Source organism: Musca vetustissima, unplaced genomic scaffold (genome assembly GCF_032173495.1).
Source record: "Musca vetustissima isolate MV318-11 ecotype Yass unplaced genomic scaffold, APGP_CSIRO_Mvet_v1 utg11901, whole genome shotgun sequence".
Classification (NCBI taxonomy): Eukaryota; Metazoa; Arthropoda; class Insecta; order Diptera; family Muscidae; genus Musca; species Musca vetustissima.
The window spans coordinates 1-128,311 of NW_026889445.1; the positions used below are offsets into that span (position 1 = coordinate 1).

At 34.5% G+C, this 128,311-nt stretch overlaps 1 protein-coding gene and 5 non-coding genes across 6 annotated transcripts; 4 read left to right on the plus strand and 2 right to left on the minus strand.

Annotated features, from left to right (window-relative positions):
- Nucleotides 1-9,506: 9,506 nt before the first annotated feature.
- LOC133337154 (U1 spliceosomal RNA) lies at nt 9,507-9,671 on the plus strand. Its single transcript, XR_009754576.1, has one exon. It is a non-coding gene; the product is annotated as a U1 spliceosomal RNA (small nuclear RNA).
- A 2,560-nt stretch (nt 9,672-12,231) lies between these two features.
- On the minus strand, nt 12,232-12,396 carry LOC133337151 (U1 spliceosomal RNA). The gene has a single exon (XR_009754573.1). It is a non-coding gene; the product is annotated as a U1 spliceosomal RNA (small nuclear RNA).
- A 10,677-nt stretch (nt 12,397-23,073) lies between these two features.
- On the plus strand, nt 23,074-23,238 carry LOC133337155 (U1 spliceosomal RNA). The gene has a single exon (XR_009754577.1). It is a non-coding gene; the product is annotated as a U1 spliceosomal RNA (small nuclear RNA).
- A 4,988-nt stretch (nt 23,239-28,226) lies between these two features.
- LOC133337152 (U1 spliceosomal RNA) lies at nt 28,227-28,391 on the minus strand. The gene has a single exon (XR_009754574.1). It is a non-coding gene; the product is annotated as a U1 spliceosomal RNA (small nuclear RNA).
- Nucleotides 28,392-28,908: 517 nt separating this feature from the next.
- LOC133337153 (U1 spliceosomal RNA) lies at nt 28,909-29,073 on the plus strand. The gene has a single exon (XR_009754575.1). It is a non-coding gene; the product is annotated as a U1 spliceosomal RNA (small nuclear RNA).
- A 12,939-nt stretch (nt 29,074-42,012) lies between these two features.
- On the plus strand, nt 42,013-85,174 carry LOC133337150 (cytochrome P450 4c3-like). The gene is made up of 7 exons (XM_061545409.1): nt 42,013-42,260; nt 76,385-76,500; nt 80,631-80,747; nt 80,837-80,996; nt 81,266-81,335; nt 84,196-84,758; nt 84,828-85,174. Exons 1-7 carry the CDS (start codon nt 42,026-42,028, stop codon nt 85,166-85,168), a joined length of 1,602 nt encoding a protein of 533 aa, XP_061401393.1. The 5' UTR covers nt 42,013-42,025; the 3' UTR covers nt 85,169-85,174.
- Nucleotides 85,175-128,311: the final 43,137 nt, after the last annotated feature.

Below are 128,311 nucleotides of genomic sequence, written 5' to 3' on the forward strand. Positions count from 1 at the left end.
GTTTCATGCTCTCTTCATATGACTGGTGGCGTTTAGTTCCAACGTGGGGAACTCCCACACCCTGAGATCAAGAGTCTCATACCGACTGAGATAGCCGGGCAATAAACATGTTTTGTTTGTTATTAATCAGGTACTGCGGATTTGTAGACAATAATTTCTCTGTATAATCATTAATATAATTACAATATAGGTTTAAAAAAATGGACATTCACGACATACATTTTCTTAATCTATATTGCACTTAAATTAAAATATCACAGAGTTTATTGCGTGTTGTTGGTATAATCGTTAGGTGTTGTATAATGGTAGACAATAATCTTTAGGTATAATAAATATAATTACAATATAGGTCAAGAAAAATGGACGCACACGACATTCAATTTCTTAATCTATATTGCACTTAGTTTATTATATCACAGATTTTATTGCAATTCTTCTAGGCTTTAATATCCTTAGCATGAAAATGGCCAAGAGATTTTCCTTGGAGAGTTTCCAACTCATACATATTGTTTCCTATGGGTTTCACCACCCTGCATTTCAAGAATTTCTTGCAGAATTTTGCATTTATATTATTCTTGAAGTCTGACAATATGTGATTTCTTCGGTAAACTTCTTGTCCTGGTTGAAAGATTATATTTCGTGATCGGTAATTGTATCTTTTTGCACTGGATTGGTATGCCTCATGTAGATTGTTCTTAATTTTCTGTCTCAGTAATTCGAATTTATCGGCTTTATTTAAGGAAACTATCTGGTGGTCTGATAAAGATCTCAATTTCTTGGCTAATCTGTAGTCTGTTCCGTTAGTGAACATATTGTAGCCGAATAGCGCGAAGAATGGGTTTACGCCAGTAGCGGAGTGCACCGATGTTCGTAACGCTTGCTCAATTTCAGACAGGTACAGATCCCAGTCCCTGTGGTCATTTTCGACATATGTCCTTATTGCCGCTAAAACAGACTGGTTCACACGTTCGGACGCATTCGCTTGGGGTGAATAGTAAGCTGTCTTTAGGTGTGTTATTTTATAGTTGTTTATCATTTCCTCGAACAGCTTTGAGACAAACTGTTTTCCATTGTCGCTATGGATTATTTCAGGAACTCCAAATGTATGGAATACCTGATTCTCTAGAAATTTGACCACATTTGTAGCAGTGGCTTCCTTCATTGCGTGTAGGAACGTAAACTTGGTGAAGTGATCCATCACGATAAATATATAAGTGTTACCTCTTTTGGATCTTGGATATTTACCCAGGAAATCAATGTACAGTTTTTGAAACGGCCTTTCAGTCACGACTTCATTTCCAATCGGCGGTCGCATGATTCGATTTGACGGTTTCGTCTCTTTGCATACTTGACAATTGCTGATGTATTGCCTGACTTGGGATGCCATTTTCGGCCAATAATAAAATATTTTTAATCTATTGATAGTTTTATTTAATCCTTCGTGGACTGCATTGGAATAATTATGGGCCTTCTCAATTAGTGCATATGTAATTTCTTGTGGTATCCACAGTTTCCATTCGGTTTCCATGGTGTCTTGATCGAAACATTTAATCCTTATGTAGATTTTCTGGTTGTCTATTTTCAAATCAGGAAGTCTTTCTTTGTTTTCTGTTATGGTGTTTCTTAATTCTACATACTCCTCGCTTTCAAATGCGGTAGTTTCGAAGTCGAGTAATTCTTCATCTGTTATTTCTTCCACTATCACATCCGCGTCAATGGGCATCCGCGATAGGGTATCAGCCACTATATTTTCGGAACCTTTCCGGTGCTGGATTGAAAAGTCGAAGGCTTGGAGCTGCAGTGACCATCTAGCGAGTCTACCACTCAGGTCCTTTAGGGACATAAGCCACTTAAGGCTAGCATGATCCGTGATGATGGTAAATTTCATTAGTTCCACATATGGCCTAAACCTTTTTACCGCAAGTACCGCCGCCAAACACTCCTTTTCGGTAACCGAATAATTTCTTTGGCCGGAATTAAGTTTCTGGGAATAGAATGCGATGGGATATTCGCCATCGTCATCATCCTTTTGAAATAATACGGCTCCGATTCCATATTCGGAAGCGTCGCATTGTATAAAGAATTCCCGTCGGAAATCCGGATGTCGGAGAACCGGTGCCGTTGTTAGGGCCTTTTTTAATGTTTTAAAAGATTCTTCCGCTTGTGGTGTTATGCTAAACTTCTGGGCTTTCTTCAATGTATCCGTAAGTGGCGCAGAGATACTAGCAAAATCCTGGATGAAGCGTCGGTACCATCCAGCGGTACCCAAAAAGCTTCTTACCTCTCTAGGAGTTTTCGGTATAGGTATTTTTATGATCGCACTGACTTTTTCCGGGTCAGTCTTTAGAGTTCCGTTTCCGATTATGAAACCCAGATATTTCAACTCGCGGAAGCAAAATCGTGACTTTTTGAGTCCAATGGTCAGGTTGGCTTTTTGTAGGCATTCCGCTACTTCATTTAACAGTCGCATATGCGTATCAAATTCATCAGATATTATGAGGAGGTCATCCAGATAAATAAATACATTGGATTTCAGTCTGCCAGGGATCACGCGGTCCATCAATCGACAGAGTCGTTGTGCTGCGTTGCATAGACCAAACGGCATTACTCGGAATTGGTACAGTGGTCGACCTGGTACAGTGAAGGCTGTATATGGTTTGGCTTCATCCTCCAGCTCTATTTGCCAAAACGCGTACTTCAGGTCGACACTGCTGATGTAATGCGTTTGATCTATGCGGCTCAGAATCCCATCAATATTTTGTAGGGGATATGCGTCCTTGATAGTCAGTGCGTTCAGTTTTCGAGCATCCAGACAGAATCGGTTTTTACCGGGTTTTCGTACTACGGTGGTTCTATTGCTCCAAGGCGAATCGCTTTCTTCAATTACGTTTAATGCGAGCATATTGTCTATTTCCTTATACACGATTTCCTGTACGGCGGGGGATAAAGGATAGTGTCTGTCTTTGACAGGATTTGCACCTTCTACTAGTTTGATGGCGTGTTTTTCCAGCTTAGTGCACCCCAACCCATGCTTTTCAAACGTTCGGAACTTTTCTATTACTTCCGATAGCTTCTTCTCCTGGTCCTCATTTAGTACATGCATATTATTCACTTCATTCTTTGCCGCTCCGTGGATGTTTCTTTGGAGATCAATATTAATTTCTGCAACTGGAAATAATTCCGGTGCTATTTCAAATTTCTTCCAGAAGTCAATGCCCAGATACAGTTCCTGTTCTAGGTCAGGACACAGGAATAATTGCATCTGGCATATTTTATCCTGGTATTCAACATTTACTTCAATAGTACCTAAGATACGGTGACGTTGACCAGAGGCTGTAGTGACGTTTGAGATATAGGGCTTTATTTCAATTCCCAGTTCTTCCACTAGTTCTCGACACTTCTTCCCTAATAAACTCACTGTTGCACCTGAATCCAATAATCCTCTTACATCCCTACCGTATATTTTTATATTGGCGTATGGCCTTAAATCATTTATGTTTTCGCATCTTACAATTGCTTCAGACACTGATCGTTTAATTTCCTTATTTTGTTTTTGTTTCTGTCTTAGTTTATCTATTTTTACTTTGTTTTTCATTGAGTGTTTTAATTTCTTTATTGTATTTTGGTTTAGTTCCATGTTAGGACTTTCAGTTTCGTTTTGGAATATCCTGGCTTTTGTTTGTTCATAATTTTTTGCTCTAACTTCTAATGGCAGATAATGCCTAATTTTCGCAAAGTTTTGTTCTTGGTTGTTTACATTTGCGGATTCTGTTGGGGTTTCGGGTCGGCGGGTTGATCGGTCGAACGGTGGTTCCCCGCGGCAACCCCGTTCTTCCTCGAGTTTCCCGCTCGGCAATTTGAACATTTAGGTGTAATGGTGTTTTGCTTTCCGCATTTGAAACAAAAAAAATTTCTTTGCACAGAAGGGCAATCCCTAAATCCGTGTCCAGGGGCTTGACAATTCCAGCATACTAATTGCATATTAATAGCTGAAATGTCTACAACTTCCTCCTGTTCATTAAAATTTTCATAATTTTCCACCTCATCTTCCTGTATGGCATTGACGCGAACTTGTCTGTTAATTCCTGGATTAGGTATGGGTATAGGTTCCCTACGAAAGAATGTCTTCTCTACTTCTATACATTCTATTCTCAGTTGTTCTAAGGATGAAACTTGCATCGAATAAACAATACTGGAGATGTTCTTCCTCAAATTTTTCTTTGCCAGGGAGATCATTTCATATTCAGATACTGGTCTTTCAAGCTTGGACCTCATAGAATTCAGGTCATGGAAAAATGAATTGATTGATTCTCCCGGCATTTGTTTACGCTCTAACAAATCCCTCATTTCTTCGAAGCAAGTTCGTTTGGTCTTGAATCTTTCGCATAAGGCATGTTTTAGTGCATCCCATGTGGAAATATTATGGTTCATTTGCTCTAGCCAGAACCACTCGTTGGCGGGTCCTGAAACTAGAACATGGAACTCGTTGAGGATATCTTCCCATGCTAAATTATATAACTTTTGGAAGTGTTCCAACCTATATATGAAATCTTCGACTGTTAGACTATTGGGTCTGCCAGAAAAATTTAGCCCGAAGCGTTCTAACTTTATCCCTTGGCAATTATGGCTGCTTAAAATGGATGGAGTTACAGTGTGGCTTCGACTGAAACTGGGGTTATTCTCTCTTCTTGGCGGTGGCGAAGAATGTCTAACGTTTTGGGCAGAGCTTGGCTGAGGAGTTGGGTCTTGCCCATTCACCGACAATCTACCTATAGTCTCATTCAGTCTGTCGATGACTGTATATACCTTTTCCATCTCTTTTTTAACTGTGTCCTGCACAAGGGACTGTAAATTTGCTTGTGCATGGTTTAGGCTATCTTGTACCAGACTCCTCACAAGTTGGTCGACTTCTGCCGGACGAGTTGGTTGAAAATTCGGTTGGTTAGCTATATTTGCCGAAGCACTGGTACTGGGATTGGGGTTATTAATAGAACCTGATAAATCCCGCACTACCGGATCTAAATTAGCCCTTGAGCTTTGCATTTTTGTCTCCGATTGTTTTTTCTTGTTTTTGGGTTTTGGTGATGAAATTGAGGTCCTGCTTAAGTCGAACACTAAAGACCTATTTCGTTTCCTTCGTTTCTTGCCAGCAGTAGCTTCACTCATTGAATCTCAATAAACAGTTTAGAAGTTATATTTTTATTCTATTTATTTTTTGTTTAATTTTTTGAATTTTTTTTTTTTTTCTTTTTTTTTTTTTTTTTTTTTTTTTTTTTTTTTTGTTTTTTTAATGTTTATAAAAATGATATTCAAGATTAAGGAAAAAAATAAAAAAGGAATAAATAGCAGTGGATAAATAATAGCTACAAATTAACTAAATTGACGTACAAAAAGGTTTTAATTATAATTAGAATATTAGAATTTATAGGTTAGATAAATAAATTAATTGGTATACTTATAATAGAATATTAGAATTTTTAGGTTAGATAAATAAATTAATTGGTATACTTTATTTAGATTCTAATGACTACAAAGTTAGTTTAAAAATTAATACGTAAAACAACAACTTAATTTAAATACACAATTTTTTTTTTCCAAACACAATAACAAATACGAGAGCTTACTAAGAGTATTTTCAGTTGTTCGTGGCTGAAGTGCGTGGGATGTTGCTTTATACAAAGAACATTAATTTTAACATAAAGTGGCCTAATTCGGCTGTCATGGTATATTGATTAGGTTGGACTTTACGAACATTGAACATATATATATTTTTTTTTTTGGTTTAGTACCATGGCATTTTCCTGGCGTCATAGCCGAAAAAAGATCTCATGAATGGATTAGAGTTTACAACACAGTCTGTGCCCAACATTGTCACAGCAGATATTGCAACTAATCCTGTACTAACCTAAATCTATTGTCATTACTTTTAAAAAAATATAAACACAGAAACATACTAACACAGGTCATACAAACAATACAATCTTTGTTACAATTAACGAACAAGAGCTATTGCACCAGACCCTATTAAAATGGAATGAAATATCCTAATTTTTCTACTACCTATACTAAATATTGCACGATTATCACAGTTTAGTTTCTAAAAAGTGGATACAATATCCGATAGATTTTAGAAAAATGCGATATTTCATTTTAATCTATTTCACCCTATAGTATATTGCACAGTGCTTCGATGGTATTGCACATATTTAATTTTTTTCTAATGTCTGGAAGACATTAATGCTTTTCCTTGGGCGCCATATTGTTACATTCTGCCTATTGCGGCGTAATGGTGGGGTTCCACACTAGCTCAGGTGGGAGCGTTTTTTATTCAGGGGGGATTTTTAACCCTGCCACCATTAACCCTAGGGAATGAACACTTTAAGGAACTTTGGATCAACACAAAACAAAGACGAATACAAACACAACATAAAACCATGACACAGGAGCTTGATGGAATCTGCTCCTCCACTTCGCCCACCCATCCTTGACCCTTTTGATCCTAAATTTAAATTGCAATATAAAGGGCCCCGTACACCACTTACACTTACTCACTTACAACATACTCTTAGTTTTGGCTCTCACACAAAGGAAATTAACACAACATATTTAAAATTTAAATTCTAACATAAAAACAATTTATTGAGCTGGTCATTTTCCTTAATAATAGAACAACAAAACTTGAAACATTAACAACTATCAAATTTCTTAAAATTGCGAGTCATTCACTCGGATTACCCTCTTATTACTCCAAAATTACTGCCAATTTAGGCCATTAAAAAAAACATTAATACCTGCCTAAATGAGCTCTTTTAGGTGGTTTGGGACATTACTTTCCGTCCACAAACAATTTATAAATTCCAAAACCAAATTTCAAGGTAATTTGGGGCAACCCTACACTCCAATATATATGAAAGACAAGTAATTAATGTTCCTTACAAAAATTATTTAAAACATTTAGACAATACCACTTAACCTAGGTTATAACATATACACGATTAAACTATTTATTATATATATTTGTTAATTTTAAATCAACTTGTTTTCTTTTGTTGTTTTTCTTTTAATTTATATCAATTTTGTGCCTTTTTAAATTATATTTTTAATTAATTGAATTTTGTTCTTCTTTTTCTTTTTTTTAGATTTCAATAAAGTGGTGCTTTGAACTTTTCTTCAGGCAATAGTAAGTATAAGCCTTATTCTATTTTACCTGGACTTAGCCAATATTTTACATCAACATTTATTTCCTCTTTCAGGAGCACTTATCACATTTCTTTCGGGGTAAGGCAGAACCCGAGACTTTCTTGGCGGTGTAGTTGGCGGTTTTGTGGTGTGGCCGAAAATCGTTATTATGGCTGTTAGCCTGGCCAATATTTGCTGTTGTGCTGCTGTGGCCAATAAAAATGAACTGACCCCTCCGTATCGTCTGCCGGGGAGGCCAGTTGACGCCTTTGAATATTTTTATGTTGGCGATATCTACAACCATAAAAGAACAAAACACAAAAACTCATAAATCTACAGAATTACACACCACACAAAGACTTCACACTTACACTGCGTTTCTAACGCCCACGACAAAATTTTAAAAATAATATAGGCGAATTTCAGCCTTTAATAAATTTAGTTTATTAACCAAAAAAGGATTTTTGTTGTAATTTTCGAAAATAATTTAAGACAACTGTTAACTGTTTTCGAGTGCACCACTGGGGAAATGAAGGAGAATTTTTCTTTTTGGAGCTTTTTATACTCCTGTAAGGACGCCGAATTTTCCCTCCTTACCAGGTTTTTCCTGATTTCCCTGACATTTACCAATTTTCCTTTGTCGATCTAGCCAGCCCTTAAACATATCGCAGGGTTGTATTTTCGATTAGCTCATTTCTTTGCTAATCGACTTCAATACAACCCTGCCAGTGGCGGCAATTCTAAATAACCCTGGGTTAGAACATTTCCGCTTCATTTTTTGGACGTGGGTTGAACTGGAGATTTGTTTGCGGAGTTTTGCATGGCATTTTTTTTTTAATAAAAATTCCACACGCAACATCTTTTCTGATAACGTTGGACATGTCTCTATAGATTTTGCAGATCCTTCCTGACACCTTATGATTGCTAGAAAGATTCTCTCTCAAGCAACCTAACAGGTATCATAACAAAAACATATTGCCATGCTGATGTAGAATTTTCGACACCTCAGGTGTCATGTGAAGGCACCATGTTGCCGTTCTCAAGGCTGCATTCGGACAGGTCCAAATAAATCTCTCTTGCTTAGCATTATTATTCGCGGACCGCTCTGGTACCGCATAGCTGTCCACAGGCTGACCTATGGCTTTATAAGACATGGTTCCTTTATATGTTGGCAAGCGACAAATGTGACCCCAACAATTTTGGGATAGATAGTGGTCGGAATTGTATGCTTGTCGAACTGTACATTCAATAGTATTTTCATCTCCGTAAAATATGGTGTATAATATGGCCCATGATTTTGTAGTGCAAATTTTTATGTTCTTCGATTGAAGAAAGTTGTTAGATAGTCATACAACCTTACACATATGACCTCAACGAAAGATCCAGACGCTATGATCGGATCTCCACGTACGACTGTTATCCACACATACAATTGATTATTAAACGTTTCAAACGAAGCCGTAAGATGAAGCTTTTTCGATGACTTCATACTCTCAAAGGGGGTAACCCCTTTCATGCGAACATTGCACATCGTAATATTTCTTCCAAACTTAAATTAATTTCGAATATGGAAAATATCGACAACTTCTTTTTTGACTTAACTCAAAAATTACGACAATTTTTAAAACTTTCTAAAATATATATGAAACGAATTTTATAAACTTTATAAATCTGGTACAATGTAAACATACTATTATAGTATGTTTACATTGTACTGGATTTCGTGGTTATAAATCCTCACAGATTGGTTGACCTTAATATGTATATCAGTCAGACCTTAATATTTATGTCAGGCATAAACAGAGAGCCTTACGCTCTTTTACACACATATTACACCCAAAGAAAGCGCCCGTGCTGGAGATTGCCTGATGTGGATTTTTATATAAACTTAAAATGTACGATTTTTGATTTATGACGTTTTCCTACTCCTAAGATGTTTTATAATAATAATGCGATATATCGGTCCACATTTTGTTACAGTTCCCATACTTATTCCAAATCCATTTTCTTGCAGCAAATTTAATGACCCTTGTGAATTTTTATTTTCTATAACAAAAATCTTGTTTTTGTAAAATGTTTAGTTGCTGTCATCAATGCATATACAATAATATCGTATACATATCCTACTACTGACCTACCATTTCATACACATTCCACTGAGGGTTGTTTTCTTGATACCTTATATCATCTACCATTGGTTTGTTGTACTGTGTAAATCTACACATCATTGTCCAACGTGTGTTGGATTACTTCTCGCTGTTTAGTATGATTCTCATTCACTTACCGATACATGCTGCATAATTAGTTCATCAATTGCTGACCAAAGCATACTTACCTGGCGTAGGGGTTACCGTGATCATGAAGGCGGTTCCCCCGGAGCGAGGCTTGGCCATTGCACTTTCGGCTGAGTTGACCTCCGCGATTATTCCTAATGTGAATAACTCGTGCGTGTAATTTTTGGTAGCCGGGAATGGCGTACGCGCCGTCCCGACGTCAATTAAATACATTTCAATTAATTTGTCAGTTTAGGATATTCTTCGTAGATTGACAAATTTACTTTTCTGTGCGACTTTTTTGGAAGGAACGACTTTTTGTGGAACTATTTTAAAATTCCCAGCGGTAACACTGATCCTAAGCATTGCGGTCTGTGTCTCACTTTTAGATCGAATAATCTCCTTTAGATATTTTCGCGACATAAAGAAGCCATCATATTTTCCCGCGTACAGTCAGGGTTATCGTTGTGCGACTAAAGTTGCAATTTGCAACCTTTTTGGTGTCCTGTAACTCTGTTTGCAACTTTTTAAGCGTTTTTCAAGTGAACGATTTTTTGTGCAACTTTTTAAAAATTCCCTGCGGTAACACTGCGTACAGTGTTGAAGTCGGAGCAAACACTTTTTTATTTTTTCTTAATGTAAAAATTACGAAGTCTTTATTATACCGGTAGTAGTTTTCATAGTACCTGTCTATAAAAACTTAGAAAGTAATTGATAAATAATACAATGGAAGTAAAATTAACAACTATATTTTGGTGTCCTCTAAATATTCCCTGCTGCCACTATTATTGTCAACATCAACTAATTTCGCAAAGTTCACCGTTACTTTTGGTTATATAATGGATCTGCTCCACAACCTGTACACTCTTATATTATTATTTATATAGAGTTTAATCACTTCTTGTGTACGGGTACAGACCAGAGAATGACATCCATTCAACGCAACTAGTAGTACACCGGCTAACGCAATAGAAAAATCATTCATATTCACCAACGCAAATTCTCCTAAGCATAACATAAACACAAAAGTAAGTCAAATACAAATGAATCCCACCGGACTACAATTGTTTCTACAAACAACGCAAATGATCGTTAATAGCAGAGTTTGCACTACCGAGTGTGTGGAGAGCGCAGGTTGAAATAAATCAACCACCAAATGAATAACGTGTTAGAGTCTAAACGCAACCATAGAGTCTAGAGTCAGCGACAGTCGTTTGCCGTGTGTTTATATTGGCAACGGGAAATCGCGACGGCTGACGTTCGCGTCTAGCGGCATGACGCTAGAATAGATTTTATTCATTTTTGCTCAGCGTCATACTCAAAATTTCTCTCTTGCTCTCAATTGAGTTGCCATATTTTAGGTAAAAATCAACAGTGCTACCAAATTTCAATGAGAATTTATATCAAAACATATGGCAGTGCTGTTGAAAAAACAAATATTTTCAATGATTGTGGATGTTTTTTAACGAATTAATAATAAAATGGAAGAAAAATATTTTTTTTCGATAATTTCATCCAAGTTCCTTGACATTATTGTTTATTAAATAATAAATTGATTTTGTTTTGCACAACGTAAAATTTTCTGTCAGAAAATGAAAACAAATAATTGACATTTTGTGCCTCTAACGCTAACTCTTTCGTTTGGTTTTCACGCCGGCGAAAAAGTATGACGCTGACTCGTGACTCTCTGGTTGCGTTTAGACTCTTATACGACCAAATGACTTATTGTGTGAAAGAGTAAAATACAAAACTGGTGTTGAGAATAACATTGAGAGTAACATTAAGAGTAATTTTCTATACACAGGGGTTGGCTTGCGGTATATTATTTTTGACTTGCGTTTTGCATAAAATAAAATAACGCAACAACAATTAATGGTAAATTAAAAATTAATAGTGCAAAAACGTTTTTTTAAACAAAAAATGAATTCATTTTTTATTATAAAAAAATTATAATATTGCTACATATAAAATAGTCAGTATAGTTATAAGGGGAAATAAAAAATTTATTTAAGAATTAAAAGAATAATTCGTGTTGTATGAGAAATTTTAAAATATTATGTATAACATAACAGAAATAAAAATAAATTAGAAACTGGATTGTCGTAGTTCATTCTAAAATTAACTGATCATAAAAACAAACTTCACTCATAGAGTAGTACTGTTATGATGCGGTGCACCGCATTGATTCGATTGACGTTGTTTCTTTTGCGTTGTTTGCATTGTTTATGTTCCCCCGCACTCACATGCATAAAAACACTCTGAACGAAGCCGGCGATAGCAGAGAGTGTTTATACGAAGATATGATGTGAATGGAAAACAATCGGTAAAGTGAGAGTCAACAATGGCAGTATTTTCACGAATGACCGAGTGTTGACTGTGCTATACCGCATCATTTGTAGTTGCGTTAAGTATTACTATCGCTTTATTTTATGCATAACGCAAGTCAAAAAAAAGCTACCGCATGTCCATCTCTGGTACAGACCAAACATTTCCTTTCAAAAAATGTACTACATATCTAACCAAAAACAAATTACTATGCTGGGTTAATAATTACAACAGCCTAAAAATATGCTATATATTGCAAATGTCACACTTCACACAGAGCATGCTAGACATCAGAAATGCAACGCCACAAATAAACAAAACAAATCAAAAACATTGAAATTAATTTGTATTCGTTCTCCAGGTATCGACGTTAAATGGTATTAATTTTCATCACAATAGGGCACACACAAAATATATTTTTTACGGAATTAACAGATCGAATTTATTAATTTATGTCGGGACGGCGCGTACGCCATTCCCGGCTACCAAAAATTACACGCACGAGTTATTCACATTAGGAATAATCGCGGAGGTCAACTCAGCCGAAAGTGCAATGGCCAAGCCTCACTCCGGGGGAACCGCCTTCATGATCACGGTAACCCCTACGCCAGGTAAGTATGCTTTCCTACGCTCAGACTGAACTAATTACGAAGCATGCATCCGCAAGTGAATGAGAATCATTTGTAAGTAATGAGAATGCTGGCAGTGCATTTTTACAATGAAATACACATTTTTATAGTAGAGGAAATCATTGGCGCGGAATTATTAGGTAGTCCACAAAAAAAGAAAAACAACCCTCAATGGATATTTTGTGCAGTGGTGGCATACTCCATTACACACAATACAATCTACTACAGTGTTGGGCAAAACTAAATTGAAAGCAAGTGTGTGCAAGTGTAACTGAGAATTCGCCATTAAAAACGACTGACGTAAAGAGAAAGAAAGAGAAAATGTGTTTACCCATCGACCTTCAGTTACGGTAGCGTATATGGGTAAGCATGCCTGATCTACTACCACCATAGTGTAGGGGTATATGAAATCAGGGTCAGTCAGAGAGGTGTTTTTTACACTCTTTTTCACACAAAATATTATCAAAGACAGTATGTATTATGTTATATTGGCTAGGAAATATCTAACAACTGATCAATATTGGCTCAAGTATTGGGACAGCACCTATCAGAAAAAATCCACCCATATTTGGAGATTTGAAATATAGGCAAATGAAGCTAAAAATGCAGATATTAATAATTTCTAGTAGAACGATTTACTACGCAAGAAGACTCCAAATGGGAAAATGGGAATGGGAAGTTACTGGCAATTGGGTTGAAAAACTCAGGAACCCTCCGATTATATTTGTGCTATATTTAAAGTGCACCGATATTAATGGACCAAAAAATACTGTCAATTCATTCGCAAAATACCGGATATAGTTGATACCGATATGTATCATATCTGGTAGGGAAATTTGCTGCGCAATGATAATCCAAAATAGGCAGTGACATCCAATTCCATTTAATTACGTGTCTAAACTTCGGAGGTACCCCTATATTAAGGTTATACCTAAAAGTAGACCGATGTTGATATTTATACCCTTCACCACACTGTGGTACAGGGTATTATGTCTTTGTGCATATGTTTGTAACAGGCAAAAATAATCGAGATAGAACCATGGTACCTTTTGAGAAGATGCATAGAATCACTTTCTAAGTCGATTTATGCATGTCCGTCTGTCCGTCTGTCTGTCCATGTTAAATTGTAAACAAAGTACAGGTCGCATTTATGATCCGAATTGGATGAAATTTGGCACAGCTCATTTGTTTGGCCCAAGGACGAACCCTATTGAAATTGGGAAAAATCGGTTCAGATTTAGATATAGCTCCCATATATATATTTAACCGATTTAATGTAAACGGTCGCTATACAGTAAAAACTCGCTAATCCGGATAATTGATTGCAGACCCCAATCCGGATTACCGAGATTTCCGGATTATCGAGTTTTATTAATTGGTTTAAATTTATATTAATTTGGTGATAATTTAATTATTTTTATGCTTTTATTAAAAATGAAAATTATTCATTTCAAAAATATGAACTTTGAATATAATAGGTACTATTTTCAATAAAATTTGCAACGATTTTTTTATTAAAATAAAAAGTAACGTATCTTTACAATCCGGATTTTTGAGTCAAATAGGTCAATCAATCCGGATTATAGGATACGCAATGGGTTGTGAAATGCAGTCCGGATTACCGAATAATCCGGATTGTCGAGGTTCGGATTATCAAGTTTATACTGTATATCCTTCGATTTGCACGAAATTTGGTACAGCCTAATCATTTAGGTCTAGAATGATGTCTGCCAAGTTTCCTGAAAATCGGTCCAGATTTAGATATATAGCTCCCATATATAGTTTAGTCCGATTTCATGTAAATGGTGCCCCAAAGTCCCTATATATCTTTCGATTTGCACGAAATTAGGCATAGCGTATTGAATTAAGCCTAGAGTGACGTCTGCCAAGTTTCGAGAAAATCGGTCCAGATTTAGATATAGCTCCCATATATAGTTTCGTCCGATTACATGTAAATGGTGCACCAAAGTTCCTATATATCCTTCGATATGCACGAAATTTGGCATAACGTACCGAATTGAGCCTAGAATGATGTCTGCCAAGTTTCGAGAAAATCGGTCCAGATTTATATATAGCTCCCATATATAGTTTCGTCCGATTTCATGTAAATGGTGCCCCAAAGTCCCTATATATCTTTCGATTTGCACGAAATTTGGCATAACGTACTGAATTGAGCCTAGAATGATGTCTGTAAAGTTTCGTGAAAATCGGTCAAGATTTAGATATAGCTCCCATATATAGTTTCGTCCGATTTCATGTAAATTGTGCACCAAAGTTCCTATATAGCCTTCGATTTGCATGAAATTTGGCATAACGTACTGAATTGAGCCTAGAGTGATGTCTGCCAAGTTTCGAGAAAATTGGTCCAGATTTAGATATAGCTCCCTTTTATTATAGATTGATTTTAAGTAATTGACGAACCAAGGAACCAATAGGCTGATACAAACAAAACGTTCTAAAATTAGTATAACCTAACCTGTGACAAGTTTGTTTGAAATCGCTTAATATTTGGATAGAGCTTCCATATATATTTTCGCCCGATTTCAAGTAAATTGGGCATCAAACTCCTCATGTTAGTCAGATTGACATCCAATTTTGCACAACGTACAATATTGAGCATAGAATTACGTAGTTGCGTTTTCTAGAAGTACAGACATAGCCCAACGGATGACCTATTGATATTTGTTTGAAGTCGATTTACATTGTAACAAACGAATGACATGTTTATGGATAGATCTAGGTAGATTCGCATTTAGATAAATATCATATATTTTATTTCATCCAATTTCATGTTAATAGTCCTGTTTAATATACCCCGGCCCCGTCCGACTTTACTACTTTCCTTACTGGTTTTGTAAGGAGATTTGCTACGCATTGAGAAACCAGAATATTAATATTAGGTTGGGGAAAAATAAATCCACTATTTTTATATGAACTATAGGACTTTATTTAACATACTTCCGCATTCGAGAGTCCTATCCGTTCAAAGTTGTGCAAAGCCATGTCTGCGTTTGGCATTCCTGCAAAATTAATACGTCTATGCAGGATAACTTTAACTGGTACAATGTCAACAGTTAAAGTAGGAAAGGACCTCTCGGCGCCCTTCAATACCAAACAAGGATTCAGACGAGGTGACAATTTGTCGTGTGACCTGTTCAACAGTCTGCTGGAAAAGGTCATACGAGATGCAAATGTGAACAGAAATGGCACTCTGTACACCAAACAGCATATGTTACTCGCCTACGCCGACGACATCGACATAATGGGTCGAACATTGCGAGCGGTATTAGCCACATATGAACGAATTTAGAAGGATCTGCCAAAGAGGGGCACAGTCCCACTTTAGCAGTGCCGCTGATATTACCCGTGCTTTTATATAAATCTGAAGCATGGATACTTGCGTAAGCAGATGAGGCAGCTCTTGGGGTGTTTGAGAGAAAAATTCTACGGAAGATCTATGAGCCGATCTATGGTCGAATGAACCATGAGCTATACTATCTATTCTCAGACATTGACAAAGTCAATGTTGCAGCGACTACTTTGGTTAAACCATCTTGTGAGCCAAGTGATGGTTCACGCAGAAGGGGAAGGCCACGAATCCGATGGAAAAATCAAGTAGAAGACAACATCTCGTAAAATGGTGTTTCAAATTGGATATAATGCGAACAAGACCGACGCGCCTGGAAATCGTTTTTAAGGAACAACCGTTGTCATAAGCCAGCTAAGTAAGTAGGTAGGATCGAAAACGGCTGTAAAATTGTTTAAAAGTTGAATTATACAAATTATTTTAAACACGTTCTGAAGAGCTATGGCCACTTATTACAAATGTGAAATCAGATTTTGAAAATCAAATAAAATGAATCCGAAATGGCGGATCAAATATAAGTATTTAAAATCAGAATAGCATGACATCTTTTTTTATGTCTTATGGTCCCCAAATTATGAAATAATTGGAGGTCCGTTTATGTGGTGCCTAACCCGAAATCTAAGTCATTTTGGTTGAAAAGTGCGGAAAAATCTCAAAAAAATATATTTGAGCTACACCGAATAATGGAGCAAAATTGATCATTTTTGTTAAGAATGTGTGCTACACAATGCGAACTTAAAATACTAAATAAAAGCTAATTTGGTTGAAGTTGAGACTAAAATCATCCAATTTTATCACCAGGATGTTATTTTAGTAAAGGAAAATTTTAATTTTTTTTATTAATGGATGCCTGACCCATAGTGACCTGTTACAAACTATTCTTTATATACACTTGATCCAAGGATAAATCTCACTCCTATTTTTAAAAAAATCATAAATATGTGTAAAATTTCTAAAACATCTAACCAATTTATTCATAACAAGATCTGCAAAATACTGCTTTAACCAACAGCTGCGTCCTCGGATGATATTTTATTTTTCCAATCACATCTGCCACAACGAAAAATTGCTGTCCAAACATACCAGTATATTACGATTCGCCAAATCGCTCGCAAATTTTTTGGGTTACAACCACTAACACCACCACAATTAAAGACCAATGAGAATAATAAAATCTTGTTTTATTAGAATCTGAAGGTCTTGTAACCAAAAAAAAATTGACCAAATTCAAATACTTGAATTGCGAAGTTATTGCGGCTGCTGCAATAGAATGACAGACAAACCCATTTTTTTCAAAATTTTTGTTCATTACAAGCTGGTGGCTATAAAGATTTTATTTGGCACTGTAGACGGGCACTGTGCATTGCCGAGGTCATTAACTTGCCGCCAGTTGTAGTTTTTTCTCCAAAAAAACTAGTTGTTGTTATTTAAGTTTAGAAACATTATTAGCGACATTATTCTACCAAATTTAAGGTTAGGTTGTATTGAATACCAGTTAAGATGAGGTGTTTTATATGTTGGTTTTAAAAAAAATGCTTCTTCTCTCATTTATAAATGCAGTTAGACATTTTTGGTGAGTCGTAATTGCTGTTCGGTATAAATATTCGATTTGTTTGATTATTTTATTTGATTTCAGACAATCTCATTGATGGATGAGGTATTTGAAAGAAAATGCATTTTCACATGGAAACAATTCCTGACGACTTGACTAAATACACTTTTTATGACAATCAGATATTTTTACTGTAAAACACTGAGCATCCTTATGCGAAAATATACTATACTCATAAAGCCAGTAAGGAAAGTAGTAAAGTCGGACTGGGCCGACTATATGATACCCTTCACTACTTTATGTATATTCTACATATGTATCCTAACAGACGTCGCGTTTTTGATATATACCAATATCTGAACAGATTTCAGGGAAACTTGCCAGAGACTAATTTATATTATTTCGGTTCGTTGTGTCAATCGTCCTAGCTATGTATATTTTCACGAAGCTTAGCACACATCATTCTAGACTAAATCCAGTAACCTGTACTAAAAATCGTGCAAATCGAAAGATATATAGGGATTTCGGTGCACCAATTAAATAAAATCGGACGAAAATATATATGGGACCTATATCTAAATCTGAACCGATTTTCACGAAACTAAACACATTCTAGACTCAATTCAGTACGCTATGCCAAATTTCCAGCAAATCGGAAGATATATAGGGACTTTGGTGCACCATTTCCATAAAATCAGACGAAACTATATAAGGGAGCTATATCTAAATCTGGACCAATTTTCACGAAACTCAACAAACATCATTGTAGATTGAATTGAGTACGCTATGCCAAATTTCGTGCAAATCGAAACATATATAGGGACACCAATTACCTTAAATCGGATATATGTATTTGTGGGAGCTATATCTAAATCTGAGCCGATTTTCACGAAACATTGCACATATCATTTTAGACTTAATTCAGTATGATATGCCAAATATCGTGCAAATCCAAGGATATATAGGGACTTTGGTGCACCATTTACATAAAATCGGTCGAAACTATATATGGGAGCTATATCTAAATCTAAACCGATTTTCACGAAACTTGGCACACATCATTCTGCACCTTATTCAGGTCTCTATACCAAATTTCAAGCAAATCGAAAGATATAGAGGGACTTTGGTGCCCTATTTACCTTAAATCGGATGAAAATATACATGAGAGCTATATCTAAATCTGAATCGATTTTTCCCAATTTCAATAGGGTTCGTCCTTGGGCCGAATAAGTGACTTGTGCCAAATTTCATTCAAATCGGTTCTTAAATGCGACCTGTACTTTGTTCACAAAAATACATGGACGGACGGAGAGACGGACATGCGTAAATCGACTCAGAAAGTGATTATATGCATATTCTCAAAAGGAACCATGTGTCTATCTCGTTTCCTTTTGCCTGTTACAAACATATGCACAAAGACATAATACCCTATACCACGGTGTGGTGAAGGGTATAAAAAAACATTTAGCGAGTAAATTGAAATTACAGGGTGCGATGAAAAAACTGCAACCAACTTCAGACTGCTGTCATTTCCAAGCCACTCGTCCGAGAGCTGTTAAAAATATTCGAAAAGTAAAGAAGCGACATGATCGAAACTCGCGTCGCAGTGACCGAAAAATGGCGCGTGAGCTGAACATATCGCAATATTCCATTCGGCAAATATTGATAAATGAGCTCGGAGTAAAGCCATTAATATTCCTAAAAGTGCAAGAATTTACACCGCAACAGAAAGAAAATAGACTCAAAAGAGCTAAAGAGTTGCTTCGCTTGGCCGAAAGTGGTGAAATGCCGAATTTGGTTTTTTTCCGATTAGAAAAAATTCGTTGTCCAAGCATTTTGTAAACAAACAAAATGATCGTGTTTACTTGCCAAAGAGGTCAGCTTAAAATGTGCACCTTCGGTTGGCCACCGGAACTCAAGCGCCGGCCATGGTGATAGTGTGGGCCGCCATAACAGCCGATGGTCGCTTTCCGCTCGTATTAATCGACCTTTGTGGAGAGTGTATTAAAGTCGTGGGCACGCAAACATTTTGGCCGCAGACCTTGGACATTCCAACAGGTTTCAGCACCAGCGCACTTAGCACGCGCCACCCAAGAATGGTTACAAAATGTGGTTCCTCGCTTTATTGTTTTTTGAATCGCTCTTGGTCTTACCCTGTTTAAATCATGATTCACGATTCGAAGTCGGATTCTTGTTTCGGAAGACCTAACCTGAGCGACATTTTTGCAAAATATTTGTATATAAATAACTCGCATCTTTTTTTTTAATTTGTTTCAGCAAAAAACTAAGGACAAAAAGGACACAAGATAAATCGAACTAATAGGACGAAGCGTTTTATAAACAATTACAAACTTATAAATATTTACTTTTTATACCCTCCATCATGAGGTGGACTTTAAAAATACCGGTAATCATTCAGGACCTTCATAAATGGCGGGATATGCCATGGTAAATTTTAGGAGGATTTAGGTAGGAATATTTGAAATCCAATGAAAACCACATTAGAGCCAATTCGGTTAAAAGCGTGTATAAACGTTGGTAGGGTGGTTAAGGGACCAAAAACGAGACCAAGGTGCACACACTTTACGATATTACTTCAGGATGTTTGGTATTGCTGATGGGGTATATTGGTCTACGTTTCGGAATAGCTCCCATATAACGATACCGTCGCATTTTCGGAATTTTGATGGTTGTAGACGCGTTTCACTACCGAAATGGCTGTAATTTGGCATTGGGGTTTCTAGGAGGGAGAAAAATATTTTTATTTTTTTTTATTTTAGGTCTATGTTTTGATATAGTCTAAGGTAGCACCCATACAAAGGTTCCGCCTCAGTGATACTAATATAATAGTAAAGGGATTGACTGATTCAATGACTGACATAACGATTCATCAACGCCCAGACGAAAGGTGAGGGTCACTCTTCGTCCAAAGGTGTTAGATAAGGCTGGGTTTTTGGAAATTCGTACTAAAACGGTACGAAGAGTACTAAAAAGTACTAAATGTGGTAACAATTTTGTTTGGCGAACCGATAGAGCTAAAACTCTTAAATTTGGAATGAGGTTCACTGATAGAGTGTAGAATAGATGTACATAATAAACAATTTTTTGGACATTCGAACTATAAGTATCCGAAAAGTACTAAAATGTACTAAATTAGGTACAATTTCGTAGCATTAGAATGGATAGAGCTCAAACATTAATTTTGAATGCGAATTAAGGTTAAGAAGTAGTGCCGATATAGGGTGGTGGATTTGGAAGTGTGTACTCATATAGTCGAAAAGTTCTAAACAGTACTAAATTTTATACAATTTGAAGGATATTTGGTTTATTATCCCAAAGCCCAAATTTGCGCAAAAATTACACAATCCAGAGCTTTATGTTATCTGTTGACAATAATTTATATAAAAAATAAAATTTTTAGTCGATTTTGCATCAATCCAAAATCGATTTTGAACAGGTTTGCCAAAATCGAAACACCGAAAATCGACTTTTTAGTCAAAGTACAAAATCCTAATGCCATGTTCCGACGGGCATTCGAACAACGTAGTTCGCTCTCAGAATTACGTACATGAATTAACCCGTTCATACAACACTATTCTTAATTCATGTCATCAGAGTTTTTTATTTCAAACTTTTTGTTTCTATTTTTACACCAAAATTGTAACATATTTGCGTGAATGATATATGGATCTAAATAGAAAAAATAATTCTCTTTCTCCTGACTATAGTATGAACCCATATCTATTTACTTTTAATTCATGTTTTCCATTTTTTCTGAAAGTATTGTTGTTTTGAGTATATTTTCATTTTTTTCAATTCAAATGTCACATAAAAAAATTGGAGAATTTTTTGTTTGGGTTTCCCCACATTGGTTTCTCGTTTTGTACGCTAATTAGAACCAAAGGGAAAGAAATACATATTACATTATGTAAATTACAAAATTTACTTCCTTCTGCATATATAAAAACTCGAAAATTTTTTACTTTTCATTCATCATTTTTAATTTTACTGAAAAAGTTTGAAAATTTTACAAATATTTTCATGCAGTCAAAATTAATTTATTTTCGATAAATACTCTCAATTGTTAGGGATGGGACAAATTTCTTGGTTATTCGGAGAGTGATTCAAATTGAACAACGTACAAAAGTCGGTGTTCGCTCAGACAATTTTGTATGGGGAACTAAGTAATTACTTCATAATTATGGGTCGAACAACGAATGAGAGAGCGAACGACGCCCGTCTGTACATGGCATAAGAGTTTAAAAATTTACTTTTTGATCAGAAGCGCTCGACTACGTATCTCTATCTTAGTTTCTGTTTCCATATAAAGGTCCCGGGCCGAAGTGATTGCAATATTGCACATATTTTTGATTCTTAATTTGGTACTTATTTTTTTCTGAGCATAAATAACCTAATAACAATCAATGCCCCGATCAATTAAAGGAATTTTGAATGTCCACCACGTGGTGGAGTTTATAAAAGGGGTCAATGAAGAATAAAATATTTAATCACTTTCCGAATTTTTTAGGTTCGATATTTTTTATAATATAAAATATGTAAGTAGTCAATACAAATTTTAAAAACAATTAAAAACACCCATATTTGACAATTGAGGTACATATAGGAAAATCTCTGCTGTGACTCACTGTACAGAACCGAATGTTGCCATAAAAACAAGCTAAGCATCTGTAGAATATTTTCCTCACATTAAGTTCATACAATTCGAATTGAAAATCACACTACACGTCGCAAACATTTAATGCTCGTTAAAGCGAACGCTGACATTAAGTCGACGTCTAGTAGCTCACTAATGAGTCGTTATCACAATGTGAACATTAAAAACCGGGAATAACACAGCGCCGATAGCAGACAAGCAAGCAAAAGGAACAACAACAACATCAACACACAACCAACCCACTTTAGTCAACCACCGCCAACCATTCTATTAATAGCAGCGCATGGTAGATATGCACACACACACGTACACATTTTGTGTGTGCGACTACCATAGGTGCCCATCAGTATACTTTAAAGTAGCTGCCTACTCACACGCATTGTTATGCTCTTTCAGTCAGTCGTTGTTTGACAGGCAACGAATGAACACATGCTGGGGTGCGCGCACGACGTCGTGTCCGCAGAACTAGAAAATCAACGAAATAACACTTAGGGATAAAAGTGTTTCAGTATATTTGGATTTTTATTTTATTATTCAAAATGCGTTTTGTATGTTTAAAAATTTTTAAAAACAACAGAACAATTGCTATTTTTTTAAAAGAATTAAATATTTGATAATTATCGTAGTATTTAATATTAATATTTATTATTACAATATGATTATCTCGATATATTCTACTTTATAATCTTTATTATATTTTTGTGACATATACAATGTGTAATTCATATAAAAAAAATTTTAATAATGATTTTAATTTATATAATAACAAAAATTAAATTCTTCAATAATTTTTCCGACCACCAAAATGTACACACAATTTTGTTCGGTACTGTTCTGTTTTCTCTCACACATACTAACGCATTTTAATTTTGGGCACCTATGGCGACTACCCAATGTTTTGCCCGGCATTAGCGTGCTACTGACTCAACCTCACTAGTAGCTAGCTATCTGGCTTTGTATTATTAACATTCAGTGTATTTTCATGTGATTTCGTTGTGTGTTTCTTCTCCAATAATTCTCATTCACGTTCGTTCCGACATCGCTAAAGATGTTCAGTCTGAGCGGAGAAAAGCATACTTACCTGGCGTAGGGGTTACCGTGATCATGAAGGCGGTTCCCCCGGAGCGAGGCTTGGCCATTGCACTTTCGGCTGAGTTGACCTCCGCGATTATTCCTAATGTGAATAACTCGTGCGTGTAATTTTTGGTAGCCGGGAATGGCGTACGCGCCGTCCCGACATAAACTGATAAATTTCAGACTTTTGTAATATAGAACGACATGAAAAAAGCTTATATCGGTTCAGTTCCTTGGGTTTTTTGTAGAAAGTAAATGTTATTTGCGGGACATTCTCAAATAAGGGTATGTAGAACTCATATTTAGTGTTGTCTGGCCTTTTTCAGGTATTTTAAAGGTCCATGGCAAATTTTCCCACCCACTGTGTAAATGTTAATTGGAATTCAGGTTTTTGTAGGTGGTTTCGACATAGGTACCAGCAGGGCTGCCATATTTGCCGATTTATCGGCATTTTGACGATTTTTCACTCTAAAAATGGAAAATGCCGATTTTCCGATTTTTGCCTCAGAATTGCCGATATTTCAACAATCGACACAAATTGCCTAACTTTTTAATTTAATACGGCGTTACCATACAAACATATAAAATTGGCAGCTTTAAATCATTATAACTATCGGCGACTCGCCTCAGCCGTTTTCAATGGCATAGATATCTGCATTTTTTGTCAGCATTGTACTCTGTCTAGTTTACATTTTACATCGAATAAGGAAAATCTTTAGACTCCAAGTTTAGGGAGTTTTAATATCAAAATTGATAATGAATTACTAAAAATGTGTAATAAAAATATGTACTAGTTTGTAAGTTATTTTTATGACCTTATTACCTGTGTTATACGTAAATCTGAAAGATCTCACTAGTGTACATAATAATTACTATATTTTAGAAAAATCTACATTTTTTATAGAAAAATGAACCTTTTATGTTATTTTTTATACAGAATTGAATTTGTTATCTTTTTTTAATGTAATAAACAATATTGATTTGTTATAAACCAAAAACATATGAATTTATTTATAAATTATATGCTGCCGATTTTTTGCCGTTTTTTAAAAATGCAAATGCCGATTATGCCGATTTTTTTCTGAAAAATTTACGATTTTTCATGAAATTTAACTGGCAGCACTGGGTACCAGTTTCGTTATATTGAAGGACTTATCCCAATTTTCTCAGTGGTAAAAATCCCAAACTTAACAATAAAGGTCCCGATTTATTACAGAATATTGTAAATAGGATTTGGGATAGCTCCCATATAACAGTTCGGCAGTTCGGGTTACCCCTAACCAAAGAGGCTGTGATTTGGCATTTCGTTTTTTTGGAAGGCTGGCCTAAATTAATGCCGAAAATTATCTACATAGGTCCATATTTTTTACATTACCCCTACATAAAGGTTCCGTCCCATTTTGGGCATTTTTAGAGTTTCTCCAAATTTTCCGAAAGAAAGGACTGTAAATTGACACTGGGCTTCTTGAAAGTTAAGTAACATCTTTGCAGAAAATGTTTTATATATGTAGGTCCATGTTTTGTTATAGTCTGCACATGACAATACCGACCCATTTTTGAGTTTTTTAAGGTCTTGTCCAGATTTCTCCACCGAAGTTGGAAAATATTGTAATTTTGAATTCCGGGTACTCGAAATGGAATACTTTTCATATACAGTGAGCAGCAAAAGTCATGGTACCCCATAAAAAATCAAAAAATATTCAGTAATTCCTCAAAAAGTAATTCACAAAATTTCAAATATATATTTTAATTTCATGTATTCAATCCTATACTACAACAAATTAAAGTAATATTTCATTTTTTTATTAAAACAAAATATAAAACAAAATAGACATAGTGAAAAGTCCATATTTTTGCATACCATAAGTCTTGGTACCCCTGGAGAAAAATAATGAATTATTTAATATTACTTAGTTTTTACAATTAAATTGACTTAACTAATATTTGGTAGGATATCCCTTGAGTTTTAAAACTTCATTCAATCGTTCAGGCATTGAGTATACAAGTTTTTTAGTGTAGTCGGACTATATTTTACCCCATTCTGTCAAAAGTATTTCTTTGAGTTGGGCCTTACTGGAAATTGTATGATTTCGGATTCGTTTATCTAGATGATCCCATAGGTGCTCAATCGGATTTAAATCGGGGCTTTGTGGAGGTGTTATCAGCATGTTTGGTGTATTGTATACGATCCAATTCTTAACGTCAATAGCAGTGTGTTTTGGATCATTGTCCTGTTGGAAGTAGTAATTTTCACGAATGTTGAGTTTTTCAGCACTTTGATTCAAATTTTGTTTCAAAATATTCATGTAAACAGTTTTATTCATTATTTCCTCAATGAATACCAAATTGCCAACACCAGTTGCTGACATGTATCCCCATACTATTACTCCAACCCCTCCGTGCTTTACTGTTTCCCGAGTATTCTTTGGATTAAGCTCTTCGCCTTTTTTCCGCCACACCAAAGAGCGTCCATCCGACCCAAATATGTTAAATTTCGATTCGTTGGAGAAATTAACTTTTTACCCGAACTCATTTGCCTTGTTTTTATAATCATTTGCAAAATCGACACGCTTCTTTCTGTTTGTTTTTTTAACAAGTGTTTTTTTGCGGGCAGTGCGAGCATTGAATCTACACTTCTTGGTGCACCTACGTACCGTGTCTGCTGAAACTGCTTTCCCAAATGATTCTTTTAAGTCTGCAGCGATTTTAGGAGAGCTGGTAAATGGATCCTTTTTTAAAAAAACATTCAATTGTTCGTTCTTCTCTGATGTTGAGCTTCCTGGGACGGCCTGATCGCGGTTTATTTGTTGTAAAAAGGTTTATGTGTTGTAAAAGAGAATTTGACAAAACTCCAAATAGTTGCCACCTATTTGGCTAAATGATCATATCCCATCTCTGACCAGGGGTACCATGACCTATGCTGTGCAAAAATTTGGAGTTGACACGATCTCGATTCTTTTTATGGTTTGTTGGAACAAATAAATTAAATATTACTTTCCATTGTTGTAGTATAGGAGTGAATACATAAAATAAAAAAAATAGTTTTAAATTTTGTAAATTTTTTTTGTGTAATTACTGAATACTTTTTTATTTGTATGGGGTACCATGACTTTTGCTGCTCACTGTAGGTCAATATTTTGACATAACCCTCAAATGGAAGTCCCATCTCATATTCCGTATTTTGAAGTCTCGGTCGTAAATTCCCATCGAAGTGAATATGTTCTTTAGAGGTCCATCTTTTGATATAGCAGACATATGAAGGACCCGGCGTATTTACGGGTATTTTGAAGGTATAGTCCGCAATTTACTACATATGTATATAAGTGGATGTCATTTAGTATTCCGGGATGATCGTTGTAGAACATTTTTGATTTAGAAAAAATTCTGGCATACCCACCATATTAAGGTCCGAACCATTTTCGGTATTTTGAAGGTCTTGACCATCCATCAAAGTGGATGTAATTAGGCATTTAGGGTTTTTGGAGGATGAAAAACACAGTTGCCAAAAATAATCCGACCTCATTTTCTGCATTTTTAAGGTCTTGCAAGCAATTTCCCATCGAAGTTGCTGAAATTTGGGATTCTGGGTTCCAAGACGTTGAAAACATCGTTGCGTTTACGGTCCGTAATTTCCCACCGTAGAGACTGAAATTTGTCATTGCATATTGATATAGTCCATGATTTGGCATTTTGAAAGTCTTGGCCGTAATTTCTCACCGAAGCGGATGAATTTGGCATTAAGGATTTATGAAGGGTGAACACCTCATTTAAGAAAATGTTCGATATAGGGAGGTCATGTTTTGGTGTAGCCCTCACATGAAGGTCGCAAATTTTTGAACTGCAAGTTAATTGGCTGTAGTTTGTCATTTTGGGATCGTGAAGTTGACATTCCCTATGAATAAAATTTTCTTTTCGGAAAATTTTACAATGGACCCGCTTAATTTTTGGTATGTTAAAGTTCCTAGCCCAGTCGTTTTTTATATTTTTCAGTGATCATAATTCCTGTGTAAAAATACCGACCAATTCCGTTTCCATAAACTCGAATAAATCACGATAGGGATTGAAATATTTAAGTCGTTTTGGTAGCGGAATCGCAAATATTTGGTATTTTGAGTGTCTGTATTTTTAAGTTCTTCCAAGAGAATTTTTATGTTCTTCCGATCGAATTATGGTATTTTAAAATTTACTACGAACTTATTGTCGTTTTTACCAGTTTAAGAATAACTTTGGATTTTTATTTGTTTCTAATTGTAGTGCAGATTAGGGATAAGTAAATCGACTAATCGATTAATCGACTTTTTATGTAGAAAGTCGAAAATCAATTTTGATCATGTTTAACAAAATCGAAAAGTCGACTTTTTAGTCAGATGTAAAAATCGAAAAATCTAAAATCCACTTTTTGGTCAGGATCAAAAATCCAAAAGTCGACTTTTGCTCTCGAATATGTATCCTAGTGTAGATTTTTAAATAATAGTTTAGAAGGACCAGCCTGGTATTTAAAATATTTTTTACAAGACTAAAGCAGCGTGGATTTTTTAAAAGAATGTTAAAGAATATTTTTCATAGACGGCTGTCACTAGGGGTATGTAAATCGACTTTCGAATAATGGATTTTTGGTATTGAAAAGTCTAAAAAGTCGACTTTTTATCTTTAAGGTAGGTAATCCCACGGCAACTTTTCAAGATCTACTTTCGTTTTTCTTCATAAATACTTGTTTATTATCAGAAAGCCGATGTTAGGGATAAGTAAATCGACTTTCGACTAATCGATTAATTGACTTTTTGTATTGAAAAGTCTAAATGTCGTAGTCGACTTTTGAACTTTGAGAAAATCGACTCTCGATTTTCTACATAAATTCTTGGATTATTATCACAAAGCCGAAATTGTCCAAAAATTACACATTCCAGAATTGACAACAATTCTTATAAAAAATTAAATTTTTAGTCGATTTTGCTTTAGTTGGTAAAAGTCGAAAATCGATTTAGACAAAATCGAAACATCGAAAAGTCAAAGGCAAAAATCGAAAAGTCGACTTTTGTGCTCGACTACGTATCCCTAGCCGAAGTTACCCAAAAATTATATTAAGAAAGGACCTTTCCGATAATAGCCCACCCCATTAAGACCCTTTTTGATATCGAATTTATTATTTAACGTCGGGACGGCGCGTACGCCATTCCCGGCTACCAAAAATTACACGCACGAGTTATTCACATTAGGAATAATCGCGGAGGTCAACTCAGCCGAAAGTGCAATGGCCAAGCCTCACTCCGGGGGAACCGCCTTCATGATCACGGTAACCCCTACGCCAGGTAAGTATGCTTTGCTCAGCCATCGATGAACCACTTAGGCAGCATGTATCGGTAAGTGAATGAGAATTCATTTATATGATAAAGGATATTGCAGTGCCCAATATACAATGAAAGAACACATTCGAAAGAAAGGCATATGAACTGAAGTGAAAAATGGATGTAGTTTAATACAGGGTTAAATTGTGTGTTGTGAGGTTAGGTAGAAAAAAATACTCAAACCACCACTATAGAGTTGAATGCAATTGCCTGAATGAGTGTGTATCGAAGGGAAATGCATTGTACTTTCTTTGTTTGCTTTCTAAACATTCAACACATTGTGTATCCGTAACTAGTGGTGGTACTTAAACCAACTAAAAAGGAGGAAGTCTTTAACGAAGTTCGAGTTTTTATCCCTTGAGATTTTTATTTGGAAATTAGTCTTTCAGTGTTTTGTCTGCATCGAATATTTTAGTTTTCATATGAAATATTTCTCATTCACATCATAACGGCTGTCGAAGAAGTAGTTAACCAATGGCTGAGCAAAGCATACTTACCTGGCGTAGGGGTTACCGTGATCATGAAGGCGGTTCCCCCGGAGTGAGGCTTGGCCATTGCACTTTCGGCTGAGTTGACCTCCGCGATTATTCCTAATGTGAATAACTCGTGCGTGTAATTTTTGGTAGCCGGGAATGGCGTACGCGCCGTCCCGACATTTAATAATACATTTCAAAATTGTAGGGTCGTACCTAATTTAATGCACTCCGTACAAAAATACTCACCTTCTCACCATTAGAGGGTTTTTTGTACCTAAATACGCAAGGATTTTATTTGCATCTATGCCAATTTAATGCGGTAAATTGTACACCAAAGTCCCTATTTACCATTCGATTTGCTCCAAATTTAGCATAGCGTTATATATATATATAACCATATACTTGGTAAATGTTGACTAATTCTAATACCTTCCAACATAATGACCAGAATCAAATTATTTGGTATAGCCAAGTCTATCTGTTGAAATGACGGTGGAGCTCTTAATATTTCAGACAGAGTTTTGAAAATTTGCGCATACATTGGTAGTAGTCCTACGATGGAAATGGGATGTATCGGTCGTGTATCGTTTTGGTGTAGCCCCCATAAAGCGGTACATGTAAAATTTTCAGTATTTTGCATATATTTTTTAAACGAATAGACTGTTATTTGGTATTCTCGTTGTGTAGCAAATTGTCCTACAAATTGGTCCAAATGAAGGGCGACCTCCCAAATTAAGGGTGACCTTCCAAATTTCGTATTTTGGTGAGTTTGAACGTGAGTGTAATTTTATATATTGGATTCTCATTCGGAAGTTTGGGAGAAGCCCTCATATAACGTCACGTCCATTATTAGGTATTTTAGAAAGTTTGGGAACGTTTGGCAACTAAATTCGCTGGAATTGTATATTTTGGATTCACATTGGCTATCTGTCCCATGTAACAGTACCTCCTAAAAAATAGGTAATTTGATGTGTTTGGGCACGCAAATTATCTGTAATTTTATATATTTTTTTTATTGGGTAGGAACAAAAATTATCAATTGGCCCATGTAGACTCCATATGACAATCCCGCCCTTTTTCTTTATTTTGAAATTTTTGGCACGTTTTTCAGTCGTATTATCTCAAATTTTATATTTTGAGGTTCTCATTGGGTGTCAAATCTTCATTAAAAAATAGGTCAATATCGGTCCAAAGAATAGCCTCCATTTTCGGTATTTTCAATGCATATCCGTATTTTCCAACAGATGTGGCTGTTGCCATATAGGGTTCTTGAAGCTGGCACACATGTACAGAAAATTATATATATAGGCCTATGTTTTGACAATTGTCTCATTTAAAGGTTGCACCACATTGCTAGTATTTTGAAGGATATAATCGCTTTTTCCCATTGAATTTGTTGTAATTTGGCATTCCAAGATATTGGAGAGTAAAACACATTTTTGTGTTTTATTGGTCCAAGTTTTGATATCGTCCCCACAAAAACTGCCCCATTTTCGGTATTCTTAAGTTTATATGGCTATAATTTGGCATATCGATTCCTGGTGAAGAAAATACTTATTTCAATAAATTAATTGACATATCGTTAGCTAAAATGCATCGACATATCGTTTGTATTTTAGCTAACGATATATAGGTTAATGTTTTAAAATCATCTGCATACAAATGTCCCGCATAATTTTCGGTATGTGGAAGTTCCTTCCGTTACGTTTTTATTTTGTATAGAATATATTGCACATGTCAAAAGATATTCTGTCAATCGAAGACCTACAAATATTCAAAAGAACTTTATTAGATCGATCATAAATACCAAAACTCGATATTCTGCCTATGATAGATGCTAGAAGTGATTTAAATCATTACAAGGCAAATCTAGATTATTGACCTTTGTGTGTGTATGTTTTTTTATGATTCGGCTTTATTCTACCACAATATAATATTTTAACACCTTCAAAAGTTGTAAATTCTTTAAAATTAGTTTTTATATTAGAATCGATGCTAAGGTTTTCAAATTATTGGTAATTATTGATATCATGGACAACAACTTGACATTAAAAATTTATATGGAAAAGAATCACTGGGTCATTGTTATAAAAAAAACGAATAAGAAGACGACTACGATACTGAAAATTCGTACTTGAAACTTCTTAAAAAAAAGACGACGACGATATTTTCTCATCTTCTTCTATATTTTTTAGCAATATTTTTTATTATTCTATTCATTCAATATGAAAGCAAAAAAAAAAAAAATAAATAAATAAATATTGAAGAAGAAACCCTACCGAAACTGATTAATTATGAATTTGTTATTTTTTTGTGATTTGTCTTTGTAACCGTTTTATGATTTTAAATGAAGCTCGAAATCGTTGACGCCGGTCATAACAAACTGTGTTTTGTTGTTGCTGCTATTTCACATGCTCGATTAAAGCTGATGCTGGCCACTGAAAGTGTTTAGATTTCAGCCGTTGAAGAAGAAGAAGCAGCAGCATGCATGCCGGTTTGTATATGTAGATATTGTGGGTCTAACGTTCCGATGGGTTTTCGTTTCATGTTGCTTTGCTTTCAATCTCGTTTAATTATGTTAATTTTTCTTTTTTTCGGACTATTAAACTACTAGAGACTAAGAGAGATAGCAATAGAGCAGTTATATTCCATCAAAGGTCAAGTTCATTTCCGTGTTATCATCAATGCTAGCCAGGCCATTGTGCCTTTAGAAACAGTTAAGAAACTAGTCACGACAATAAATCGATGGATGGACCTACGTGAACCTAAACAGCAAGTTCACAACACAGAAATCACAATAAAAACAAATATTAGATTAATGTATTTTGTTGTTTCCGTAATTTTATTCGGACCAATATTTATGATCGATTTATTATAAACTTTTTGATATCAGGTGGGACAGGTTTTAACGGTTTGGACTACAAACCCAGTAAAAAATATTAGATACAGGTTTTATATATTTGGAGCCTGAATGAGCCTTCAAACTTTATGAAATATTCCTTTAATAAATCCACGCCTTGATGGACTTTGAAAAAATATTCCTTTAATAAATCCACGCCTTGATGGACTTTGAAAAAATATTCCTTTAATAAATCCACGCCTTGATGGACTTTGAAAAAATATTCCTTTAATAAATCCACGCCTTGATGGGCTTTGAAAAAATATTCCTTTAATAAATCCACGCCTTGATGGGCTTTGAAAAAATATTCCTTTAATAAATCCACGCCTTGATGGGCTTTGAAAAAATATTCCTTTAATAAATCCACGCCTTGATGGGCTTTGAAAAAATATTCCTTTAATAAATCCAAGCCTTGATGGGCTTTGAAAAAATATTCCTTTAATAAATCCACGCCTTGATGGGCTTTGAAAAAATATTCCTTTAATAAATCCACGCCTTGATGGGCTTTGAAAAAATATTCCTTTAATAAATCCACGCCTTGATGGGCTTTGAAAAAATATTCCTTTAATAAATCCACGCCTTGATGGGCTTTGAAAAAATATTCCTTTAATAAATCCACGCCTTGATGGTGTTGGACATATAAGTATTTTATCGCTACTATTGGTGATGTCGTTCTCTTGAATGAAAGGCAGTTGTTTTCTCTTTGGCGTCTTTATTGAGAGTGATCTTCTTTTTCTACTTCACTACGCACGAAACCTCTCTTCAACACATGAACTAGGTACAACACATGTGCGTGCAATTACTCTTCTAATTACTTATTAATGACCTTATGTGTGTGTGTTGCCAGAACGTAACACATACGTATGCATATTTCCAATACTCCTCCTCAACACACATACATAGGTACCACTATAAACTCATTACCACATATTTATTACCTGACTTACATCTATACACATAGTATAATCTTATTCTAATATAAGTCTAATTGTCTCCTCCTGGATGGTGTCTCATCATTGCTCTTACAATGGCTCGGCTCTGGTTGGCTTACATCTTCTTCGAAACACATTCGAGATTCGTTCTTTATTGTGGTCTGCTCTTTTCACTGGATTCTCCCTAATCGTTTTATTATGACATCGTAAACTCATTACGTTTGGTATTTTGTTTGGCAGAAACACATTCTGATTCGATTCAGTAAACAAAAACAAATTATTGACCCTTTTCGCTGACAGTACCACTTCTCCTTGTTTGTTTAGGATCGTCGCTTCTCTTGCGCCAAATTTTACGACGTCTCTCTCCGCTACTTTGCCAACCGCAATAAAATTCGTCTGCAGATTTGGGACAAACAACACATTTCTCAGCTCTATTTTTCCGTTGCTAATTACCACTTTCCCTCTCCCTCTTGCAACAATACTTTTATTGCCTGCAAGGGTAATCTGCTCTCGGTGATCCTCATATGTCGTAAACAAATTACGATCACAGCATAAATGAGATGATGCACCGCTGTCTAGACACCAGATGTTTTTCTTCAAATTCTTATTGTCCATCGCTGCCAAAATCGTAAACGCATGCTCACTGGGATTTTCCTCTGTACTTGAATCTACCTGAGCACTCGGACATTGTGCTGCGTAGTGACCTCTACCGTTGCAATTATAGCACCTGAATCCTTTCCTCTGCGTACTCGATGAACCTCGACTCTCACTGTTGTTTTCTCTTCTTCTTATTCTCGCGTGGGAATTCTTTCCGTCTTTCTTCTTGTTGTTGTGAGCCATAAAAACCTTTTCTGAACGATCATCGCGCGTACCTTCTGATGATTTTCTGCGTTCGCTTTCTTCTGCCAATTTTACTTTCAATGCACTCAGCTTTGGCAACTCATCTCTGGACTCCAACGCAACAACGAAGTTCTCATATGAGATAGGTAGACTGGCGAGTACCATGATGACCAACAAATCCTCACCAAGCTCTATTCCTGCATCGGCCAATTTCTCTACAACGGATGTAAATTCGCATATATACTCTAGGATATTATGGCATTCGTCCATTTTCATCGCCAACAACTGCTTAAACAAGGACACTTTCCTCACTGGTCCCTTTGGTCGATGAATATCCTCTAAATTCTTCCACGCTTCTCGTGCCGTTTTACACGCTCTGATGTAGGATAGCTGCACGGATGTGACACTAAGCACAATTGAAGCCATTGCCTTCTCATCTCTCTTCTTCCATACGGCATCTTTTTTCTCATTCTCTGCCTCCTCCACGACATCCCATAACTCTTGATGAATCAACACCGATTTCATCTGCATCCTCCAGGAATCGTAATTGTTTTCGGACAATTTCTCAATACTGTACAAAGAACTCATCTTTGTAATGACACACAGTCTGGCGAGATTTCCTGGGTATTTATATTCTTCACTGGACACTTTCCAAACTCACTCACACAGAGATTTCTTCAGAGTTTCCTGGGTCTTACTTTTCCTTCAGAGTGTCCTGGGCATTCACTTATTGCTCATTCAGAGTCCTCCTGGGCCCATAACCTGTTGGACATATAATATTTTATCGCTACTATTGGTGATGTCGTTCTCTTGAATGAAAGGCAGTTGTTTTCTCTTTGGCGTCTTTATTGAGAGTGATCTTCTTTTTCTACTTCACTGTGCACGAAACCTCCCTTCAACACATGAAGTAGGTACAACACATGTGCGTGCAATTACTCTTCTAATTACTTATTAATGACCTTATGTGTGTGTGTTGCCAGAACGTAACACATACGTATGCATATTTCCAATAGATGGGCTTTGAAAAAATATTCCTTTAATAAATCCACGCCTTGATGGGCTTTGAAAAAATATTCCTTTAATAAATCCACGCCTTGATGGGCTTTGAAAAAATATTCCTTTAATAAATCCACGCCTTGATGGGCTTTGAAAAAATATTTGTTTAATAAATCCACGCCTTGAAAATTTCTGGAATTTGAAAAATATTCCCTAAAAGTTCCATATTTTAGATTCCCGAACTGGTCACGTATAAAACTATATCGATTATTATCGCGAACATTTAATAGTTTAATGGTGGAAAATTATTTCAAAATATTTAATTAACACTTAGAACATAAAACGAGAACTATTTTAAGATCGTATTCACGTATCGTCGTGTCTATATGTTTATCACCAGCGTACAATCGGACAACAATTACGCCGCTATCAAAACTATTCCTATTTTGTATTCTTCACTCCAATTCAGATGTACGACGACATTCTGATACATTAATTAAAAAGTAAATTATTTTTATAAGAACGAACAGAACAGCCTATGCTTCTAGAATAAACAAAACAAAAAATATAGAAAACGGAGCTATAAATAAATCAAATCTAAACAACATGTCAATTGTCTTTGTTGGTAACATTCAATTTTAATTATTTTATTGAAAATCTTAATTTTTGTTGTTGTAGGCGACAATAAAATTGCCAAAAAATAAATGTTTTACAACGAAATTAAACAAGAAATAATTTTTTAAGCTATGTACCCATGTGTTTTTATACCCTACACAACTATGTTGTCAGGGTATTATAGCTTTGTGCAGCCCCAAGAGTTTGTAACGCCGCGAAATATTGGTCCTAGACCCACCTTTAAGTATACCGACTAGTTGAGTCGATCTAGACATGTCTGTCAGGCCACAGTTAAGGACCAATCCTCACCAAATTTTGCATGGAGGATGGGTTCGGCCCAATGAAGACCCCTATTGTTTTTGGTAAAGATCTTAATTTTTGTCGGTTTTTCTGGTCGCTACAGAGGCCGCAGTTATGGTCCGAACATCGTGAAATTTTACATGGAGAAGAGGATCGTGCCAAATAATAAATATGTCTGTTTTGATAAAGAGCAGACAATATTTAGCGCATCAAATTGACCCTGACTTTTTTGTGAAAAATTACAAAATTTTTATTCTGGGGCGTATACATATACCCGAGAAGTTGATAGTGTATCCAAGAGGAGTTGTTGACCTTCAAATTGATACCAAACTTATGGCTGCATGTACTTTGATGTGGGAGTTATACGTAATTAGGTAAAGGTGACTAAGTGCATAGTATTACTATTACTCCATTAGAGGACGGAAATGTCGCGCTGATAGCTTTGAAATTGTACAGGAACTTCCGATTATGGTCAAGGACGGCGACTATAGTTTTCAGTGAAGTTGAGATTTAATTCAGGGAACCGAAAACTTTAATTTTGTCAGATTTTTTAGTTGCTTTAGAATCAATTATTATATGCAGAATATCACATATTTTACAAGGTGAAGGGGATCTGCGGCTGGTTAGATGATGATCGGTCAATATTCCGAGGGTCAAATCAACCAAAACCTAAAGTGACAATTTTTTTTATTTTGCGGCGTAAAAATTCACTTCAAGAAAAAAGAATTGGAAAATATGTCAGGGTTAGAAAGTGAAGTTGTTGATCTATAATCGGTTAAAAGTGTGCAAATACCTCGAAATATTGCCCAGGCTCAAAATATAGAACCGCAGAAAGTTTGATTTTCGTGGTAGTTGTGTAGGGTATCATATGGTCGGCCTCGTCCGACTATACTGCTCCGCTCACTGGTTTAAGTATAGCAAGGTCGGATTTTTAATAATTGTTTTAAGACTTAGCGAGGCGTGGATTTATTAAATAATATTTTTCTAAGGCCCATCATTTATTAAAAAGTATTTTTCCGACATATTTTTTCGAAGGACGTGAATTTATTAAAACATATTTCTTCAAAAGCCTATCAATGCGTGCATTTTTTAAGAATATTTTTTTCAAGGCCTGGATTTTTTAAAGAACACTTTTTCCAAGGCCATCAAGGCTTGGATTTATTAAGTAACATTTTTTCTATGGCGCAGCAAGGCGTGGATTTTTTAATGAATACTTTTTCTAAGGCCCAGCAAGGCATGGATTTTTAGTGAATATGTTTTCTAAGGCCCAGCAAAGCGCCGATTTTTTAAAGAATATCTTTTCTAAGGCCCAGCAAGACTTGGATTTTTTAATGAATATTTTTTCTAAAGCCCAGCAAGGCGTGGATTTTTAATGAATATTTTTTCTAAGGCCCAGCAAGGCTTGGATTTATTAAATAAAAATTTTTCTAAGGCCCAGAAAGGCGTGGATTTTTTAATGAATTTTTTTTTCTAAGGCCCAGCAAGGCATGTATTTTTAGTGAATATTTTTTCTAAGGCACAGCAAGGCTTAGATTTTTTAAAGAATATTTTTTGTAAGGCATTCAAATTTTTTGCTTGCTTCCCTAAATGTTTTTAATTGCTTCCTAAATTCATAAAAATTATCTGAGTTGACATCCGGCTACTGTTTACATTATCTTTTAAATGTTACAAGGTTTTTTTCTTTTAAATTTACAAATGTAATAAAATAAGTAATTTTCACAAAGCTAATGACCTTGAAAAAATAATTTATTTTGATTTTGAGAGCAGCCATTTAACTTCGAAGTTAAATTAGTTTGTGCATTTATGACACCCTAATCTAAGTATTTTAAATATTTAATTGTAATTGAAAAATGTAGTTTTGCAGTTAGTTCTCAACAATGGCATTAATTTAATTCCCAAAAAATAAAATATTTTTTAAGATTTTGTAAATGTTTTGTTTGTGGGCAACACTAAATCCGGTTTGTTCGAATTTCAGAATTCATTGCGTTTTACTCATCACATGGGATTTGGTATTGGTGGCGTCTCAAAGTGATTTTCCATCTAAGCCCAAGAACTGTGAACAAGTTTAAACAAACTTGTAAACTTCCTGTTTGTTTGAGAGGTTAATGATTTTGTGGTTGAAATATCTATTCAAAGAACTGGTTTTAAAGAACTAATAAAATAATTTTATATTCTTTTATTAGACATGACTTTAAATATGATGTTTTGTGTTACGATTTCAGATAGAACCTTTGATAAAATCAAAACAAACTCTGTTAATAAATTAACAGCTATTATGAAATACTAAACTGTCACAAGTTATTATGTGCCCAAAGTTTAAAATTTTTGCAAAGTCATTCAATCCAAATCCAAAATCTATTTAGAAATAAAAAAACGCTCAACAGAACCCATCCGACTCTCGTATTTGCAATAAAATTTAATCTAAGTTCGTATCTCATAAAACGTAAATAAAATGACACGTTTAGTCTAAAAAATTTTGAATGACAATTTGAAATAATTTTGGTTTTTTAAGTTTAAGTAACAGAACTAGTTCATAGTTTTTTCTTAACAATATTAAGTATTCTCTTTAAGAAACATAACAACACCAACTAATCATTTATATGCATCATGTGTCTAATAAATGCATATTTAGAAAGGGAAAATGTGCTAAAATTTATATTATTATTCAATATTTTGGCAAGGAACATGATCTATGCATTTTTGGAAAGAAACGTCAAATCAAAACTAGTTTCATGGGATGTTCTAGTTGTTCCCGACTAGTAGAAAAATATTGAAGACTAGCACGTGTTTAATAGAATTGAAATAATTTCAGGGACAACAAGGAATTTTTGTTGATAAGAATTAAAGCAGAACATGATTAGGGCTTCGAAAAAAATTAAAAAATACATTCCTAGAAAAAATATTCTATATAAAATACAGACCTAAAAAAATATTCTTTAAAAAATATAGGCCTAGAAAAAATATTCTTTAAAAAATACATGCCTAAAAAAAATATTCTTTAAAAAATATAGGTCTAGAAAAAATATTGTTCAAAAAATACAGGTCTAGAAAAAAATATTCTTTAAAAATCCACGCCTTGCTGGGCCTTAGAAAAAATATTCTTAAAAAATCCACGCCTTGTTGGGCCTTAGAAAAAATATTCTTTAAAAAATCCACGCCTTTCTGGGCCTTAGAAAAAATATTCTTTAAAAAATCCACGCCTTCCTGGGCCTTAGAAAAAATATTCTTTTAAAAATCCACGCCTTGCTGGGCCTTAGAAAAAATATTCTTTAAAAAATCCATGCCTTGCTGGGCCTTAGAAAAAATATTCTTTAAAAAATCCATGCCTTGCTGGGCCTTAGAAAAAATATTCTTTAAAAAATCCACGCCTTGCTGGGCCTTAGAAAAAATTTTCTTTAAAAAATCCACGCCTTGCTGGGCCTTAGAAAAAATATTCTTTAAAAAATCCACGCCTTGCTGGGCCTTAGAAACAATATTCTTTAAAAAATCCACGCCTTGCTGGGCCTTAGAAACAATATTCTTTAAAAAATCCACGCCTTGCTGGGCATACAAAAAATATTCTTTAAAAAATCCACGCCTTGCTGGGCCTTAGAAAAAATTTTCTTTAAAAAATCCACGCCTTGCTGGGCCTTAGAAAACATATTATAAAAAATCCACGCCTTTGGGCAAAAAATACTTTAAAAAATCCACGCCTTGCTGGGCCTTAGAAAAAAAAAAAATCCCCGCCTTGCTGGGCCTTAGAAAAAATATTCTTTAAAAAATCCACGCCTTGCTGGGCCTTAGAAAAAATGTTCTTTAAAAAATCCACGCCTTGCTGGGCCTTAGAAAAAATATTTTTTATAAAATCCACGCCTTGCTGGGCCTTAGAAAAAATATTTTTTAAAAAATCCACGCCTTGCTGGGCCTTAGAAAAAATATTCTTTAAAAAATCCACGCCTTAATGGGCCTTAGAAAAATATTCTATTAAAATCCACGACTTGATGGGCCTTGAAAAATATTCTATAAAAAATCCACACCTTTATGGCCTTAAAAAATATTCTATAAAAAATCAACGCCTTCATGAGCCTTGGAAAAATAGTATTTAAACATTGAGGCGTTGATGGGCCTTAGAAAAATATTGTTTACTAGCATATGCCCGCAACTTCGTTAGCGAATGTAGGAAATATTAAAACATTTATTAACATATTATATCATTTTCACAGCATACTGCATATGTCAGAAAAAAAAAACAATCCACACATTAATATCGACCATAAATTAAATTTGAGTACCATTTAGTACCAAATTTCTCCCAAATCCAAATTTTCCATTTAGCACACATTATTTCCATAAGCACCCTCTTCAACCATTCAACAAAACTTCATGCATACCCCAATCCTACACCCCCAACCATGATTCCAAATTCTAATTTCAGGATTCCAACTCTATTGGTTCACCCACAATTTAAATTGTACCAACTTTTGTAAACAGTAGTACCAATTCCAAAACTTCCTATATACCCCAATCCTACACCCCCACAGTGATCCTAAATCCAAGTTTCAAGATTGTAACTCTATCGGTTCAGCCACAATTCAAATTGTACCAAATTTTGTACACAGTAGTACTTATTTCCAAAACCTCCTTCCTACCCCAAACCTCTATTGGTTTACCCACAATTTAAATTGTACCAAATTTAGTACACAGTAGTACGAATTTCAAAAACTTCCTACATACCCCAATCCTATACCCCCACAGTGATTCTAAATCCAAGTTTCAGGATTCACCCCCAATTCAAATTGTACCAAATTTTGTACACAGTAGTACCAATTCCGAAACTTCCTATATACCCCAATACTACACCCCCCTCAGCGATCCTGACTCCAAATTTCATGATTCTAGCTCTATTGGTTCACCTAAAATTCAAATTGTACCAAATTTAGTACCATTTAGTACCCATAGATCCTGATTCCAAATTTCATGATTCTAGCTCTATTGGTTCACCTAAAATTCAAATTGTACCAAATTTAGTACCATTTAGTACCAATAAGTATTAATTTGTTAAACTGAATCCTGAGCCTAATCCTACATCCCTACAATGATCCTAACTCCAAATTTCATTGTTCCAGCTCTATCGGTGCACCCAAATCCAAATTGCACCAATTACATTTTACACATAAGTAAAAAAATCCAAAACGACGTACATATCCCAATCCTACACTCCGACGGTAATGTTCCATTCAATTTTCAGGATTCCAGCTCGATTTGTACCTCCAAATCAAATTTGTACCAAATATAATACAATATAGTACTTTTCGTACATATGAGTACACAATCTCCTCATATCGACCCTACTTCTCAACCATAATTTGGTTTCCAAATTTCAAGTTTTTAGCTCAAACCATTCACATGCTACGAAATTGTACCAAATTTAGTACTTTTCGGATACTTATAGTTCGAATTTCCAAAAAGCCCTTTGCTACAGCTATTCTACACTCCATCAGCGACCCTCAATCCAAATTTTTTGTTCGCCAAATACAAATGATACCATATTTAGTACTATTTAGTACTTTTTGTATCGTTCTAGTACGAATTTCCAAAAACCCAGCCTTATCTGTCACCTTTGGACCAAGACCCTCACCAAAAATCGTTAAATCAGTCAGTCAATCACTTTACGCTTTTATTAGTAGGTATAGATTAAATTGAGGCCTGGATGGGCCTTTAAAAAAATTCTTTAAAAAATTCACGCTTTGATGGGCCTGCAGACAGTTTGATTTCATGGTCGGAGAAATAGTCTAGTCTAGTCCATGATCTATTTTTTCCTTAGTTCTTTTGGTTAAATAATTTATTTTTTATTTAAGCAACAAATAAAAAAGCTCGTTTTCTATTTGTCTAGCGAGTGACCCAGACATATTAAACTTCAAAACTGTTTGGCTAAATGGTAATTTAAAATATTCACAATTACTGATTTGAAATACAAGACCCTCACCACTATCATCAGACACATTGAGAATACTTCGCTAAAGAAACGCTGTAAATTCGAGTGTGGCAATGCCGTCACATCCGGAGCCGGTTTCTTGACATCAAACATTTATGATTTACGACGTCGACGATGACGGCGCAACCTATGCTCATGAGAGTAGTGGTTGTGCGCATGCGTACTGCCCAACTTCAATGGGCAGACCTCGACAACAGCAGAGCTAGACGTAGCTGCGGCAGCATCACCTCCAACGAAATTCACAAAATTCGCCCAAGAAAACAAAAAAACGTTGGTTACCATTGAAAATGTTCGAATACTTCTTTTAAATTTTTATGCAATCGCTGAGCGGTGGTTAGTTGACAATCGGCCAGCATAAGCGAAACAACGCAACTTCGTGCTTGTTTCGTTGGAGAAAAAGAGCGCGCGCAAAAAAGTAACGAATAGCATTGATTTGAAAATAATAAAAGAAACCGAAAACTGTGAATGTGAAAAAAATAAATAAAAAATTGAATTAAAAAAAAAAAACAAAATCAGAACGAAATTTTATAAAAAAATATTTTTGAAAAAAAAACCAAAAGAAAAATAAACAAACATGTCTTCTCGCGTCATTAGCTCTTTGATGGCTGAGAGTTTTTTGCTCTCAAAAACCGTTAAATATATTTCCGGCTATTCGCCCATAACTGTATTCCTAGTCGCTGCCATTTTAATTATTACCGTGGTCTATAATCGGCGCCGCGCCCGTTTGGTGCGTCTCATTGAAAAAATACCCGGACCAAAAGCAATGCCCCTGCTGGGTAATGCCGTGGAGATGAGTGTCGATCATGATGGTAAATATCGAAGAGTGAATGTTGATTTATTTGAGAAGTATAAGAAAAAAAAAACAAAATGAAAAAATGGAGAAGAAGAAGAAGAAGAGAAAAACACTTTAATTGTGACCCCATTACGAATTTATTTTGATTTGTATGTTTTGCCACCGAAAAATCGAAAGTGTCGAAGAGATGTTTCTTAAGTTTGATTGTGACGTTATCAAAAGTTTTTTGACCCTACCCTACCGCAATAGTTTTTTTCGTGCCAAAGGGAATACAAAATTATTCGTTCAAGTTGCTCGATTAAATAATCTCTCTCTATTTTTTCACATTTTGATTGCGGTGGAACTGAGGTGTAAACTATTTTAACCCTGAATTTATCCCATATGTTTGGTGTGATTGTTATGATTTTTCACTCCCCTACCCCCGGGCTTCATCGATTTGTGTGCTTGCATTGAACCGTGCAGCAATAAATGAAAGTGTTAATTAATTACTCAAATCTGTATCAATCGGTTATTTTTCGATTTGTAATACAAGAACAACAACAACAAGAAGAAATTGCTATAAATCTTTATTACTACACAACATGATGATTATTTTCTATTTGAAAATTTATAAACAAAAATAATCGTAGAAATAGATTTGTTGGTATTTTTTATTGATTGAAGCCAATGTTTTTTATTAAAAAAAAAATTCAAATTATTTTCAAAAGTTCTGAAAATTAGAAGAATTTCACTAAATTTTAGTGAAAATTCGACATCATCAGAACATCAGAACTACTAGGTAATAATGTGGAACCAAGGTTTTGAATTTACAAAAGGATGAGCATATACATTTAAATTCGCCCCCATTCCGCCCATTTATCACCTTTTATTACAATTTGCAAATATGTATTTTTGAACTATGAAATTTTGCAAACCCATTGCTACTACTCCTAGGTGGTTTTCATATAGACTCATATAGCATTGCCCCTAATATTCGGAACAGTGGAGATTTTTGGCAGAGATCTTAAAGTGTAGCAAATCATCCTATAAGAAATTATTGGTATTGGTCTACTTTTTAGGGTAGCTTCTATATAATATTACCTTACGAATTTCTGTATTTTTTGTGGAGGTTGAGTCCATAATATTTTCCTGCTATTTATTTTTTTATAAGGTAAAATAATCTCCAAACTAAAAAATTTTTGATATTGACTTAAATTGTGGGTAGGACTCGCATGCCTTCATTATTTGGTAGTCATGATATAAAATCCCCCATAAAAGTCCCGATCGATTTTAGGTATTTTGAATGTCAACCTCATGGTGGAAGATATAAATATGCATCCAATGGAAATAATATTTATTAGTCACATTTCTTTAAATGTATATTATTTCAAATCGTTTCGAAATGGATTTGAGCTACGGAAATATTAATCTGACTTATTTATTTTTTTTAATTTATTATGGTGTATATTATAAATTCTTACTTCTAGCGTATATCCAAAAGTGACTAAGTCAGATTCAATTTCCCCCCTCAGCCATGTTGCATTTTGCAACGGCATAAATATGCCTCATCGAAATATTGGTTTTAGACCCCATGTTTCTTTAGACCAAATCCGTTTCAGACAGTTTGGAGTCGATTTACAACTGTCTGTCTTTCCTTCCGTCTGTTTGTCTTGATATTACGCACGATAAATCCCGAAAAGAGAAAACCGAATTCATAGTTTAAGTTTATCTCCCCCAGAAAATGTTAAAAATTGTGCTAAAAATTAATTGTTTAATATCATGTAAACGGATTATCCGATTTGAACCAACCTTTGTACAACCTACTACTTTTACCAAGCCTAGATCAAGTTTGAAGATGGGTCCCATTGGCACATTCCTTCTGATAGCTCCTCCACAAATGGTGAATATTTTCAATATTTATAAATTTAATATTAGGCGAATGGAATGTCCGATTTGAACCAAATTTTGCCAAACCTATTATTTTTACCAAGCCTAGATCAAGTCCGAAGGTCGGACCCCACTTTTTTACTTTTATATGTGCTCGCATTATTCGGTTTGTACCAAACATTGCAGAATCTAATATTTTAACCAGGTCTGTATAATTTTGGAAGATGATACTTATATTTCCATTTTTTCTAGTACCTCCTCCACAAAGGGTAAATATCGTACAAAATTTGCCCATCGCAATATTTTTACCAACCCTAGATCAGGTTTTAAGATTCGGACCACTCCTTTTGCAACACCCTTCACAGAGTGTCGAAATTTTCAATATTTATAAATTCTTCGTAGTATTTTTACCCCCTATAAATCAAGACCGAAGATTGGATCCATCGGTCCACTTTGCACCCAGAATTTTTGGTCAATAACTAAAAAAAGTATACGTAGATCAAAACCCGTGGTACATTCGTACCCATCCGAATATAACTCTGTAAATCATTTATAAAAGTGGCTAACATGCTTTTTAAATTACTCTGTATAGGTCTGATCTAGATGTAGGAATTCAAAATTATATAATAATATATAAACAATAAACAACATAGTAATTTCCGAATGGGTTCAGTTTTTTTAATTATTTTTTATAGGGATCTTATATAGGTGTTCCCCAACCCCTCTGCATATTTTTGTAGTCGTAGACAACATGGGACCATCGGGTGACTCGTTGAAGTCAGCAACTATGTTGGTTTTCCTTTGGTACACCTCAAGAACGATTCTTAACAATTTGATCCTAATATCTGAATTATTAAAAATTTAACAGCATTTTTATTAAAAAAAGTATACAGATGTGCCCGGTTATTGATTGTAGAGTTAAAAATTATAAACAAGTGTCATTTTAAAGAGTTTAGTCACCTGGTTCAATAAAATTGGTTGTGCTTATGTTTTCCGGGTAGAAAGTGTTCAATATAGGTCCACAGTTTAATATGAGCCTCATATAACGGTATCGCCGAATTTCCGATATATTGAAGATGTTAGCTTACTTTTTCAATAGAAAAAAAAAAAAAAAAAAAAAAAATTCCCTTTTTTACGTACTCTCATGGCCCTAGGTGCATTTCCAGTGTAAGTGTCTTAAATTAGGCACTTTGATATTTTGGTGGGAACCCCTTTCCATGCAAAAGAAGTTTAAATAAAGGCCTAGCCTAGTCACAATATAAAAGATACTGGCCCATTTTATTTTTTCCAACAGAACATTTTCTTTTTGTCCAAATAAATGTCCGGCCCGTTTTTGGGTTTTTGTGTTTTTGAAAATTTATTTGTTGAAACTTATTGCCACAAAATTTTTTTTGGGTATAAGAACCCATTTCGGCTTTTTGGATGATAAAATACCAATTGGCAGAATATTTTTAGTATTGATCAAAATTGCATTTTGATCCATATAACGCAGTTGTAGATCTTAGTTGAATTTTCCAATGTAAGGGTCTGTAATTCGACATTTCGTTCTCTCAGAGGAAAAAAAAAACATCACCCGCAAGACTATTTGCCATGATAGCGCCCATATGAAAATGACCGACTTATTTCTAGTTGGAGATTCCAAATTAACGATGGTTTTACTTTGATATTCACAATATCAAAATATTTGATGTTTATTAAACCATTTCATTTGACAAAACTCATTCAAATTTGTTACCGTACTGGTCTGGAGCAGACCACAAAATGTATTCAAATTCGATATGAATATAATATTCAAGAAGAATAGAATATGATGAAAATCTCAATCTCTCGGGGTCAAATTTTTTTTTGATGTAACTCGAATCTACACTAATTCAAGAATGTCCCTACAAAATTTCAAGTGACAATCTCAAGAACTCTTGAAGATATAGCCGATTTATTGTGTCTGCATCAAGTGACGGCTGAAGGGCTTCTCAAACTTTAAACGCGTTTTTCTCTTTTGCGAATGGCGGGCACTATAACTCAAAAATTAATAACCCAATCGTTTCCAAATTTTTACACGTTTCTCTGTGAGTGTATAGCTATCGTATGAACTAGGATAAAGCCAATCGGTGAAGATCTTCCTTATTTTTTAACTTGGTTTTTGGTCACAAATCGGCAATTTTCCAAAAATATTTTTTCAAAGGTCCGCCATTTTGTTAATTTTAGTGCGAAGTCAATAATCCTAGTTCATACGAGAGCCAGACATGTACTCTTTCTAACACCGTTGGAATTTTCGGATTCCGATGTTCCAGTGAGGAGTTATCATGCCCGCCATCAAAAATAAGGACTTCTCTTTAATTACAAAAAACAACAACAAAACAATTACACAATTTTTTTTGTAAATTATTTTTCTTCTCTCCTAAATCTTCAAATATATATGTGCAAAGTTACAAACCTTAACAAGCATTGGTATTGATTTACCAGCCCATTGAAAATCTTGAAAAATTAAAATCGAGAAAATTAAGATCTCAAGCTCATCAAAGGAAATAACAAACAGCTAAAGTATTGCCAAAAAGGACACAAAAAATACATATTTTGGAACTTAATATATTTTTTCTGCTAATCATTAGTTTTACCTTGTATATAACGAACAACAAACTTGGTCCCTACTAGTTCGCTATAATCGTATTTTGCTGTATTTCTCTATAATCCAAAAATAAAATGACTATTTTCTCTATATAGACAATAATACATTGTTCCTATATTTTAGATTTTTTTTTCAAATTAAGGATTACTGAGCTAGAATTTGCTTTTAAATTCGGTTTCGTACATATTTTATGCATAATTTTGATACACCCCGTCAAATATTAATATAACAATTATGAATAATATTCCCACAACAATTAAATAGATACCTGGTGTGTGCTTTACAAGTCATGCATATCAATAGCTATTGTTGATATTGTAGTAAAAATACAAACAACAAAAATAAATAAAAACAATAATGTGTTTTAATATTATAAACACACCATTATTATATAGTTTATAATGACTTGAATGGGCAATTTGTAACACATTTTTATAAAAAAAGCAATAATAATAATAAAAATAACGCTTACAAACAGTGATAAATTTTTCCCACACGCATAGCCAAGAAGGGCTAAAAACGCAATTAAGCATCATAAAAATTTTAAAAGCAATAATAAAATAAAATCTTGAAGCTTGTGATGGTGGAAGAAAATCCCTAGCTGGGTTTTGCATTATTAGCTAAGGTTTTTTTTTTAAATTCATTTTTAAAATATTCGACTGGGGCGGATTTTAGCACAATTTTTGAATAATACGTACTTATTATTGAGTCTATATCTCGTGAACTATTCGAAATATTGCTTTTCTCTCTTAAGCAATATTTTTCCTCTTAATTAGATCTAAAAATTTTCTCTTGAGATAAAACCAATAAAACAACACCATCATACTGAAAATAGCACAACTGCAAAAAATTAAAATTTAGACATACTTTTTCCATGTTTTTCACACTTTTTTCAGAAACTGCTACTGACTCGGCCAAACAGTATATGACAAGAAGATAGCCAATAGCAAATCAAACAACTTTTCTTAAAACCCCGATTTCATTGGTTGACTCCTTCACATAGTTATAGCCTCACAAATTCATCAAGATGAACCAAAGAAATTCACTCCCAATTGTATGTTTATAGAAATAAAAATTGCTATGCTTTTTTCAATAAATAGGTACAAAATTGAAGTAAAAATTAAACATGGAAAAAGTATGTCGAAATTTTAATTTTTTTGCAGTTGTGCTATTTTCAGTATGATGGTGTTGTTTCATTGATTTTATCTCAAGAGAAAATTTTTAGATCTAATTAAGAGGAAAAATATTGCTTAAGAGAGAAAAGCAATATTTCAAATAGTTCACGAGATATAGACTCAATAATACGTACGTATTATTTGAAAATTGTGCTAATTTTAAAAATTAATTTAAAAAAAAACCTTAGCTAATAATGCTAAACCCAGCTAGGGATTTTCTTCCACCATCACAAGCTTCAAGATTTTGGGGGTCTCGATTGGTTCAAGATTTTAGTGCTGCACAGTGCACATAAAAGTTAAATTAAATTGTTCATATACTATATACGTTATATCAGCGTTATATCAGTTATATATTATCCACTCAGCAATTGTTAAGTTTGAAATTTAAAAAATGGGTCAGCATTGATCCAGCATTTGCCAATAGATAATCGTAGGTCTCGTCAGCCATAAATACTTATAATTTGTATTAAAAACTGAAAATGGGACACCAGCATCACAGCAAAAGTTCTAAACCTGTCATCTTAAATTGTTAATCAGGAATATTTTGATAGGAATGATAAATGTTGAAAACAAAAAAATAAAATTCAAGTCGTTTTGTTATATGCTCCAGTATAAATTATATATGCTTCGTAAAGGGTGATTTTTTAAGAGCAATAGAAAAGTTAAAAAAAAAAAACATAAAGTTCAGAAAAATGCATGACATATTTATTTTATTTGATAGTACCACCCATATAATTTAACGTTTGAAGAATATTTCATGCAAATGTTAACCGCGACTGGGTTTAGCATATTCTGATTATAATAACATCTTTGAAGAAATACAGTTCAGTGATGTTAGCAGCCCACCCAATCGCTCCAAAATATAACTTTTCTCTGCATGCTATGGTAATGTATGGTTCATTAATCGTAGACCAAACTGAAGATGTTTGAGGGTAACAAAAAATTTAAATCAGTTTTGCGAAAAATTATAAAAACTTAAAAATGACTTCTTACAATGCGGATATTTTAAAAAGATCTATCAAATGATTGTCAGTTTAGACAATTTACCTATTTGAATCGGTAATTTGATTGTGTTTTTTCCAGGATAAAAAAATTTCCTGGCAGCAATTTTCCATGATTAGGTACCCATGAAAAGTTCTCGACCGGTTTTAAGTACATGTTTCGAATGACCACGGCATTTTTTATTAACGGGACCCCCGATCCCATTCTTGATTTAAAAATTTTATTTTTTATTTTTATTTAATATGAGCCTACAACTTCACAAGAATATCTCATTCAAATTTTAAGTGACAATCTCAACAACTCTCGAACAAATACCCGATCAAGCGACATCAAGAGTGTTTCTCAAACTTTACACCGGTTTTTCTCGAAATAGTGATTTTACCATTGGCGGGCATGATAACTCAAAAACTATTAATCCAATCGGTTCAAATTTTAACACATTATACTGGACTAACATAGTTATCATCCACATCTTCCAAAAATAATTTTCCTGGGTTCTATATTTGCTCGAGCGAAGTCAATAATCCTAGTTCATACCTGAGCCAGATATGTACTCCTTCCAATTGCGTTGAAATTTTGGGAGTCGATTGTTCTAGTGATCGGCAATTATGCCTGTTTGCCATAAAAAGTGTAGTTTATTTAATTACAGAAAAAAGCAACAAGTATATATGTAATCCTGATTTTCCGCTTAGTTTTTGGTGGAAAATAGGCAATTTTTCAAAAATAATTTTTCTAGGCCTGTCATTTTGCTAATTTCCGAATGATTTATTGTCTTCTTCTTTAAGTCTTAAAATACATGTATGTAAAATTGCTAGTCATTATCAATTAGTTCCAAATGTTAACACGTTATAACACGTTCCAAAAATAATTTTCCTAGGTCCGCCAATTTGCTAATTTTCGAGCGAAGTCAGGTCATAGGAGTTACACAAAGTTTTTATTATTAGTTTTATATAAGGCAGATGTTTTTTTATCAAAAATGTTTCATATTTAATTTTGATTCGGCTATTCAAATAAAATTTACATGATTATATAATATTGACCCTTTTGCGGTAGGTACCAGAGGAGAGGGCAGATGGACTTGATCTAGATAATAGGTTGTGCAAAGTTTGATATTGGATTTGTAAATTTTGACCCTTTGTGGGGGAGGTACGAAAAGGAGTTGACCAATGGATCCCATCTTCAAACTTGATTCCATTCGCCTCATATTGGATTTATAAATATTAAAAATTTTGACCATTTGTGGGGGAGGTACCAGAAGGAGTGGACCAATGGGTCCCATCTTCGTACTTGGATAGTCCATTCGCATGGTATTGTAAAATTATTTTTTTACATAATTTTTAATATTTTGTGGGGGATGTACCAGAAGGAGTGGACCGACATTCCCCATTTTCGAACTTGAGCAAGTTTGGAAGAAATAATAAGATGTGCAAAATTTGGATGAACTCGATTATTCCCTTCGAGAGTTATCGTGCACACCTGCCGGCCAGACAGACAGACGGACAACGGACGGACGAACATTCGTTAATCGACTTCAAATTTTCTGAAACCGATTTGGTCCAAAGAAACATGGGGTCTAAAACCAATATTTCGATGAAGCACATTTTTACCGTATCAAAGTGTATATAGCCTCATAAAAAAACAAGGAATGTCTTAAATCTTGGATCCACATTTTTACATTAGAGCAATTTCTCTTGAAAAGCCAAAATACCAAATAACAAAAATGGCGTTATTGATAATTTTTCGTAAGTAGATTATCTACCCAATCCAAGTACAACCAATTTGGTGGAAAACGTGTCCAAACATCTCAAAATACCTAAGTTTGATAAGTACCGTTATATGCGACCTTCAAAAAAGTGGACCAATATTGGAAAGCTTTAGAAGTTCAGATTTTCTAATAAGAACCATTCTTCAAAACAAACTTACATCCAATTTCATTGAGAAATGTGTCTAAAATACCGAAAATTTTATGGTACCGTTATATGGGGCTATAATAAAACGTGGATATATCCGATTTTAAAACACACACATGCGATGTATGTGTAAATTTTCAAAGTCTATCATTTCAACAGGCAAATAGATAGACATTAGGACATGGCTAAATCGACATAGAATTTTATTCTGATGAAGAATATTTCGCATATTTGTTTCAAGGCCGTCATAAATAAAAAAATCGATTTTAAAGAAAATGATTTTTTTAAGTTTTCAATTTACTCACACCTTACAAGGAACAGAGGAACTTCTACAGCTTCTCAATCAGAGTGTTAAAGATATTTTCATCTGAATTTTTACACAACATGAAGTCTGATATAGCGAACACTTCTGCATCATTAACATAAAAATCACAATTTTAGCTGGTTTTGCAGCAAATGAGCGATATGAGTGGATATTTTTTGTGGCAAACGGAATAAATAATGAAATAATCGATATTGGTCTACCGTTTGCTCCAAAAAACTTGAACTCTCAACCCATCATGGGTCTATCCGAAAAATTGTGAAGGTATACAAATTATGAAACCAAAATATATTATTCTAATCTACATATCCATATTCATAGTGTATGTGTATTTTTGGCAGCCATGGCAAAAACCCTGACATTAGTCAAATTCTTTTGAATTAATTCAAATTATAGTTTTAGTTTTCACAAAGAAAACATATTCAATGGCAAATCAAATATTCATTTGTTAATAAGAATATTTAAAAACCGCCATTGAAAAAATAAAAAAAATCTCAAGGAAAAAAATAACCGCAAAAGAATAGAATAAAAAATAAAATATAAAAAAACAATAACAAATACAATGAAAACATCATTGGAAGAAGTTCATTGGGGGTTCCCCTTGGTCTAAGGGCAGCAACAAATATGAAACCAGTTTTTAATATAAAGAAACAAAAATTTTTGTCTCGAATTTATTACTCAATAGAAAAGAGTATTATAAAAATTCCACTTGATTCACACAAATTTACATTGTTGTAATATTAAAAAAAAATATATTAATTTATAATTCCCAAAAAAATAACAATTATATGGTGATTTACTTTTAATCAGCTTTGTTATTGTTGTAAGAATTCATTATTCTCTTATTTAGAAATTATTTAAAATAAAAGAATCATCCATCCATCTAATGACGGATGGATATTTTGAACGCCATCCAAGGTATCAATCATAATGGACCACAAGCAGCAACAAGGTGCTGCTGATTTATTAACCGAATGACTGCCTGGTTGTTGTTATTGCTGCTGACGATTGGCTTTTGTCTGCAGTGTTTGTTGCTTGAAATTGGTTAAAAGGCAAAAAATGCGGAAATATAATTTGTTATAAAAAAATGTTTGTGAATACTAATTGAGAATTTGTTGAAGTCGAGATATTTTGGTTGATTTGTGTTCACATTTACTACTTGTTTCGTTACGATCTGCTTTGTTTTGTTTTTATCTCCTATGCTGTTACCCTCCTCTGTTGTTTCATTGATGATAAAGCAATAAAGACAAAATAAAAAAATAAAAACAAAAACAAAACCAAAACCACACAAAGGTCTAGCTACATTGAGGAAGTTTAAATGACCGTTATTAAATGTGTGTGATAATTTAAATAAATTACCGGTCTGGTCTGTTTGGCCGTCCCCGTTTAGATGTTTTTTTTTCGGATTTGTTTTGTTTCTTTCTTTTTCTTTAAAAACCCTTTTTTCTAATAATATCAAATCTGCATAATTTGTTATTATTTTTGTTGTTTTATAATATATTTATTCTTCATTTTATTTCCGCTTAGCATCCAACAAGTGAATACCGGACATTGGCCATCTTCCGACATGTGTTATGTGCCGAGTAAAACATAATAGACGATTATTTTCCTCAATTCTTGTTAATCAAGATCATGGCCTAATGTTTAGCATAATGTTGGCCAAGTCATTGTCACATGAACGAAACGAGCAAACGAGTGAACATCAATTAATTGTTCATAAATTATTGTTTAATTCGCATAAAATTCGTATATGTAAACACATACACACATATAGGCTTATGTTGCACATGCTCATCATTCTTTGTGAGATTCGAGATTCTCTAATGACCTGGCCTGTGTAATTTAGTTTTAAAGAACTAGAATACATAATTGTAATTTAATTTAATTACACATTGACCATAAGGCTGTAACTACTTGTTTTGTCATTACTGAAAAGAGTATTATTAAATAAATATTACAGAGTTTCTAATACCCTCCACAATGAAGTGTATATGGGCAATATTGCCAATTTTTTAACATAGCTGAAGCGGAGGTTCACCCCTTTATAACTGGGGAACTACTTAAGTATATGAAAAAAGTGAATAGTTTTGGGTTAATTGATCTCTCGTTGCAAACTGTTCATGATATTGACCTCCAAACTTTATTTTGGTGAAAGCTGTGTCTACTTTAATGTAAAAAAATGTGTAAAAACAGGTTGAGGCGAACCAGTTTTTTTATGTTCTCTATCGATTTGTGACTAAGCCACTCATTGCACGGTCTTCGTGTCAAAATAAAACTAGAAGCCAACAAAATGGGGACTACGCCCCTTATGTATCATTTTTCAAAATTTTCACTGCATCTACCTTTAAATGATGCTGACATTTTGAAGCTCGATTTTGAGTGTTTTTTTAATTTTACTTCTAGCTTTAATACGCAAACAGGATTTTCTAAAAATCGATTATAAGATTATTGTAGTCGCGAATCTGCGTAATTTGATATGTATTTTGTGTATGTAGTATGCACAGCATCAGAGTAATACTCATCCGAAGGTGAGAATTTTGTGCGATCAAATTTCTAAAAAACCTATTTTTCGGGCCAAATTTTTAGATCTGTCAACTGAATGATATGGGTACCCGCGATCAATAAGGTTTTTTACGTTTCGGATGATATAAAATCTTCTTCGTGAAAATCCATCTACTAGAACGGCGGGAACTGGCCTTCCAAAAACACGAAATTTGGCAAAAAATGTTTTTGAAAATATCGCGGATTTATTTGCGTTTTCTGTGGATAATTTCCGCTCAATAAATGACCTCATACGGATTTTGATCTTTTTCGAAAAGAGAACTTTAAAAACTTCAGCCGAAAGAGAGATGTACCCAATTTATCTCAAAAATAGATTTTGCTGGCACATCCATGGTTCTTAATGGACCACATTGAAATGGTATAGATCGATGTATTTTTTTAGGGTGCACACAGAAATCGGATGCGCGTTAATGGCATATGGAGATTTCGGAAATTATTCGCGTTTTACGATTTTTTGGGTACTTCAATGTAACGTGTGGCACATCTTAGCCGTCAAATGAAATTTCGCAAAATATATATGAATTGGAAGATGAACTTCAGTACTTCCTGGAAACCGCATGCGCATCAAATGATTTTGAGAATTACGCGATTTAGACGCAATTTATCTCAAAAATAGTGTGAGCTGGCACATCCATGGTTCTTAATGGACCACATTGAAATCGGTATAGATCGATGTATTTTTTTAGGGTGCACACAGAAATCGGATGCGCGTTAATGGCATATGGAGATTTCGGAAATTATTCGCGTTTTACGATTTTTTGGGTACTTCAATGTAACGTGCGGCACATCTTAGCCGTCAAATGAAATTTCGCAAAATATACATGGATTGGAAGATGAACTTCAGTACTTCCTGGAAACCGCATGCGCATCAAATGATTTTGAGAATTACGCGATTTACACGCAATTTAAAATGTATATTTCATAATATTATTTTATTTAAAGATTTATTCCTATTTATAGAACCCCAAGATTTATCGGAAGGGTCTTGATATAATCCGCAAGGCGTATACTTATACACAAAAAGTGATTATTATTATATATGTAAATTTTTTCGGCGAAATTCGGGTAAAATTGCAGAATAACCCCAACATTTTTTTTCTGAAATTTCTTGTATAAAATTAAAAAAATAAATATGATGACATTATTTTTTCGAACCAAAAACAAATATTTTTCCTCAATATCTTGTTTTGTTGTCGCTGTGATTTAGAAACCGCTACACGGACTTGTGTGATTTTGACATCATTTGATTCATCATGGTGTTTAGATTATGTAGATATTTTTAAATTAATTTTTAGGTGTGTGTATGTAATTAATATAATGAAAATATTGATGTAATCTGCTATATTTTTTTTATTTTTCTCATATTTCGCGAATATGTGCAACTTTATCGTGATTATTATAATATATTCATATTCTTATTTTACGGAGGAAGATATATATCAATGTTTTTCGTCAATATAATAAACGGCGTAATTTTAAGATTTTTTTCATATGCCCAAAATTAAAACCTCGATAACTTTTGCGCGCATCAACCAAAAATTTGATCGCGAACGGTTTCGGAGTCAGAACATTTTTCTCTATATGTGTACCAAAAATCATTGATGTGCCACAAAAACAAAAAAGCAGATTTTTTGAAAATGGAATATTAAAAAATTGGCAATATTGCCCATATATATAATGTGTAATTATGTTGCCAAAACTTCAAAATATTCACCGGAGAAGTGTATATACTCTTCAGCATAAAATATTCTATAACAATTTAGTAATGACCGTCAGTTAAAATCGTGACCAAACTCAAAATATCCATGATAGAGCATGAAAATTATGCACATATTGCTTATTTGCTGCAAGACTGGCATAAATCAAAATAATCGATTTTGCTGAAAATGCGTTTTAAGGTTTCAATTTACCTCAGATCTTATATGAGACAAAGAAACTTCTAATGCTTTTCAATCAGAATGTGTATGAGATATTCATCGGTATTTTGTACACAACATGAAGTCTGATATAGCGAACAAGTCTGAATCATTAACTTAAACATCACGAATTTTGATTTATGCCTGTTTTGTAGCAAATGAGCGATATCTTGCTACAATTTCTAGGATGTTTGGTATTACAAATGGGATATATGTTTTGGTATATACTCCATACAACAATCGATTTTGACTTTAATTTTATATTTTTTGTTCTCATTGGGTGGAAAAATCTTCCTAAAGCAATTACAAATATCGGTGATGGTTTAGGTATAAAGGGTTCTCCCGAAAATATTCTGATGACCATAAACTCATTTTCCAACCGATCAGGCTGCAATAGAGTATTCCACTCCACTTCTTTGTACAATTGGCTTGTCATATCCGCCATATAGCCACATTTTGCAACCGAAGTGACTTCTGAATTAATTCTGATTTTAATAGTTGTAGTTGTCACAAAGAAAAATTAATTCAATTTAAAAAAGTGAATTGAAAATTAAACATACACTATTTAAAAAATGTCGCTTTAAAAGTTCAAGTAAAAATCTCAGCAACTCTTGAAGATATAGCCGTTTTATTCTGTCAATATCAAACCATGGGAAGAGCGTTTCTCAAATTTTAAACTCGTTACTTTCGAAACTGGGTTGGCGGGCATGATAACTCAAAAACGATTAATACAAAAAAAAAAAAAAAACCAGAACCAGAACCAGAGAGGTTCTCTTTCGAATACCGTTGGAATTTTGAGAAAATAATTTACAAAATTTTGTTGTTGTTCTGTTGTTGTAATTAAAGAAAAGTCCTTCTTTTCGATGATTGCCGATCACTGGAACATCCGAATCTCAAAATTCTAACGCAATTAGAAAGATTATTGATTTCGCACATAATTTACAAAATGTCGGATCTAAGGAAATTATTTTTTGGACAATAATTTTTTTCAGATAATAAAAAAACTCTTCTGAGTCCAATTATTGTCAAAGGCCCCATATACGGATCTTGACCGATTTTAGGCATTTCAGTACCAGTCTTTTTGGGTCCCTGGCATCTAACATGCCTAATTTACTTTGTGGTATTCAGCTTATATATTGGTTCCCTTTAAATATGCCTTGCCATTATGCCGTCTATATAGTTTCGATGGACTTCAGCAAACCTAACCTTCATATTTCCGCTTACTATACTTTAGTAAACCTTCAGCTCGTTTATATGACGTCGTCCTGGAAATATAAATTTTTCTATAATCCGATTTAGCCGTTTCGGAGATAGCAAAAATTTTTTTCAACTTCTACGCGTTCTAACATCCTCTAATTGTTCTCAAACTTTGGCAATCGTAAAATCTAAAAAAATCAACATGTAAAAATATGTCGCTAACCGTACGGAGGTTTCCGGTATTTTGAGGTTTCCGGATAATTTGTGAAAAAATATTTATTTAGCAGAAAATTCTCAATTTTGGTATATGGTTTAAAATAAAGGTTCCGCTCTATTTTCATAACCATATCCGAATTTTTTCACTGAAGTGGCGGTAATTTTGCATTTCGAGTTCGGAATATTTCAGTGGAATTTTCCAGCTGATTGTGGTTAACATTTTACACACCATCAAATGTGTGTTTGGCTATAAATTTAGAACGAATATTGACACTAATGGTCCACAAAAGTTCACCATTTTAAAAAAATATCGGAATAAGTATGGTAACGTACCTTTCTCGTCGGAATTGGTCATTCCAAACGATATTACATGTTGGGTTTTAAGGTTTGAAAGTTTTGTCAACACAAGAACTCAAGTCTAAGGATCTTCAACAACGTCATGTGTTTGCGAATTCGGTTCTTCAAATGCTTGAAAATCACAAATGTTCTTGTTAAAAAGGATATCTTCCTTTTTGGTTCGGCGGGGTCATTGAACCTTAAATTTTGGAAAAATGAGGTTGGGTTAACAGTTACGGTGAATTTTCTACCTTATGGACACAAGTGATGTGAGGTTATCGAGGACACATGAGACGAAGGGAGTGAATTTGCGATTTTCTTAGGCAAAACGTCACAATAAGGATATGACCATATATGAGCCACGAAAGAGCTGTATGAAATTACAAAGAGCTATAAAATAGAGCTTTAATAGTTTGTACATTAATTGGTACTACTCATAAGATGTTTGGTATTGGAAATTGGTTTTATTGGACCACATATTGTTGCATTTTTAGGGTAGCCTCATATATAAGTACCTATTAAATATTTTATATATAATTATAATTTGTTTACTAATTATTTATTTTCTTTCTTTTTAGGTAAGTTCCGATTCGAAATATTTATATTTAAATCACTTGGAGAAAGGTAAGACAGTATTTGTCATTCTTAAGACCTCCGATGTACAAGAAAAAAAAGACAATAATTCTACATAACATTATTTGAAAGAATTTCACAACACCAATGTGATTCACCATGGCCCAAATAGTCCAAACAAAGTTCCGTGTCATTGTACCGCCAAAAATTTTTATTTTGCCAAACCACATGCACACTTTTTCCATTCGAATAATTTTCAATAATATTTATGTTATTCTGCCACCTAGTTATCCATATTCTATAGAGAAAAAAACAAACAACACAAATATTATCTGCAATTACTATTCATTTAGGGTGGGTTAATGAAAACCCCAGATTTTTTGGCTCACGTAATTTGGGTGTTGCGTGAAGTTCTGTACACCCCGCCCCCCATAGCAGAATCATTTATGACAGTTATTGTTTCCGCACCCAACAAAAAAGAGACGTATCTTCTTTAGTACTCCCATCACATAGTATGTGGAATAATACCGAACTATGAATTGTTTCTGGTATGAAATTAAAAAAACAACAACAAACAAAAGAGCAACATAAGAATTATTTAGATGTTTAATTTCTCGTTGCTGATTCCATTCTTTTGTTTGATATGACCATTAAGCACCTCATCTGGCCGTTCAAAGAGAGCCTTTGGTTGTTCTCCTCAGTCAGGCAGCCGAGCAACCAACCATTCGAAGTCATTAAGATTCTTAATTGCAAATTGGTAATTTTATTTTTGATAAAAAACATTATCTGACTGGCATTGAGAATGAGGTGTGTGCGCATGGCTAGTAAGCGGTTAGACTGACAATCAGTCATTATCACAGCTATGTATGTACGTTGATGTGGCTGGAGTGCGACAATTATACTCAAAGATATGCACAAATGACGTAGATAAATTTGCTATGAAATAAATATGAAGTGCAGTGATTTTTGGTGCCAGGGAGTTTTTTCGAATTTGTTAATGGAATCATTGGAAATAATTAAAAATTGGCATAGAAGAAGACTTTGGTTGGTCCTGCAAAATACCGAAAATGGGAAGCGATTTTTATGTGGAACGGGACTATATAATATTACATACCCTGAGAATCTGAAATTTCAAATTACACTCACTTCGTTGTCCTGTTCAAAAACTCTAAATTCTGTCGCTACCCATCTCAAACATAGACTATTCAAATTTCCTGCCAGAATGTCTCTTATTCTCTGGCACTATGAAAAATCAAAATAAAGCTTGGCCCCTGATAGAAACTAAAAGTATGTAAAAATGGGGTCTTCAAAATATTCCAAATTTATTGCTTTCTTACATGGGGCTACATTTAAACTTGGATCAACATCTAGGAGAAATCGAAGTGCACAATTAAAAAGAACAAATTTTGGAAAATGAGAAAACGACCTTCATGGTATTTAAAATAAACAAAACATAAACCTTTCTTTCAAAACATAAAATGCTTTCTTTCAGTTATCCCCTGATAAATGCGCTTAGGTCCTTTAAAATGCCGAAAATCTGTCGGGCATCTTTATAGAAAATTCCTTATAAGCAAAAATGTACTTAGCATGGCACGTACGATTAAAGAAAGCTTCTACTGAAAAACTCACTTTTCAGACTTAGCATACTATGGTTCGGAGGCGTCGATTTGAGAAACATAAATGTCAAATTACAGCAATTTTTCAAATGCAGAAATTTTTGTTCAAATTGTGGCGAGGACCTTCAATATTTAAAATCGGTCGGACCTCATTATTTTCTGTCAGGATATTTGCAATCGTCTAAAAAAACTGAAATGATATACTGCAGTCACTCAGAATGTCAAAATTGAAAATTTTCTGCCAGGATGTTTGTAACCCTTTGAGAAATCGAAATAACAAACTGAAGCCACTCAGGATGGAAAATACGTTTAGAACATTCAAAATCCCGAAAAATGGGAATTTTTTACCGGGAAACATAAACGAAAAATTACAGAAATTTAGGCTGGACAGTGCGGCGAGGTCCCTCAAAATATTTAAAATCGGTCTGTCAAAATATGGATTGAACATTTTGTGTCAGAATATTTGTAATCCTCTGAGAAATGGAAATAACAAACTGAAGGCACTCAGGTTGGAAAATATGGTTAGGAACTTCAAAATACAGAAAATGGGAATGAACTCGTATATGGCGAACTGTGCCAACATTTTGAAAATTTTATTTCGAAAGAGATTTGCACCTCTGGAAACCCAAATTGGTAATTTATAGCCACATCATTTGGAAATTGTGTCTTTGGGCTTTCAAAACTAACATGGACCTTCTTTGAACATTTTTTTGGAAATTTGTCTTCTGTAGTTCTTTTGAGGAACCAAAATATCAAATTATATACATTCAGGATACGGTTAGGAAATATTTACATTGAGCCTATATTACGGACCTATATTGAAAATGTTCCACGAAATATTGTATTGTCCAACTTATGGTGGTGGTTATAGTAAAATTAACCTTATCTGTGTAGGGACCCGAATCTCAAAATTCCAAAGCAATTAGAAAGACCAAATATCTGACTGTGGTATGAACTAGGATTATTGATATCGCTCGAAAATTGGACCATGAAATTTTTGTTTGGTAAATCGCCAATTTACGATCAAAAACTAAGCTGGAAAACAGAAAGATATTCCCCAATTGGATTTATCCTATTTTATAGGAATGCGTTTAAAGTTTGTTAAAAAAATCTTGCCGTCCCTTGATGCTGAGACAATAAATCAGCTATATCTACAAGAATTCTTGACATTTTCACTTTAAATATTAATAAGACATTCATGGGGCTGTTGTTCCGATCAATTTTATTGAACATATCTAAGTGTTCTATAAATCAACTTAAGGGGACCTCCCATTCTCGGGGTCAAAAATTTTGTTGATATAATTCGAATCTGCACTAGTTAATAAATGTCCCTACAAAATTTCAAGTGAAAATATCAAGAACTCTTGAAGATATAGCCGCATTATTGTGTCAGCATCAAGTGAAGGCTGAGGGGCTTCTCAAACTTTAAACGCGTTTTTCTCTAAACATTTTTTTGCGAATGGCGGGCACGATAACTCAAAAACTAATAACCCAATCGATTTCAAATTTTTACACGTTTCTCTGTGGGTGTATAGCTATCGTATGAACTAGGATAAAGCCAATCGGTGAAGATCTTCCTTATTTTTTAACCTGGTTTTTGGTCCAAAAATATTTTTTCAAAGGTCCACCATTTTGTTAATTTTAGAGCGAAGTCAATAATCCTAGTTCATACGAGAGCCCGACATGTACTCTTTCTAACACCGTTGGAATTTTCGGATTCCGATGTTCCAATGCGGGGTTATCATGCCCGCCATCATTTCCCTTAATCTAAAAAGGTTGCCCAGAACCTAGAGAAAATAATTTTTATTACAGTTTAGCTTAAATGGTATTCATAATTCTAACCACCGTCAAGGTTAATAACTACTCTTGTGAAATTTAAATTGTATGTTTGATTCGCAACTAGCCACAATTATTTCTATCCTACAATGCTCCATTACAAATCAAAAAAATTCTTATCGAATTATATGTTCATATTAATTTATTTAAATACTAGTTTCGGAACATAATTACACTGCCAAGAGAAAAACTTCGCGATCCGATGGTCTAACCAAAAAAATGCTAAAACTTGTTTTTGGACAAACGGCAACATTACTCAAATATCTTTGGTTTACATGTAATTTTCAATACACCGGCAATCAAGGTCAAATTCAAACGGTGCAATGATCTTGTGGCTATAACCAATTTTCATGTAACACAAATTACAGATAGATACAAAGACACACACACACATACATACGATATGTAAGACTCCAATGGCAAATGCCATGGCAAAAATGTCATAAATTTGTTTAATTATTTGAATGATTAGATGACGCCCGGCATGCCAATTACAAACACTGTTCGTTTGTTAATGTCATTGATTGAAAAATGAAAACGGAAAATTCTGGAAAACTTGTAATGTTCTGAAATCAGATATTAAATATTTTAAATTTTTTTTTGAAGTGGAAGAATTTTCCTTTCCGATACAAAATTACAAAATAGCCAAATATTTAAATTCCGACATATGTAGTATCTATGTGAATACATGTTTGTAAAATTAATTGTAATTCTGTCCCAATATTCCACAATATTCGGGGGTATTAAAAGCAATTACAAAGCATTTCCAAAAAATCAATAAAACATTTGTTTTTGTTGCTGTTGTTCGTTTGCTTGTTCAAATAAAAAGTTGTCCAAATACCAATCCATATTACAACTACACAAATAAAGTGGTTGTGTGTACGTGTTGGTGATCTTCATCAAACTTTGATGTGTGATGCGCATTACCACACGTTTGACATACCGCAAAGTGTCAAAGCTGCGTTTTGATGCCGGCTGCTGATCAATAGTAGTTCGAAAGATGTTATCTATGCTGCCGTTCATAGAGGTGTTGTTGTTATTGTACGATAATAGACTTTTTGAACAAAGACTTTTTTCGGAAAAATTGTTATTGGTTTTCAAGCGAGATTTAGGAGGTTTGTAAAGGCTTCTTTCTCTATGTATATACTATATTCTACCAGTCGGGTTCCCACAAAAAAAGACGTTAAATCGTCGTTAAGCGCCGGGCTGAACATTTTATACCTCTACCATGAGTTGGACATTTTAATAACGCAAATCGATCGGTTATTTTACATGAGTCGTATACCATGGTAAATTACTGGCAGGAGAAAATGACAACATAAACATAGGCTGGATGCTATCAGGCACTTTCAAAATATTTAGTATTGGTCGGGACCCTTTTATTTGGGGTTATGTAATTTTTTTAAGATAAACCCTTATTAACTATTTTTCTGTTATCCTCTGAGCAATGAGGAAGATCCTACTTCAATATACCAAAAATCGGTCGGGAATCTTTACGGATATATATTCAAAATTTGTTTTCCTCGTTACAGAAACATTTATGCAAAATTACAGAAATTTTAAGTGTAAACTGCATCGAGGACAGTCAAAATATTTAACATCTATGGTGAACCTTATATGGGGGACTTTGGCAAAATATGGTCAAAGACATTTTCTGCCAGGTAGTTTGTAATCCTTTGAGAAACCGAAATAAAACATTACAAACACTCAGGATGGAAAATGCAGTTAGGACCTTCAAAATACAGGAAATAGGAGTGAACGTTTATATGCGACCTATGCCAAAATTTTATGTTTTTCCCCCAAATTACAGAAACTTGGGGTGGAAATTGCTACTAGGGCCTTAAAAACATTTAAAATCGGTCCGACCCTTGTATAGAGCCCTATGTCAAAATATGAATCATCATTGAAAATTTTCTGTCAGGATGTTTGTAGTCCTCTGAGAAACCGAAATAACAAATTGCAATTGGGAGTAATCTTTTATACACGAACTATTTTTAAGATTTTATTCCAGAAAAGCATTTTTTCCTCGGGTATGCCAAATTGGATCAGACTATAAGATCGGTTATAAATTTTTCAAAATGCACATGGACGTTTTTTGAGTAACCAAAATTATATAGAATTAGGATGGTAATGCGATTAGGAGATCTTAACATTGAGCCTATATCAACAATTGTGTTTAGCCTCCCCGAACTCTCCAACTTATGGTGGTGGTTAACCTTATCTGCCTACTTCTTCTGGTATCTTCGTTCGATGGCTCTACATAGGGGTATGAACTAGCATTACTGACATCGTTCGAAAATTAGAAAAAATTATTTTTTGGAAAATCGCTCTATTTTCGACCAAAAACCAAGCTGGAAAATAGGAAAGCCCTTAACTGATTAAATTTATCCTAGGTCATACGAAAGCGTTTAAAATTTGAGAAGCACTCTTGCTATATCTTGAAGTATAAAAAATTGCATCATGGGATAATTGGAGACCTGTTTAATAAATTACGGACGAAAAGGTCATACAATGAATCAAGTTAGAAGGAAGACAAACAAATTTCCCATTCGATTTTACTGCAGAAATGTAATCTCCATAAGTAATATTTTTATGTATCGCGCCAAACTTTGACCTATGGTCTTTCATCCCCAATAAGATTTTTTCAACCCAATGTCATGACCCCGATTTTACCCACTGAGAACCAATAATACCAAATTTGTCTAAAACTTTAAAATACCGGAAATTGGAAGGTATTGTTGTATGCGATCTATATTTAATCATGACCAATATTTATAATATTCAGGAGGGAGATTACAAAGTAAATCAGAACCCCAAATGCTAAAAACATTAAAAATTCCGAAAATCGGTTTCTATAGCTGTTTAAAAACCTTGCTGTTTAAAAACGGTTGTCCATACCGTTCTATAGTTCTATACATAGGACTTTAAGCTAAAGAATACCAAAATAGTCAGGAGAACATATTTTAGTTATGAAAAATCTGGCAAAGGTATTTTAGTTGCGGAAAACCTATAAAACTCTAAAGGAAATCTTGTAAATATGAAGCAGCTTCTACATTATATAAACCGAAGAAGACGGATGATGCCGGTAAACGACCTACGAAAGTCTATAAAGATATACATAACCAGTGAGCGGAGCAGTATAGTCGGACGGGGCCGACCATACAATACCCTACACAACTACCACGGAACTCAAATTTTCTGCAGATGTATATTCCGAGCCTGGGCAATATTTCGTGATATTTGCACCCTCTTACCCGATGAGAGGTAAACAGCACCTCTTCCTTACACAGACATATTTTCCGAATATTACGAGTTTTTCCGAATATTGTCAGTACAGCTATTGTCCAGATTCCCTTCACCGTGGGTTGTGTTGTGATGTTCGGCTTTCATTTGTGGTCTATAGATCGACTCGAAAATAACACAAAAAAATAAGTTTTCCGTCCACTACATTCCAAAATTATTATCTGGTCATCACCGAAAATTATAAGCGTTGTCCTTGACCATAACTGGAACCTCATGGAACATTTCAAAGCGATCAGCTCTATAGTTCCCCTCTGTAGAGTGATAATGGGTTACTAAATAATATACGAATACGAGATACCTGTAAATATTTAGGTTAACTCCCACATCCGAGGACATACAACAATATAATTGGTATTAATGTAAAGGTCAACCACTCCTCTTGGATATAATATCATCTTCTCGAGTCTATGTCCTTCAGGGGCAAATATATACGCTATAGAATACAAATTTTGTTATTTTTCACACAAAAGTCAGGGTCCATTTGACCCGCTAAATATTGACCGACCTTTATCAAAACAGGCATGCTTATTCTTTGGCCCGATCCCCTTCTCATGCAAAATTTCACGATGTTCGGGCCGGACGGACGGACGATCGGTATACTTAAAGGTGGGTCTATGACCAATATTTCGCGGCGTTACAAACTTTTGGGGCTGCACAAAGCTATAATACCCTGACAACATAGTTGTGTAGGGTATAAAAACCCAATTAGAGGTTTTAGAGTGAGTGAGAGAGAGGGAGGGAGAGAGAATACCTACAATCGTTATTCTTTATAGAGAAAGCAGGGGTTTATAAATACCAATTGGTATGTTTTGAGAACATGGGGGTTTATTAGGACCAATTGGACAGTATAGAAATGACAGGTATTTATAAAAACCAATTGGTATTTTCTATAAAGACTGTTTTCTCTATAAAGACAGAATTGCCTCAGTGCAGACCTGTGGTACCTATACACTTCCAATCGGTCAATTGGTCTGTATAAAGGCCTGTGGTCTTAATACAGACCAATACGACCATATAAACATCCTGCATTCTATATACTGATCAATTGGTCTTTATACACTCCTGTGAATTGTATACAGACATGTGGTCTCTATCTCTAACGGCCAATATACGGAGCATTTACCTGTGGTTTCAATACAGACCAATTTGTCTTAATAAATCCAATTGTAAGTGGAAGTGTCTTTATAAATTTAATTGGAAAAATATGAGCTATGATGAAAAGGCGGTTAAGAAATGAACTCCAAACAATTGCAGGTATAAATAGTGAAATATAGAATTCTATTACACCATATGAGAGCAATAATCAAAATAAAATAAATTATTTCTCGTTCTCTCTACCTTTCTTTAAATGTTTATGTACCACCTGATAAAACCTTTCATAGAGCATGGGTAACAACACTTTGCCCTGTACTTTCATCTTCATTAATGGTCTGGAGAGGTTAAAACAAAAAATAAAAAAACACACACACATAGACATATAAACATACCAACCAAAATTAGGCGAAAAAATGCCGGGTGCAAATTTAATTTATTAACGCTTAGATACCACACAACCTCAACTTGTGTTTATTTATCCAGACACCAGGAAAAAAACATTACCTTTAAAAAAGGTTTTGCGACATCTGTAAATGAAATGTTTGGTCATCACCGTGTATGTATGGGTGTGCGTTTGTGTGAGTGTAAGGTTTCTGAGTACCATTGAAAAAAATATATAAATAAACATTCAAAGCAAAAACAACAATATAAATTATTTGATTAATTCATTACATAAACATAAAAGTACTCACATACACAATCACATGTGTGTGTGTGTGTGATTTTTACAAATGACCATGGTCCATGGGGACGCATACATGCGAACAACAAAATAAAAAGCGATAAAGCAGTAGCTATGGAAACTCCAAAATTTATTTCATCTCATCCATTAGCCGTTAGAGTGGGGTAAAGTACATTCAAACATTTGTCGGTTCGGTTCCATCTGAATCTCTTGTCAATTTGTATATATTGTGGTTATTACAAATCTGTTTCAATGGTTCACTCCTTTCTAGCTCGCCAAATTATATTACCAAGTCAAACATTGACGATAGTTGTTACCTTACATTGCGGCTTTTGTTACAGTTTAAAACGATGACTAAGCAGCGGAGTGAATGAAGTCCAAAGGCAAATCATCTTCACTGTCAAATGTAGGGTCGTAGAGATGTTGTTTTGTTTGCCGCAAGATATTGTAATAACAAAAAAATGTGTGTGTGTGTGTTTTTATTTATTTTTTTTTTCGAATGTGTATGACTTCCACCGGTAGTTGTTTTGAATAAAATAACGAAATAGACAACAACAAATAATGTGGTTGTATAGACAAACTTTCGGTGGCAATGGCTCTAAACTTTTCGAGCACTCACAAAAGAATGGGTGGTTGGAAGTCTGAGCAAAAAAGTTTTTGAGATTTTTATTTTGTGGTGACCTACCGAACCATAGGCAAGAGCCGAAGTGGAACAATAATTTTAATTAAATTTAAACCTTTGTGGGAGAGATACAAGAAGAAGTGTACTGATGGGACCATTTTCGGACTTGATGTAGGTTGGATAACAATATTATAAGGCGAAAATTTTGGATGAAATTGGACATTCTGAACCTTTGCGAGGGGAAGATGTAGTGGACCGTAGCTCCATTTTCAAACAATATATAGGTTTGGTTAAAATATTGGGTTGTGCAAAGTTTGCTGAAAATCTGATTAATTTTCATTGGCTATTTGATGATGGAGGTACTATAAAGAATGGACTACTATGCCCATCTTCGAACTTGATTAAAATTTGAAAAAAGGTAAAATTTGAATGAAATCGTTTAATATTTAGTCTTTTCGTATCAAAATGTGTATATCCGAATTGACCAGAAAGGCTTATAATCGCTTAATGGTATATAGGTGTTTCTTTTTGTTTAAACACCTACAGAAAAACCATGTTCTATAAATCAGAAGGTCTAACATATATCTTTAATATATATGAATAGGAGATATTTTTTATATAGAGAACCTTTCATATGAAAATATTCCAACTTCAGTGGAAGATATTCAAAGGACTCTCATACATATTTATTTTATAATGACTATAATAGTAGCCTATTTATAGAAGACCTTCTTCAACATTTGTTAACTCCAATTCTATGGTCTATTGTTTTTCAACATAAGTTTAAAGTTAACTATTTAATGATGTTGAAAAAAACAATTCCGGTTATTAAATATTGTCATTTCATAATGCTGTACCGTTTTAAGTCATTTCAAAATATGCAAATTTCATTCATAAACCATTTATTGTGGTAACATAAATTAATAACCAAGATTTGTAGGCCTTGTTTGAAACAGTTTTCATTGTTATACTTTTGATGATGATGAAGAGTAATAATGAATGGAGACCTTTGATTACGTCAATTGTGACATCTCTGGAGAAAAAAATCGGCAAACTCTCAAAATTAGCCGTCCTACGTTTCTCATACGAAACTGTCGCCACATGACCATTTTTTCGAAGAAATCGATGTTGCGGTGTACTTATTCTACGACCAAGTTTCGCTGGACTTTGCTGGACTTCGAAGATCCATTACAGTTTTGTATCGTGCTTATACACATATATATCAATGAATAGCCACCAATAAAGATAGTTTAAACGTCGTTGAAGCACTGCGACCGTATATCTTAATCGCCCTGACTCTTTCATTATAATCGACATGGTCGTACATCAAATGTTGAACATTGTAAACTATCCAATGGAAATGTTAGATAATAGTCTTCGTATAACCCTCATCTATAGGTCTTCATCTAGAATGCCTATTAATTAGCGTGTATATGTAGAAGATTCAAGCCTGCGCTCGCTTTTGAATATGATTGATAAAAACTCTATCCTATGGCTCTAATAGTCATGTAATATTATTATTTCAAAATTATACTATTAGAAACATATATTTAAATCCTCAAATATAGATCTTATAGTATGCATAAACATTTTTTTAAAAATGTCCGCTTTCAAAATTCATGCTCATGGCTCCGATAGTTATCCAACAGTTGTTTTAAAAATCAACGCTCATGATTCAGATAACTCTACAGAAAAACGGACCTTAACAAACCACGCTTATTAAACTGATAGTCCTGTAAAACGTTTTTAAAAAATTCGAAATTATTGCTGTGAAAATCCTGCTAAATTTACTTTAAAATTCGGGAATAGGCATTTGATGGCCCTGCAAAAATTACAAAGTAACGACGTGGGTTCTAATAGACCTTCTAAAAACAATTGTTCACACATTGGTCTTTGAAAATCCACAGTTAGGATAGTCTACAAATAATATACTCTTAAAAATCCACCATCTATGATAGTCTTGCAAAATAGAATTTAAAAATCTACGAATAGAGCCCTGATATTTTTCCAAAAATATATTTTAAAAAACCTTGATTATGGCCCTGACAGGCCTTAAAAATACGCTCCTGATCTGCGTCAAAAAAATTAAGAAAAAGTACAATGAGGGCTTCAAACGTAATGAGGCCCTCATCAAATTTTGGTTGAAATATTCTTATAGACATTTTTTTGTAGTCCTAGCTCTAATTAAAATATTTTGAAACCAGAGAGCGGAACAGTATAGTCGGACAGGGTCGACCAAATGATGCCCTACACAAATATAACTTTCTGTGGTTCTATTTTGCGATATTTGCGCTCTATTACTAATATTCGGTACAACCCTTATAATTGCTTGTCCCTATTCCCTTTACCGTGGGTTGTGTTGTGACGTTATGATCGATTAAAAAAAAAAATAAATAAAATAAATAATAATAAAAATAAATAATAAAGATTATTATCTGATCATCGTTATAGGCGTTGTCCTTGACCATGCCTGGATCCTCATGGAAAATTTCGAAGCGGTCAGTGCTATATTTCCGCCCTCTAGTGTGGTAATGGGTTAATAAATAATATCTGAATGCGTAAGCACCTGTAAATATTTAAATGTAACTCCCACATCCGAGTACATACGATAATTCAATTGGTATCAATTTTAAGGTCAACCACTCCTCTAGGATATACTATCAACTTATCGGCTCTATATCCATTTACCATTTCCATTTAACACGCTAAATATTGGCCGATCTTTATCAAAACAGTCATTTTTATTCTTTGGACCAATTCCCATCTCCATGGCGATGTTTGGGCCATTATTGCGGCCTTTGGAGCGACCAGAAAATCAGAAAAAAATAACGTTTTTGGTTCATTTCATCCCCTAAATATTAACCGATCTTTACCAACAATAGGGGTCTTCATTGACCTGAACTTATCCTACAGGCCAAATTTCGTGAAGATTTGTCCATAACTGTGTCCTGTATCGTTTTTACAAATTATAATGGGCAGACGGACGGATATGTCAAGATCGACTCAGCTAGTCGAGATATGACGATCGGTATACTTAAAGGTGGGTCTATGATCAGTATTTCGCGGCGTTACAAACTCTTGCACAACGCTATAATACCTTGAAAACGTAGTTTTGTAGGGTATAAAAATTCCACTCCCTAATAGTACTCAAAAATATTAATTATTTTTTTTTACAAAAATTACGACTCAAAAATAATAATTAAGAAAACCACTGTTAGTTCTTAAAAAATATTTTTTTTTGTTTTTTGTTAAAAATTGCAAAATTGAAATAACAAAATTTGATTTTATAAAAATGAGACCACTTAAAAAATATTCTTTTTAAAATTGTGTACGAATAATCATTTTGAAAATATTTTTGGAGACCTACGCATTTTTTTCAAAAAATGTGGATTACTTTTAAAAAATTGAAAAATAAACCCGTTTATGGATTAAATAATGTTCTTTCTAATTTACCGTTTATGAATTCTCTTTCAAAAAATTATTTTTAGGAATCTACTTATTGATCGTTCAGAAGGGTTCTTTACTCCTGATATCTTCAATGTTCTTTTGTACCTTTTTATACCTTTGTGGAAACTCCCTAATGTCTCCTACTCTGAACTCTAAAAATTCTTTCCAGTTCTGTGTCACGTGTTTGCAGTTAACAAACCAAATCAGAACTGCGGTCATCAGCATATGTAACTACCAGGCACCTTCCATTCTAACAGATAACAGATCTTTTCATGTAAAGCCTCTAAAACATAATTTGACATCTTAAATGGTTAACAACAACAACAGCAGCAGAAGTAAAAACACTTAGCATTAAATTGTTCAGAAAATTAAACAAAATGATTTTTTTGGTTTTTATACCCTACACAACTATGTTGTCAGGGTATTATAGCTTTGTGCAGCCCCAAATGTTTGTAACGCCGCGAAATATTGGTCCTAGACCCACCTTTAAGTATACCGATCGTCATATCTCGACTAGCTGAGTCGATCTAAACATGTGTGTCCGTCCGTCCGTCCGTCCGTCCGTCCGTCCGTCTGTCCATTATAATTTGTAAACACGATACAGGCCACAGTTATGGACCAATCTTCACGAAATTTTGCATGTAGGATGGGTTCTGGCCAATGAAGACCCCTATTGTTTTTGGAAAAGATCAGTTAATATTTAGGGGATGAAATGGACCAAATACTAAATTTTTGTCGGTTTTTCTGGTCGCTCCAGAGGCTGCAATTATGGCCCAAACACCGCGAATTTTTGCATGGAGAAGGGGATCGGGCCAGAGAATAAGCATGCATGTTTTGATAAAGATCGGTCAATATTTAGCGGGTCAAATGGACCCTGACTTTTGTGTGAAAAATTACAAAATTTGTATTCTATGACATATATATTTACTCCTGGAGAATGTAGACCCCAGGAGTTGATAGCATATCCAAGAGGAGTGGTTGGCGTTTAAATTGATACCAAATATAGTGATGTATCTACTCAGATGTGGGAGTTACAGTCAAATATTTACAGGTGCTTACGTATTCAGATATTATTTAGTAACCCATTACCACATTAGAGGGAGAAATATCGCGCTGATGGCTTTGAAATTTTTCATGAAGTTCCAGTTATGGTCAAGAACAACGCCTACAATTTTCGGTGATGATCAGATTAAAATTTTGGGATGAAATGGACCGAAAACATAATTTTTTGTGTGTTTTCGAGTAGAGTATAATCCGAAAATCACAACATAACCAACCGTGAAGGTAATCTGGACAAGTAATTAGAAGGACTGTACTGAATATTCGAAAAAAGTAAGGAAGAGGTGTTGTTAACCTCTAATCGGACAAGAGGGGGCAAATATCACGAAATATTACTCCGACTCGGAATAAACATCCTCAGAAAGTTAGAGTTCGTGGTAGTTGTGTAGGGTATCGTATGGTCGGCCCCGTCCGACTATACTGCTCCGCTCACTGGTTTATTTTAATTTCGGTTTTTATTACTCACCATTTCGAAAATTTCATGGTATTGACATTCGTATTGGGTTTTTGTTTTGATTCAATTTGAGACAAGTTGACACTGCCTCAATTTGCGGTCAATGAATTGTAACGAAAATAAGGCAAACACCAAAAAATAAATAAATAAAGAACAACTATTTTTTGGTCAAGTGAGTTTGATTACTAAAAATGAGAGAGAAAAAAGATGCAAACAAAAAAATTAGGCACTTGTTTTGGAGGCAGGTTTATTTTTGTAAATCCAAAAAACGAAAGACTTAGAACACAAACATGAAACACATTTGCCTGATGGTTGTTTGTTTGGTAGTTGCAGCAGCCGTTAACAACTATTACCACCACAGATGGAGTTCAAGGCAAACATGGCCGACCACAAACATAATTTTGTGGTTTGGAAAAGAATTCTTGAATTCAAAAACTGACTTAAGCAGAAAATGTCATAGATGTTGGAGAGGAGAATCAACACAAAATGTTCTAATCATATTAGAATACCACAACAACGACCTCCCTTCACCTCCCTTTTAGAAATCATAATAATTGTGAATTTGATTTTAAATGCACTAGAGGTTTTCTTTAGATTTTTTTCTTCTTTTTTGAACACTTCAAGTACCTCCCCAATAAAGTTTTTGAGGCAATGACATAACACAAAAATCTTTTAAACACCTAAAATAATAAACAAATCTTATTTATGTGGTAATTTTGGTTTTTAATGCTCCCCTAGTAGTTTGGGGCCTTAATAAACAGTGTTAGAACCAAGGTCATAATTGTTCGTATTTTGGCACTCATTTATGGCTTAGAATATTGCGATTTTTTTGGTTTTGCTTAGATTCACAGCATATGGGGGAGAACTAGCAAGTCATCAAAGCAACAAACAATTGTTCATTTGTTTTGTTCATAACTATCATCAAACAATTTAGTTTTTTTGCAAATAAAGTTTTGTTGCCATTGCTAATAACCTGAAATTCAGTTTCTTGAGAATATTTTTGTGATTTTATTCACTTGTCTAATGACATTTTAATTTTTGTTTCTCTTCACACTTTGTTTTTATCGGAAATTGCATGGAAACTATGTTTAGTCATTTTGTTAGAATAAATATTTTTTTTTTTGCTGATGGCATAGAATTTTGAGAAGAGTCCCAAATGCATGGGAACATTTTTGTTCGATGAATTTGTAATTGCATACCGTAATTCAATTAGCATTCATGATAAATATCAATTTATGAGTTCAAAATGATGTCAAGTTCGGTGGGGTGGGGTAATTTGCTGCAGGCTCCATAAAAATTAAAAACACTTAAATGGTAGTTTAGGATTACAGAGGGATAGGTGAAGCCATATAGTTTTTCTAATCTGTAGACTATAGAAATTATCAGAAACACATTTTATGGACAGTTTTAAAAAGTCCACGCTTATGGATAGTTCTTTAAACATCTACACTCATAAATAGTGCGTCCAAAGTATGATTTTTTTAATTCTACGATTAAGGGTAGAATTATATTTTTTAGTTTATAATCTTTTAAATACAATATTAACAAGTGAAAAAAGCGTTAAATTCGGCCGGTCCAAACTTTGCATACCCTGCACCATAGGTATACTGACAGAGACTTGCAATGAAAATATAGGGAACTTAACAAAATGTGGACCTATACCGACAATTCTACAAACCGATGTATGTATACTATTATGTTCACTAAATTCAAATTTCAGCGATTTTTAATGGGGATTTTTCCTAAAATCTGAAAACCCCAAAACGTGGACTGATATTGGAACATGTGTATAAAATCCCTAAACTACTTGAATTTAGAGTGCAAAGTTATAAGAGGTTATGCCGAAAGGGAGACCAATATTGATTACATAGCTAAGAATTAGTGAATATTTGGGGTTATAATTATATGAGGGGTTATGCCTAATTATTGACCGAACCTAATATTTTAGTTCTGTATCTCAAATTTCAGCGATTTTTAATGGGGATTTTTCCTAAAATCTGAAAACCCCAAAACGTGGACTGATATTGGAACATGTGTATAAAATCCCTAAACTACTGGAATTTAGAGTGGTTATGCCGAAAGGGAGGTTATGCCGAAAGGGAGACCAATATTGATTACATAGCTAAGAATTAGTGAATATTTGGGGTTATAATTATATGAGGGGTTATGCCTAATTATTGACCGAACCTAATATTTTAGTTCTGTATCTCAAGGCTATCCTTCGCCAGGATAGAGTTTTTTATCACGATATCCTTAGAAGGCGGAATGATTACAACAGATGGCTAAATCGTCCTAGAATTTCATACTTTGTAGAATACGCCTATATGGGGACAACCCCAACACACGGAACAAACATATGTAAATTAAAACAAAATATCGAAATCTAAACCGATTTCATCGAAATTTCTTACATGTTAGGTTACACTTATTTCAGTGTGTTTTGTACATTCGGCCATATTTTGAGTTCTTCATTTACATATAAATCCAAATTTCGTGCAAAAAGAAGGATATATAGGCACTATCTACATAAAATCGGACGAAAATATATATGGGAGCTATATCTAAATCTCAAACGGTTTTCACGAAACTTACCACTGATCATTCTAGACTCAATTCAGAACGCTATGCCAAATTTCGTGAAAATCGAAAGATATATAGGGTCTTTGGTGAACTATTTACATAAAATCGGACGAAAATATATATCGGAGTTATATCGAAATCTGAACCGATTTTCACGAAATTTAACATACATCTTTCTAGACTTAATTCAGTACGCTATGCCAAATTTCGTGCAAATAGAAAGATATATAGGGGCTTTGAGGCACCATTTACATAAAATCGGACGACAATATATATGGGAGCTATAGCTAAATCTGAACCGATTTCCTAATTTCAATAGGGTTCGTCCTTGGGCCAAATAAATGAGCTGTGCCAAATTTCATCCAATTCGAATCAAAAATGCGACCTGTACTTTGTTTACAATTTAACATGGACAGACAGATGGACGGACGGACTTAAATGCATAAATCGACTTAAAAAGTGATTCTATGAATATTCTCAAAAGGAACCATGTGTCTATATCGTTTCCTTTTGCCTGTTACAAACATATGCACAAAGACATAATAACCTGTACCACAGTGAGTTGAAGGGTACAAACAGGTTGTTATATGGGGACTACCCCTAAAAGGGGGTGAATATTAATAATGTTTGGTAGGCAGATTTTTTTACCATATACGATTACACAATACCAAATTCGCGCTCAAGAACCCCAAAATACTGAAAATTGGGGTGTACTCTTATATGGGGGCTACCCAAAAACTAAATACTAAATTATATTCATTGTGGTCGGACCAAAACCTCTAAAATGCCGAAGATTTTCGGGTACCGTTATATGGGAACTACCAGAATATAAATAAAAATAAAATATTTACAAAAAATTACACTTATGGATAGAACTTAAGAAATATTTTTATTTAAAAAATCCACGCCTATAATTGGAGCTTCAAAAAATATTGCTTCAAAAACTCCAAAACTATAATAGACGCTTCAAAAAATATCGTTTCAAAAAATAACCGCCTATAATTGGCGTTTCAAAAAAACATTATTTCAAAAAATCCATGCCTATAATTGGCGCTTCAAAAAATTCCACGCCTATGAATTGTTCTTCAAAAACATTTTTCCAAAATACACCATTTTTGATATATGAAGAATTCCATCTTGTCGGATTAATATGTAAAAAATGTAAAATTCTTCTCATTATAAATTCGCATAATGTTTTGGAGATTTTTTCATAAGTATTTATGTAAAAATGAAGTAGATACCTTTCATTGTCTAAAAATAATGTCTAATATTAGAATATTGTCTACTCACATAACAACATGAAACGCCGTTTACTATTTTACCGTTGCGAAGCCGTTAAAGATTGAACATAAAAAATTGAATTGAAATTCTTAGCATAAATTATTATACCATTCTTAAGATAAAACATAGCGCCATATTAAAAATTTCAAAAAATCCCCAGACAGAAATAAAATATTTGAATTTACTTTATCTATTTCCAAGAAGTAGGCTACAACACAATTCGGCAACAAAGTTCGTTGGCCATTATTAATTTTGTTTATTTTTTATGTTGTAAGGTCATAAATTCAAAATTCGCATAGAAATTATGTTAATTTTTGTTTTGTGAATTTACATAATTTCTAGTCAACGTTTTTAAATAGAGGTCATTAATTTTGTTATATTATAATAATACATAATTTATTAATTCTATAAAATTTATTGTAATACATGAAATATTAATTTTGTGCTTTTTTTTTTTTTTTTAGAATTATTTTCCCGCCTTACTGGTTCGCAACGTATGTGGGGTACGCGCATTGGCATGAATAAAGCCTGGCAGGGCCAGACACCATATGTTATGTTATTCGATCCTGAAACTGTTGAGGTGAGTGTTGGTGATTTGAAATCGAGTTTCTACAATCTTTCAAAAAACTTGAAGATATTTTTAGAATATTAGAATATTCGTCTTGTAATATTTAGTTTGCGATTCAAGAAAATAAGGGCGAAAAAGTCGCTCAACGACTCGAAATAGAAGAAGGATATTTTTTTACAAAAATATTCCTCATTCGATTTGACTGAAGCCTTGATATGACCTTTCATATTAAAATAACTTGAAATAGCCTACTGCGTTCTAAATATACTAGCCAAGGGCTTTCATTCTTATCAGGAATTTTCCACCATGAGCTTCATTTTGTGTCACAGTGTTAGAAGACATTTTTGTCTCTAATGAGAACATATGATAACAATGAGTAAGACCTTCAACTAGAAATGTATTAAAACATTCTTAAATGTTTATAGGAGATGATCTTCTATAAAAAAAAGCTCTCTATAAAACAAATAAAAAAAGTTCTATCGGTCTTCTGATTTCCATTTCTTTCTATTGGAAATCTTTTGATTTTCCTTCTGAATGCCTCAAAGAAATCTTGCTGGTCTTCTATGAGAAGATCTTCTAGTCGTCTATGGCTAGTCCTTCTGGTCTGAGACCTTCAACATTTTATGAAAACGTCTGCTAATCCTTTATGATAATTCTTTCTGATATTCTATGGACAGAACTTCTGACCTTTTATGAGAAAAGTCTCTGGATTTTCACCATGAGAACATTTTTTTAGTTTATGTTTCTCTTTAAAGGTTTTTCTGATCTTCTTAATAAAACTTTGAAGAACATTTTAAGAAGGCCTTCTGTATTACACATATTCTCTTTTTTGGACCTGTTTAGACTCGCATGAACTAACCTTAATTTCCAATGAGAACACTTTAAGGTGTTTCCTGACTAGATTATCAGGTCTTTTATTTCAAGACATTTTGTTTTCTACATTCTGTTTCTTCTGAACCTCTGTGAAAAATCCATGAAAATACCCTGTAGTTTTCTAGAAGATTATTTTCTAGTAATCTATGGTCTATTGTGTGAAAATATTCTGGTGCTCTATGAGAAGACCTGCAGGACTATTAGAGGTGTATCCACTAATATTCGATAAAGAATCCCTCCGATTATCTATTATCTTCGATGGTATTCAAATTAAGCTACGCATTCACTTATTAGCCGATTTATACGTTCTGAATAATTATACAAAAATGACTATATAAAATTGACATACTTTTTTAAATAACAACAATTATTTTTTTAGAAAGTATACAACTAAACTAATATTTTGCATATTAGACAATAATTAACATAATATAAAAAAATATTATTTAATTTTGTCATAGATATTATACATAGATATTAAAATATTAAAGTCTGAATTAGGAACAGACTGTCAGAAAATTATGACATACAAAATAATTTATGAAATTATTTGGTTATAAAAATCATACATATGAACGTAAATTTATTTTATGTTCTTGAAAAGTTGAAATCCGTTAAAAAACAGTTTATAAGAAATTACGTTAAGAAACATAATTCGCTGTTAATGACAGTCTTCGAAGTATTGCTTAAAATTAACTTTTTGCCCTGCTCACTATAACTAGAAAACGGACTGGACATATGTTTTAGTGGAATTATTAAATTTCCAATATCTTGTCTTGAAATGAGGAAATTTTAAAAATAAGTAAAATGTGTTAGGTTCTAGCCAACCGAACTGTTCATACCCTTCACCAAGAGGTAGGCATACAATATATATAAAATCGATCGCGACTTTTATAAGCGGTTAGGTTAAAAATTCGGAATAAATTACCGAATATTGGGGGCTTCCTTATATGGGGGCTATACCAAAACTTGTACCGATATTGATAATTTTTGTAGAAGAACTCAAATTTTCAATTTAGAACCATTTTCTTTAAAAAAAAGTGACAAAATGCAAAAAAAATAAATAAATAAATAATGAAGGGGTACTATTATATGGCATCTACCCTGACATTAGGTCAATTTTAGTAATTTTTTGTTAGAATGAAAATGAGAAATCCAAAATATAAAATTATATTTGTTTCTATATTGAATAATGCGAGCTCTATCGTGATACCAACAAACGGACAGATAGGCGGGATAGGGAACAGAATGACAAATTTAATATATACTCCACTTTATATATAAACATTGTTTATGACCAACGGGCGAGCATTGTTCGAACATAGATCAAGTACAAAAAATTAGTCCTATATGTCAAATATTTCTAGCACGTCCCCATCATTTCTCTAGTGAAACGCCTGAAATCTTAAATATGACACCAATTTCAAATACCGCTAACTTAAGCCACCGAAACTTAAGCCAACATAAATAATTTTAAGGACGAAGATTTTAAAACCCATGAGAATCTAAATAATAAAATTACAGCCAATTTGGTAGAAAAAAAGGGGCCCAATTCCCAGAAGGTCTTCTTATAGAAAACCGAAGAAAACCGAATGTCTTCTTATCAAAGACCAGAAGTGTTTTTATAGAAGACGAGAATAAGGCCAGATCCAAATCTTTTTATAGAAGAACAGAAGGACTTTTTATAAATGGCCAGAAAGTCTTCTTGTCGGAGACTAGAAGGTCGTTTTTTAGATGACGAAAAATAGAAGACCTTCTTATAGAATACAATAAATAATTATTATAAAAGACCAGAAGGAATTCTTATAGAAGACAAGTAGAATGTCGTCTTATAAAATATCAGTAGTTCTTCTTCTTATAGAAGCCCACAAGTTTTTTTCATATGGATAACCCAAAGTCCCTCTTATAGAAGACAGGAAGGTGTAGAAGACTAGGTGGTCTTCTTATAAAAGTCTCGAACATCTTCTTATAGAAGTTCCAGAGGTTTGATATAGACCAGAAGACCAAAAGGGATTTTCTTATAAAAGAAATAAAAATCAGAAGACAATATGGTCTTCTTATAGAAGACTCGGAGGTCATATTATAAAATACCAGAGATTTTTTTAGTCAGAAGACTAGGAGAAAATCTAGGATGACCACAAGTTGTTCTGTTGAATATCCAGATAGTGTTCTTATGAATCAGAAGGTCTTCCTTTTGAAAAGGCCAGAACGTATTCCCAAGTGAAATGCAAGATTTTCCATATATTTTCTTTAAGGAAATATTAGTAGGTTGTATGTTAGGGAGGATCAGTAGGACGTCACTTAGAGAAGGCCTTCCTTAACACTTTTAGTCAGAGAAGATCAGAAAGCTATCTTACTTTAGAGGAAATGGTCTTCGTTTAGAAGAACAAAAAACCCCTATTTGAAGTCTTGATTACAACCATTAATGATAGGAAATGCTCGCATGTTCGTTGAAATACCTACATTGGGGCTACAATTGTATACCATACCTTAACCATCAAGAACCCGGAGTGTTTAATTACAGCCATTTCGTATAGGAAATGCCCTTATGTTAAAACATGAATCCATATTGAAATTATTCTGCCACTAAGAACCCGGTACGCTAAATTACAGCCAAATCGATTGTGAAATTGGTGTATGATGGCTATTCGACCTAACATATACAATTTTTCTTCAAGTGATCTATTATCCTCTAAAAACTCGAAATACCGACTTATATTTGTGGCTATAATCATTGAAAATGTGGCGAGACCTTTGTGTGGACTTAATATTTAAACATTTCTGCAAATGTATTTTTACCTTCCAAATAACGAAAATGGTGCATGACCTTTATACTAGCCCCCGAAAAAGGGTCATGCACATGTCAGAACAAAAACATATGTGAAAAATTTTCTGCTAGAAATCCGAATTTTCTGCAAGAAATCGAAATTCCTCAACCCCCAATAATAGCCACTTTAGTAGGAAAATGAGCCTAAAATCCTGAAAGTATCGAAAATTGCTCAGAAACATTATAAGGAAGCTGTGTCCAAACATTGACCTATATCAAAAATTTTTTAAACAATGTTTCTCAACCTCAAATAATCCGGAATGTCAAATTTCAATCAATTCTGTTAGGAAATTCGTCGAAAACCTTTAAAATGTCATTGATCGAGCGTTATCGTTATACAAGGGCTAGAATACCTCATGCATATCTAAGAATCTTTATTATAATTATTACATTATATTATTTATAATTTTATTAATTGTTTTCTTCCCTTCTAAATTTTCAGCCCATTCTCAACAGTCAAAAGTTCATTGACAAAAGTGGTGATTATGAATATTTGCAACCCTGGTTGGGCACTGGTCTCTTGACAAGTTTCGGTCGTAAATGGCATTCCAGAAGAAAGGTAAAGCAAATAAAATAAATCCCCTCCAAAAAGTCACTTTAACAATGACAATTTATTTCTTCACCCTCCTCCCTCTCACCTTCACATAGATTTTGACACCCGCTTTCCATTTCAAAATCTTGGATGATTTCATTGATGTTTTCAATGAGCAAAGTGCCATCTTGACACGTAAATTGGAGCGTGAATTGGACAGCGAGTCATTTAATATTTTCCCCTATGTGACATTGTGTACCCTGGATATTGTGTGTGGTAAGTAGTACAACAAAAATAATATCAAAAAAAGATATGAACAACAATAAGAAAAAATCACAATCATGACTAGGGCTAAAAATAATTATGTCTAGCCAGTGATGATGACCACCAAAATCGTCATTGTTGGCGATGGTGTATTACAATCGTTGTTGCACTTGTAATACCTAATTATTTGGTGTCTGTGTCCCATTAAACAAATTTTTTGACAAATGTATGTTTGCGTGTGTGTGTGTTTTTTCTATTTGATTTTTTTGCTTCTATTACAGAAACCGCTATGGGTCGCAGCATTTATGCCCAAAGTAATAGTGAATCGGATTATGTTAAGGCTGTTTATGGGTAAGTATTTGTATTTGTATCATTGCAATACATTGGGGCTGCTGATCATAAAAAAAACAAAACAACAAAATGTCTGCACAGCTAATTAAAGTCATAAACTGAGGCTGGGTTTAGTATTTAGTTGCCGTTTTTCAACACTTTGTGCATAGATATTTAGTTTAGTTTTATTTATTTACTTCCGGTAGTTTAGAGAGAGGAAATATCTAATGACCGGTGGGAATTTATTTTTTGTTTCTTCCTCAGACATTCAAGGGTAACATTTATGGCACTATTTATTTATGTTTTCTTTCTCAAGGTAGATGTGACTAAAAATAATTAAAATTAGTCAAAAAGGGTATTGAGATTGGCCGGCCTTCCACAATGTGGATTGCCTTCAAAACTCCTTAAACCTGTCGGAATCTTAATTTTAAGAACTATGTCTTTGTAAATTATCTGTTAACGAGTTTTTTTGTGCTCTGAACAAATTACACATTGTTTGGAAAACTGACCTAGGAACTTCAACTGGAAATTAAGAGGGACCTTTGATAGCTACCTCCTGAATTCCAAATATTAAAATACCAGGAACGTTATATGGGAGCTGTAAAAACATGACCCAGTATGAAAAAAAATTCTGCATCGATGTTTTTCACAATGCAAGATCCCGGAATGAAAATGCGGCCACTTCGGCGGTGTAATACGGCTAAAATAATCAAGATGGCGAACATGGGACAGGGACTTCTATATGGCGGCTATGTCGGAATTAAATAAAAAACCTCTGCAACGATGCTTTATACCATCAAAATACCTGAAATATCATATTTATGCAACTTCGGTCGAGAAATGCGAACGTTTATATGGAGGTTCGATTTAGGTAAAAAACCCTACTGTGATTTTTTTGGCATAGATATATGTGAGTTCTCCAAAAACATGAATGCCGAATTTTGGACACTTCAGTAGGAAAATTAGGCTAAAACCCAGCACAATTATACGGAAACATCGACCAAACATGTTCTGCAACAATGTTTCTCACCCTCTAAGTGCTCGGCATTCCTTTTTGGCAGCCACCTCAAAAGTAGGGAAATTAGGCCAAAACCCAGCACAATTATACGGAAACATCGACCAAACATGTTCTGCAACAATGTTTCTCACCCTCTAAGTACTCGGCATTCTTTTTTGGCAGCCACCTCGAAAATACCGAAAATGGGGCGCAACATTTATGTGGGGACTATGATAAAAAATGGATCTATATTACGAACAAATTAAAAATCTGCAACGATGTTCCTCACCCACCAAGAAATTGGCAGGCGAAATTTCAGCCAAATCAGTAGGAAAATTATTAAAACCGCCAAAATACCGAAAATAGTGTAGAACGGAAGCTATGTCAAGCCATCGACCTATACCATACTTTTTCTGCAACAATGTTTTTCATCCTTCAAGAACTCGACATGCTAAATTGCATACACTTCGTATGCGGATAAAACCTCGATTATGATTAAAAAATTTATCAACATCAAAACAAAACAAAAAATGGTTGTATCGATATTTCGCACCTTCCAAGAACATGACGCGCTAAATTATATCTACTTCGATAGGAAAATTCTTCTAAAAACCCTCAAAATACCGAAAAGGGCGGGGAAACGCAGCTAAAACATACGAAATGGCGATAATGGGGCCTATGCCAAAACATGGTTCTTACCCTCCAAGAATTCGCGTACATACATTTTTTACACTGATCGACTATAATTTGCCATTTGCCATTAGGCAATGGTCGGGTTTTAGAAGGGATGTAGAAGGGATAGTCAACCCTCAACGCTTCTATAATCTGAATTTGCAAGAAAGGCTGGACTGCAATATGAAACCGACGTAACTATTAAATCTCCAATCGTCGCGATAGACTCAAATGGCTAATAGACATTTCGGATTTTTCGAGAAACATGGAGGTTATGAAATGTTGGATCGGCAGATTATGTGCTTTCGCAAGAAAGCCTGAACTTTTCTATATGATACCACTATTGAATTAATCGTCCGTTCAAATACCGATAGGTTTTTTTTTTTATCGAATACCACCTGAGTGTCAAGGAGGAGATCTTAAAAAAGCATTTAAACAGACATTTCGGGTTCCAGAGAATGGTGGAGGTGACTAAATTTTGAATCGACCGATTTATAGGAGTTTTTTTCTTATTTTGTTATTGTTCAGCTTGAAGGGATTAAGGTTAACCATGAACTTCGTAAAATAATTCTAAACATCTATAAGGCATTAATCCTTTTGAACGCCTATAGCACCTATACCGAATACAACCTCAGTGTCAAGGCATCTATTTTACTGGCATTTCGGGTTTTTTGAGAATGGTATATGTTATGAAATGTTGAATCGGCCGATTTTAAGGAGGCAATTTTTCTTCAATCTTGCTTCTGGTTTAAATCTTGTTCGGTTTTGTGATTGAGTGGAGCCAGAACACGGACTTGTCAAGTAAGCCTGAACTTCAATAAGGAACCAAAGTGGCATCTAATCGAATACCACTCCCCTAAACCTACTATAATTAGACCTTTTGAGTTTTCATAGATTTTAACATGTTATATTTTGCTTGAATTTTAGACGGTTTTGTGAAGGAGGGTCCGTCCTGGACACAAGGTAAAAGCCGGCCCTCTAAGACCCATGCTATACAATGATTCGCCTCGTTGATACTACAATGTTTCGTTACGTCATTGAAGTAATGGCGGCCAGATAATTTTTATCTCTGCCAAATATTTTATTTGTCCTGATTTCTCAGTAACCGACTTCTGTTGCAATTTTTCTTTTGTTGTAATGCTCAGCGACCCACTCTCTCCTTGCGCATTCAAAATTTAATATAATTAACTTTTCCCTCCCTTCTCCTTGTAGCATTGGTGAAATTGTACAAAGCCGTCAATCGAAATTGTGGCTCCATCCTGACTTCATTTTCCGTATGACTGCCGATGCTAAACGTCACGCCAGCTACATTAATACCCTTCATGGCTTCTCGAACAAGGTGATTCGTGAACGTAAAGCGGAATTGCGTGAAAATATGAACAACAACAATTATGACAGTGTGTCCGATGCTTACGATGATTTGGGTAAAAAGAAACGTTTGGCTTTCTTGGATTTGCTAATTGAATATTCGCAAGAGGGTACCAAATTGAGTAATTCCGATATTCGCGAAGAAGTGGACACGTTTATGTTTGAAGGACACGATACCACATCGGCTGCCATTTCATGGACCCTCTTCTTGTTGGGTTCACATCCAGAATATCAGGAACGTGTTGTTGAAGAATTAGAATCGATATTTGGTGATGATCGTGAGACTCCAGCCACCATGAAAAATCTTATGGATATGCGTTATTTGGAATGTTGTATTAAGGATGCTCTGCGTTTGTTCCCCTCCGTGCCAATGATGGGTCGGTCCATTAATGAAGATGTGCAAATTGGTAAATTATTAGTGTACCCTTAAAAAATAAATATTTATAATTTTAATGTGATTTTTATTCCCATTCCAGGTGACTACACCGTACCAGCCGGAACCACTGCCATCATTATGACTTATATGCTGCATCGCAACCCCCGCGTCTTCCCCAAACCTGAACAATTTAATCCCGACAACTTCTTGCCCGAGAACTGTGCCGGCCGCCATCCCTTCGCCTATATACCCTTCAGTGCCGGTCCCCGTAATTGTATTGGTCAAAAGTTTGCCATTCTCGAAGAGAAGGCTGTCATCTCCACAGTATTGCGTAACTACAAAATTGAGGCCGTTGATCGTCGTGAAGACTTGACCTTGTTGGGTGAATTGATTTTGAGACCCAAGGATGGTTTGCGTGTAAAAATCACCCGCCGTGAATGAACGAACGAATGAGAGATCGATCGATTGATCGATCGACTGAGCGACGAATTGACTGCAATGTGATCTGTCTATTCTGAGATTATCTTGCCAACAACATTTATTATTGACAATTTGAAATTAACAACAAAACATATTTGTAATTATTTTCTAAGTTTTGTAAATAGTTGTCTATCTTAGGTATTTTTAAGATTTATTACACACCTCCCCTCCACCCCACCCCCTCATTTGATATTTGTATCTCAGTTATAGGTATTCTTGATTAGTTTACTTGTATACCGATAATGAGATACGTTCTTCACCCGTCTGCCAGCGGGGCAACTCTGCCGTAGATGTTTATACCAAAATTTATTTTATTTGTTTTAGAATATAAGTTTCAAATTTATTATGAATATATTTGATGTATACAATACGATACAAGGAAAAATATACGATATATAAGAAAATTTTTAAAAATTAATGCTTACAATGTTTGGAATTTTTATTTTTGGGCCTTATACTCTGCACAATGGATGAGGCACCCAACAAATCCTGAAAATTTTCTGCGAAGTAATTTTTTTACATACCATGAACCCGGAGTGCCATATTACAAACACTTCGAATGGAAAATGCATCGCGGGTCATCAGAATATCTAAAATTGGTTGGGACCTTTGGATTTTTACAAAACATTTTCGGGCGAAGTTGTTTTTTACCCACCAAGAACTTGGAATGCCAAACTTAAAAAAAATCCCGAACACCTTAAAAAACTTGAACGAGAACTGTATATGTGAGTGCTATGTCAAGGCCCCACAATTACAACTTTCTGAGAATAAGTTATTTACCCTCCAAGAACTCAGAAAGCCAAATTACAGCCACTTAGGTGGGAAAATGCACGTACATAGAGAGCTCGATCTTTACATTGTTCATATGCCAATTGCATCGTCCAATATTGAAAAGTTTTTGAGAAGATCGAACAATGACTCACCGAAACCATAAAATACAGCGGGACCTTTCTATGGATGCTAAGTCAAGACGTGAATCTAAATTCAGTTTTTTAACTCACCATGAACCCGAAATGTCAAATATAATGCACTTCATTAGGAAAATTTGTGTCAAGGGCCTTCAAAGTACGTAAATTAGACCAGGAACATTATTTGGAGGATGACATATCCTCCATTGGGAAGCTTCTGTGAAAAAAAGTATTTTATGCATTATTTGGACAATAATAATCAACATGCCGAACCTGGGTCGGGACCCTTATGTGAATTTTCGATTTTCTTCGAAATAAGTTCATACTCCAAGAACCTTCTTTAAGCTAAAATACTGTAGGACCTCCACATGGTACTATGTCAAACCATGAACATATATTGAAGATTTTCTTCGAAGAAGTCTTCAACCCAACAAGAACACAGATTGTCAAATTGAGCCCACATCAGTATGAAAATGCGGCTAAAACATTTAAAAAGTGGAAAAATTAACATAAATTGAATTATTTCTTCGAAGAAGAAGGCCATAAAAAATCTAAATAGGGACTATTTCAAATAATGGACATTTATTGACTATTTATTTCAAAGAAGTATTTAACCAAATTAGGACTGAACTGGTAAATTACAGATCCCCAATTTAGACAATTGGGCTAGGACCTTTGAATGACTACTATTAAAAAGATCCTTAATATTTCAAAACATGAACTGATACTAACGATTTTCAGAAACGAAGGTTTATAGCCACGCCGATGTCGATCCATATTGAAGAGTGTCTGAAAATATTCTACCACTTTTGATAGAAAATGCTCAAAGGACCTTGCAAATACGTAAAATGGGATTATCTTGATGTGGGTCAAATGTCGAAACATGGAACTATATTTTCTCAATCCAAGAATATTGGAATAATACGACATTTTTGCGACACTCTTATATGGATTCCATATACAAGCATAAACCTATCGGATATCGATATATCCCATTATCAAATTACACACCTTCTAAGAACAATATCAATATATGAGCAAACATTTCGAAAATTTATTTGAAATATTGCGAGCTCTATCGTGATTTCAACAGATATTCGGACATGCCTAAATCGACATAGAATTTCATTCCATGAAGAATATTTCAAGGTATTACAACTACTATGACAAAAATAATAAACATTTCACTTTAAGGTGGAGGGACGGCTCAAAGTCACATTGTAAATTATTTTATTCCGTCCAAATCGACAGGTTTTGTTGTGTTCATTTTGCCTGTTCATTGCTTCATATAATTTGCCAATATAATTAAAATGTATTTTAAGATGCCCCTAAAAGCATGCAATACAATGTGGAAAAACACAATCTCGTCGATTATTCGAAAATAAAAACAACGTATAATTTCGACGAAGTATGAAGGGTTGTATTTCGTGTTAAACACTTGAAGTGGTTTTGGTCGTCAATAAAACTCATACTATTTCGTCCACAAGAGGGCTAACGACTGAAACAACATCCAAGATATAATCCAACACCACAGTAGTTCATATTTTGTCCGCCAGGTGTCAGCGAGTTTATGTTTAGCTCATTGAGTTACCAGTTGCTCAATAGATGGCCGAACAAGGACGGAACCATAACATGGATTTTTAGACGATATTTTTTAAGGACCATCTGAACAATGATGGTAGATTTTTACTCAAATATTTTTTTGAGGACTAACAGAAGAATAGTCTTGAATTAAAAAAAAAAACAATTTAAAGGAGTATCAGACCAATTGGCGTGAATTTTTAAAGAATATTTTTTAAAGGACTATCAGATCAATTGGCGTGAAGTTTAGAAGAATATTTTTTAAGGGACTATAGGCGTGGATTTGTAAAGAATATTTTTTAAAATATTTTTTAAAGAGTATTTAATTATCAGATTGGCGAGGAGTTTTAAAAAGAATTTTTGAAAGGACTATCAGATAGGCGTGGATTTTTAAATAATATTTTTTTAAAGGCCTATCAAACCAATACCCGAGGGAGTTTGTTATAGCCTAGACAGACGACAGCCTTAATTTGCATTAACAGCCTTAATTCAAATTAACTTGTACATTATCCTCATTTTTATGTGTTGTTAATGCACAAAATCAAACTGAATTTATACTGAATTAAGCAATTTCAATATGGCAATGCTGTAGAAAATAAATTGATTGTTGTCAAATTTGTTTACGTTTACGAAAATAAAAATTAAAAATAAAGGCAAAATTCAGCATTTCTTCAAATTTGGAGCTGTTTTATCTTCATTATAGCTGTTAGTTTTCCTTCCTGCCATGATGTAAGATGTAATCCTAAAAAATATTGTAAAGAAATGTCAATATTTTCTTCCTACACACAGACAAACAATAGTTTTGAAACAAAAAACTGGTTCATAAATGCAGAAACTCTCGTCTGTCAGGGGTAAATTTTAATTCAAATTAAGAACTTTTTAATGCAAATTTAGGCTGTCGTCTGTCTATGGTATTAGTCTCCTACCGGGTGACTCCCCAGGTGGCGGATAGCGGGGAGGTGGATAATCATACTAATCTATTACAACCAGTGTATGCTGTAGGTAATGGAATAGTTTGATCACCCACCTCCAGGACTTCTGTCACCGCGGACCAAAACTAACTATGGGGGTGTTCCCCTAAAACAAAAGATGGAAAAAGAAATATACTTACGGTGCAGAGCCTAAATAAGTCAGTACCGGTGGGTGTCGTTGATCTGCCCACGAGTCACGCCCCGTCGTCATCCCGCGATCGTGAGCAACAATCTCCTACAAATATGGGTGTCTTGGCAACATCAACTCGGAGTTGAGGAACCACAAGGGAAGAGCAATCTTGTCCTAGCCTTCAGAGACAGGAGGGAACTCAACTTCGAACTCTGAGTCTGATCATGAGAATCAGACAAACAAAACCGTCTTGTAGAGCCGGAAGAGAGGAGAGGCTGACAAGATGATAGAGGAGGTGAGTAAGGATATCGCCAAACTCACAACCAGGAAGAAGCAGTTGTCTGGGGCACAAAGGCGGAAGTTGGCCAGAATGAACCGGATGAACAAAAAGGGCGAGATGCAGACAGAGGCTCAAAAGGATAAGCCTGACCTTCACTTCTCCGGAAGCGGCGAAGAGGATAAGGTCTCCGGATGAGCAGGCGACTGTCAAATCTGCCAAAAAAGAAAAAGAGCTTTCCGTCGACCGATAGTAAGATAAAGCTAAGTCAAGGAGACTGCAACCAGAATCCACTGACGAGGGCAGACGAAGCTGGCTCTGATATCAGGAAGACGAGTGCTGAGTCGGTATCTTCCGCAAAGACCGGGAATCCCAAAAGGACCAACCGGTATTTGCAAAAGAGAAAGATGACAGCAACAGATGGTAAGGAGCCGCCGTCTTATGCCAAGGTTGCCAGGAAACGCTATCGAGACGAGCTCTGCTATGCAGTGATCGACGGGAAACTAAAGAAGGAAACCCATAAAGAAGTGCTAAATGCATTCAAGATCATGGAGTACCTACGACAATGAGGGGACTCTATTGAACTGGATAGCTGCGTTTTCAAAGGAGAATATATAATGCTGGAATTTGAAAATCCAAATAGCATAGAAGCCCTATGGAAGATAGTGGCAAGTATTGGAGCCATATATGGAACAATAAAACTCAAGCTGGTGAGGAAAACAGACATTCCTCAACTACAAAAGGCTACAGTCCTTGTCAGAGGTAGGTCAGGGAACACCACAGGGGGGGATTTTGTCAACGCTCCTGTGGGTAACTACCATAAATGGACTCTTAAGGAACTTAACCGAGGAAGGATTTGAACCAGTCTGTTATGCAGATGACGTTATAACACTTCTTAGGGGAAGGAAGAAACTTAAATGGAAAGACCACATACAGCAAAGGGGTGATGGGCCTCATAGATGCTAGTCTTTCTGTAGAATGAATAGAAAGAAAATGATACACTGGACCTATATGAGCGTTATTAGACCAATTCTAACATATGTGTCTGTTGTCTGGTGGACAGCAATGGATAAAAAATGTAACGTAAAAAGCGTTGCAGAAAGTTCAAAGAACGTGTTGCCTAGGTATATGTGGAGCAATGCGTACAACACCAACTAGGGCCTTGGAGACAATATTATATATACATTCAATAGACATCCAAATAAATTATGAAACGGCCTTTGCAGCTTTAATACTTAAGGCAATGGACGAGTGGATAGACACCGGACTCAACATACCGCACAAAAACATTTTACAGGCAACTATTGAGTCAACAATCAATACCTTTGATTCAGAACGCATAGCTGAAACATAGAGAACAATGGAATAGTGGAACACTAGTTCAGATGCCGCCTGGTAACTGTTGCTACACAGATGGCTCTCGACTAGGAGGAAAAACTGGACTGGGACTTTTTATAGAAGAACCGCGTACCGAAATTTCTCTTCTCTAACTGGACATCTTAGCCTGAAGGTACATCTACTTAAGATTAGATGCGAAGGTAGCAGCATATGCAGAGTGTGTGGGGAAGACAGTGAAACGCTGGAACATTTTCTGTGCCATTGCCAGCATTCACAAGCCTTCGGAAACAATTCTTGGGAAATGACACTCTTCACGGACTAACCGATCTAAATGGGTGTGCATGGGGAAGACTGAAGGAGTTCACAAAAAATACGGAACTCCTAGATTCATAGGGGAGTCAAACTCAAATGCTTTTTAATCTAAACATTCACTAATTCCAACTTTCTCCGCATTTCTAGAGCACACAACAGGCCTCATTTGGCTTCTGTGTATGCCCATCTCATGTTGGACATGTGGTGGTATCATCCACCCCTCTTTTCCACCTAACCTATCAGAACAATAGGCGTGGATTTTTAAAGAATATTTTTTTTAATGGACTATCAGACCAATCGGCGTGGATTTTTAAAAGGCTATCAGACCATAGGCGTGGATTTTTAAAGAATATTTTTTTTAATGGACTATCAGACCAATAGGCGTGGATTTTTAAAAGGCTATCAGACCATAGGCGTGGATTTTTAAAGAATATTTTTTTTAATGGACTATCAGACCAATAGGCGTGGATTTTTAAAAGGCTATCAGACCATAGGCGTGGATTTTTAAAGAATATTTTTTTTAATGGACTATCAGACCAATAGGCGTGGATTTTTAAAAGGCTATCAGACCATAGGCGTGGATTTTTAAAAGGCTATCAGACCATAGGCGTGGATTTTTAAAAGGCTATCAGACCATAGGCGTGGATTTTTATATAGTATTTTTAAGGACTAACAAACCGTGAATTTTAAAAAGGAGTGAATTTTTAGAGAATAATTTTTCAAGGACTACCAAACCAATAGGCTTGAATTCTTAAATAATATTTTTTAAGGACTCTCAGGACCAATAGGCGTGGATTTTTAAACAATATTTGTAAGTGGTAACAGATCAATAGACCTGGATTTGTAAAGAATATGTTTAAGGGGTAACAGACCATTATGGCCCATAGACGTGGTCATAACTGCAGATCCCACTCCAACTAACTTTTTTAATTGTTTATACTCATATTTCCAATATATCCGCACTTCTGCAACAATGTTTGATAATGTATTTTAAGGTCAAATTATTAATTAGTTGGGCGCCACAGTGATGATACACATTGAGTTGATTGTGTTTAAGCATGTTTGTTTATTCATAAATGAGGTTTGATGTATCTGGGACACACAGCTAATGCCAATAATTGATTATTCCATATGCACTGCCAGCCGACCGACCACGATGGCGCGATGCATTGCACTTTAAAATTAGCAAATTGGCGTCACTCGAATGAGAACAACTGATTTCCTCGACTAGCTGGCGGAGTGCATCTGGAGTATGACAAGCCTGAATAGAAATAATAGTGTTGCTGCCACTTGGTTGGTTGGATGGTTGCAGCCTATCTGGTGAACAATGTGGCGCCATAGATTAAGTGGGCCTTACAGTGATTATGGCGTCGATATTTCATATTGAAATACGCCAATATTTCAAATAATACAAAAACCAATAGAACCATTTTTGCAATATGTCGATCTCTTCTGTGCGTCTGTCTTTCCGACCATTTGTCTGTCTAGCTTTGCATTTTTGTGGCCATACAAACTTGCAGACGCGAATGTTTCGTTGAAATCAATGGACAATCAATTAACGACATGGTTGGTAATAGGAGGACGAGGGAATATCGTCGTCGTCGATAAATAAATAAAAGAACAAACAAAAATCTTATGAATTGAATGCATTTTAAATCCCACTAAAATATTAAAGTCACTATAATTGAATACCTGGTGGGAATTATAAGGCTTAATTTTTATACACACGCATATTGTTCGAAACAAATTTGAGATATATGTTTACACACACTATTGCAGTTCTTGGAAAATTAAACTTATTATTGATAGTTCTGGTTTCATTAAATTAACTTCCAAAAAGTCTGAACAGAAGAGCGGGGAATTTTAAATAATATTTTTCAAGGACAATCAGACAAAATATCTTGGATTTATTTCCAGGACTATGTGGTCCACAAACTTGACCACATAGTCCTGGAATGTGGTCAAGAATATATTTGAAGGTAATATCAGGCCCATAAGCGAAGGTTTTGTAAGTATTATCAGAGCCATAAGCGCCGAATTTTAAGCAATATGGTTTGAAGAATATTCTTAGAAAGTATCAAAAAATATATTTTATTGTCTTTATGTCCTAGACAATTTTTGGATTTTTAAAGAATATTTTTTTGTAGATAACAGAAATAACCAGGGATTTTTAAGATAATATTTATACAAAGAACCTCAAGTGTAGATTTCTAGAGAATATTGGGAATATTAGATCCAAAAGCGTAGATTTTTTAAAAAATATATTGACTATCAGTTGACAGACTATCAGTATAATTTTTTCTAAAGCATATATTTTCAAGGCCATCACTAATAAGCGTGGATTTTTAAAGAAAATATTTTCAATTACCATCAGACTAATAAACTGGAATTTTTAAGGAAAAGGTTTTCAAGGACCATCAGTCCAAAAATCGAGTATTTTTAAAGAATATGTTTTCAAGGAACATCGGACCAATAAACGGGTATAATAGCTCAGTGCCCGAGCTAGGGACTGTCAGTGCGATAATTCTGAGTATTTACAATATAAATGCTAGGACCGTCAGGACCAATGCATCCATCAATTCGGAAATATATTTTTTGAATCACTTTCCAAAGAAGTTCGAACAGAATAGAATTAGGACTATTGAGAACACAGGACACATTGTATTACCATTTCTCAAAAAAAGTAAAAAAGTGTCAGTCGGTGTTGCCGGCAAATATATGCCCTCACCCTATGGTTTGCGGAGGAGGTCTACGGAGTTAAACTCAGGTTTTATTATTCGTTTTATATAAGGAATATGTTTAATGAAAGATGTACCCTTTTGTAGGATGTACCAGAGGAGTGGGCAGACGGGTCCCACCTTTGGATTTACCAGAAGGAATGGACCAATGGATCCCATCTTCAAACTAGATATGGGCTTGGTAAAGATAATAGTTGTGCAAAATTTAAATCGGACATTGCATTCGCCTGATATTAGATTCTTAAATATTACAAATTTTGACCCTTTGTGAGGGATGTACCAGAAGGAGTGGACCAACGGATCCCATCTTCCTACTTGATCTAGGCTTGGTAGAGATAATAGGTTGTACAAAGTTCATTAAAATCGGATGGTCCATTTGCATCTTATTACAAAATTAATTTTTAGCATAATTTTGACCATTTTGTGGGGGAGGTACCAGAAGGAGTGGATCAATGGGCTCCATCTTCAAACCTAATCTAGGCTTGATAAAAATAATAGGTTGTGCAAAGTTTGGTAAAAATCGAACATTCTATTAGCCTGATATTGGATTTATAAATATTGAAAATGTTGACCCTCTATGGGGGAGGTACCAGAAGGAGTTGACCAATGGGTTCCATCTTCCTAACTCGATCTAGGTTTGGTAAGGATAATAGGTTGTACAAAGTTTCTTTAAAATCGGATTGTACGTTTACGTGTTATTATAAAATTAATTTTCGATGAGGCAAATTTTTGCCGTATCAAAGTGTATATACCCTCATTTAGACATAAGGAAAGACCAAAAGTCGGACAGGGCCGACTATATGATACCCTTCACCACAGATAATCCAAAGTCTCTATTGTATGGTACATCTCTATACCGATATAAACCAAGTACAACATACGTCCTTCTCTAATAATTTTTGTCGTTTATATTTAAGGCAACACTGACCGGAAATCGGACAGAATTAAATATGTAATCTACAGAGATGGCCGGTCAGAAACAGTGACGTAAATGACATACATTTCCGACGTATAATACATACATACGTCAGAAACCTCGGAAACCTACCCAAATCCATTTGGTTTTTGACAAAATAGCTATTTCCATTAATCAATTTGGAAATTACGCATGCTTTACAGCCTTGCCTAAAATTCAACTAGCTCGTTCGACGTTTTTCACCACAAAAGTAGAACACATGTATTTATATGAATGTTACCGAAATACGTCGAACGTACAAAATTTCAAGTTGAACAATTTCAACCTTGACAGAACGTATTTTTCATTTTTTCTTTTGTTGAAAACAAAAGCAAAACATTCTGGAAATTTGAAATTTCGAATAGAACATAAGAATACGTGGATTAATTTAATAAATTTTCAATTTTGTTTTGCGGTTTGTATTATTTGCTTGAAGATATGAATTCGACGTATTTGGGTAATACGGCCGTACCCAACATTTTGCCATAGTGGGGAAGTTGAATATTTTTGTATGCCCCGTCGGATTTTAGGTAACGTTGTTACTCAAATTAATATAAAATTTCAACATTTTCTTCTCAAAAAAATTTAAAAATTTACATCAGTTCTTGTAAGGAATAGTAAGATATACAGTATTGTTCGAAACCTAAGCAACTTTTTTTTAGTACGTAGTCATGGTCTTATATGATATCGTTAAATTGATTTTTAAAAAATATATATTTTATTTACTACTCTACTATGTTTCTATAATCTGAAAATAACAACAAATTTAAATTAAATTTCTTTGGAAAAAAATAAAGAAATGAAAACAAAATTAACTCACAAAGCAGCTGTTCGAAACCTAAGCAACTTTCAATATTTCGTATGATACCCGTTATTTTTTATCGTTGCCGCACAACTTTTTGGCATTGATTCTATAAGATTTGTTAGAATTGTTGTTGGTATAGCTTCCTACTCTGATTTTAAGCAGTTCATTAGTTCCTGTCTGTTTTTAAGGCGACGTGTTCCAATCCTTCGTTTTAAAATGCTGAAAAGGTTCTCAATGGGATTGAGGTCTGGTGACAAGTTTTGCAAGGAAGTATTATACTCATTTACAACCTCATATTGGGTATTATAGCTTAGCCAGCTGTTAAAAAGACTTAAAATCGGCCGATAATTTAGGTTCTTAAAATCAAACGTTGTATTTAAGATAGGTCTTACGATTGCAACAGGCAGACGATGGATTTCGTTACAAGTTCGTAAGTTTTACAGTTCATAATAAAATTCCCATAAGCAGTGAACATGTTACCTAGTTTTAATTTCTATTGTTTATTTTCTTAAAAAAATCGAAACATACAAATTCGCTATGATATAGAGATGATTGAAATTCGTAAAAGTAAAAAATGTTTCGCTTATGATGAGTTCGGATAACTGAAATTATTTTCTGTTCAAAAATCCAAATTTTTTCCGTTTCAGTAAAGTGGAGTCGACTGTATAGTGTCGACTGTATAATATAATAGTTAATAAAATAAGTACTTTTCATAATTAAATTTAACAAGATAATAAAAGACTATGATTACTTACTAAGAAAAAGTTGCTTAGGTTTCGAACAATACTGTATGTAAAAAAATAATATGTATTCTTGAAAATAACTGTACATACTGATAATATTAAAATAAATGACGTTTACTACATTTATTACATTTTATACAGGTATATGACGCTTTCGACGTTTACACCTTTTTGACAATTCGCCAAACGGACCATCCCTGGTAATCTATATTTATATCTGAAAATTTCATGTTAATTGGGCAGGCTTAGAGTCTTGGGTGTATCATTTTTATTTATATAAATCTTTATGTAAATCTGATTCGATTTGAATCATTTACATCAAAGCGGACGAAGAAATATATGGGAGCTATATTGAATCTGAACCGATTTCAACGAAACTTAACAATGCCATTTCATACTTAATTCCGTACGCTATGTTCAATTTCGTATAAATCGTATATAAATCGAAAATGTTGGAACTCTGGTACACCTTTTACATAAGATCGAACGAAAATAAATAAGCTGTAACAAATTTAATCCAAATCGGATTACGAATGCGACCTGCACTTTGTTTACAATTTAACATCAACAGACGGACGGGCGCACATCAAAAAGTAATTCTATGCATATTCTCAAAAGGAACAACGGGCCCATCTCGTTTCCTTTTGCATGTAACAAAAACACGAACAAAGACATAATACCCTGTACCATAGTGTGGTGAGTGGTATAAAAATGATGATTCTGCCACATAGCGTGCAGTTGGAAAAATTTTGAGGGACTGCAACTCTTACGAAGTGTTTGAACAACATGCTGTGGACAACAATTTTTCGAATAAAATTTTCTCAGCGATTCGGTGGGTACTTTAATCTAAACAATTGTCATATTTGGGGTTCTAAGCATCCTCAAGTAATTGAAGAGAGACCATTACATTCAGAAGAAGTCACTTTTTGGTGCGCTCTCTGGTTCGAAGGTGTGGTTAAATCTTATTTCTTTGAAAACGACTTGGAGAATATGAGGTTTCAACAAGACGGTGCCAAAGCCATACAACTCACACTAATATGTCTTTATTGCAAGAGATATTTCCTGGCAACGTTATATCTCGTCGAGGCAATATTAAATGGCAACCAAAATCATGCGATTTGACACCATTAGATAGATAAACCTTGAACTCTTGACCAATTATGAACAAACATTCGTCAAACTAGCTCAGAATCCGCCTAATATGTGTTAAAAAGTGATTCGTGTGCAGGTCGGTAGAAACAAATACCTACAACTCTCCTATAGGAAGAATATTACATGCAGCTCTTCCACAGGAAGAAGAATATCTGCAGCTCTGCTATAGGTGGAAGAATACCTCCAGCTCTCCTATAGGAAGATAAATACCTCCAGCTCTTTCAAAGGAAGCAGAATATCTGCAGGTCTTCCACAGGAAGAAGAATAGTTGCAGATTTTCTACAGGAAGAAGAATACATGCAACTCTTCCGCAGGAAGAAGAATACATGCAACTCTTCCACTGGAAGAACACTCCTGCAGATCTTCCAATGAAGAAGAATACCAGCAGCTCCTCCATAGGAAGAAGAACACCTGCAGCTCTTTCACAGGAAGAAAAATACCTGCATACCTTTGACCTCTACGGTCACAAAATATAATAAAAGTATGGTGTACTAGCATATACCCGCTACTTCCTTGGCGAATGTGGGAAATATTAAAACATGTATTCAAGTTTTACCACATTTAGTACATAGTAGTATCAATTTCCAAAACTTCCTGCATATCCCATTCCTACACCTGCACAGTGATCCTAAATACAAGTTTCAGGATTCCAACTCTATCGATTCACCCACAATTCAAATTGTACCACATTTAGTACATAGTAGTACGAATTTCCAAAACCTCCTACTTGACCCAAACCTTCACCCCCACAGTGATGCTAAATCCAAATTTCAGGATTTCAACTCAATCGGTTCACCTACAATTCAAATAGTACCAAATTTATTACACAGCAGTATGAATTTCCAAAATGTCCTACTTAACCCAAACCTTCACCCTCACAGTGATCCTAAATCCATGTTTCAGGATTTCAACCCTATCGGTTTACCCACAAATGCAAATTGTACCAAATTTAGTACACATTGGTAAAAAATTTTAAAACATCCTACATATCTCGATCTTACACCCCAACAGTGATGCTGACTCCAAATTTTATGATTCTAGTTCTATTGGTTCACCTAAAATTCAAATTGTACCAAATTTTGTACCCATAAATATAAATTGCTTAAACTGAATCCTGACCCCAATCCCACACCCCTACAGTGATCCTGACTCCAAATTTCATTGTTCCCGCTCTATAGGATCACCCAAATCCAAACTGTACCGATTATAGTACGATGTAGTACTTTTCGATTTGTACCTCTAAATCAAATTTGTACCAAATATAGTACCATATAGTAATTTTCGTACACATGAGTACACGCTTTCCAAACTCTCCTCATATCGACCCCAATTCTCAACCTTAATTTGCATTCCAAATTTCAAGTTTTTAGCTCAATCCATTCACATGCTACGAAATTGTACCAAATTTAGTACATTTCAGTACTTTTCCGATACTTATAGTTCGAATTTCCAAAAATTTCTACACTCCATCAGTGACCCTCAATCCAAATTTCTAGCTCTACTGGTTCAAATACAAATGGTATCACATTTAGTACTTTTTAGTACTTTTCGTACCGTTCTAGTAAGAATTTACAAAAACCCAGCCTTATCTGTCACCTTTGGACAAAGGGTGACCCTTACCCAAAATTTAAAGATTCTAGCTTAAGCCGTTCCGTCTGGGCATTGATGAATCGTTAAATCAGTCAGTCAATCACTTAATATTTTATTAGTATAGATAAATCATGCTGGAGTTTATTTCGAAAATTAATTATTGATCAAAAAATATTCGCATTTTAAATAATTAGGCGATATAATAGTAATACTTGTAATAGATCTCTCCATGAGCTTCTCACATTTCTGCATTCCCCTTTTCTCACCCAATTTTCTCAAATCTCTGTCCCAAGGTTTTCCTTAAGCTCAAAACATGTCCAGGGTCACCTACAGCTTTAAATCCCATTCATCATTATCATTGTAAGGCATGTGATGATTACAACAATACGTTCTTCTATTCCACCGATTTGTAACTGTAATTTTTGATATGCATGTGTATTTATTGCAAACTACATCTATTTATTAAAAATATAAATCGAAATACAAAAAAATATTATTTATGATTGGTGATTATGGACGAACAAAATAAGCCATTTAACATTTGTATCAACATCATTTGACAACGATTGATGGAGTTTAAATATCGGCAATAAAAATGTAACAAATCACGGCAATGCAGGAGCGATTAAGTCGAACAGAACAGAAACTGCAATAAATTTTAGCCAATGGCAATGTTGTCAGTTTGAAAAACTAGGTACTTGATGACGGAATCACGTCATTTACTGCTTTGTTCAGATTCTGTTTATTGATTACTACAAAAAATAATGCAATTGTGTTGGGCATTAGCTGTGCTCCATCTAGTCCTCAAATGTACTTATTCTGTCTCCGAACAAGGGCAAGTCAGAAATGAATTCATCGTGTTTAAAAAGGGAGATTTTTAAAACGATCAATAGTCCCTATTTATAATATTAATAATGTTTATATAATAAGATTATATACTTCAAACTGGTGTATAGAAATATTTCCCTAAGGAACAACTGATGATGGTATTCTGTGTACATATATTAGATTGGGGAAAAAGAAATCCATAATTTTTATATGAACTATAGGACTTTATTTAACATGCTTCGGAATGTCCGATTTGGGCTAAATATAAACCGTTGTATGTTTTTTTTTCTGTTTTAAAGAGATTTCTCGATAATTTCTCCAATTTTATCGACATTTTTTATGACCGGCCTACCTGTAGTAAAAGTACAGTCATCTGCCGAAAAAATAATGGATTTCTTTTTCCCCAACCTAATATTAATACAACTTGTAGATTATGTTTGTTTTTTTTTTCATGAACAAAATCAGTTCTGAATATTTCTTGATGAAAAGTATTATTTAAAAAAGTTTCAGTCGATATTGCCGACAAATGTACACCCTCATTCTATGACATATTGTACGTAGTATACACCAATCCTGACATTGTTGTGAAGGTACAAGAGATGATGGACCCATATATCCGATAGTTGCACTAAATCTATGGCTAGTAAAAATATTGAGGTCTGATAATTTTAAAAAAGGCAGACAGACATACAATGTATTATGTTGGGGAAAATAAATCCATCATTTTTTCGGCAGATGGCTGTACTGGTAGATTTCTCGTAAAGTACCGATCAAACAATTTCAGATTTATGCTCGTTGGAAGGGCGACATTTCGCAGTAAAAAAACTTATTGTGCCTTTTTTGTTTGGTGCATTCAATTGTGAGTTCCACAGGGTGTTAAAATGGAAGTGAACAACGAGAAAATTCGGTACATTTTACAGTTTTTCTTTGACAAAGGCGAAAATGCAAGCGAAGCGGTTCAAGAATTTTTGATGTTAAAGATGCACCTCGCACAGGTAGGCCGGTCGTCGAAAATGTCGATAACATCGCCCAGGAGATAACATCGTAACATCGCCCAGGAGCTAAAAATCTATTGTTTTAATCCATTTACAATTGACGAGAAACGGCCGCAATTGGCGTGTCGTATTCGGAATACGACATACGGTTATATGGGGGCTATATCAAAACTTGGACCCAGGGTCCCCATGTTGGATTTCTATATTTGCTTTGTCATTAGAAACATGTGTGCAAAATTTTGGCCGCCTATGTCAAGTGGTTCGGCAGTTAATGAGTTTATACCCAATTTTTGGGTAAATACTCAAAATAGGGGTACCTTTGTATGGGGGCTACCAGTAAACGTGGACCTACATACATAAAATGTTGCATGGACATTGGGTACCCAAAAAGAACACTCTGTGCCAAATTACAGCCAATTTGGCCTTAAAATGTGTCTAATAGGCAAAAAATACCTTAAATCGGGAGATACGGTTATATGGGGGCTATATCAAAACTTGGACCCAGGGTCCCCATGTTGGATTTCTATATTTGCTTTGACATTAGAAACACGTGGCCGCCTATGTCAAGTGGTTCGGCAGTTAATGAGTTTATACCCAATTTTTGGGTAAATACTCAAAATAGGGGTACCTTTGTATGGGGGCTACCAGTAAACGTGGACCTACATACATAAAATTTTGCATGGATATTTGGTACCCAAAAAGAGCACTCTGTGCTAAATTACAGCCAATTTGGTTGTAAAATGTGTCTAATAAACAAAAAATACCTTAAATCGGGAGATATGGTTAAATGGGGGCTATATCAAAACTTGGACCCAGGGACCCCATGTTGGATTTCTATATTTTCTTTGTCATTAGAAACATGTGTGCAAAATTTTGGCCGCCTATGTCAAGTGGTTCGGCAGTTAATGAGTTTATACCCAATTTTTGGGTAAATACTCAAAATAGGGGTGCCTTTGTATGTGGGCTACCAGTAAACGTGGACCTACATACATAAAATTTTGCATGGATATTTGGTACCCAAAAAGAACACTCTGTGCCAAATTACAGCCAATTTGGCCTTAAAATGTGTCTAATAGGCAAAAAATACCTTAAATCGGGAGATACGGTTATATGGGGGCTATATCAAAACTTGGACCCAGGGACCCCATGTTGGATTTCTATATTTGCTTTGACATTAGAAACATGTGTGCAAAATTGTGGCCGCCTATGTCAAGTGGTTCGGCAGTNAATGAGTTTATACCCAATTTTTGGGTAAAAACTCAAAATAGGGGTATTTATGGGGGCTACCAGTAAACGTGGACCTACATACATAAAATTTTGTCATTTTGTAAAGTATCTGTAAAACTAGCCAATTTGGTTGTAAAATGTGTTAATAAACAAAAAATACCGGAAATAGGGTGATATGGTTATATGGGTGCTATATAAAATACCCAGGGACCCCATGGATTTCTATATTTGCTTTGTCATTAGAAACATGTGTACAAAATTGTGGCCGCCTATGTCAAGTGGTTCGGCAGTTAATGAGTTTATACCCAATTTTTGGGTAAATACCCGGTATTTACCAAGTATTTACCCACGTCTTTAAAGTATCGTAAAACTATCCACACACATTTGATAACAGAAATCCGGAAATAGGGTGTAAGATGTATTACCGAGTCAATATAGTAAATACCCAAATAAATACCCGCAAATGGGTATTTACCCGGTATTTACCCACCCCTTGGGTATTTACCCGGTAAATACCATCTCTACGTATTCCACCAGGACAACGCTAGGCCACACACATATACAGTGACTCGCTAGGAACTTCGGGAGCTTGGTTGGGAAGTTTTAATGCATCCGCCACACAGTCCGGACTTGACACCAATCGATTATCATCTTTTTCTTACGTTTCAAGGGCAAGGACTTCTATGAGAGAGGCATTATGAAGTTACCTTTAAAATGACAACAAATCATAGCACAAAACGGTGCATATTTGGCCCAAATCGGACATTCGAAGTATATAGTTCATAAAAAGATAATGGATTTTTCCCGAACCTAATATTTTTATCAAATCGGATATTATATTAGCTTAACATGAAATTTAAATTAATTGAAATATTACGATATTCATTATAACAGAATAAATCGGATAGCCCATTACCATCACATGAATTTTCAATATTGTTACTCTCCTTCTAGGATCTCCACTACAAGTACCAGAAGAAATTGTAAAGCTATTACGATGTGCATTTAACGGATTAAATCGAATAATACCTTGAATTCATATGAATTTTCAAAGTTTTGACACTCATTCGCAATTATCAGGAGTGGAGTCATCGGTCTCATATTAGAACTTGGCCAAGGTTTGGTAAAAATATTACGTAACGTTTGAATCAAATTGGATATTAGATTCGCTAGATATTGGGTTTGCAAGATTTCAAAATGTTGACACTTTTTGGAGGGGATGCCAAGACTGATTAGCCTTATATTCCAATTTTGAGGTTTAGTAAAATATTACGATGAGCGAAGTTTGTATCAAATCGAACACTTACTTTGATAGATATTGGATTTAAAAATTCTCAAAATGTTGACACTTTGTGGAGGAGATACCAGAAAGGATGGACCGACGGACCCCAACTGCAGACTTGATCTTATTATGGTGTCGATATTACGATGTGTTAAGTTAGGGCGAAATCGGGCACTTCGTTCGTATCGTATGATGTACACCCTATGATGATAGCTCTCTCTCTCCCTCGCAAGTACAGCAACGAAAGCAGTGAAGTTTTTTAATCTCCCCTTGTAGATAGCGAAAAACTGTCATGACAGCTCACCCTGTTAAGTTCTGAGATCGGTGTTTTGACTGGTCTGAATACTTCTCCATTGCAAAAAAATTATAGTGTGGTACCTGTGATACCACATAGCTGGTCACACACCTGTTTCGACAAGAGATTTAAATTCCGACAAGGGACTTCAGGACATTTTTCCTACTTTTCAACATATAACTGTCGAGTTTGAGAACGATAATTTTCGGGTAAAATGCATGTCTCCTGTCTATGTGGTAAAGAGTGTGGTCGAAGATTTCGTGGAGGGATATTTTCATATTCATCGAATGGAAGAAATTCGCAAAATCAACGAGATTAGTGTTCAACATGTTTACATGTGACCCAACGCCATGATCGTATAATCATCCGCATACGTAACAATCTCTGTGGCATATAGAGGGCGTGGAATACCGAAAAGGTGAATGTTAAACAGACCCGGGCTGCTTCACGGCGACTAGATTATCCAACGTTTCTAACTGGTAGGAGTAATGTGTGTACCATTTTTTTAAACGTTTTTGTCTGGTTTTAAGGGAGTTGGTCTGAGTCAAGAAGGATGACAGGCGAACTGAGACACCCTCCATTTTTCTGGTGAAGGCATACTCATTCACTGTGCCAAAACATGGAGCTACCAATTAACTCTATCAGCACCGTTCGTCTCGGATCATCACCTTAGGCGGTTAATTTTGACGAAGAAAAAACTACACAGACAAAGACTCGCAAGGTATTGCGCTGCAGCAGATCGATGCAATATTGTCACTTTTGCTGCAGCCTAACAACAAACTCTAACCGAAGTAGCTCCTAATGTGCTCCCACTTCTCACCAACATTGGCCTGCGGTAAAGTATGTTATGAGAAACCGAACAGAGTCACGGTCTGGGATATGTTGCTCTCACAACAGAAAACAACCTACTGGGGTGGTAGTTGCTGGCCGAAAACGAATTGTTTTAGTTTCGACAAATTACAACACTCAACATAACCAATATGGGTCTAATGAAAAATATTTATTCTGTCTATAAAATACATTTAGAACAGAGAAGATCATTTCGTCTGTCAATAGAAGACCTCTAGAATGTCTTCTATCTATAGAATATCTTTAGAAAGTCTTATGTTCGAAGAGTTGTCTATCGAAGACGGCTAAAAAATATTTCTAAAAAACGTTCTGCATATCGAAAAGCTTTCGGAGGTATTCTATCTAAAGAAGAGTTCTAGAAGGTGTTCGGTCTATGAAGGGAGGACTTTGAAAGACTTTTGCCTGCAGACATCTGTAAGTTCGTCTGTCTATAGAAGACCTTTGAAAGGTCACCAGGTAAAAATATGCGTCAAAGTATTTTTTCAAAGAAGGTTGCCAAAAATTCTTGTTGAAGACCTGCCTATAATGTTGCATATATCTACCACATTTTATACTTTAAAAAGAAAAAATGTGTAACAAATATTTCATTAATAAAAAAAATACTCACTCACCTCTTCAATGTCACACCGGCAAATGATTCAAACAATTCAACTCAAATAGATATAGATATTGGCACTTAACCGCCCCGTCAGGACGACATGAACAGATTACGAACCTTTTAAGAGGATTAACAAATTTGAATGATGTTTTTGTTTGTGTTATTGGTGTTGTTGTTATTCATCGTCCTTTGTTATTGGCATCGTTTTGTTTTTCATCAAAACACTTTGTGTGACACAACCACTTGAACATGACCACCAAGCCACTGAAGCAGCTAACCATCCAGCCAAGCAATGGACCATCCACATCATTGAGTTGCACTACATTAACCAAAGTTTGCTCTTTTGTCAGTCACTGACGACTGCCGGTGTTTGCATTTCGTGACGTTTTTGAATAACGGCCATCCGTCATTGGAATTTTGAGGGGTTGGGAGTGCGTTAATGTGTGTGAGACCCGTCCTGCAACAAAAAGTGTGTGATAAACGGAATTACTTAATTGAAACAACAACAAGGAAAATAAAGATTGCATCTACATATATTTGTTGTATTTCCCAAAATTATCTGATGCCATCCAATAACAAAACGACCGTCAAATTATCCAACAAAAACATATGCCTCGTATCACTGCAGCCGAATTGCACATGGAATTTGTCGTGTTCTGTTATCAGCATCCGTTGGGAAATCAAAAGTTCACTTGTCGTCGTCCTGCATGTTGGCTTGATGGCTTGTGTATTGCATAGGGTTACGGAAAGGGATACAAATTATTTTATGTTCAGAAAATATGTTTTTGTGTGAAGGAGATCTACCCGAACCCCTTTTGGACATAGGCGTGGATTTTTTAAAGAATATTTGTTCAAGGACTAACAGTCTATTAGGCGTGGATTTTTTTAAAGAATATTTTTGCAAAGACTACCAGACCAATAGGCGTGGATTTTTTAAAGAATATTTTTGCAAAGACTACCAGACCAATAAGTGTGGATTTTTTAAAGAATATTTTTGCAAAGACTACCAGACCAATAGGCCTGGATTTTTTAAAGAATATTTTTCCAAAGACTACCAGACCAATAGGCGTGGATTTTTTAAAGAATATTTTTCCAAAGACTACCAGACCAATAGGCGTGGATTTTTTAAAGAATATTTTTCCAAAGACTACCAGACCAATAGGCGTGGATTTTTTAAAGAATATTTTTCCAAAGACTACCAGACCAATAGGCGTGGATTTTTTAAAGAATATTTTTCCAAAGACTACCAGACCAATAGGCGTGGATTTTTTAAAGAATATTTTTCCAAAGACTACCAGACCAATAGGCGTGGATTTTTTAAAGAATATTTTTCCAAAGACTACCAGACCAATAGGCGTGGATTTTTTAAAGAATATTTTTCCAAAGACTACCAGACCAATAGGCGTGGATTTTTTAAAGAATATTTTTCCAAAGACTACCAGACCAATAGGCGTGGATTTTTTAAAGAATATTTTTCCAAAGACTACCAGACCAATAGGCGTGGATTTTTTAAAGAATATTTTTCCAAAGACTACCAGACCAATAGGCGTGGATTTTTTAAAGAATATTTTTCCAAAGACTACCAGACCAATAGGCGTGGATTTTTTAAAGAATATTTTTCCAAAGAAAGAAATAGGCGTGGATTTTTTAAAGAATATTTTTGCAAAGGACTGCCAGACTAATAGGCGTGGATTTTTAAAGAATATTTTTGCAAAGGACTGCCAGACTAATAGGCGTGGATTTTTAAAGAATATTTTTGCAAAGGACTGCCAGACTAATAGGCGTGGATTTTTAAAGAATATTTTTGCAAAGGACCAATACAAGGCGTGGATTTTTTAAAGAATATTTTTTCAAAGGACCCATAAAAGGCGTGGATTTTTTAAAGAATATTTTTGCAAAGGACTGGCGTGGATTTTTTAAAGAATATTTTTGCAAAGGACTGCCAGACTAATAGGCGTGGATTTTTAAAGAATATTTTTGCAAAGGACTGCCAGACTAATAGGCGTGGATTTTTAAAGAATATTTTTTCAATGAAGGAATCAACAAATATGTTTCCTTGAGTCTATAGCACATAAAATAGGCGTGGGTTTTTAAAGAATAGTTTTTGAAAGTCCTGTAGAAGCCTTTGATAATTTGAACCTAAAATTTAATCCAATAACCCTTCTTGTACAACAAAACCTCATTCATTTTTTATTTCAAATTTTCTATTCAATTTTATGCCTTATTAAACCAGTAGTGACATTTCAATACCGATTACATGATTGAATCTCACACACAGGAATATAAACGGGCTGTGGTCACGTGGCCACTTTGTCGCCTCTCTTTTTTGTTGTTGCTCGATTCCTTGTTGTGGCTGTTAACAAAAGCAAGTGTTTCTCTTTTTTTCAAAATTGTGTGAAATGAAGCCGAAGTAGCAAGCCGCCAGCCTGCCTGACCAAACATCACTCCTTCGCTGTGCCCACCTCGACCTCCTCGCAACGTTGACATGTCTTGTGGCACGTGCAGCCTCCCTATCCTATGCAATGGGCTATTGTGTTTCCGTTTGTCCTTGTGATAACTTCAAATCATTTCCTTAAACAAACACAGACTCCGGATTTTTCGTGGTAAATTCATCTTGTTAGGAGGAAAGGTGGGTATTTTCTGTAGTTGGTGTGGAGGGTTTGTTGCTTGTTGAGCGAAGCTAAACAGAAGAGGCATGAGGCGCGTGCTTATAATTTTTGTTTTGTTAGTTTTACTGATGCATGCAGATGCTTTGGGCCGAGAAATATCAAAACGAGAAGGAACATTTTAACTGATACAAATGGGTATGTGTCTGTGTTTCTGTCTGTGAGTACTCCAAGTACCCAGTTTCTGCAAAAAATCAATTCTATACAGAGTAAATCAAGCATGTATATGTCATCGCAGTGCCGTTAAATGGAAACGAATTTGACAGCAATAAGATAACTTGATGCTATCGTTTAGATGTATGAGTAATGTGAATGGATGTGCGATAAACTCAAGAAAAAATGTTAGTTGATTGTTTGCCTATTTTAACAAAATATATTCTTTAATAATCCAGTCCTTCAAAAAATATTCTTTAAAATTCCACGCCTATTTTCGTGATGGTCCTTACAAAAATATTCTTTAAAAATCCACGCCTATTTTCGTGATGGTCCTTACAAAAATATTCTTTAAAAATCCACGCCTATTTTCGTGATGGTCCTTACAAAAATATTCTTTAAAAATCCACGCCTATTTTCGTGATGGTCCTTACAAAAATATTCTTTAAAAATCCACGCCTATTTTCGTGATGGTCCTTACAAAAATATTCTTTAAAAATCCACGCCTATTTTCGTGATGGTCCTTACAAAAATATTCTTTAAAAATCCACGCCTATTTTCGTGATGGTCCTTACAAAAATATTCTTTAAAAATCCACGCCTATTTTCGTGATGGTCCTTACAAAAATATTCTTTAAAAATCCACGCCTATTTTCGTGATGGTCCTTACAAAAATATTCTTTAAAAATCCACGCCTATTTTCGTGATGGTCCTTACAAAAATATTCTTTAAAAATCCACGCCTATTTTCGTGATGGTCCTTACAAAAATATTCTTTAAAAATCCACGCCTATTTTCGTGATGGTCCTTACAAAAATATTCTTTAAAAATCCACGCCTATTTTCGTGATGGTCCTTACAAAAATATTCTTTAAAAATCCACGCCTATTTTCGTGATGGTCCTTACAAAAATATTCTTTAAAAATCCACGCCTATTTTCGTGATGGTCCTTACAAAAATATTCTTTAAAAATCCACGCCTATTTTCGTGATGGTCCTTACAAAAATATTCTTTAAAAATCCACGCCTATTTTCGTGATGGTCCTTACAAAAATATTCTTTAAAAATCCACGCCTATTTTCGTGATGGTCCTTACAAAAATATTCTTTAAAAATCCACGCCTATTTTCGTGATGGTCCTTACAAAAATATTCTTTAAAAATCCACGCCTATTTTCGTGATGGTCCTTACAAAAATATTCTTTAAAAATCCACGCCTACGCCTATTTTCGTGATGGTCCTTACAAAAATATTCTTTAATAATCCAGTCCTTGAAAATATATTATTTAAAAAGCCACGCCTATTTTCGTGATGGTCCTTACAAAAATATTCTTTAAAAATACACGCCTATTTTCGTGATGGTCCTTGAAAAAATATTCTTTAAAAAATCCACGCCTATTGTTGTGATGGTCCTTGAAAAAATATTCTTTAAAAAATCCACGCCTATTGTTGTGATGGTCCTTGAAAAAATATTCTTTAAAAAATCCACGCCTATTGTTGTGATGGTCCTTGAAAAAAATATTCTTTAAAAAATCCACGCCTATTGTTGTGATGGTCCTTGAAAAAATATTCTTTAAAAAATCCACGCCTATTGTTGTGATGGTCCTTGAAAAAATATTCTTTAAAAAATCCACGCCTATTGTTGTGATGGTCCTTGAAAAAATATTCTTTAAAAAATCCACGCCTATTGTTGTGATGGTCCTTGAAAAAATATTCTTTAAAAAATCCACGCCTATTGTTGTGATGGTCCTTGAAAAAATATTCTTTAAAAAATCCACGCCTATTGTTGTGATGGTCCTTGAAAAAATATTCTTTAAAAAATCCACGCCTATTGTTGTGATGGTCCTTGAAAAAATATTCTTTAAAAAATCCACGCCTATTGTTGTGATGGTCCTTGAAAAAATATTCTTTAAAAAATCCACGCCTATTGTTGTGATGGTCCTTGAAAAAATATTCTTTAAAAAATCCACGCCTATTGTTGTGATGGTCCTTGAAAAAATATTCTTTAAAAAATCCACGCCTATTGTTGTGATGGTCCTTGAAAAAATATTCTTTAAAAAATCCACGCCTATTGTTGTGATGGTCCTTGAAAAAATATTCTTTAAAAAATCCACGCCTATTGTTGTGATGGTCCTTGAAAAAATATTCTTTAAAAAATCCACGCCTATTGTTGTGATGGTCCTTGAAAAAATATTCTTTAAAAAATCCACGCCTATTGTTGTGATGGTCCTTGAAAAAATATTCTTTAAAAAATCCACGCCTATTGTTGTGATGGTCCTTGAAAAAATATTCTTTAAAAAATCCACGCCTATTGTTGTGATGGTCCTTGAAAAAATATTCTTTAAAAAATCCACGCCTATTGTTGTGATGGTCCTTGAAAAAATATTCTTTAAAAAATCCACGCCTATTCTTGTGATGGTCCTTGAAATACTTTTTATTCCTTATGACCCTGCTGGTCCTTGTAAAAATCCACTTCCAACAGATATTTTTCTTTGAGCGACGAATCATTTGAATCGTTGCAAAACAAAAATGACTGTCTGTTTTTCTTTGGCTTCTTTTCTGTTGTTGTTTTTGCTGTTGAATTTGTTTTAGGTCACGTGTCGTGTCGTTAGATTTGTGTATGCCTTTTTCGTTTACGTTACTAATCTATCAAAAGTGTTGGCAGGATGCGAACGTACGTTCGCTTTCTTCCTCCAACCAGCCATGGCATAGCTAAAAGATGAACGAGCGGACAGACATACAAATACATCACATTTTATTGGCAAGTAGGAATCAGCAGCCCGGCAATACAAGTACAATAACGTATGCCAACCAACCAACCAGCCAGCCAAAGGGAAACAGACAGATTTTCCTCTTTCCTTTCGGAAGACTTTTTCTTGTTAACCAGCCATTCGTGTGATTGTTTGTTTACCCCGGTTTTTTGTTTTGCCATAGTTTTGTAGTACTGTTTGTGCTTGGAGCTGTTGTTGTTTTAATTTTGATTTGTTTTCTTTTGCTATTGTGGTCCTTTGGTTTCGTACTCGTCCTGGCTGTTGTTCCTTTGTTGTTTGTTTGTTCGTTTGATTGTTTCAATTATGGATTTTGCCACTTTAGGTGGCATTATCCCATTGCTGGTGTTACTGCTGCTGTTGTAGTTGTTGTTCTTTTTTGCCCATTGTTGTTGTTTACCGGATGTCCTGGTTTTTTGTTTCACAATTGAGCGGTAAATAAGAAGGAACACAAAAGATTTCCATTTCGCTTTTTGGGAAAAACACTTGTAATTGTGATTGGTAATTAAAGGACACGTTTTGCATAAATTATGTTCTTGTCGTTGTTGTTGTTGGTGCTGCTGTTATTGTTTAAAAGACCATCACGTTATGCGTATGGGAATTAAATATGAAAAATGTTAATTAAAAATATCTGGGTTATACCAATTTCGGGAAATGAATGAGTGATTGCGAGTATGTAAATAACATATTACCATAATTAGTGGAAATTTTTGGCGGAAGGAAGAACAAAATAAATACGTACAGACTAAAAGGGTAAATTATTAAGAAGACTAAAGGATCTTCAAAAAAAAAAAAATTGAATTTTTAAAGAATATTTTTTTAAGGACTTGCAGTCTAGCCTTAGGCGTGGATTTTTAAAGAATATTTTTTCAAGGACTAGCAGTCCATTAGACGTGGATTTTAAAGAATATTTTTTCAAGGACTAGCAGTCCATTAGGCGTGGATTTTTAAAGAATATTTTTTCAAGGGCTATCATCCCAATAGGCGTGTATTTTTAAAGAGTATTTTTTCACGGACTACCAAAGCAATAGGCGTTCATTTTTTCAAGGACTATCACAGTAATAGGCGTGGATTTTTAAAGAATATTTTTTCAAGGGCTATCATCCCAATAGGCGTGGATTTTTAAAGAGTATTTTTTCACGGACTACCAAAGCAATAGGCGTGGATTTTTAAAGAGTATTTTTTCACGGACTACCAAAGCAATAGGCGTGGATTTTTTAAGAATATTTTTTCAAGGACAGCAGTCCATTAGACGTGGATTTTAAAGAATATTTTTTCAAGGACTAGCAGTCCATTAGGCGTGGATTTTTAAAGAATATTTTTTCAAGGGCTATCATCCCAATAGGCGTGTATTTTTAAAGAGTATTTTTTCACGGACTACCAAAGCAATAGGCGTTCATTTTTTCAAGGACTATCACAGTAATAGGCGTGGATTTTTAAAGAATATTTTTTCAAGGGCTATCATCCCAATAGGCGTGGATTTTTAAAGAGTATTTTTTCACGGACTACCAAAGCAAGCAATAGGCGTGGATTTTTTAAGAATATTTTTTCAAGGACAATCAAGGACTATCACAAGCAATAGGCGTGGATTTTTTAAGAATATTTTTTAAGAATATCACGGACTACCACAACAAGCAATAGGCGTGGATTTTTTAAGAATATTTTTTCAAGGACAATCAAGGACTATCACAAGCAATAGGCGTGGATTTTTTAAGAATATTTTTCAAGGACTGTCACAGCAATAGGCGTGGATTTTAAAGAATTATTGTTCAAGGACTATCACAGCAATAGGCATGGATTTTTAAAGAATTATTTTTCAAGGACTATCACAGCAATAGGCGTGGATTTTTATACCCTACACAACTATGTTGTCAGGGTATTATAGTTTTGTGCAGGCCCAAATGTTTGTAACGCCGCGAAATATTGGTCCTAGACCCACCTTTAAGTATACCGATCGTCATATCTCGACTAGCTGAGTCGATCTAGACATGTGTGTCCGTCCGTCCGTCCGTCCGTCTGTCCATTATAATTTGTAAACACGATACAGGCCACAGTTATGGACCAATCTTCACGAAATTTTGCATGTAGGATGGGTTCTGGCCAATGAAGACCCCTATTGTTTTTGGAAAAGATCGGTTAATATTAAGGGGATGAAATGGACCAAAAACTTTATTTTTGTCTGATTTTCTGGTCGCTCCAGATGCCACAATTATGGCCCAAACATCGCGAATTTTTGCATGGAGAAGGGGATCGGGCCAAAGAATAAGCATGCTTGCTTAGATAAAGATCGGTCAATATTTAGGGGGTCAAATGGACCCTAACTTTTGTGTGAAAAATGACAAAATTTGTATTCTATAGCGTATATATTTACCACTGAAGGACATAGACCCGAGAAGTTGGTAATATACGGTAGAGGTGTGATTGACCTTTAAATTGATACCAATTATATTGCCGTAGGTACTCGTATGCACTTAAATATTTACAGGTGCTTACTTATTTATATATTATTTAGTAATCTATTACCACACTGGAGGGCGGAAACATAGCGCTGATCGCTTGGAAATGTTCCATGAGGTTCCAGTTATGGTCAAGGACAACGCCCAAAATGCTAGGTGATGATCAGATAATAATTTTTCGGATAAAGTTTACCGAAAACTTAATTATTTGTGCTTTTCGAGTCGAAAGCTGAACATCACAACACAACCCACGGTGAAGGGAATCTGGACAAGTAATTAGAGGGGCTGTACTGATTATTAGTAACATTTGCTGACCACTAGCCATTCAAAAGTGTGCAAATATCGCGAAATATTGCCCAATCTCAGAATATAGAACCACAGAAAGTTAGATTTTAATGCAAGTTGTGTAGGGTATCAAATGGTCGGCCCCGTCCGACTATACTGCTCCGCTCACTGGTTTAAGAATATTTTTTCAAGGACAATCAATGCTCTAGGCGTGGATTTTTAAAGAACAATTTTTTCAAGGACAATCAATGCTCTAGGCGTGGATTTTTAAAGAATAATTTTTTCAAGGACAATCAATGCTCTAGGCGTGGATTTTTAAAGAATAATTTTTTCAAGGGCGTGGATTTTTAAAGAATAATTTTTTTATGGACAATTAATGATTGGAGATTGGAGGGAATAATAATTGGTCTTAAAAAAAGTCATATGGTCTTATGGAGATCCAAGTGGCATTATGGAAGACCACTTGGTCATATATAATATAAAATTGTCATTACAGATATCAAAAGGCATTATAAACTTCAAAATAAAAATATTATAAAATTATTTTTGATTTTTCATTCTGATAATACGTAACAAATCCAAAGTGATTAAAAACTTCTTCCTTTTGGAATCTTTATTAACAATATATACATTTGTGTCTCTAATTAGGGCTTAATCCTATTTCATTGTCAAACCGAGGATGAGTCAAACAATAACATTTAGTTCTAAATAATTAGAGGAAATTATGTTTCCATTGTACATTCATACATTTAAACATACAAAACAATGATTTTATTGCAATTTCCGTTCGCCAAATATACAGTAAATACATATATAAAAATATACGTGTATATATACATATAAATATACATACATATTACATATATTCATATATATGTATGTATGTCATTCAATTTCTCGTGATTAATTTACGACAAGTTTCTTTGTGAAGGATTTACAGAAAATGTCAATCACCACTTCAATGATGACATAAGACATAGGTCGGCTGGCTATCAGTTCGGTTTTATGTTAATTTTTCAAATGAAACAACTGATTGGCGTCACCTGATAAATAAAACGTATCAAATGTGATATCTGCTCAACTTAAACACAGATATAAACAACAATTTGGCAAACTGGAAGTAATTCATCATTATTAAATATATAACTAATTCGCTACGAGGGTATTCCCACATCCAGAGGCGAAATTTGGTGTGGTAAGTGCAAAGGTGCGATTCGATTCAAACTTGCAATATAAATAGATATCTGTATACGTGCGATGATGTTAGTATATTAAAAATATGAAGGAGAGTTTCGTCATATATTAAACTTGTGGTTGTATAATTGTAAATTCTCTAAAGAAAGGGGAGTTAGGGTATGCGTACTGGTGCACTTGAATATGAATACCCTTGTTGTATGAGGTTTATTATTGAAATGCACGCACACTATGCTTCAGGAATCGAGTTTCCTGGTCAAACCCTATTCAGGATTCAATAGTAAACATATTTGGTCTTTTCCCGTACTACAATAGCTATACCTTATTTTTAATATCATAAAGGGAAAATTGATATCGTAGAAAACTAAGGAAACCAACAACTCAAGTCGAAATAAAGCGACCAACCGGACCACAGGTTGGGGCTTTATTTTTTTGAAAATGAATTGGATGAATTTATAGCGCAATCGAGAGACGATTAATGATGATCGGGGTTGAATAATATTGATCTTGACAATTTTTTGATACTGCGTTTCATTGCTTAAGACACGATCTAGACATAAATGCACCTATAGTGTATTGGGTTCAAACTAGTTCAGACATTTTAGAGGCGAGTTAGAAATAAAATGCCTTTAAGGGGACCCTCTCGGTTTCAAAAAATCGACCTATTAATTTTATTTGAACCTTTAACTTCTCAAAAATTATTCTTTAAAATATAAAGTGAAAATTTCTTGAAACCATGTTATTACGCTTGGCGGGCACGATAACTCAAAAACTATTAATCTGGATATAGTTATCGTATGAATTACGATATATCCAATCGGCTTTCAGCTTGGTTGCGATTTTCCAAATATATATATATATATAATAATAATTTTCCTTTGTCCGCAATTTACGAATTTTTGAAGGAAGTTAATCATTCCAGTTCCGCCATTCGTAAAAACACTGTTCCGAGAAAAACGGTTTTAAAGTTTGAGAATCACTCTATCCGATGTTAACACAATAAATCGGCTATATCTTCAAGAGTTGTTGAGGTTTTCACTTGAAATTTTGTAGGCACATTTTTGAACTAGTTTAGGTTCGAATTAAATGAAAACACAAAATTAAATTTTTTGAAACCGAGAACATATATAACAGCCAAGTTACATGTTGGGGGAAAAATCCATTATTTTTATACTACTATAGCACTTTATTTAACATGCCTCGGAATGTGTGATTTGCCATTTTTAAGGTCCTGCTCTATATTTGCAAAAAAAAAAAAAAACTCTAGCAGCGGATTTTCACAATCCTCCTTAGATACAAATTTTTTACCATTAAAGAAATTGTGCATTGCTAGAAAAATATGATAATCGCTTAGTGCCAAGTCCGGACTGTATGACGGATGCATTTAAACTTCTCGATCAAGCTCCCGAAGTTTCTGGCGAGTTACTGTAGATGTGTGTGGCTTAGCGTTGTCCTGGTGGAACACGACACCTCTTCTGTTGGGTAATTCTGGCCGTTTCTGGTCAACTGCTATTTTCAAACGGCTCAGTTGTTGACAGAAGAGATTAGAATTTAGCGGCCAGACGCTAAATATGTGGATGCAACTCATAATAAATAATCCCCTTCCAGTCCCATCAAATCCATAGCAGAACCTTCCTGGCCGTTAGTCCTAGTTTGGCCACCGTTTGAGGTGCTTCACCGTTCTTTGACCACGATCGTATGTGATCCATTTCTCATCTCCAGTCACCATCCATTTAAGAAATTGGTCTATCTCATTCCGTTTGGCCAAGGCTTCACAGATGGAAATTCGATCCCTTCTACTGTGTCACCCACACTTCGAGATTCATTTTAAATCCAGCTTTGTGTAAATGGCTTAAAACAGTTTTAAGGTTCATTTTTAGCTCATGGGCGATGTTATGACTGCTAACATGCCGGTCAACTTCGATAATTTCTCCGATTTTATAGAAAATTTCATAATGGATTTCTTTTTTCCCCAACCTAATACTTGAAGGTTATAAGACTTAGTAAAAATATTAAGTAGTGCACAGTTTCGTTCAAATGGGATAGTCCGTATGGTTTTATTATAAAAGTTTTCAGAAAAAATCGACGACTTTGCGATTTTGCCAATCAGTTTGTCGGAAACTGATTGGGTCCAAAGAAACATGAGGTCTAAAACCAAGATTCTGATGAGGCACAGTTTTGCAGTAACAAAGTGTATATACTCTAATTAATCATAAGGCTGAAGGTGTAAATATTCAACAATATGTTGTTGTAGATTTTTTTAATACATAAAAAAATTAATGCTTATATTTTCCATTCTCCATAATTTTCTTCATAAATATCTCGTCATCATAAGTAAGTATTTGGTTAATGGAAATTCTTCCGGATATATAATTTCGTGAATTTCTTGAATTAAATGGAGATTGTAATTCTTGATATGATTATGTGCCCTATGTATTTTAGACCCAAGAACCACACCTATCTAAAAAGAGCTATTCGATGAAAATCCAGCAAGCCACTCCAGGACATATAACAATGTATTTTATTCTGAAATCCCGAAATGCATTTTTTTAGCAATACAGCTTGGAAATGGGTCTAGAATCATAACTAAAACAATAAATCGTCGTTAAGTTCGGCCGATATACCCTCAATAAATTAATAGGGACTTTTATACGGTTTAAATAAGACAATGACAAAGCAGGGGTCTGTGCTGAATATTATCTGCGAATATGTTTTCCATCCTCCAAGAAATCGTAACTCTTTCTAGAGCATCCACAGAGGGTTATAATTTTTAATACTAATATGGAGAATACGATTGAATCGAAAATTAAGTGGACATTTTTAGGCAACTCAGATACTTTCTCCAAAGAAGGTCACCAGCTTTATAACAGATTTTATCCAAACTTTAAACGTAGGTCAAATGCGAAGATGGAGCTTATCAATCCAATCGTCGTCGTTGCCGACCACTTGACAATTTATTCAAACTTTAACTTTCTGTGGAACTGTCGAAATTTTCTTGTTTACATATCGGTTATCACACATCAATAGATATAAGAATAAAAATCATCCTTGCTCCTGGAACGAAAATATGCGCCACAATACAAAATTTTTTAATTTGTCACATAAAAGTATTGGTTTATTTGAGCCGCTAAATATTGACCGATCATCTACAGAACTGTCTTTCTCATTCATTGGCCCTAATCGACATTTTTGTATAAAAGTCCTATAGGAGGACTTCTATATATATTAGAGAACCGAACCTAAATGTGACAATCAGTCTACAACTGTGGCCTGTAGTTTAATTATACCCTACACAACTATGTTGTCAGGGTATTATAGCTTTGTGTAGGGTTTGTAATGCCGCGAACCACCCGTTTAGTATACCAATTGTCATATATCGACTAGCTGAGTCGATCTAGACATGTGTGTCCGTCCGCCCGTCTATCCATTATAATTTGTAAAAACGATAAAGGCCACAGTTAGGGACAAATCTTCACGAAATTTTGGATGTAGGTAGGGTTTTGGCCAATGAAGATCCCTATTGCTTTTTGGTAAATATCGATTAATATTTAGGTGATGGAATGAACCTAACTTAATTTTTGTCGGTTTTATTGCTCGCTCCAGAGACCGCTATTATGGCCCAAACATCGCAAATTTTTACAAAGAATAAGAATGGCTGTTTTGATAAAGATCGTCATTATTTAGGGGGTCAAATCCGAGAGGAGTGGCGTAAGTGTCGTATGTACTCGGATGTCGGAGTTACACTTAAATATTAACAGGTGCTTACGTATTCAGATATTATTTCGTAACCCATTACCACACTGGAGGGCGGAAATATAGCGCTGATCGCTTTGAAATGTTCCATGAGGTTACAATTATGGCCAAGGACAACGCCTATAATTTTCGGGTCGATATGTAGGTCACAATTAAAAGCCGGACATCACAACCCAAGACGAAAGCAATACGGACTAGGAAGGACTGTACTGAATATTAGTAATATTCGGAAAATGTGTCAGTGTAAGGTATATCACGAAATATTGCCCAGGCTTGGAATAAAAAACCGCAGAAAGTTAGAGTTCCGTGGTAGTTGTGTAAGGTATCGTATGGTCGGGCCGTCCGACTATACTGCTCCGCTCACTGGTTTTAAATTATAATGGTCAGACAGATGAATGGACGCATTTCGCTAGATCGATCAAGCTGGTCGATTTATTACGACCGACATATTAAAATGTGGGTCTTGTATATATAGTTGTTTCTCATATACTTATAGCAGATATCTAGGTCAATAGTCCATTTATGGAACACAACGTTTCAAAATTTCAACATAAGTAATTTTCTACAATCACTGCCTTGAAAACATTTATAAATAATTTCCTACACATTTCCCTTCCACGGTGACTCCCGAAAACATTGGACACTCTACGAACTCGTGAAATAATATTTACAATTCTTACCGCTCAGATAGCACCTTGTTGCCCTCCATAACATTTCGGTTGTAAATTATCAATGACGTTGAAAAAAAGAAATATATAAACGGCAAAGTTTGCTAATTTTATGACTGCCGGAGGTGAGCGATAAGAAATGAAAACATTCGCACAACAGACAATCAAAACGAAGAAGTGACAGTTGATGTTGTTGTCGTTTTTATTTTATTTTCAAGTTACAATTTTTGCTTGAATATAGAAATATTAATACAGATTGCTATATACGAGTATACGGGGCTTTAGGGCAAAATTGGGACCCGAGATCAAAACTTCGGTATATTTGATGGAAGTATTTAAGGAAAATATTTTATTGAACATAAGATCTCAAGCCCACAGTATCACAGTATTCTCCGATTTTATTTATTTCCAATATTTAGCGATTAGGTGATATATGATTAAATCGAAATAACTGACTCATACTACTATCCCAACCTAACCCAATATATAAGGAAACTTTAGCGGGCTCTGGCTTTTCCTCGCAACAATTATCGCAAGATAACCATCGCGGTTTATTACCCTACTGTCCGGCGCATATTGCAAACAAATTTATGACAAGACTATTCATTGACTTAGAGTTCAAGTGTTGAAATAACATTCAGTTATGGCATTGTTTATGACACCTATGTGTATTGACTATAAATAAAATATAACAAAAACAGCAATATTATAAAATGTCATAAAAAATATCGCAAAATATAGAGAACACAACTGCAGAGCATCAAGGTAATGACGAATGTACACATACATATGTTCTGCATGGATACCAAATGCGGAGTTGGGTGTTTGATAAAATATATTAGATTGGGGAAAAAGAAATCCATTATTTTTTATATGAACAATAGGAATTTATTTAACATGCTTCGAAATGTCCGATTTGGGCCAAATATAGACCGTTTTGTTGTATGATTGGTTGCCATATTAAAGGTAAATTTTGAATGCCTCTCCCATAGAAGTCCTGCTCTCTATTTGCAAAAAACTCTAGCAGTCGATTTTCACAATCCTTCCGAGACACCAATTTGTATACCCTTCACCACACTGTGGTACAGGGTATTATGTCTTTGTGCATATGTTTGTAATAGGCAAAAGGAAACGATGTAGACACTGGTTCCTTCTGAGAATATGCATAGAATCACTTTCTGAGTCGATTTATGCATGTCCGGCCGTCCGTCCGTCTGTCCATGTTAAATTGTAAACAAAGTACAGGTCGCACTTATTATTCGAATCCTGATAACATATGGCACAGCTCATCTATTTGGCCCAAGGACGAACCCTATTAAAATTGGTCCAGATTTAGATATAAATCGGTTTAGATTTAGATATAGCTCCCATATATATTTTCATCCGATTTAAGGTAAATGGTGCACCAAAGTACCTATATATCTTTAGATTTGCATGAAATTTGGTATAGTGTACTAAATTAATTCTAGAGCGATGTATGTAAAGTTTCGTGAATATCGGTTCAGATGTAGATATAGCTTCCATATATACTTTTGTCCGATTTTAGGTAAATAGTGCACCAAAGGCGCTATATATCCTTAGATTTGCACGAAATTTGTCTAGAGTGATGTGTGTTAAGTTTCGTGATAATCGGTTCAGATTTAGATATAGCTCCCATATATATATATATATATATATATATATATGTCCCATGGTACGCAGGAGTCTCTAAATCTGCCCGAATGAAATTAAATTTATCATAGGTTGCAGAAAGAGTATGTTCCTTCGAGGGAACATTGACATGCAGTTGTACATATGTATGTACAACATATCCAAAGTGGTGAAGGGTATCATGCAGTCGGCCCAGTCCGAATTTACTACTTTCTTTACTGGTTTATCATTAAAGAAAATTTGCAATGCAAGGAAAAAAATAATCGCTTGGTGTCAAGTCCGGACTGTTTGGCCATATGGAAGCAGCTCATAATAAATAATACCCTTCCAGTCCCACCAAATACATAACAGAACCTTCCTGGCCGTTAGTCCTGGTTTAACCACCGTTTGAGGTGCTTCACCACTCTTTGACCACGATCGTTTTCGCACAGGAAATTCGATCCATCCTATTTTTTCTGTCACCCTTCCAACCAGAAATAAATCTGAAATCGATACTTTACGAGAAATCTATAAGTACAGCCATCTGCCGAAAAAAAATTATGGATTTCTTTTGTGAGGTACTCTAGCAATATATGGGAGATCTTTTGTCTATTAAGTTATATTCTATGAAAAGAATCAGGTATTCTGCCTATAGAAGATATTTAGGCCTAATGAAAGGTTTGCCCATGCAAAAACATGCAGAAGATCTCTGGGAGGTTTTCTGTTTATAAAATACCTGTAGGAGGTCCTCTGCCTATAGAGAAGCTATACATGATCTTTTAATTAAAAACGTATTGCGAGAGATTTTCTGTATTAAAAATATCAGTAGAATAACTTCTAAATATAAATGGTCTGTAGCAGGACTTTCGTGTATAGAAGACTCGTAGAAATTCTTTTGTCTATAAAATACTTAAAGAAGTTGTGCTGTCTATTGAAGATCTGAAAGAGTTCTTGTGTCTATAGTAGACATGTCTACAGTCTTCAAAATGTCTATGAAGGTTTTGCAGAATCGTGGAAATATATTGAACATTTTGCATGAGGATGCATTTTATTTTATGATAAGTCAAAGTAACAAATTAATGCCGCTGGAAAATTCCTGAAATTTATACATGGTCCATAGACCTACATTTAAAATTTTCTGTCAGAAGATCCAGTAGATCCTCTGAGAACCTACAAAGCATAATTATAACCATACCGTTTGGAAAATTCGACAAATAAAATAAATATATAACAAATATATTTATATATATATATATATATAACAAATATATTTAAATTATAACCTTCATATTCCAAAAATTGATCTAAGCTGTCATATCATGGGCCTCTATTGAAAAATTTCGGAACTTTTGTCCTCTGAGAGTTCGAAATAGTTTATTAATTACTAGCATAGGCCCGCTACGTCGTTAGCGGAATTTTTATATAGTTAAAATAAAAAAGCTACAGAATATACTTTTTATATTTGAATATTTAACATAAATTTGAACTATTTAAAATAATGATAGGTCCTATATCTTATTTTTTTAAGAAAATATCAGATTTTACTCCGCATTTCTTTCGAACAGATACGTTGATACGTTATTCTACTAAATCGAGTACAACATACTTATATTTATATTTTCTGAAAGTGTACTATGATTACACTGTGCTACAAAATAACAAAAAAAATTTTTTCAGGGGTTCTAATGTACCAATTCTGTTTAGTTAGAGTCCCTGGACCACGAAAATACCTTTGGTTTTTCTGGGTCACTTCGGAAATTAATTTTATAACGGTAAATATAGAGAAAACGTGGTTTCATGGATTTTCCATTTGAAACTTGAATAACTTATTTACTTTATAACGTATTTATATTATTATTTTTTTAATTCGAAGAGTACAATTTTTCCTTTCAAACAAGATATATATTTGGTAAATCGGTTGAGGATTGGCTGAGTTACAGTGGTTGAAATTTGAAAAAATACGCATAAAATGACAAAATTTATTTTTCTTCGGACTGTACGATGAAATTATGATATCAAGCCATATAAGTTTTATTATATTACGGGGAAAAAATTAAATTAGCTTTCGAAAATGATAAAAATCGAAAAAATCGGTTAAAAAATGGATGACTTATACACATTTTTGTATTGATTCTATGTATATTCTCTGAAGGAAATATTTATCGTTTCCTGTTACAAACCGTTATGTTTGTAACATGCAAAAGGAAACGAGATAGACCCATAGACCCAAAATCCACATCCTCGACATAAAGATCCCGCCCATTATTCATTGCATCGAAAGTATGGTTTAAAACATCATTGGAAATAAATAGCAGTACTTTTACGACAGAAATTTTAGAAACATTTGCATTTAAAAATGTCAACAATTTAGTACTCATGGTGTTCAGCGACTTGTTTGCATAGGTTCTATTTTTTTGTGTATGAACACGGAGGAAAAAAATCGCCTCTCTAACATATGTCCCAAACATATTTTGCAGCAAACATATATATGTTTGCAACAGTCCCAAACATAACATATGTTTGGGTCCCAAACATAACATATGTTTGCATCCAAACATATATATGTTTGGATGTAAACATATATATGTTTGGGTGCAAGCATATATATGTTTGGATGGAATCATATATATGTTTGTATGCAAACATATATATGTTTGGATGTAAACATATATATGTTTGGATGTAAACATATATATGTTTACATGTAAACATATATATGTTTGGATGCAAACTTATATATGTTTGGATGTGAACATAATTATGTTCGGATGTAAACATATATATGTTTGGACGTAAATAAATAAATGTTTGGGTGTATTTTTATACTTACACCAGATATAAGGAAAAACTAATTTTTAATAAATTCATATTTTATTCAAAGTTTATTCCATAAAGATATTTACAACCAATTTGTATGAAATTATACATATATACAAATATACAAATAAATATTAAAATTAAAAAATAATACATTTTTTAAATTTTGTTCGGGTTGTCTTTCAGACTTTCGTCAATGATGGCCTTTGAGATATTCATCCCAACTTTATTTTGCAATCGCTTTCTTTAATAAAATGTCTCCATATTTTATTCACAGTTGGAATAGATTTGACAAATTCGACGTCATAAGCGCAAGATGAAATTAGATAAGTTTTTCGGGAAAGCTCTGATGTCACAAATCGTACAAAACCTTTATTAAAATAAAATATGTAAATACATTATTAAAACAATAATAAATGCAGTATTCTTACCTCCAATTTGCAACACAATTTCAAATGTTGGTGTTGATATATACTAATGAAGAATTTTTTCGAACTGGTCTTCATTTACTTTTACACCAAAGACTGAGGCTGTAAAATTCTAATTCTAAAAAAAAGAATAAAACAACCAAAAAGAACCAACAAACTTGACTCTTTGGTAAGAGTGTGTGTTAGGGGGACGCGATCGAAGACACGCATGTGTTATGTGTTTTGTTTCCATCGTCATGCAAAAAGGGCCTGCTTGGGAAACAAATCGTCACAACAACAAAGCACAGAACACATGCGTTTGTTGGTTCTTTTTGCTTGTTTTATTCTTAGCTTCTTTAGTACATTTCACGATATGTAAGCGTCCGAAGAAACGCATGTGTTCTGTGCTTTGTTTTTGCACCGATTTTTTCCATTGCCATGCAAAAAAGGCTGCTTGTTAAAAATGATCCAACAAGAACTAAAATACTTTGCCTGTCCTCTTGAGAGTCCATTGCACAAACTGCCCTTTTTTGCATGACGATGGAAACAAAGCACATAACAGAACACACGCGTTTCTTCAGACACTTAGATATCATACACACACTTACATTTTTTTATTATTTATATTATTAATTTTTTATTATTTAATTTGTTATTAATTTTTTTATATTTTCACTTTATTTAACACTTTAGTAAACACTTTTCTTTAACACTTATTTTTTTCTACGCATGAAAATGCTTGTTCGCGCTCCGACCGTGACAAACTGAATGAGAGATGTCAACCGTAATCGTGAAATGTGCTAAAGAAGCTGAATAATAAGACAAACAACAAGAACAACAAAAAATTGACTCGTAGGTACGTGTGTTGGTGAGGGGGACGCGGCCGAAGGAACGCATGTGTTATGTGCTTTGTTGCTGTGACGATTTGTTTTCACAGTCATGCAAAAACGGGCATGCTTGTGAAACAAATCGTTACAACAACAAAGCACAGTACACATGCGTTTCTTCGGCCGCGTCCCTCGCAGCAGCAACAACAAAGAACTAAACACACAAGCGTTTGCCCGCATACAGACCACCAAAGTACAACTAACTCATTCCCTCCCCGCGCCCCTTCAGCATCACACAATGCACCATACACACAGCCTTTTATTATAAAAAACAGCGAGAGCACTGTTGTTACGCTCTTGGAAAAAATCCTCTCTCAAACTATAAAAAATATGTTCTAACATAAAAAATATGTTAGTACCCAAACATATAAAATAAAGATATGTTACAAAATATTGCAAACAAATATATGTTTCGATCCAAACATAATATGTTTGCATCCAAACATATGTTTGTTTGCAACCAGTCCCAAACATAAATATGTTTGGATGCAAACATAATTCTAACATATATTTTTCTGCGTGAAGTCTCGTCCGTTTTCACTATATCGGAAATTTAAACTAAAGTTCAAAGATCAGTACTAAAATTCGGATAACTGTCTCTAACCATTCCTATTTTACTAATACTTTCAAATACAAATTTTCGAAAAAAAACATAAACAATTGAGGACTCTACCTCTAATCGTTCTGTCGTATACAATATTTAGTACACGCAGAAAAATATATGTTAGAAATATGTTTGCATCCAAACATATTTATGTTTGGGACTGGTTGCAAACAAACATATGTTTGGATGCAAACATATTATGTTTGGATCGAAACATATATTTGTTTGCAACATTTTCTAACATATCTTTATTTTATATGTTTGGATACTAACATATGTTTTATGTTAGAACCAGCGTGACCGTTGTGCCACTAAAGTGGCAATTTTGCCACTTTTTTTCGCCTTTGCTACTTTTGTGATACTTTTTCATTTTGATACAAAATGTGCCACTTTTTGAATTTTTGTGAAACTTTTTGTTACTTTGTGCCACTTTTTATAAAAGTACATAAATTAAAGCGATTTTTCATAAAACATAATGATTTGTTTTGTAATATTGTATCAGACGGAGCGATTTTAACTAGGTTGCGTTTTTTAACAGACTTAGCAATTTTTAACTAGGGTTCAGCTTGTAACAGACGGAGAGATTTTTATTTTTATTATTAGGTCGCATTCGCATTTGTGTGTTGGTCTGTTCCCGTACTGCAAGAATCTACTAGTTTTTACTATTTTCTTCGATAACATAAAGGAAAATTCGTTATCGTAGTAAAAAATAGTAGATTGTTGCAGTACGGGAGCAGACCATGTGTGTTTCGGTTTGTAGAATTTTCGATTGCTATTTTTGAATAACAGCCTGTTTTTGTAAAATTCCAAACGAACGAATTCGAGTGACTTACGACCAAACTCCATGGTTTTGAAAAATATGTCATTTATAAACGTAAATAAAGGTTTGGTCGTAAGTCACTCGAATTCGTTCGTTTGGAATTTTACAAAAACAGGCTATAAGTAGTTAAAAAATAAATGTTATTCAATAACAATATATTGTCTGTTCCCTTGCTGCAAGAATCTACTGCTTTTTACTACGATAACGAATTTTCCTTTATGATATCGAAAAAAATAGTAAAATCTAGTAGATTCTTGCAGTACGGGAACAGACCAATAGTATATACCGCTTATATATTGTAAGAATATGTGATTTTATTTAGTTTTTTTCAGTTTACTGTATATTAAAATACACATAAATGAATTATTTGTAATGTTTTATATAGTTTTTTATTAAATAAAAAAACAAAAAAATGTGCCACTTTTTGTGACACTTTTTCAGAAGTTATGTGCTACTTTTTTTAAAAAATGATACATTTTGTGATACTTTTTGAAAATTTTCAGCGGTCACGCTGGTTAGAACATATTTTTTTAGTTTGAGAGAGGATTTTTTCAAAGAGCGTAACAACAGTGCTCTCAATGTTTTTTTATAATAAAAGGCTGTGTGTATGGTGCATTGTGTGATGCTGAAGGGGCGAGGGGAGGGTGAATGAGTTAGTTGTACGTTGGTGGTCTGTATGCGGGCAAACGCTTGTGTTTAGATCGTTGTTGTTGCTGCTGCGAGGGGACGCGGCCGAAGAAACGCATGTGTACTGTGATTTGTTGTTGTGACGATTTGTTTCACAAGCATGCCCGTTTTTGCATGACGATGGAAACAAATCGTCACAGCAACAAAGCACATAACACATGCGTTCCTTCGGCCGCGTCCCCCTCACCCACACACGTACCTACGAGTCAAGTTGTTTTTGTTCTTGTTGTTTGTTTTATTCTTCAGCTTCTTTAGTTACGGTTGACATAGAGCTCTCATTCAGTTTGTCATGGTCGGAGCGCGAACAAGTACGTAGAGAAAAATGAGTGTTAAAGAAAAGTGTTTATAAAGTGTTAAATAAAGTGAAAATATAAAAAAATTAATAAAAAAAATATATAATAAAAAATTAATAATATAAATAATAAAAAAAATTCAATTGTGTGTATGATATGTAAGCGTCCGAAGAAACGCGTGTGTTCTGTAGTTTCTTGTTGCACCGATTTTATTTCCATTGCCATGCAAAAAAGACAGCTTGTTAAACATGGTCGCAACAACAACAACTAAAATACATTGCCTGTCCTCTAGTAAGTGTGCGTGAGAGGACGCGACCGAAGAAACGCATGTGTTATGTGGTTTGTTTTCATCGTGATGCAAAAAAGGGCCTGCTTGTGAAACAAATTGTCACAACAACAAAAACATGCGTTTCTTCGGCCGCGTCCCCTCACGCACACACATACCTATGAGCTAGTTTTTTTTGGTTCATTTTTCTTTTTTTATTGTTCAGTTTCTTTAGCAAATTTCACGATTTCTCAGCTGTGCTGATGCATCCACCTTACATGACGATGGAAACAAAACACATAACACATGCGTGTCTTCGACCGCGTCCCCCTAACACCAACATTTCAAATTGAGTTGCAAATTGGAGGTAAGAATACTGCATTTCTTATTTTTTTTGAATACTGTATTTACATATTTTATTTTCATATAGGTTTTGTACGATTTGTGACATCAGCATCCACAGTTAATGGTGCTTTGTCGGAAAGCGAATCTTTATCTGGATCTGAAGAGCTTTCCCGAAAAACTTCTCTAATTTCATCTTGCTCTTATGACGTCGATAGGGTGAATATCTCAAAGGCCATCATTGACGAATGTTTGAAAGACAACCCCAACAAAATGTAAAACATTTTATTCTTTTTTAATTTTAATATATACATAATATACTTTGAATAAAATATGAATTTATTAAAAATTAGTTTTTCCTTATATCTAGTGTAATTATAAAAATTCACCCAAACATTTATATATTTACGTCCAAACATATATATGTTTACATCGAAACATATATAAGTTTACATCCAAAGTTTACATATATATATATTGTAATCCAAACATATATATGTTTGCATCCAAAAATATATATATTTGGATGTAAACATATATATGTTGGCATCCAAACATATATATGTTTGGATGTAAATATAAATATGTTTGGATGCAAACATATGTTATGTTTGGGACCCAAACATATATTATGTTTGGGACTGTTGCAAACAAATATATGTTTGCTGCAAAATATGTTTGGGACATATGTTAGAGAGGCGATTTTTTTCCTCCGTGTACAGCGCAAATGTCCAACAAAAATGCGAAAAGCATTTTTTCATAGAAAAAAAACTTATACCGTATATGTACTTTGTAGTACATTTTAGAACTTATTTCTGGAAAATATTTATGTATAAATGATT

What these genes read in the sequence shown, in the direction of transcription:
- LOC133337150 (XM_061545409.1), top strand. Translation starts at nt 42,026, where the DNA reads ATGTCTTCTCGCGTCATTAGCTCTTTGATGGCTGAGAGTTTTTTGCTC. An exon ending in TACCCTGGATATTGTGTGTG is followed by an intron (nt 80,997 to 81,265) that starts GTAAGTAGTACA and finishes CTTCTATTACAG; the next exon opens with AAACCGCTATGGGTCGCAGC. An exon ending in TAATGAAGATGTGCAAATTG is followed by an intron (nt 84,759 to 84,827) that starts GTAAATTATTAG and finishes TTCCCATTCCAG; the next exon opens with GTGACTACACCGTACCAGCC.